Here is a 142592-nt window from a genome sequence, read left to right as displayed (position 1 = left end):
CTCCCCCTGAGCTGGGGAATCCCTTATTTAGGGTCCTCCTGCCATCTCTGTTTCAGGAGCTCACTTCAAATTACTTCTTTAGCCCCGGAGAATCCAGTTACCACCCTCAGTTTCCTGCACCTTCGGCTTTGCCCCTTTCTCCCACAGGCCCACTCTGGACCCAGAAAATACTCACGGGTTCATTGCCCCACAGACCCTGGGGGTTCGGGCTCACCTAGCACACCAGCATCTCTCTCACCCGCTCAGTTTCCTGGGCAGGAGTCACACCCCAGTTTGTCATGCACCACAACGGCAGGGGTGACGACAGCTCTCCAAGTGCGAGCTTAAGGTGAGGGGTCAGCTACCCCAACCCTCCCTTCGGGGAAGGAAGGGAAGGGAGCTCACAACACAGCTTTCTCCAAAATGAGGTTCCTCACACAGTATTCTCTTTCCCCCCATATCCTAACTGCCCCTAATCTGGGAACTTTTTCTGGGCCATTTCCTTTGTAAATTCTGCATTTGGTCTGGTCTGGTGTGCAGCGAACTACCATGCCTGGTGGGAAACTTCGATTTTAGTATCTTGTTATTTGTGCATACAAAGACCATTAAAATAAAAGGTAGGCTGTGTGCTCTGTGAGTGGAGCAGGAACGCAGAAGCGAGTTCATTTTTCGTTCACCTGCTCCTTCGGCAAACATGGCGCATGCAGCTCACGGTCTAGTACAGGCTCGTTTCCCGGGAGTCCCTGAGCTCCTTGGGGATTTCCTGGAGGGGCTTCCAGGTCTGAGAACCAGCCCCTGCCCTGTTGTTGCAGCATGCTTCAGGAAAGGCTCTGCAGAAGCTAGTCTTTGATGGTATTTTAGGCAAGAGGGGCTGGGTGCTGAGGCTGGGAGGTGGGAAGGCACTTGGGACAGCGGGGGGGTGGGGCGGTGGGGTTCATGGATGGAAGGGCTGGGCAGGCAGGAAGCTTAGGCAGCTCTGTGGGAGTTGGGCTCTCAGCTCTCACCGTGTTCGGCTCTCCTGGGGGTAGCGTGGAGTCTTGGTGAGGGACATTCTACCTCTTTGGCTGAGCTGTGGGCCTTGAAAATAGGGTGAGGTGGGGGCCAAGACCCTGCTTGGGGTCTAGAGGGAGATCTTCTATTTGGGATTTAGAGGGGAAACCCTCTTCTCCTCCAGAAATGCCATCTCCAATCCTCTACCCCTCCCCACCCCTGGTTCAGAGCTTTTAAGGCCTACACCCAGCCCTTAGCTCTGGAGAACAAAGAGAAATGCCTGCAGATCCCTGGGATGGCCACCCCCTAGGCAGATGGTGAGCTCTGAAACCCCTGGCCCGGGCCACGAAAGCTCGGCCTGAAGTCTCAGAGCAGGGAGCTGACTCCTTCTCTCTGCAGGAAACAACAATAGCCTCCCCGGTTATCCTCCGTGTGGATCCCAAGGGCTACTACTTGTACTGGACGTATCAGAATAAGGTGAGGCAGCCCCTACCTACCGTGGCCCTGAGCTCCCGCTGTTCCATGGAGTCCAAGCAGCCTCTCGATGACACAGGGGTGGAGGTGTGGATGCCAGGAGTATAGGATGACCGGGAAGGGTGGCTCTGGGGGGATCTCCTGTGGGCAGGGGCTCTTTGCTTTGGGAGGGAGGATGCAGTCACTCCAACCATGGCTGCCTTGGGCCCAGATGCTTCAGTTTTAGCATCCCTTGGAGAGAGAGAGAGAGAAAGGAATTAGAGCTACTGCTGAAGGCTGATTCCCTGCCCGTGGTTCTGGGTAAACTTGAGGGCTCAGAGAGATCAGAGAAGGTCCTCGGCACCTGGGCGGAAGGAAGGGAGGGGGAACATGGGGAGAGTCCAGGATGGTGGAGGGGAAGCTGGAGGTCACAGCTCCCAAGTAACTCCAGCGGCCAGGGGAGGAGTGGCCAGAGAGGAAGGGAGGAGGGTCACCATGAAGAAGGAGAGCCCGATCGCTGAGGAGGGAAGGCTGGGGTCTGGGAAGCCCCACAGTCTTGGCATCTAGAGAAGGCAGCTGGCCAAGATGTGAAGGGGTGTGAAGCTCCCTCCTCACTGCCCTTCATTCTTGACCTGAGGTCTTTGTCCGCATCCTGTCTTTGCTCCTACCAGGAGATGGAGTTTCTGGATATCACCAGCATCCGGGACACCCGCTTTGGGAAGTTTGCCAAGATGCCCAAGGTAAGTGGGCCCAGTAGCAGCCCAGGCTCAGCACAGCCACCAGCTCCACGGGGCTGGGGCAGGAGTCCCTGTGGGGGCAGGGAGCCTGATCTCTGGAGCCAGGGAAGGGTCCGTGGGCTGAGCAGAGGGTCTCTCCCTGAGCTGAGCAAGGGGCATGACTGCTCCCTGGCTTGCTGGGGCTTTGGTATCAGGGCACAGTGGATGGAGATGTTGCGTGGCCAGCTACTGCCCCCAGAGCACCCCAGGCTGTCTGGGAGGTGTTGCTTGCATCCTCTCCCCCTCCACCCCGACTGCTTTGCCTATATTTGCCTAATGCTGGTAGGAAAATTGGAGGAAGGGATTGGTGGAAAGCAGGATTCCCTGAGACTGGGGACTAAGAATCTGTCTTCAAATGAAAAATGGCAAACAAAATACACAGAACTCCCAGGCCCCAAAGTCTTGGTTAATCTCTTCCTGTGGGCCTCTCCCTCCCGTGGCTCCTAAGATGGGCATGGATGGGATGCCACCCCCGTGGGCCAGATTTCAAGTGGCTGAGAGGGAAAGACAGGGAGAGCCACAGTGGGCAGGGACGGGGGCACACACCTCTGATCCTAACCTTGTCACGACCTGCTACAGAGCCAGAAGCTCCGGGATGTCTTCAACATGGACTTTCCTGACAACAACTTCCTGCTGAAGACGCTCACCGTGGTGTCTGGCCCCGACATGGTGGACCTCACTTTCCATAACTTCGTCTCCTACAAAGAGAACGTGGGCAAGGTGCACCGGGGGCGCCTGGCCTGGGGCTGGGCACCTGGGACAGCCTGAGAGGCGGGCCTGGGCCACGGCGTGGGGCGGCACCTTTGTGGTTGGGGGCCTGACTGCGGTGCCCTGGGGTCCTACAGGACTGGGCTGAAGATGTCCTGGCTCTGGCCAAGCACCCGCTGATGGCCAACGCCTCCCGCAGCACCTTCCTGGACAAGAGGTAAGTGCCTGCCTGCCTGGCCTGAGCGCGTGGGGCTAAGGGTGTCAGCCCGGGCCTTGACGGGCTGCCCTCTGCCCACCAGCCTGGTGAAACTCAAGATGCAGCTCAACCCTGAAGGAAAGATTCCTGTGAAGAAGTGAGTCTCCCCTCCTCCCTCCCCACATGTCCTCTGAGCTCCCCAAGGCCTTCCCTCTCCAGGCCTGACCCCGCTCTTGGCCTGGTGCTTTTCTCTGCTTCTTCAGTTTTTTCCAGATGTTTCCTGCTGACCGCAAGCGGGTGGAAGCTGCCCTCAGCGCCTGCCACCTCCCAAAAGGCAAGGTGAGTGGTTCCCCCCTCTCCAGCCCACGCCCAGCATTCTCCTTCTCATCTGAGTTGCCTTGGACTGGAGGGCACCCTGGGCAGGCCTGGTGGGGATGGGGAGGGCAGGAATGACAGTTCAGTCCCAGCCAACAGCCCGAAAAGTCAGTTCACTCTAAAGCCACCGGTTCCTGATACAAGGCACAGTGACAGAACCGGGGCAGGGGGTTGAGGTGCCCGGGTTCAGAGCAGGTTGGTCTATACCCCTTCAGCTCCAATAGGAAAACATTTTTCCTTTCTTTTTACTCAAGTAATTTTTAATTACAAGTCGTATGCGGGGTCACCCCATGAGATGCCTTATGTGACTTACAAAAAGGAGCCCTCTGGGCAGATGCAGCCCTGAGCCAGGGTTCCTGCCTGGCGGGGGTAGATCTCAGGCCCCTGTCCTCCCTTGGCCAGTGCCTTTGTGGATTCCACGGAGTCTTTTCTCCTGGTAAGAATTTGGAATGTTATAAATAAATAAAACTAAGGCCTCATGGATCACTTGTCCACACGAATCTCAGAAGGAATACATCCCCCACACCCAACTCTACGGAGCTGGTGACCCCTCGGTGCAATGAGTCACAGGGGATGCAAGCTTGGGGCTGGGGAGAGGGTGGGAATGGGCTCCTGCTGAGGGCACAGCTTGGGCTGTCACATCCACCCTCCTTTTCTCCTGCCTCCCGAGTTCCCACCTTGGCTAAGTCCTCCTTATTTATCAGTTCTCCTGCATCCCGGTAGGAGCCGTTGAGCCATCTTTGCTTGCAGCTGATGGGTCCAAGATTCGGTCTAGCTATCCTGCTCAGAGCCTCTGCTCCAAACTAAGACTGATGGTGGCTTTCCAGAATGACCCTGGAAAACATTTGATGGGTTTTTCTGGAATGGAATGCAAAGGCACAGAAACCCCGAATGCCACCAAATCTACTTTCTGTTTCTGTTTCTATGGATTTGTCTGTTCCGGACATTTCTCGTAAATGGAATCATACAATATGATGTCAGCCTTCATTCATTTAGCACAATGTTTTCAAGCTTCATCCATGGTGTATCATGTATCAGTAGTTCATTCCTTTTTTATTGTGGAATGCTATTCCATTGTGTGGATATACCACATTTTGTTTAACTGTTCAACAGTTGATGGACATTTGGGTTGTTTCCGCTTTGGGGCTATTATGAATAATGCTGCTATGAACGATTCTGTCCGGACGTATGTGTTCAAGTCACTTGAGGACATAGCTAGGGGTGGAATTCTTCTGTCATATTGTAACCGTATACTTAACATTTTGAGGCAATTCCACACTGTTTTCCAAAATGACTATACCATTTTACAATCCCACCAGCGTTGTATGAGGGTTCCAATTTCTCCACATCTTCATCAACACCTGTTATTGTCTGTCTTCTTTTTCTTCTTTTTACTTTAGTCATCCTGTGAGTGCGATGTGGTATCTCATTGTGGTTTTATGTTATTTATTTATTTATTTTGGCCACGCCACCCGCCTTGCGGGATCTTAGTCCCCCAACAAGGGATCAGACCCGTGCCCCCTGCAGTGGAAGTTCAGAGTCCTAACCACTGGACCGCCAGGGAATTCCCCTCATTGTGGGTTTGATTTGCATTTCCCTAAGGACTAACGATGCTGAGCATCTCTTCATGTGCTGATTGGTCATTTGCATATCTCCTTTGGAGAGATATCTATTCAAGTTCATTGCCCATCTTTCAGTTGGGTTTTCTTTGAGTGTGAAGTCGCCTACTACTGGATATCTGATTTGCAAATATTTTCTCCCATTCTTTTTACTTTATTGACAGTATCCTTTGGAACACCAACATTTTTAATTTGGATGAAGTCCAATCTGTCTATTTTTTGTTATCGTTCCTTGTGCTTTTTGGTGTCTCCAACTGTTGTTGTTGAATTGTCTATTTCTCCCTTCAGTTTTGTCAGTTTTGCTTCGTGCATCTTGGGGTTCCGTTGTTAGGTGCATTGTTTGTATGCAAATTGCTCCTTTTTGAAAACTTATCCTCCATTTACAAAGAAAAAGATAGCCCACAGCTCTGGCAAACAGCGTACAGCAGCTTGCTTCTGAGCTCTTTTCTTCCCAGTTCTGGTCATTCTTAGTTTGAATCCTGTCCCAGCCAAGAGATTAGCCGGTATCAATCCAGGGGCAAAGCAAACCAGCTAAGATGCTCTCTGCTCAGCAACCAGGGCCTTGAAAAGTGGGGGCTCAGGGTGCCCTTGATGCTCTTCTGTCTGCCCTGAGCCCTCCCTCTCCCCAAGCCGCCTCGCGCAGGGCTGGGCCTAGTCTGTGGTTCTTAGTGCTGGAAGGTGGGGGCAGGAGTCATCAGGTGACTCTCTATCCCCCCAGAATGATGCCATCAATCCCGAGGACTTCCCAGAATCCGTCTACAAGAGTTTCCTCATGAGCCTTTGTCCTCGGCCAGAAATAGATGAGATCTTCACTTCCTAGTGAGCTTCTTGGGCTGGGCTGGTCTTGGGGAAGGGGTGGTGGCTAAAATTCCCACCTGCCATGCTGACAATTAGGTAGCGTTGCTGGAGAAGGGGGTTGTCCCAGCTCCCACCACACACACCCCCGCCCCCAGCCCAGGGGATATAGAGGAGACCTGTGCTCCTCTCTTTGGCCTGCAGCCACGCCAAGGCCAAACCCTACATGACTAAGGAGCACCTGGCCAAATTCATCAACCAGAAACAGCGCGACTCCAGGCTCAACTCCCTGCTGTTCCCGCTTGCGCGGCCTGACCAGGTGCAGGGCCTCATCAACAAGTACGAGCCCAGAGGCATCAACGTGCAGAGGGGTGAGGACTAAGGGAACTTCTGACCCTCCACGGTCCTCTCCGGTCCTGGCAGCTGGGCTGCTACCCTGACAACCACCCCTGTCCCCCAGGCCAGCTGTCCCCCGAGGGCATGGTATGGTTACTCTGTGGGCCAGAGAACAGCGTGCTGGCCCAGGACAAGTTGCTGCTGCACCACGACATGACGCAGCCGCTCAACCACTACTTCATCAACTCCTCCCACAACACCTACCTGACAGGTGGGCCCTGGCGACCTCACCGCCAGCCTCTCCTTTTACGGGGGCTGTTCCTGCCCCCTGAATCCCCTGCAGGGGTTGCCCACGGGCTGCCCACGACGGAGTGGGGCAGGGCAGAGCTGGACTGCCCTTGAGTGAAGCCCCCGCCCCTCGCCCCTCCTCTGGCTCAGCCGGCCAGTTCTCAGGCCTCTCCTCTGCCGAGATGTACCGCCAGGTGCTGCTGGCGGGCTGCCGCTGCGTGGAGCTGGACTGCTGGAAGGGGAAGCCCCCTGACGAGGAGCCCATTATCACCCACGGCTTCACCATGACCACAGACATCTATTTCAAGGCGAGACTCGTCATGTGGAGGCTTGTGGCAGTGGCACTAGGGGAGGGCCCTGGGCCATGAGCTTTTTGGGGTTGGGGGGAGTGAGGCCAGAGAGGAGGGATGGCTGGGAGGCCTTGGACCAGTGTGGGTACTAGAGAGGAAGAGAGAGAAGAGACACAGGGCCAAGAGTGGCCCTCCAATTCTATGTGTGTGTTGAAACTGGGGAGTGGGGAAGGATGCCGTTGAGGGAGGCGAAGCCTGGAGGCACAGCACTGACCTCCCCATGGGGTCCCCTTCTCCTCCAGGAAGCAATTGAAGCTATTGCAGAAAGTGCCTTTAAGACCTCCCCTTATCCGGTCATCCTGTCGTTTGAAAACCACGTGGACTCGTGCGTATCCAGGCCATACAGCCTCATTCTCTACCCTGTCCCCATCTCCCGCCTGCAGCTGCCCTCCCCACAACTGTCTCCAGCCTCTAGCCATGCCTTCTGGCTCTCTCCCGGGTCTCAACACAATCTCCTTGGGACCCCAGGCTCTCCTGCCTGTGTCCCTGCCTCCCCAACATCTTGAGCCCCTGATCTGGGTCATCAGGGGGCACAAAAAGATGGACAAGGGGGTGGAGTGGAGCTGCTGAACCACACCCACTTCTGCTCCCTGCAGACCCCGCCAACAGGCTAAGATGGCCGAGTACTGCCGAACGATATTTGGGGATATGCTGCTCACAGAGCCACTGGAAAAATTCCCAGTGAGTGGACTTCACTGTGGGGCATCTGGGTCTGAGGGCTGGGGAGCCAGGGCAGGGTGCCAGATTAAGGAGGCAGATGTCCCCAGAGGATGCTGGGGTTTATTTGGGGGGACGTGGGGCTGGGGTCCTACCATCTACCACGTGTCAGGCACTATGCTGGGCTTGGGGGGTATGTCAGTAGCAGAGGGGCAGTCCCAGCCTTCAGATCACTTACCCTCTAGTCAGGAGGCAGACAAGTAACCAGGCCATTACAACCAGTGGCTGCTATGAGAGCACCTGGGGCTCCAGAACTGGTCTTGAGGATCAGGGAAGGCTTCCTGGAGGAGGTGATGGCTAAGCTGAAACCTGAGGGAAAGAATGGATTTATCCTGGTGAGAGTGGGGAAGGGTGTTCTAGGCAGGCTGAGTAGTTGAGAAAAGATCACTGAGGAGCTGGGTAAGTTGGGTCAGGCAGGGGTTTAGCGCACGAGGTGGGAGTGATGAGAGGAGAGGCTGGCGAGTTAGGCCGGGGGCAGCTGGAGCGTAGCTTGCCATGCAGGAGCTTGGGCTACTCCCTGAAGGTGAGGAGATAGTGCTGAGGACCCTGTCTCCTCTCCCACAGCTGAAACCAGGCATCCCCCTGCCCAGCCCTGAGGATCTCCGAGGCAAGATCCTCATCAAGAACAAGAAGAACCAGTTTTCTGGTCCCCCAGCCCCCAGCCAGGAGCCGGGTGGGGAGGCTGAGGGGAGCGGCCCACCCAATGTCCCTGTGGGTGAGGACACAGGTGAGGCGGCCTGGGAGGAGTGGGGGTGGCCGAGGAGGAGCATCTGGAATGGGAGAGAGGGGCTGGGCCTGGAGGGGAGAGCCAGCCTGGTGCTGGGGTCTCCCCCGCCCCCAGTGCTGATGGAGCTGTATGTGGCAGCGTGGGCTGGTGAGGAAGGGGCTGAGCTGGAGGAGGAGGAGGTGGAAGAGGAAGAGGAGGAGTCGGGAAACCTGGATGAAGAAGGGATGAAGAAGATGCAGTCAGATGAGGTGTGTGGGGAGCCCCGAGGCTCTTCTGCCAGCTCCACTGCAGAGCCCTCCAGGCAGGGGTGTGGGACCGGGCCCCTGGGCTCTGAGCTGGCCTCTTCCCCATCCTCCCCCCTTCTCCCTAGGGCACAGCGGGCCTGGAGGTGACGGCTTACAAGGAGATGTCCAGCCTAGTCAATTACGTCCAACCCACCAAGTTCATCTCCTTCGAGTCCTCTGCCCGTGAGTTAGCATGCGGTGGTGGTAAGCTGGAAGTTAGGCTAGATTCGGGAGAAGGCCCTTAGGAAGCGTGTCCTGACGCCAGAGCAGCCTGATGGGTGGGGGTGAGAGCGAGGCGGGTCCTCCCTCTCCTTGGGCTGGGGGCCCTGTTTATAAATACCCAGCAGAGGAGCCAGGCAGAGGCATGTTTAAGTGGCAGTGGCTCCCAGTGTCCCGTCACTGTACTGAGAACTTGGCACCAAGCAGAATGCTCTGGAGTGTGTCGGTGACAGGCAGGTCATTTACCAAGGGCCACCTCGGCCGGGCGGCCTGGGGCTCCTCCAGCTTCCTTCTGTGGCTGCCTGGGCATGAGAACTCCTGGGAGGGGGAGGAAGGCAAAGAAACCAGCCAGCACACATCTGCCCCTTGTTCCCTTCCCTTTCTGAGCGCGTCCACGCTGTTTACCTTTATCTTCTCTGGACATGCGCGCAATGAGTTCCTCTCACCCTCTGTGCACAGCCCCAACACGAACACCTTTTTCTGCATGCACTCTGCAGCACTGGCTCGTCATCCCTGAAGCCCCAGCCTGCACCCCCTCCTGTGCACCACCCTTGCTGTGTGCCTCTCACCCCTGCACCCTGTTCTCTGTGCATCACAGCGTCTTCCTGACCCCCTGGGCTCATCGCTGCGTGTTTCCCACACCCTCCGCGTCCACCCAGGGCATATACCCCACTTTTTAGGACTCTGGCACGCACACCCCATCCCTGTGCGTATGTATCCACTGTGCGTACCCTTTACCTCCAGCACACACTGCTACCCACACAGATCTGCATATTCCCCACCCCGGGGGTGGCCCCTCAACCCTCAGCCCTCGGTGGAAACGCTAGGTTGGAGGCATCTCTGTGCTGGAGGGAGCCGCGCCACAGGGGAGGGCAAGTCTGTGGGAGGGGACAGGCTGACGCGAACTCTCCTTCCTCTTTCTCCCCTACACAGAGAAGAACCGAAGTTATGTCATTTCCTCCTTCACAGAGCTCAAGGCTTACGACCTGCTCTCCAAGTCCTCAGTGCAGTTTGTGGAGTATCCTTGAGACCTCACTAGCCGGGGTCCCTGGTGGGGTGGAGGGAAGGGGGAGGCCTGGGACGGGGCTCGCAGGGGGTCTGTGGGTCTTCCCGGTGCAGGTGGCTTTGCTGGCTCCTATACCCTGCGGCAGCTACAACAAGCGCCAGATGAGCCGCATCTACCCCAAGGGCACCCGTATGGACTCCTCCAACTACATGCCCCAGATGTTCTGGAATGCTGGTTGCCAGATGGTTGCCCTCAACTTCCAGACGATGGGTGAGGGCATGCTCAGGCCCTTAAGAACCTTCCCCTGCCCCTCCCACCTTTACCCCTTCCCTGGGCGGGGGGGTCTTTGGAACAGACCTGGGGGCAGGGGGGCTGATGTTCATTTAGGCTCTGGGCGCATGTGCATGTGTGTGAGCGTTTAGTGCATCAGCTCATGCCTATGTGACTGCACGTATACGAGTATGTCTGTGATGATGCCAGGGTGCTGGCATGGGTTCTGGCTGCTCGGCCCGAGTGGGTCTGTGGGAACACCTGCTCCACTGGCCTCAACTCCCACTGTGAGCTTGAGGTCCGGTTGTGGCTTTGCTCCTGCTGACTCCAGGTTGTGGGCCCTTCCTGAGAGATGAGACCCTAAGGAACCAGGCTGGGACATGAGAAACCCTCATCCTCACGGTCCACCCAACCTCCCCATTTGCGAGACGGGAAAGGCTGGGAAATGTGGAAAGAGAGGCTGCATGCAGACCCAGAGCCGGGCCGCCCTTCCTGAGTGCCCTTGTCCCCCCCAGACCTGCCCATGCAGCAGAACATGGCGCTCTTTGAGTTCAACGGGCAGAGTGGCTACCTCCTCAAGCATGAGTTCATGCGCCGGTTGGACAAGCAGTTCAACCCCTTCTCGGTGGACCGCATCGACGTGGTGGTAGCCACCACCCTTTCCATTACGGCAAGGCCCTGAGGTGGACAAGTGGCTGGGAGGGCTGGGGTCTTGAGGAGAAAGACACAGGAGCCCCACTCCTCCATTCCCAACCCCCTCCCCTGATATCCCGAAAACTTCAGCCCCAGCCAGTTCGTGAAGTAGCAAGTTGCCTTGGAAACTGCCTCCTCCTCAGCACTGGAGGCTGCCTCTTGGTCCCCATGGAAACCAAGGGGAAGGGCTGAGGCTGGGGTGGGGGAGGGGAAAAGAGTGGGGCAGCAGGGGCCCCAGGCCCTGGGCCGGGGGGCGGGGGGGGGGGGGAGGGCCCTGTTCCTTCCTCGCTGGGGAGGGAGGTGGGGAGGCCCACACCTCTTCCCTAAATGCTGGAAGCACCCTGGGTGCCAGAGCTTAGCTGTAACCCTTAAGCCACACAGCCTCTACTCAGTGGCCAGAATTGAATGGGGCTCTTCACAGTACCCAAGAATGGATGTTTCAGCTAGGGGGGCTGGAGGCCCCAAGTTCTGGGGAATGGCCTGGGTGGGGGAGCTGATGCTGGTCTCCCATGGGCCCCAACCTCCAGGTGATCTCTGGGCAGTTCCTGTCAGAACGCAGTGTGCGCACCTATGTGGAAGTGGAGCTGTTTGGCCTTCCTGGGGACCCCAAGAGGCGCTATCGCACCAAGCTGTCACCCAGTACCAATTCCATCAATCCTGTCTGGAAGGAGGAGCCCTTTGTCTTTGAAAAGGTGGGGTGGCTAGATCAGGGCAGGGGCTGGGATCTGTCCCTAGTTCTTGGTCTCTACTTGTAGAAGAGAAAATACATAAAGGGATTTCCTCGATCCTCCTCCTCTCCCCACCCCTCATCTGTGCCCTCCTGAGTTTCAAGAGTCCAAAAACCAAGTTTACAGAAATTTACTTTGTGGGCAAGTTTTGTATGCGTGTGTACATGTGTGTAGGTGCATGCTTGTCCATATTACGATTAGAGGCAGAAATGTGAACTCCCAGACCAGGGTGCAGGGACCCGAGGGATCACGGGGGCCTTTTGCTCCCATTGGATACTTGTTGACAAAGCTTCCAAGGGCTGTCTGCACCAGGCCCCCTGGAGCCCTGGGCTGCATATCCAGCTCTCTGCCCTGTGTGGACCAGCCGTGACCTGAGCTGTTAGGATGTCTATGTGTGTGGCTTAGAGTGGGCCCTCTGTCCTCACCAGATCCAGTAAAGCCTGCCATGTTCTCACACTGACCCTAGATTTCTGGAATCAGGGAAGGGGGGCAGCTTGGCCACTCTCTCCCCTCTCCAGCTTGTCCTGTCCTGAACTCTCCCCAGATCTTGATGCCTGAGCTGGCCTCCCTCAGGGTGGCTGTGATGGAGGACGGCAACAAGTTTCTTGGACACCGCATCATCCCCATCAATGCCCTGAATTCTGGTAAGGATAGGGGTTCTTCTTTGCTGTTCCCAGTGGGTCTGAGACCAAGACCAGCATCAGGATCCTGTCCAGAGCGTGGGGCAGCTTCAGGGAGGTGGCCTTGTCATTTTATCAGCCTGGGAAAGTGGGGCAGGAATAGTACCTCTCCAGGAAACTGACAGAGGTGGGGACTCTGCCCGCCCAACACAATGTCTCTAATTCTCTGAAACTACTGGGGCAGTTTCCCAAGTAGCTGACACTTATTGGGCACTTAAAATGCTTTACGGCCTTATAACACTTTCTCACTTAATCCTAACAGTAACCACATGAGGTAGAACCAGACTAAAGCCAGAAGTGTCGAGTACTGGGCTGCTGGTGAGCAGTGCTGGGCAGCAGTGGGCTCTGGCTCACTGGCCACCCGGTCATGTCCCACAGGATACCACCACCTGTGCCTGCACAGCGAGAGCAACATGCCGCTCACCATGCCTGCACTCTTTGTCTTCCTGGAGATGAAGGACTATGTACCTGACACCTGGGCAGGTGGGAGGCCCCTGGAATGTTGGAAGCCCCAGGGCGTCCATCCCCCCTCCTCTCTCCGCAAGCCAGCCTCCAGAGGGGGGCAGGACAGGGTATTCTGGCGTAGGTGAGGCTGGGGGAGGCTCCCAGGTACATCTCCTTAGCAGGCCCATCATGTCCCTGTGCACCCAGATCTCACGGTGGCCCTCGCCAATCCCATCAAGTTCTTCAGTGCTCATGATAAGAAGTCTGTGAAGCTCAAGGAAGCCATGGGAGGCCTGCCTGAGGTCTGTGTTGTCAGGTCCACTGCCAGGGGCCCCCATGAGCTGCACCCTCTCTGTGGGAAGATGAGGGAGGGGGCAGAGTCCAGGGCTCAGGGAGAGAGACACCTTCCTAACACGCTCTCCCTACACAGAATCCCTTCCCTCTCGGGAATCCAGTTGCCCGCCAGGTCAATGGGGCATCAGCTTTACCGAGCAACGGGTCAGCAGGTACGCACTGCGGGGTCCCCGCACCTACCGGAAGGGTCTCGATCTCTCCGCTGCACCGGTAGGCACATCCCAGACGGGCGGCAGTTCTCTATGAAAACAAAAACAAAAACAACCCCGAAAACTTTCACCTGGGGAGGGAACGGCTGCATGTGAAGCCTCGGGCTGGGCAGCGCGCAGCAGGGGGCCCACACCGCCACCCCCGGGAGGCGCGGGAGCGGCCGAGCCGAGGGCACCGGAGAGCCTCTCCTTTGGTTCTTGCAGCAGCCCAGGCCAAGGCCAGGGAGGAGGCCACGAAAGACGCTGCGGGTAAGGCCTGCTGAGACCGAATCACGTTGGGGTCGAGCCCGGGGAGGGTCCGGGACTCGGGGTGGGGGGCGGTTCCCGGGGGCCGCGCGCCTCACGCCTGCCCCAGCAGAGCCGCGGACCGCTAGCCTGGAGGAGCTGCGGGAGCTGAAGAGCGTCGTGAAGCTGCAGCGGCGGCACGAGAAGGAGCTGCGGGAGCTGGAGCGGCGCGGCGCGCGGCGCTGGGAGGAGCTGCTGCAGAGGGGCGCGGCGCAGCGGGCCGAGCTCCGGCCGCCGGGCGCTGGGGGCGGCGGCGAGGGCCGGGGCCGCAAGCTCGGCCCGGGGAAAGGCTCCCGCAAAAACAGGTAAGGGCGGCGGAGGCATCCTGCCCCCCGCGGCTCGGGCGCGGGCCGCCTGGGGCTCACGGCTTGTCCCCACATGGCCTCCGCAGGACCCCGCCGGGCGAGGACCCCGCCGGGTCGGCGCCGGCCGAAGGCCCCGAGCGCGCGGGCGCGCATCTGCGAGAGCTGAGGGACAGGCTGGAGCTGGATCTGCTGCAGCAGGGCGAGGAGCAGTGCGAGTGTGTCCTGAGGTGCAGGGCGCAGCAAGTGGCCGAGGTGCCAGCGTCGGGGAGGGGAGGGAGCGAGGGCCCGACCGACCCCACACCCTCTGCACAGCCAAGGGCATCTCCTCGGTCTTAGCTTAGCCGGTCCTTCCTCTCCCTCAGCAAATGACCAAGATGATGGAGCTGGCCAGAGAGAAACAGGCTGCAGAGCTGAAGACCCTCAAGGAGACTTTGGAGACGTAAGACTGCCTCCCTTCTACGCCTGACTCTTACCTCCCAGGAGGGCCCAAGCCGCAAGAAGCATCTTCCTGATGCCTGTTTCTCTGCAGTGACACCAAAGAGGTGAAGAAAAAGCTGGAGGCCAAGAGGCTGGATCGGATCCAGGCCATGATGAAGGTCACCACAGACAAGATGGCTCAGGAGAGGTGAGCCCTGGAGGGGAGGCGCGGGACTCAAACTCCAGGCCCAGCGCTGAGCAGGAACCACGCTGGGTGGGAAGGGGCCTTCCTACGAGGGGGTCCTGACTTGCTTCCCAGAGATGTGCCTGCCTCCTGGTGCTGGAAAGTTAATTCTACTTCCGTCACCTCTGATCAGAGAATGTCCTCCCTAGGCAAAACACAGATGCCACCCCTATTTGAGGAAAGGGGAGAACTGAAGGGAAAATCAAGTGTGTAAAGAGGGAGGTGAAACCTTGGGAGAGCTGATTCCCACCTACACTTTCCCATGCATGCCTTGAAGAACAGTGCATTTTAGTGAGGAAGCCCTTCCCTCAAAGGGCCCCCAGGGCTCCCAATATCTCCTTAGATCCTCCTTGGGTCCCCATGCTTACCTCTCTGGCTGGTTCCCAGACCAGACATAGAGGCACGCCAGCCACAGAGGGTTCTACGATGGAGTTCTCATGTTGCCTACACCCTGTGGAGAATTTGTCTCATCCAGCTCTTCCCGGGGGCCTCCTGCCCTCTCTGAAACTCTGATCACCCCAACAGGTTGAAGAGAGAGATTAACAACTCCCACATCCAGGAGGTGGTGCAGGTCCTCAAGCAGGTGTGTAAGAGCTGTGCCCTTCCCAAACACACTCTCTCTCTCTGAGGGAAGGAGTGGCCCCAAGGCCTTTACTTTGCCCTTAGGAGATGCACTGTTTAGAGTGGCCCACCAGCTAGGGATGGGGGGAGAGGCAGTAGAGGGGAGGGGCTTCCCCTAGGCCGTCCAGGGTTCTGACCTTTGTGCAGAGGTTGGGATACCAGCCTAAAGGAGTCTGTCTTTGGCCAGCTGCCCTCGATGGAAATGATATGGGCCAGCTGGCCAAGGGGAGGTGGGATTGGGGTGGGTGGGTGAGAGGGAGCAAGGGAGCTTCCAGAGTTAGGCTTCCAGGGAGTCAGAAGAGGAAGGAAAGCCCTGTGGAGAATGGCCCTAAAGCTCCCTGGGGATTACTAACAACAGTAACAGAGCTGCCAGCTCCTGAGTCCTGACCTTGTGAAGGCACTAAGCCGGGTGCTTCACGTGAACTGTCTCATATAATCCTTCACAGTCCAGCAAGACAGGTACTATTATCCTCATTTTACAAATTAAAAAACAAAACAAAACAAATCAAAAAACCCAACTTTTCAAAGGTTAAGGAATTTGTCCAAAGGCTCCCAGCTCGTTGACTGGGATTGTAGCTGGATTTCACCCCAGACTGCCTGCCTATGCTGTCCTGATTCTCTGTCTCTCACTCCTGCCCAGATGACAGAGAACCTGGAGAGGCACCAGGAGAAGCTGGAAGAGAAGCAGGCAGCCTGCCTGGAACAGATCCGGGAGATGGAAAAGCAGGTGACGGGAGTGGGGGGGACCACTACCCTGGCCCACAGCAGAGCTGGCCTGGCTCCAGGGTGTAAAGGAACCCAGCTCCGGGGAGCTGCGAGTCAAGAGGTGGGTGGTTGTGGGGGACTTGCCCCTCTCCAGGGGGTCAGGGCTCTGATTCCCAGGGGATCATGAGGCAGCTCTGCAGATCTCTTTGCTTGGTTGGTATTCCCTCTCCTGAAAGACCCCCTGATGGGCTCCACTACCCCCACCTCCCACCCTGATCTCCTGGGAGGTCTGAACAAACCAGGCATCTCCTGGTTCCACTGTTCAGGCGAGGAAGAGTGGGCAGGTGGCCCATCCTGAGCCAGGGGGTGGTCCTTGCTGTCTCCACAGTTCCAGCAGGAGGTGCTGGCACAGTACGAGGCCAAGATGAAGGGCCTGGAGGTGGAAGTGAAGGAGTCGGTGAGGACCTACCTCAGGGCCTGCTTGCCCTCTGCGGAGGAGGACAAGCCTGAGAGGCCCTGCAGGGTCTCCAGGGAGCTGTGTGAGCAGGATGCACTCACAGAGAAGACAGACGCCGAGGAGACCCTCCTCTGATGCCCCCATGCCCTTGGGACGTTCTGCAAGGACATTCACCCTTCTCTGGGACGTGAGTCCATTCCCCCTCAAGGAAAGGGCCCCAGCACCGTGAAGCTGCGGGAAGCTGGAGCTCCCTTGGACACTGGAGCCCCTTTCTCAACACCCAGGCTAAGTAGGAGGCAGGAAGCAGGCCAGCTTGGGCCCATCTGGGGTCTGAGGTCCTCTCCGTCCAACATCCTGCCCCTCCTGCTTCCGCTTCCCCTCTGAACAAGCGTCTGTCACATGTTTGTTGAGTGCAAAAGAATATGAACTTGGAGGCATGAAATGGGGCCCTGGCCCCACTCTGCATTTCCTAGTGTGCCACTCTAGACTCAGTTTCCTCACCTGGAGGGTTAGGCCTGGCCACCTGGAACCTCTACTCCATCACCTGTAGTTCAAGCAGGTCCAAACTCCAAACTCTCCTGCCATAAGGCGGGCAGCTCACCCTGGCTTCTAGGCCCCATCTCGGGCTTGCCCTGAGTTGGCCTCATTGTCAGCTCCCTGATACAGAATCCAGCACTTCCTTCCAGCTCCCTGGGGACAGCTGCTCCCAGGATTCCAGGCTAAGGTGCCTTCCCTGCCTCCTGCCTTTGGGGGATGGGAGGCTGATGTGGAAAAGCTGCCTCAGCTGTGTGGCCCTCAGGCCACTGAGACAACTGGGGCTGGGGGTGAGGGGAGAAGGACGGCCTTTTGTGCACTCTCCCACCCAGAGCCCAGCCACCCCTTTTCCTAGGCCTGGGGGGTACTTCCCAGCATGTGCCCCAGCTCAGGCTGTCCTGACAAGGTCAGCACCATTTTCTCTCCTGACTTTATGAGGTTTATTTATTTTTCTCTTTCTTACTCCTACTAAAGAACCCTGTCTCAAGATTTCCTGCCTAAGCCTGGCCTCTGTTCTACAGCTAAGAAAGGCGGGTGGGGATGGGCAGGGCTTCCCAGGTGGCGCAGTGGTTAAGAATCCGCCTGCCAATGCAGGGGACACGGGTATGAGCCTTGGTCTGGGAAGATCCCACATGCCGCGGAGCAGATAAGCCCGTGCGCCACAACTACTGAGCCTGTGCTCTAGATCCTGCGAGTGACAACTACTGAAGCCTGAGCACCTACAGCCTGTGCTCTGCAACAAGAGAAGCCACTGCAATGAGAAGCCCGCGCACCGCAACTAGAGAAAGCCCGCGCGCAGCAACGAAGACCCAACGCAGCCAAAAATAAATAAAAGAAATGGGGGGGGGGGCAGCGGAGTAGATGAAGTGGGCTGGGGAAAAAGTCCATGAGAATTGACCTGGGCATGAGGTCCCTTCTAGAGCCCAGTGGAATGGCCCTGCCTCTGGGCTTGAAGAGGATTCACTTCCCCATCTGCCGGCCCTGATGCCACTACCACTGGAAAATGATGTCACCCTTCTGTTCCACTCCTCACCAGATGTGGCCCTTCCTTGTCTCCACCCTCAGGGCTGGAGCAGAAGAGCCTCCCGCAGAGGTGCCCCCCACCCTCTTGGGGAGTCGCAAGCTGTCAGGCCACCTGGGCCCCTTTAGGCAGACTTAGAGCGGTCGCATTCTCAGGCTCCTGTGGCCGTTATGGTTGACCCAGACACAGGCTGTAGAGAGGCTTCTGAGCAGCTATTCACTGCACCTATTGACATGGTCCCAAATCGCAAATGAAAACAGACACTGGCTTCGGAGAGGCAGGGTGGGTGTTGATTCTGGGCTGTTTTCTTATCAGAGAGTTATAGCAAATGCCATTAGCCCCTCCCCCCATCCCTCTGGGGGCTTGATCTCTGTGATGCTAGCAGTCTCTGGCTGCAGGGTGAGGCTAGGGGGCCTGCGCATTCACAGGAGTAAGGCCTGTCATTGGTCAGCCTGCGTACACACTGGAGACAGCGGAGGGCGGGACACCTACACCCCAGGGCAGTGCCCTGTCTTCAGCACTCCAGCTGAGCACTCAGCTGCCCCATCTCCTCCCCAACCCAGGGGTAAACCTCACAGGGATGAGGATCCAGGCCTAGAGGAACTCACTGACCTGGGCATGGGGCATAAGCCAAATAGGGCCCACTGGGCAGTCCCCAGCTTTGACCAATGACCGCTCAGGGGAAGAAGACTGCCTTCTCTGCCCCTCAGTCAGGCCAGGCAGAGTCTCTAGGCCTCCAGTCTGGGGCTGAGAAGCCCAGGAATGGGGAAGGGGATGCAATCCTCCCTCCTGGAAAGGCCTCTGCACAGCAGGCTGGGGGCTTCCCAGGAGGGCAGGGCAAATACCCACCTCCCTGCTTTCTGTCCTCTGGAAAAAGGGCAGGGTGCCCCTGGGAAAATGCCACAGTCCTTGGGCCCTGGACGTGAATTTATCTCTGGCCTCAGGGGATGTGCAGAGGAAGAACTGATGCCATCCCTCACTGGCTTCCACTCCTGCTGCAGATCTGTGGGGCTGGGGCCAGCTTCCCTATCCACTTGGCATGCCTCAGTTTCACCTTTTGCATCAAGAGAAGGGTCCCTGCCCCCCTTCCCAATCCCACTGCTGACTCAGACGCCAGAGTCCCCTGCTGACTCACACCCCCCCCCCCCCAGCTCTCTGGATCTCCCAGCCACGTGCCACCAGGCCCAACCCTGCTGAGCTGGTGCAACGTGACAGGGTGAGGGGGCTGGTGACACTTGAGGAAGAAAGAAGGGGGCCTGGGAAGGGGGGCAGCTGCAGACAGAGTGACAGACTGCAGGCCTGAGCCGCCTCTGGGAGGAAGCCCTTTTGCCAGCCTGGGGCCTGCAAGGGGGAGGCTCAGCAGGTGGGAGGGAAGGGGAGTGTGGCGTGCCTGCCTGCCCCCTGCCTGCCTCAGCTCCATCGCCTGTCAGCCTTCAGCTCCCTAAGCGACAGCTTCTAATTCCGGCTGTTGGTGCCTCGATGCTCCTCAGCAGAGTCTCAGCTTTTTTTCATCGTTGCTATTTCTTTTCTGCTCAGAACATGCTGAGCCCACTGGGAAGTCAGAGCAAAGGCTTTAGGGCATGAGACGTGGCACTGCCCCCCCATCCCACCTCTGGCCTGGCTGGGTTGGTAGTACCAGCTGGGGCAATGGAACGGCCGCTCCTTCCAGAGAGTACGCAGCACAGCACACTCTGACGGGCCAGGGTGAGGCCCTGATTCAGCTCCTCTTCTTCCCTGGCACTCTCTCCATCCACCACAGAGAAAAAGGACAAAAATGAGGCTGAGCTGGCTCAGGGAGGAGGGGCAGGGCTCTTTGGGACCAGTGCCCCTTCTGTGTTCCTGCTGATTCTCTCCTCCACCTGGGGGTGTCACTGCCTGGATTGTTGGGCTAGCCTGCCACACAGATTCCTGGGATACCCCCTCCCCTAACCCTGGAAACAGAGAAAGAAGAGAAGAAAGCAATTCTCTTCATGCTGCAGAAAAGGGAAATTGAGTCACGAAGAGAAGAAAACCTTTCTTCTGCTACCTGAGTAAACAGGGAGAGCATTCCTGCGTCCTTACTAGGCTTGACGAGTCTATTCCTACTCCAGGTGGGGCCCGCAGGTCTGTGGGTGGGATTGGGCTTTCTGCACTCTGAATAACTGTGCAGCTCTTTCCCTGACACTCCCTAGCTTGCTGTTGTTTGCAGCAGGCAGGGTTGGTGTTCTTGGCTTCCTTTTGCAGAAGAGAGTATGCAGGCCTGGAGCCACACTGCTAGTAAACGCCTTCAAGCTGGGACTCAACTCTGCTGTCAAATGCCCTTTCTGTGACACCATGAGAGAAAAGTGGCAGATCTCAGAGTAGGGGGATTAAAAAATGCAAAAAGTCAGAAGAGGGGCGCTTCACGGTGTGCACAGGCATACATCACATGCTCCGCCCAGGAGAGAGGGAAGTGGGAGTCCCTGCTTCACGGCTGGCCCCGATGCCATGTTGGCATCTCTGAAGCCTGGGAGCTGGAGAGAGGTGAGAAGCTCAGGGTGCAGAGCTATATGCCCACTTTACCACTCCCCCATCTGGGCCCACGGGCTTTTCCCAGAGGCAAATCCTCTCCTTGCCCATACCCTTCCCCAAGCAGAGCCTGCTGCAAAGCTTCTGGTCACTGCTTTGCCCAGGCTGAGGACATCTTTATTCTTCCATTAATTTCCTGTCTTTCATATAAAGGGACCCCTTAAAGCAGCCCTCAGCACTAAAGGTGTTTTTCCTGCTTACGTGCCCTTGCTTCTTAGCAGCCAGCTCCCACACATCCTTGAAGACCATCTCAGAAGCCCTATTCTCAGAAGACCCTAGAGTCCGCCTTTCCCCACAACTCCATTTTCTCCTCCAGGGACTGTCTCCGTTTTGTATTTAACATACGTATTCAGCCCCTAGGCGATAAACTCGACTTTTTATGTCCCGATCTTGTTTTCCCGCTTGAGAGGGGAGGTTTCTTCCATCCAGAACCGAATTTCCGCCTCTGTATTTCCCACGGCTGGGAACACACAATACCTAGCTCACAAAAAGTCTCAGTAAATTCTGTAGTCGATACCTGACTCACTTCTTTTTTCACAAATATCCATTCCAACCCTACACACTTTCCCACCCTCTGCAGCTCTTAGGTGCTCTGACTCCCCTCCTCCGAGGCCTGCTCCTCCCCCCCCCCTCCCAGGGCGGAGCAGCGGGCCGGAGGGAGAGGGTATACGGTAGTTTTCTCACACTCTGTTGACTCGTGCTCTCTTTTTATCTTGGAAGGGTTCAGCTAGTGGTCAAGGTCAGAGCCCTGTGGTCTGGGGGTGGTTTTGTGCTCAAGAGGGAGATGGGGACCCTGGGGGAGGTTTGCATGTCCCTCGCTCTTTCCGGGGTGGCGATGGGTCCTGAAACAGCGGGGAGGCGGCGCCGAGGAGTTGCTAACGCGGCTGCAGTACTCCCGGATCTTAAGGCGCCCGCTCCAGTCGCCGCGTCTCCGCACCGCCAGCTTCTCAGCCGCCGGGAGCTGGCAGGCGGGCGCGTTGTCTCGGTTGGAGACGTCCGAGATACGAGAGCGCACTCCCCCACCGCCACCCCCGCGCCGAATCAGCGTGTGCGGGAGGAACAATTGTGTGTGCGTGCGTGATTCGCTACACTTCCAGTGGCGGTTCCCAGCCAGACTGAGGGCCCCCAACCCCGCGCAGCGTAGGTACTCCCCCCCCCCGATTTGGGGAGTGATTTACTCCCCGCCCGCCTTTCGCCACCACCCCCAGCGCGCTTTTGGTCCAGTTCTGCCCTCATGGGGTCCCACTTCCTTCCAGCCGCACCGTTGGGGGCAGCCCTCGTCTTCTTCGACGGGCTCAGGGTCCCGCCAGTTTCTATGGAGCCCCGGGCACCGACTCCGGTGGGGGCGGAGGGTGGGGAGAGAAGACTGTGACTTTGGGATTGGCCCGGTCGGGTGCATGTGGCCCCCTGCGAGCAGCCCCCGCCCCGCCCCCGCTGCCGCAGCCCCAGGGAAGCGCGGAGGAGAAGCTGCTCCCCGACGTCGTGGCCCACCGAGAGGTGGGTGAAGGTCAGGGGCGGTCTCCGCCGCCCCGTCAGGTTCGGCCCTGACGGCTCAGCCCGCTTCCTGAGTAGCCATTGCCATGCAGACCCCCGAGACTATAAAACCAGGTATCCATGCGGGCGGCGACTCCCGCGCCGCCAAGCCCCCCAAGTAAGGAGCAAGCGCCCTGGCGTGGCCCGGCCCCCGCGAGAGGGGAGGAGGCGGAGGAGCGGCGCCGGGAGATTGAGGAGCGGCGCGCCCCGCCAGGGCTAGAGGCAGGCGCGCACGGCGGGCGCCACCGTCTCAGCAGGGGAGCGGTGCTGCCCCGGGTGTGGGTGAGTGGCGCGGCTCCCAGCCACGACGGACTGAGGGGCGCCGGACACTGGGAAAGCAGCGGGAGAGTCAGGAGGGGCCCGAGCTTCGGCTCCCGTCGTCTTGTGGCGGGCCAGGCGCGGAGCCCGGAGTAGCGAGCAACCTACACCATCAGGCGGGAAGCCCAGGGAAGGAGCAGCGAGACGCCGGGCGTGCGGCCCAGGAGCGGCGGGGCAGCTGGAGGACAGAGTGGGAACCTCAGGACCCTCGGCCGCAGCCTCCCACGCGCGGAGGGAGCCATACCCGAGCGTCGGCGGGGGCCGGAGCCCGGTGGGGCTCAGAAACAGGGGCGCCCCCGTGCGGAGCTGCCGGGCCGCCTGGGCGCGGCGGCCGAGGCCATGCTCAAGCCCAAGGACCTGTGCCCCCGAGCGGGTACGCGTACCTTCCTGGAGGCCATGCAGGCGGGCAAAGTGCACCTGGCCCGCTTTGTGCTGGATGCGCTGGACCGCAGCATCATCGACTGCCGCGCGGAGCAGGGCCGCACGCCGCTCATGGTGGCCGTGAGCTTGCCAGACCCCGCGCTGCGCGCGCGCTTTGTGCGACTACTGCTGGAGCAGGGTGCAGCAGTGAACCTGCGGGACGAGCGCGGCCGCACGGCGCTCAGCCTGGCGTGCGAGCGCGGCCACCTGGACGCCGTGCAACTGCTGGTGCAGTTCAGCGGCGACCCCGAGGCGGCCGACTCGGCGGGCAATAGCCCGGTGATGTGGGCGGCAGCGTGCGGCCACGGGGCGGTGCTCGAGTTCCTGGTGCGCTCTTTCCGCCGCCTCGGCCTGCGCCTCGACCGCACCAACCGGGCGGGCCACACGGCGTTGCAACTGGCCGCCGCACGCGGCCACGGGACCTGTGTGCAGGCCCTCACCGGGCCCTGGGGCCGCGCAGCCGCCGCCGCCGCCGCCGCGGCTCGGGGCTCCAACTCCGACAGCCCCCCTGGCCGTCCGGCTCCCGCGCCCAGCCCGGAGCGCCGAAGACCCAGTCCCCGCCGCCTACCGCGGCCGCTTCTGGCGCGCTTTGCTCGAGCGGCCGGCGGCCATGGTCACGGCGGCGAGGCTGGCTCAGGGGGTAAGGGCTTCGGTCGGCACCGGGTGCAGGGCAGCGAGCGGCCGGAGCTGGGCCGGAGCATGAGCCTGGCGTTGGGTGCCGTGACCGAGGAGGAGGCGGCTCGACTGCGGGCGGGAGCCCTGATGGCACAACCACACTCGCCCCAGTCTTCAGGCGTTGGGCGGTGGCGTTCGCAGGAGGTGCTGGAGGGAGCGCCCCCAACCTTAGTGCAAGCCCCCGTCGGCCTTAGCCCCCACCCCGAGGGCGGCCCCGGCTCTGGCCGCTCGGGTTTGCGCCGACGCTCTACAGCTCCAGACATCCCCAGCCTGGTCGGGGAAGCACCTGGGCCCAAGAGCGGCCCAGAATTAGAGCCCAACGCTCTGCCCCATTCGGTGCCTGGGCCTCAGCCTTGGCAGGCGGGCACGGAGGCCGTGGTGCTGCACGCTCAGCAGTAAACAGCCTCGAGGCCGAGCCCTGCTCCCCCCACCTTCCCCTCTCTGCTCCACTGGGATTTCTTTTTCCCAGGTCCCTCACCTTCCTGGCAGTTTCCCACCCCCAGATCCTAGCACCTGTCCCTGCTGCCAAGGTGAGAGCTCCCTCAGCCCTCTCTCCGAAACGGACCCCTATCTTATTTCTTTTCTGTGCTTGTTGGTGTTCCTTGCCCGAGTCTCTCACCTTTTCTAAAGGCCTGCCGTTCCAGTCCTGGAAGCGAGGAGTAGAAGACTGGATCCATAGGCTACAGCTTTCCAGCTGGACCCCCTTCCCTGAGCGCTAAGGCGCACTCCTGCGTCTTTCAGGCTCCTGCCGGGTTTCCTTCCCCTTGCCGGGTTTTCCCACACCCTAGTCAGCCAGCCAGGCAGAAGAGTTGTCCTGTAGAACAAAGGCCTAGCCTCCCTACCCCCCCACTCCCCCTCCCCCACCCCTCAACCCCTGCCTCCCCTACCCGTGTTGCTGACAGTAGTGCCCCACATGACCTAAGTATCCCTTCCCCTTGTGTTGGAGTGATGGAGAAGGGGAGCCTGGAGATGGGCCTCGGAGCCTTTCTGAACGGGAGGGAAGGAGTCTGGAGGTTACATTTTTAGGGGGAGAAACTCCTGCCTCAAGACATTGAAAGCATAGTTTGGGGGTGGGAGGAATGCTAGTTGTCCCTTGAACCAGCTTCTTCTGCCTCAGCCGGAGGCAGACCCAAGATTCAACTTCATCGACAATGTGGGGTCATTCCCCCCATCCCGCTCACGCGCCCCCCTCGCCCCCCCTTGCCCAGCCCAGCTCTGGGCTCTTGAGCCTGTTTCCTCTCACTCTCAGAGGCCTGAAATGGAAAGGACTTAGCACTTCCCCCGCCCCCACCGCCTCGCAGCTCCCGGTCTTGCACGTGGGTGCTCCCGCAGGGGGGAACGGTTGCGAAGGCTTTGATTAATTGTATTTCTTCCAATCCTCAAAGAACTCGTGTTTTGAGTCTTTGTATGTGAAGCAGAAAGCAGCGGGTCTGATCCGAGGCTTAAGAACCTGACAATGTCTCTTTAAATAGAAGCTCCGCGAGGGGGATAATTGACTGAAGTGTTTGCCACGTTAAAGGCGGCGGCGCGCGGGAGTCTGAAGCCCACACGAACGGCAGGTCCGGGTTTAAATTATATCAAACTCCTTTGAGAGCTGGAAGAGGGCTGTTAAACGGTTCCTGCTTCTCTCTGGGCCGTTAATAGAGGGCAGGGTGGATAATGGATGCTAGAGCTCGAGACCAAGGACCCCTGCCTCTGCCCCAAAGCGTGGGATGCAGGCCCGGCTCAGCTTCAGTACTGGGCAGATTAGTGAGTCAGAGGCAATTGCGGAGAGGCGGTTAAAGGCCCTTTCCTAGCCTGGCCCTTCGTCCCCATCCCTCCCCGGCCCCGCCCTCATCTTTGTGCCGGCCTAGCGAGAAGGGTCTGGAGGGTCTGGCGAATCGCGTGCCCTAGGATCCTGCTGAAGCGCCAGCACACGAACCTGTGTGCCCAGCCCGTGGAGTGGCAGCACGTGGGGAGTTTTTTGTGAACCCCGAAGGTTGAGCGTGCAGCCCTTCAGCTGCCGGCCGTGGGGTCTTTTCAAGACGTCGATCTATTCATCTTTGCAGAACGGAAGGTTTCTCACCAATAACTCTAGGGGAACTGCCCAGAGCGAGAATGACCTGTGATGAGAAATTGGGCCTGGGGTGAGGGATGGGTGATCAGGGTCCGGCCTCGTGTAAGTGTCAGACACCTCCCCAGTGCTTCCACCGCTCCGGGGTCCGCGAGGCCGCGAGGGCCCAGACACTGGACGTGATCTCTGGTGCCCCCTGGTGGCAAAGTTGCGCTCTCGCTGCGCCCAGGTTCGGAGTTCAGCCTTGTGGTTTTATTTGGAGCCACCGCTGTGTACTTCTCCCTCCCTGTGCACTTACCCATGGAATCCTCTTCCTCTTGTAGTGTATTAAATCCGGATACTTGAAGTCATTTCACAGCAGTGAAGTGAGGGACAATGAACAAAAACTCGCATTTGGAGCAGCAGGAGGCCAGACCCTTTACTTAGGACACCAAGATCTTCCAGCTTAAGGCTCCATATAGAGAGCTCCTGCTGTGTTCTGAGAAACTGGAGCTTCCAACCCGTCCCTTACGATTTCTGAACCTTGAGACCTGCTGATTATGCACTGTTTTCTTCTGATGTGATTTGCTTTCGTTTCTGGGGTGTTTTGCCCTTCCCCCATTTTTCTCTCCCCACATATCTGCCTCTCCTCAGTCCCACTGTCTGGGTGGCGGCTGAACTGAAAAGTTCTGAAAAACGCCTGAAAAGCCAGAAGGAGAGAATCTGGGGTGGGATGGGTGGTAATTGGACGCCCCAAGTGCAAACTCCTTTTTTCTGATCCTTGCTTGTTCACTTATCCTTTTCCAACTGTGTTTAATTTTTATGAAGTTTAATTTTAATGGTGTAAGAATACAAGTATTTTGGCTTCTTCAAAATACCACATTGAAGACATGGGTCTGGGTTGCACATTGTGTTGAAGGTGCTGTCCTGTTTCAAGTGTTGCCGACATGGGGATTTCTGGTTGAACGTCACCTTGGGCCCTTTATTGGATAAACAAACAACTATGAGGGCTCCTCTCTGGAATTGCCAAGGGTTTGGCGGTTGAAAGTGATGTTTCTAAAAAACCACAGCAGATCTTTCCTGTCTGAACTGAATTGTGTGTTTGACTGCCTTGCTGTTCTTGCAGATTTCTTACCAGGCCCAGCTCTGTGCAGAACTTAGATGTTTCACCACATTTCGCTATCCTGAACTTCCCCTTATTGTCAGCCCCAAGGCATTGAGGCTGGGGTCCCCTCGAGCTCAATCTGGTTTAGAAGAGACTGTTCTAAACATTTTGTTTTTCCAATTCTTGTTGCTTTCGTCATTGTGAAGTCACCTTTGCCACTGGAGCTGGTACTCTCGGGTCAAGCTCAGAACCGGTCTGTGTGTGAGGCTAAATGACATACGCACATGCTTTTGGAATGACACTGTGCAGTGGAAGGACTCTTAGAGCTCAAAAGAATAGTTAATAAATCCAGTGTTATTCAGTTGCAAGAACTGGCCTCTTTTTGCCTTGCCAACCACTCGTGACCGTGGGCTTCGGTTGGGAGGTAGGTTCCGCCTTCCCTCAGCCTCCATCTCTGCCCAGCCCACTTTGGCTGCTTCCTGGAGGTAAGACTCAGGTGCTGCTTCTGGCTGAGCTGGTGGGACAGGGGCCCTTAGACCAGGGCAGCTGTCTAGGTGGGGAACTGTGGGGAGGAGGTCTGCAGGACTCCTTGCTCCTGGGTAGAAGGTTTCAGTGACCCTGGCAGAGAGGGGGTAGAATGAGACCTCAGGAAGTAAGTGCTGGAATCAGTGTCAGAGCTGGAAGTTTAAAGACCCAGGTTTCCTGATTTCCAGTTGTGCTCTTTCACAGCTCCTAACGGTCACTCTCTGCTGTGAGAACCGAAGCAGAGACTGCTTTCTCACTGGAAGCAGTTCCAGGCCACTTCCTATGGACAGTTTGAGGGGAGCAGCCTCTGACTTTCCGGGGAGGTGGCGTGGGGGAAGCAAACGGGGGAAGGGAGAGGCTGCTGCAGAAAGTGGCCGTCAGCCCTGGTGGCTGCCCCAGAGCCCCTGTGGCACCAGCAAGCACAGCCCACGGCCCTGGCTTTCCGGGTTGGGTTCCTCTCCTCTGGGAAGGAGCCCTGTCTATTTCTCAGCTCTTTCAGTCCCGAGGGCCTTTCACTTCCTGTTTCCCTTCTTCTCTGCCCTCATTTCAGGCCCACATGCCACCAGGGAGTAGGATTTTCTGTGGATCAGAATGACCGTCGGGGGTCTCACAGCAGGGAGGAGGGAGGGCCACCCTGGACACCCACTACAGCGTGTCCAGTTTGAAGACAGCCTGGCTCTACTCCCAGGGACGACAGGAAGGCCAGAGGTTTTGAACACTCCGTTTAATTTAAAACAGGCACAAGTGCAAACAATTCACAAAAGGGACAATGCTTTTGTTTTTAAAACTCTGACCCTTAAAAAAAGTCCTCGCAATTTTTTTTTTTTTTTTTTTTTTTTTTTTTTTTGCCCCAAAACAGGCCACTAGGGATAGAGGAATCTAAAAATATTATCTAGATAGGGTCCAGACACCTGGAGTTCTTCCCTGGGATTCCCTGTCTCACAACAGCCCTGAAGGTGGGGAGGGGAGGGGGACAAGGAGACAGGTGTCTGAGGAGGCAGCTAGGGGCAGGTGGTTCACACAAATGGGCTGCCCATTCCAGTGACATGATGGAATTGGGAGCTGGTTCACCTCTCCCAGACCAGGATTTTCAAAACAGGTCCCCCAAGCACACAAAAGAAGAGTGGGTCCCCGATGACCTGGTTGTTGAGATGAAGCTCACAGGTAAAACAAGTTTGTTCCCTCACCATTCTGGTCCCTGGCTCTCAGATCCCACAGTACAGGAGAAACTCAGAAACCGGCCAGGCCCCCAGGATGTGTTCGACTCAATGCAGACCTCTTCGCTGGTCAGGCAGAACCCCGGGACTTAAGAGGTGGGAAACCGGGCCAAGGAAGCAGGTCACCTTCAGAGCAGAGTTTAGTGGGAGAGAAGATGGAGAAGCCTAACCGAAGACAGTCGTGGGTGACCTTCCTCCACACCACACACACACACACACACACACACGTGTGTGCGCACACTCATCCTGTGAAGTGAGACCACTTTACCACCAGCTGCCTTCTTCCTCTTTCACCCAGAAAATTCCCCTCCCCGTCACAGCCTCCGAGCAGTTGGGCGCGGGCTGTGCAGGGAGTGTGTTGTCAGCTCAGGTGGGTCGGGAAGCAGGTGCAGGTGGGACTGTGCCTTCAGGAAGTCAGACACAAGGGAGGAAGATGGAGTCAGGCAATAAACACCTTCCAGACCCCAGGATTTGGAATTGGAGCTGAGAACAGCAAGTATCCTGATGAAGACAGGCAGTCTGCCTCTTGGGTGACCTGGGATGCTCGTGTCCTACTACTTTAAAAAAAAAAAACCTCAGCAGCCTTTTCTGCTGTGTTGGCCACAGTGGCCAGAAGCACTGGTCTCCATGTTTCATAGAAATATCCCTGTGCAGATAACAAAGGGTCATCCTGCAGAAGAGGTCTCCATCATCCCAGAGGCAACTGGGGACTCTTGGGAGGGAAAGTGACTGAGGGGCAGGTCCGGCCTGGCCCAGTGGGCTGAGGGGCAGGAGGGCGGGGTCGGGGCTTCACATTCAATCTTTGGAGAGAATACTGAGAGAATGAGGCAGGCAGCCAGGCCCTGTTGGCAAGTTGGTGGCCCAGTGTCCCCTGCCTGTGGGCACAGGTGGCAGGCGCACTCTGGGGCTGGGCTCAGCAGGTGGAGGTCTGCTTGCGGTAGAGCTGGATCAAGGGCACCAGGCACTCGGGCAGCCCCGTCTGCAGCAGGAAGGGGTGGTCCAGGAGTTCCTGGGCCGTGGCTCTCTCCTGGGGGTCTCGCACCAGCATCTGTTCCAGGAAGTCTCGCAGCACTGGGGAGACCTGTGGAGGCAGGGCAGTGAGAGGAAGCCACGGTTTGCAGCCACTTTGGGGTGACCCAATCTGCCTGGCCCCACTGTCATTTGAAAGTCTTAAATTCTCGCTTCTTACTTCCTGGTTCCTCCCAGGCTCAGTACTTTCTGGACTATCAGGTAGGTAAAGAAAGTCAGCATCAGTCCGGGAAAGGTGGCCCGTTCACCTATAGTGGGTGCTGGTGAGCAATGGAATTAGGATACCAGGAGAGCTGGGGAGCTGGGCTCCAAATACAGCCCAGGCACCACGCTGCTTCTCAGGGCGCTCAGTGTTCAGGCACTGTGGAAAGGGGCACGGGATTGGTACCCAGTGATCCAGTCCTGGGTCTATCCCTAATCTCCAGCAACTTGTACATTTCTCTAGAGCTCAGTTTTGTCATCTGTAAAATGGGCTAATGATAAAATGTGCTTTCCCTGTCTGCTACATAGCTCTTTAGTGAAGATAAAAAAAAGAGGTCAGCGAGGAAGGAGTGTTTTGAAAAATAGAAAAGAACAAAGTGGGACCTGAAAAAGGAAGATTCCTTTATTTCTCTAAGCCTTAGAGTCTAAGTCAAGGGCTTACCCTGGTTCATTTTGAGTCAATATTTTGGGATAAGGCTGTCTTAGGCTGTAATGGAAGGCTGCATCCTCTGGGGAATTAGCCAGTTAGAAATATCTGCTAGTCTAGGGGGTCAGGAGTGCGGGTTCCAAGGACCAGCTGTCTCAGAAAGTGTTTCCTGTCTCTCCTCGCATCCAGCAGGGCTACGGAACTATTTTGTATTTAGAGACTGAGCTTCAACCCTCTGGGACATTTCTCACTCTGGCCACCAGATGGCAGTGCCACTCTGCAGCCCTGTGCTGAGCTGGCTACCAGCAGGGGGTGCCCACAGGTAAGGACTGTGGGTTTGGGTGGATTTGCCAGAAAAGCGTTACACACCACACCCACACCCACACACACCCCACCCCCCCCCACACACACCCCACACTGGTTTTAAGGGAAAAGCTGGCTCAGATGTGGTTAGGATGTACACTGATGGAGGGCAAGCCAATTCTCTGTGATGGAGACTGGGAACACTGTATGCCTTGGCATGCCTCCCCTGACAGATGGGGTAGAGGCGTTACTGCTCAGTTAACTTCTCTAGATTCTTTCCCAGGGCATCAGGGACTCCCGCTGGCCTTGCTTTCCCTTCTTTCAGGCTCCTGTCAGTTGTCCGCAGGTGGAAACTTGTTGGAGTGACCACGGGAGTTTGTGCCTAGGCTCCACACCAAGGTGCGGGATTTGTGTGGAGAAAGACGAGCCTCTTCTGGGAGGCCGGGCCCTCTGGTTTCTGTGGGAGGGAGAGGCTGCGCCTCACAGCCCGGACTCTGATCCCTGAAGCCTCAGGAAGAATGGGGCCTGCAGGGTCACACCCTGTGTACCGACTGACCTTGTGAGAGTTCTTCAGCTTGGGTGGGGGGCTGTCTCGGAGCCTCTTCATGGCTTGCACTGGGGAGTCACTGAAGTAGGGTGGCTCTCCATCTACCATCTCAATCACCATGATGCCCAGAGACCAGATATCCACCTGCAGGAGGAGAATGTCCCTGACTCCACTGGCCAGAGTCTGGCCCCTTGGTAGCAACATGCTGCAGGGGGAGGGGAGCAGCTGGTCCCAGGTTTCCTTGGTGAGTCGGCCTCCTTCCTGGTCACCTTCCCTGTGGTCAGTTACCACCTGCGTGAGTGACCACTGACTGCAGGGACACAGCTGTCAGCCACTCTCTTAGAAAGGCCACCACACATGGGGAAGCCTGGCCATACCCCAACCTGACCTTGCGCTTGGGGGAGAGCATTTTGGGGACCAGTTTGTGGCAGCAAAGTCACAGGCCAGAGAAGATCCAACCAAGAGTGGGAAGGGGGCAGCGGACCTTGGGGTAGGGTATTGACTAAGTGGGAACCCGACAACCGGGGCTATTCGGGGTGGGGGGCTCTGGAGGAGACCACAAGTAGAAGAGCTATGTGTCCCCAAGCCTCTTCTGGGAGGGCTGGGTGGTGGAGGGAGCCGTTACCTCAGTCGCATACAGACACCTGCAGATCACTTCGGGAGCCATCCAGTAGGGGGTTCCCACCAGGGACTTCCTCTTAGGGACATCTTTGCTGATCTGTGCACAGAATCCGAAGTCCGAGAGTTTCACCTGGGGTTGGGGTGAGAGGGAGAAAGGGGAGTGATGGCGAACTAGGGAGGAGGAGCCGTGAAGTGGGGTCGTGGGTGTGCCAGGGTGGGAAGGGCCCTACCCTGCCATCGAGGGTCAGCAGGATGGAGTCGCTCTTGATGTCCCGGTGGATGACACCCTGGGCGTGCAGGTAAGCCAGGGCCTGCAGCACAGCCTCGCACACGGTGGCAATCTGCTCCTCATTCAGCCTGGACGGGGAAGGCAGGGCCACCAGCGGAAGAGCATGTTAGCTTTGGCGGGGCTGCAGGGAAGACGGGCTGGGCAGAGTAGGTGCCCCTGGTACGGGGCCCCACAGCTCCTGGACGATGTGTGTGGGAGCCCAGTCAGGCCAGAGCCCTGGTGGAAACGGGCCTGGGCCTAGGCTGGAGCCCTCGTGTCTTCCCCACGGCCCTGAGACCCCTGGGTCTGTTAACCCGAACAGATGGGGGTGGGCAGGGTGGCTCGGGACCACGTGCCGGGCACCCCAATCATCCGGGCCTGAGGCTGCCTAACATCCCTGCCAGGGCAGTGGCGGGAGCAGCCAGCGCTGGGTCCCAGCCCTCCCAGTTGCCCACCTGACTTGGGAGATGATGTCCGTGAGGGCCCCGCCCTGCAGGAACTCCATAAGCACCCACAGCTCCTCGCCCACCAGGTAGCTCTTGTACATCTCCACCACGTTGAGGTGCTGGTAGTCCCGCATGATCACCACCTGGGGGCAGGAGGGGACGCCTGAGTGCCGGGCACCCTCCCCACTGCCCCTGCTTGCAGACGTCCAGCCTGCCTCCACCATCACTGCCCGTCCCAAATGCCCCGCCACGCCCTCTCCTCCCACCTCATTAAAGAGCAGCTCCCTGCGCTGCTGCTTCCTGAGGTCCATCATCTTGACAGCCACCTGGCGGCCCGAGTGCTTCTCCCGGGCCAGGCAGACGATGCCCGTGGAGCCCTCGCCAATCTTCGTGTAGCTGTCCAGCAGTAGCCGGGGGTCACCCTGGTCCACCACCATCCTGAGTGCAGCCTTGAACTGCTCGTGTGTCACAACGCCCGTTTCCTCGCCAGCCAGGGCACCCTTGGCCACTGCAGGGTCCTGGGGCAGGTAAAGGTTGCTGGTGCTGATCTGGGCATGCCGGGTGCGGGGGGAGCCTGCCGGGGAAGACCGTCCTGGAGGAGGGCCGGCAGCTGGGGCTGTGCGGAGGGACTTCTGGGGGCTGCTGGTATCCGAGGTGGCCAGAGGGCTGAAGGTCCCCACGGGCTGCTCTGAGGGCAAGGACTGGGCCTTGGCCACCAGGCTTGGGGGGAGGTCTTTCTGCAGCGGTCTGAAAGAGGTGTTGGGCTGCAAGGAGAAAGGAAGAAACAGAAAGGGGTTTGGCTGTGGGAGCATTTGGAGCACCCTTCCCAGAGGCAGGGGGTGGCTGCCGTGACCTCTGGACACTGGCAGGGTTGGGCAGAGCCGGGATGGGCATCAGACTAATGTGGGAGGTGCCGCAAGCAAAGATTTTCAAATGGAGCTGAAGCCAAACCATAGTCCTGCTTGAGAAGTCAACCCCCAGTGTTCCCAGGTGAACAGACAAAACAACAGCTCTTTATATCCACACTGTCCTTCCTGCGAAGACAAAGCCGAGTCCCTGGGGTGTCCTGGGCCGGTATTTCTTCCTTGGGTGACTGACAGCCAGACCCCAGGGAGGCCACCAGGAGGCCATCTGGGTCAGAGGCGTTCACAACCGTGGCTACCCTACCCAAGGGCCCATGCGGGCAGAAGAGGCCCTGGGCGTAGGGGCAGGGGCTGCAGCGAGGCAGCTGTGACTGACTCCCAGGACACACGGCTGCCGTCTAATAGTCCCGATTGTTCCTGACAACGGGGAGTCTGCGTGTCTGTGCGGTGAGATTAAGTCCCCAACAGAGGACCACAGAGCCATGTTACCATCTTGGGGGGTCCTCAGGTGTCTCCTGGGCTGGGGATCTGGTGCTAGAGGGATCTGGAATCAGGAGGGTAGGTCCAGCCAAACCCAAGCCTTGGGGCCAGGGGTGAGGGGGTTTCCTCAGGGCTCCCCAGAGGAGCTCCTCCACTAGCCACATGGAACTCCTGGCTGATGACCCCCCAAGAAGGAAGAGAAGACAGGGGGCCTATCTTTCTGGTCTCTGGCAGGGAGGGAGGGAGGGAGAGAGGGAGGGAAGATGGAATCGAGCAGCAAGCTGGGCCCCCAGTGAGTCTTGCTCAGGCCCAGCCTCCGGGCAGCCCCAGCAGGAAAGGGTCCCATCCCTGGGTGTCCCCAAGGAGCTGGCGAAGTGCAGCAGGACCCTTCCCAGGGATTGTGTATGTTTAAAAGGGCCACCTGGAGACGGCCATATGCGACCTAACGGGGGACACCTGAGGAGCTGCAGAGGTGCCTTGCCGGAACATCTCAGAGCCCATCTCATAGGCGGTTGTCTAGGTGCCCAGAGGGTGCTGGTCTTCATCCTCAAAACTGAATCAGCTTCCAGGGAACCTACTCAAGCACTCAGCTTGGGCTGGGCTGCTTGAATCTGGGCCTTGGGCGCTACCAGGCTCAGCCAGGGCCTTCACAACCTCTTCGGCACCCCTCCCACCTAGACTTCAGGGCTCTCATCCCAGTCCCTGGCCTTGCCTCGTATCAGGCACGTGCACGGTGCCTCTTCTGGCGACAGCCACGCTGTGGGGCTCTGCCACCCCCAGCCCCGCAGGCGCGCTGAGTGTGCTCCAGCCTCTGCCAGGCCGTGCCTGACTCGTGCTCAGCCCTCGAGGTGAAGGAGCCAGGTAAACCTCCCGGGACCGCCGTGACTACTCCACCCCCGCCCGGCAAGCACGTGTGTGCAGTAAATGGATTGTCCCCGCCAGCACCAGCACCCGACCTCACCCCCCTTTCCCTACTCTGTTGTGGCGGAGCAGTGGGAACTCCAGACTGGGGGGTCAGGACCTGGGTTCCAGTCCTGCTCCGCTCTGACTTGGGATGAATCTTAGGCCATTCCCCCTCTCTGAGCCCCAGTCTCCTCTGTGAAGGCACGGTGATCTGGGGAGCTGGATAAAATGCAGATTCCCTGGCCTTGATAACGGCTTCAGCAGGTCCCTAGAGCAGGGACTCCGCAGTTTAACAAGGCCCGTGGCTTTGGATGTGAGAGGAACCTTGGCCCACAATTTGAGCAGCTCTGCAATTCCATGGCCTTGGGGCGCCTGTGGGAGGGCTGGGACTCGGGGTGGAGGGAGCACGGCCACCACAAAGGCTGTGAGGCCACAACCAGGAGCAGAAGGACCATGAGATGTCACCCGGTAGCAGCCTCCAAGGCTCTGTGAAAAGGCTGCCCGCTGGCCTGTGAGGCACGGACCTAACACAGAAAATGTGCTCTCTGAGCATCTGTGTGGGGCTGGGCAGAGACTGGGGATCCGAAAAGCTCCTAAAGCTGCTCCTGAGATTGCTCTCACGGCCCTTGACCTCTGTCCACTCTGGATTTCTAAGGAAGGCGGTAAAACATTTTCCCTCTCCTTCTGGCCTCCCGGCCTCCCGCATGAGCTCTCTGCTCTGAGGATGAGTGGACACGGGAGGGTGGGGACAAGTCAGGCAGAGGGGCTGAGGAGGTGGGTTCGCTTCCCCCCCTGCTGTCGAGGCCCCTGTGGAGACCCTGCCGCAGGTGGTGGCTGAGCTCAGGGGCCGAGGAGGCAGCAGGTGGATGGAAGCAGCAGACGGATCTGGGGGAGGCGGCCAGCTCTGACGTGGCCTGGGACATGGGACATAGGACACGGGGGTGGTCGGGCCAGGATTGGTCTTCACCTCAGCAGGGTCTGGTCCCAAGTGTCCCTTTGTGGCCCTTGCTGCCTGTCTCCACAAGGAGGGAGATTTTACTTAACGTAACCACAAGAAAGGACCAGATGAAACGTGTTAAACTGCTCCAAGAAAGGGAAAGGGGGACAAAAGGTGGAATCAATTGTTAGGGGCTCTGGATTAATTCTGGAGTTACTTGTGTGACTGAGGCCTCTTCTTGGGCAGGAAGCCACTAGAAAGAAGAGTTGTACATGGAGTTACAATGATGCCTCATGTTCCCTTCCCAGGCTAAGAAGACAGGGCCAGGCTCTCCAGCTGTGGGCTCAGGAGGCTGTTCTGTTAGTGCCGCCCAGGCAGAGGCCATTTCATAATATTTAAGAAATACTAGAGCCATTTTATTGAGGGCTTACCACTTTGACAAGGGCCTTAAATGCATTATCTCATTTAATTCTCATAGCCCTGTGGACTGTTTTATTAGCCCATGGGTAATATTATTATCTACATTGGTAGATGAGGAAACAGGCTCAGAGAGGTTAAGTAACTTGCCTAGAGTCACTAAGCCGTAAGGGACAAGGCCAGACTTCAGCCCTGGTCAGCTTAACCTCTGATCCCTATGCAGTGGTCCTATTGGGGGTCCTTGGCATGTAACCGAGTACATGGTACACAGTAGGTGCTTAACCAAGGTTTGCTGATTGTTGAGGTCTTTCTGACGAGGCTTTTCTGCCGCTAGGTGGGACCACTTCTAAATCTCCCAAGCTCCTAACTGTCTTACCTCTTTGGCCTCTCTGTCCCCACTTGAGGTCTCCTGTTGTTCTTTAGCCAAAGCGAGTGAGTGCAGGCCAAGCTGCCTGGGGCTGAGTACAAGAGCTCTAGGGTCACAGACCCTCCTGCAGCCACACCTGGCACGCTGTGGCTATTGGTGGCCTGCCCTCCCAGGGCACTAGTGCATGGACTGCTGCTTTAGGAGTTGCTGTGAGTGTCCAGGGCCAACCTCTGGGATGTGCTGAGTGCGGAGGGCTGGCTGCTGGCTTGGTCTGGGTTCCCAGGGCCCAGGCCTTGGGGGAGGAGGAGGAAACTGAATGCTTCCCAACCATATGGTAATTTGCTGAGAGCAGTGGTTCTCAACTGGGGGTGATTTTTTTTTCCCTCAAGGAACATTTGGCAATGTCTGGAGGGATCTGGGGTTGTCCCATCTGAGGGGTGCTACTAGCATCTAGTGCATAGAGGCCAGAGATGCTTCTAAATATCCTTCAACACCCAGAAGAGCCCCTGCAACAAACGTCAATAGTACAGGATTGAGAAGCCCTGGCCCAGAGCGGTTGTGGGGCAGTCTCGGCCCCGCCTTTTGGAGGCCTGGCTTGAGAACATCCATCTAGAAAGGTGTGCCCAGGGGGCCAAGAAGGAAACCACTCCCCTGGATTTGGAACTGTGGTGTTTCTGAGCCCCGGATGAGCACCACCTGCTTCCTCAGGGGCAGGGGAGACCTCGTACAGCCCGCAGCAGTGGCCCACAGTAGGTGCTTTGTGGGTGTGCGGGGATGGGGGCTGTTGGCCTGCCCCCTGCTGTGGGGTGCTGGCAGGAGCCCAGGGCCATGCATACCAGTTTTGACACCCCCTTTCTCCAAATCCCTGAAACCACCCCCCCCCACCCCAGCAGGACTCTCGAAGTGCACTTCCTGGCAGGGGGCACTGTCCTGCTCCCACCTTAGTTTTCTGGGGAATGTCTCCCCGGGGTACAGTCTTCCAGAGACCCCTCGGCTCACAGGCGCTCATGTTTTCTCACGGGGCATATCAAGCCACGTCTCATCTGTTCCTCCCTGAAGCCCCCACCCCGCAGGGGATCCCAGCCTACCGTCCTTTGTCCCAGTGGGGACTGGAGGGCACAAAGCCCAGAACCTTCCCTGGGTGCCTTGGGCTGGCAGTGACCTATATGGGGTTGAGGGTCCAGGCCACCCCTCAACTCCCCACCACCCCTCCACGATTGGGCTGGACACACTGACGCCATCCCGGGAGGGGGGACTCCATTACTCATGCCGCTGTCAGTGGCGGTTTCTTAGGTGAGACTTAACAACCCTTGTGCTGCAGCCTAAGCTCATTTCTGCCTGACCCTCAGGGAGGAGCTAAAAGATGCCTTCATGGAAAAGCCTTCCCTCCCACCTTGGGCTGACTCGTTCGCGACACCAGGGGGTTGTCCCACGCTCTCTGAGTCAGTCTTCTCATCTGCCAAATGGGAAAGGATGTCACTGTCACCACGGACAGGATGTCATAGGGCACGTAAGAAGCAAAAATTCTCGGCCTGTCCAAAGATGTCACCATTAGGGCTCCCTTCACTGTTTCCTTTTTTACAAGAAAAATATGTGCATTTGAGGCTGTCACATGCCAAAAGTCAGCTCTCCTGTTGCTCCCAGACCCAGGCAAATTCAATCCTCTAGCTTTTCATATGACACACAGTATGAGAATAAATAACTACAGGAATGTCACACAAAGCAAGAACTACTAGAAAAAGGGAAGGAAGGAAGGAAGGAAGGAAGGGAGGGAGGGAGGGAAGAATCCTCACTAGAGAAGGGGTAACATAAACCTCTGGGAGAAGCAGCACAGAGAGGCTGTGTATGACCTCAGGCGAGCACTGGGACAAGCTGGGGGTCCAGGCAGAAAAAAGATCAGAAAAGGGAGCCAGAGAGACCCTGCCCCCCCGCCCCCCGGGGCTGGAGCCTGGGTGGGGTCGCTGGGCACTGGGGGCAGGGGAGGGTCTGGGCTTGTGGTTAAAGGTGCTGCTTTTTCAGGGGTGCCTGCCTCCCCGTGTGGTCCGCCTAGATGCACCCCAGAGGGCAGGAATGTCAGCTGAGGCGTACCACAGCCCCGCAGAGGCCCCCGGAAAATGACCTGGCTTGCAACATCTGACTCACACGTGCGAAGCCTCTGGAGCGCTAGGGCTCAGCTGGTTCAGGGTAGAATCCTCAGCTGACGATCTGTTTACCTCACACTTTCCCCCATCCGACTGTGTAAGTGGGGAGGGCCGGGCAGGGCCTGTGTCCCCAGTGGATGCTGCCGGGCCAGGCCCCCTGCCCTGTCGAGAGTGGCCCCGGCGGAGGCCGCGACCTGACCTACCTTGCTCTGTGGTGGAGGGCCTGGCTTGCTGCTGCTTGGAGGGGCGGCGGCAGGAGCGGACAGGAACATGCTTCGGAACAGCCTGCGCTTCAGGCTGCTCTCTGGGGTCTTGGGGCTGGGGCTGCCCTCCCCCCCCGGCCTGCCTGCAGCCGAGCCCACCAGGCAGGACTGTGGCCGGGCCTCCTCAGAGCCATGCCCGGCAGTCTTGGGCCCCCGCCTGCCCGCAGCCGTGGAGGCCGAGGTGCCGGTTGGGGAGCTCTGCAGGCAGCGCTGCGGGGCGCCCTGGAACTCGGTGGGGCCCAGGGACTGTGCCTTGGTGGCCAGCCCACTGGGCAGGACCCGCGGGCTCTGTGGCTCGGGCCATGGCACATGCCTGCGCCCTGCTGGTGCGGCCCCGTTGCAGCTGAGGTAGAGGCCATGGGGATCCCTGTGCTCAGACTGGGGGCTCTGCAAGTACATGTCCGAGTTGGCGGCCCACTGCTCATCCCCTAGCAGCCCCAGGGACTGTGCCCGCCGCCGGCTGGTGGGGCTGCGGCCGCGCAGGGTGTTGGAGCTGATGACTGACAACTTCTGGATATCGTTGAGCAGCCCCGAGATGTAGCCGTCCATGGGCGCCGCGCTGCCCCGCACCACTGTCTGCAGGGGAGGGGGAAGAGCGTGGTGAGCCTCCTGTCATGGCAGGGAGGGGGCGCTGGGCGGGGACCAGGTCAGAGACCCTCCCTGGGGGGCCTTGGGGAGGAGCACCATGGACCTCCCTTGCTGTGTCATCCGTCTATTCTTAATTTTTCAGCCCTTACCCAGGGCCCACGGTGGGCCAGGCCTGTGCTGGCGGACGGATACAGGGAGAAGCCTCATTTTCACCGGCCCACAGTCTAGCAGGGCAGACAGGTGAGTAGCCACGGCGTTCAATCCAGCGTGCCTGATGGTGCCGGCAGCTGAGCTTCGGGAGCTGGGGAGACTGCAGGCCCTGCCTGGGGCCCGCTGCCGTTCTCCAGCTCTGTCTGTGTGTGGCCTTCCAGGGGACATGCACCAGTCCAGGGCTCTCCTCCACACATAATGGCTTTGTGGCCTCCAAACCCTGACAGGGCCCTGAACCCAACCCCTATCAGGCTCTTGCATCAACCCCTCCTGACCCACACAACTTAATCCCCTGGGTCTGTGACAGCCCCCAGCCCCACAGGGGCTGCAGGTCCAAATTTTGCATGGGACATACTTAAAGATTATTTGTTATCTGAAACTCACATTGTATTGGGCATCCTGTATTTTTATTTGCTAAATCTGGCAACCCTACCACCCTGTGGAGAGGGACTCCCCAGGATCCTCCTCCCTGGGTCACCCAGGGAGAGAACGAGAGGCTGATTAGCAGGGAATGAAGACATCCTGGCTAACTGATAGCTGATAAATCAGGTGGTTCTTCAGGTGCCTGTGTGGTCTTGCCAGCAGCCCTCTGTGAAGGGGGATGGTCTGAATCCTCCCCCTCCGCCATCCCTGATGCCCGCCTCACCTTCATGGGCTGGAGCTGCACCCGGGTGATGCGTGAAGGGTCCACCACGGGCTTGGGTCGCCGCAGTGTGTCCAGGATGTTCTGCCATTGTGGGGGGAGGCCCACGAACTTGCCTTCTTTGGGGTCGAAGGAGGTGTGGACGCGGTGCTGGAAATTCTGTGGGGCCGAGATCTCAGGGCGTTTCTTTTTTTTCTTGCGGAACATGGTGCCTGCATGGGGAGGGTCAGACTGAGTTCCAGAGGGGGCTTCACAGGAGCCTGGCCCCAGGAAGGACAGGTGGCCGCAGTGGGTACTGGGGCCCCAGACTCCCTCCCCCACTTCAACCCCCTGCTCCGGCCCACCTCTCAGGCCTACTCCCTCAGGGAAACGGCTAGCTCCCCGCAGAGCAGTCCCAGAAGCAGCAAAAGCCCCATAAATAAGCCAACACAGACTACAAAAGAGGAAAAGAGGTGTCTGTCTTCTCATCTGTGCTAAGTCCCCTGCTGAGGAGGCAGACCCGGGGGGTGTGTATTTATAAGATCCAAAGCCCATGACAAATAACATTCCACCGTCGAAGAATTAAAAGGGGGGTGGGGAAGAGGGAGGAAAGCTGGCAAACTCATTTTATGAAGTATGATCTTGATTCTTAAACCAGATAAGAATAGTACAAGGAAGCTCCCTGGTGGCACAGTGGTTAAGAGTCTGCCTGCCAATGCAGGGGACACGGGTTCCATCCCTGGCCCGGGAAGATCCCACATGCCGCGGAGCAACTAAGCCTGTGCACCACAGCTACTGAGCCTGCGCTCTAGAGTCCGTGAGCAACAACTACTGAAGCCTGCGCACCTAGAGCCCGTGCTCTGCAACAAGAGAAGCCGCTGCAATGAGAAGCCCGCGCACTGCAACAGAGTAGCCCCTGCTTGCCGCAACTAGAGAAAGTCCACGTGCAGCAACGAAGACCCGACGCAGCCAAAAATAAATAAATTAAAAAAAATAGTAAAAGGAAAGGAAAATTTAACCAATTTCAATTCTGAACATAAATGAAAATCCTAAACAAATTAGCAAATTGAATCCAATTGTTCGTTAAAGGGTTTTTTTTGTTTGTTTGTTTGTTTCTTCTATAACACAGTCAACTCGGGTTTGTCCCAGGTTGGTTCAAAACCAAAAACTGCTAATGTGACATACAACTTCATAAAAAGTCAAGCTGCTGAGTCAGAGACATGTTGCCCCATCAGGGACCAAACTAAAAGGGCCCTTATGGTCCCCAGGTGCTTGGCCCTAATTCTGGAAAGGGCCTGAGCTAAGGGCACTGCTGGGGTGGGTGAGGGCAGCTATCTTAGGGGAAAAGCTCTCCAGGAAGAGAGAGCCCACCTCCCTCTGGGTCCCCTTCTCTCTGGTCTCAGAACTCTGATTGTACAAAACATCACCTGCAGTCAAACCTCCATCCCTTGCCTTGCTGGTTTGGGTTTGCCTTAGGCCCTATTAAGCTCTAACAACAGCTCTGAGTGACACTGGCATGCGGATCTGAGAGAGGGAGACTGGAGACCCAGGAGGCAAAGTGACTCTTTCAAAGTGCTGCTCTGGCCTCACCTTCAGGGAGCCCTGGGCTGGGACCACATGGAAGACAGGGTTGGGGGTACCCACTAGAATGCTATTGTATTTGAAGTGGCTCAGAATAGCTCAGTGCATTTGTGTGGGGCGATGGGAGCTAAGGACACTCAGTGGGCTCTTGTGTCAGCTGGAAAAGTCACTTCTAGGTTTGTTTCAACAAGACATGTGTGTTTCTTGAATTGAATGCTTGGATCACTCATCTATCTACAGAACTGGATAGATCTGTGCCATGGCACTCTCTTTTTTTCCTGCTCCAGAGGGAGAATTTTCCTGGTCACATTCACAGGTTCTGGAGCAGGTCACAGATCTGGGAGGCAGCTGGTGCCACTCGGGAAGGCAGGGGGCTCAAACAGCCAAGTCTCTCCACTAGGCATCCACCAAGCATGAATCAATCTGAATCCATGTCATACCTCTTGGAATGGCAGCCACTTCTGGGGACCTTGAGGTTCAGGAAATCTACCAAACATTCCCACCAGGCAAAGCCACATGTGCAGGAGCCCCAAGGACCAAGGACTTTGGAATGAAATATAACTGTTTGAGTTACAGGTGAGTTGCAGGGAGTCTTCCACTAATTTGGGGAGACTTTGAGCGAGCTACCTTAATGATTTGAGCCTCAGTGTTCTTCATCTATAGAATGGGGTTAATAAAAAATAATGCACAGAGTTTAGGGAGTGTTAAGTGAGCGAATTCCCAGGAAAAAGGGGCTGTTTCTCTTGCTATGTTACCTCTCCGTGCATCCTGTCTCTCAGCTCAGGTCCCTGCAGACATCAGAACATGAGCAGATCCAAGCCTGGGAGTGATGCCCAACTCCTGTCCTCTCGGAGTCACCTGGCAGTGGTCATGCCTGATTTCTTGTTCTGGGGCCCTCGTCACCGCTCCACGACATAGACTCTTCATGGCTTGGTAAAGCCTGACCTCCTCCCTGTAGTCTTTGGCTACAGAAGAGTCTCAGTTCTGCAATTCTGTCCTGACAGACCCTCTATCTCTGGATTAGCTCAGCTGATGGTTTCACTCTCCTCCCCACTCTGTAAACCCTTCTGGAGGTGTAGGGACACAGCCTAGAGTTGCAAAACAGGTGGATAATACTTCCCTCTCTCCCCACCAGAACATCCCTGGCCCCAACTCCCCAGCCGCACCCAAAGGCCCAGCGTTTGCTGCAGGAATGCACGGGGAAAGCATCTTTTTTGTTTTTGTTTTTTTTTCGTTTTTTTGTTTTTGGCTGTACCGCAGCATGCGGGATCTTAGTTCCCCGACCAAGGATCAGTGGAACCCTCGCCCCCTGCAGTGGAAGCATGGAATCTTAACCATTGGACTGCCAGGGAAGTTCCTGCAAAGCATCTTTAGCAAATGGTCTACATGACTCTGGGATGCCCCTCCTGAGTCCACCCTAACAGCAATTCCAGAATAAGTTCTTCCCACAGGCAGCAGGAAGGGCCTGAGGAGAAAGGAGGACAGTGCAGAGTCCTAGGATCCAGGGGTTACAGGGGAGGTGGGGAGCTGACAGAAGCAATGAACTGAGCTCAGGCTTTGGGGGAGGGGGAGTAGAGATTTAGAAATCAGAGCCAGCCACTTAGCTAGCGGGAAATCCACACCTAAGGGAGGCTGCCAGGACTTGCCCAAAACCATGGTGAGGCCAACACTGCCTGGGACAATATGACTGTGTACATAGAAAAATCTACATACAAACTTTTGGGATTAAATGTGAATTTTAGAAGTCCCCAATTCAAGGTCAATATAAAAAAAAATTGTATTTTTGCACACCAGCAACAAACAAATAGAAAATGAAATTTAAAAAAAGATTCTGTGGTACAATGGGAAATAGACGTTTGGTCTTTGTACACCCCACACCCTGCCCCCTATTCCTGGCACAGAGCTCTTAAACCTCTTGGAATCCCCAGAGTGACAAGAGTGTTGGAACTTTCAGCCTCCCCATTCCCACCTCTGGGGAGGGAATAGGGGCTGGAGATTGAGTTAATCATCAATAACCAATGATTTAATCAATTGTGCCTACTTAATGAAACCTCCATAAAAACCCCTCAGAGAGAGGATTCAGGGCTGGTGCACGCCTCAAGGTCCTGAGAGGGCGATGCGTCTGGGGAGGGCATGGAAGCTCTGCACCCTTCCCCCATACCCTGCCCTAGGCGTTATGCATCTCTTCCATTTGGGTGTTCCTAAGTTGCATCTTCATGAACTGGTAACAGTCAAGTGCCTTCCTGACTTCCACCAGCCATCCTAGCAAATTATCAAATGTGAGGAGGGGGTCGTGGGAACCTCAATTATTAGCCAGCTGGTCAGAGGTACGGGGACCTGGGCCTTGGAACCTGAGTCCCAAGTGGGGGGCAGTTTGTGGGGCTGAGCCTGAGGAGCCTGTGCTAATCCAGGTAGTTAGTGTCAGAATCAAACTGAATTGTTGAACACCCGGTTGGTGTCAGAGAATTGGATAAATGATCTCAGGAGGAGAAAAACCCTCTCATTTGCTGTCAGAAGTGTTATTAGGGAAAAACCCCTCAGACACCCTTTCCCACTTTACATGAAAAATATCAGATACCTAGGAATAAATCTAATCAAAGATGCGCAAGGTCTCTACATTGAAAAATATCAAACGTTAAAGATGATAAAGAATGTTCATAGATTGGAAGCCTCAATATTATAAAGATATCAATTATTCCCAAATTAACCTACAGAGTTATTGCAATCAAAATCCCAGCATACTTCTTTTGGTAGAAATTGACAAACTGATTCTAAAATGTACAGAGAAACATAAAGAATCAGGAAGAGTCAAATCAATCTTGAAGAACAAAGTTGGAGGGTTACACTACTAGATATCAAGATTTATTATAAAGCAACCACAATTAATACAGTGTGAAATTGGCACAAAGACTGATGAGGAGGCCAGTGGAACAGAAGAGAGAATCTAGAAATAGACCCACTCGCGTAAGGTCACTTAATTTATGACAAAGGTGACACTGCAGTATGGTAGGGAACAGATGATCTTTGCCATAAATGTAGGTGAAGCAATTAGATATCCATATGAGAAAAAAAGGAGTCTGGAAAAATGAATTCATATCATATCCCCAAACTAACTGGATCTAAATGTGAAAGGTAAAAATAATAAAGCTGGTGGCAGTGATGGTGGGGGGCAGGAGAGAGGGTAACCCCTAGTCTGGCCATCCCCCGCCCCAGGTCTGGTGTGAGTGACTGTGGTGAGCCCAAATTTGATGGGCTTTCCTGGAGCCCCTGACCTGCTGGGGCCCAAACCTACCCACACCCATGGGTCCCGAGGACAAATTAAACTCTCAAGGTTCTCTTTGTCCAAAGCAGGCCTAGGTTAGGAGTAGGAAATTCTTTCTAAAGATTTCACCTAGACTAATTTGTAAATGCAGTATGAATATAATGAATATTTGAAGGAAATACAGCAACATATTCATTGCTGTTGTGTTTGACTGGTGGGGTTCCAGGTGACTTCCTCCTACCCCATCTTTCTACTCTTCTGAACTTTCCTTAAAGATGATGGGCTGCCTTTCTAAAGAAAACAAAATATTTTTAAATAAAGAGAAGAGTGATCCACGAGCACTGAGTTTCCTAAGAGATACTCACCACTTAAGTATCTGATGTTGCCAGGTCACTGGGTGTCCATCACCTGAGACCCAAGCATCCCCTGCATCTCTCCAGCTCCATGTCCTGGACATACACACGAATGCCCAGAGAGGGGCGCTCACTTGCCATTCCTAGGTCTCCATCTTTCACCCAGTTTCCCACCTTCTGACAAGCCCAAGGACCTCGGGGCTGAGGGAGAGGGGTTGCTGAGTCAGCCGTGAGGTTAAATCACATCAGGCCATGCCCGCCTTTAAAACTGCCATCCGAGAAGCACCACCTCTTTGCATCCACACTCCACTCACCTAGTGAAAGAGCTTTCCCTAAAGAAGGTACTCTGGAGGAGGAAGGAGGATGCTGTTCCTTCAGAGAGCCAGTCCCTGCCTTTCCTTCTGCCTAGCCTGACAGAAATGATGTGAGCCTTGGCCATTGAAGTAGAAATGGGCAGAGGCAGGGCGCCAGCTCTGGCTCAGGGGGACCTCCGCTTCCCGAGTCCCTCCAATGCAGTGGGGGGAGGTGCTGAGGAGTCTTTCTCAGGCTGGGATGCACCTTTACGACCCAGGAATGCTTTGAACATTCCTCTTCTGAGAATGGCCGAGGACATCACCTTCCAGCCAGCAGGCTGGCCCATGACTGGACCAGAGAAGGATGCCCATCACTGGGAAGGGGAGGGGAGGGGAGGGGAGAGCCCTGCCCCAACCAGCTTTAGAAGGAAGCCTCCCCCCGCCCCGCGCCCCCTGCCACCCCCACCCCCCACCCCCGGCACAGCTCCTGCTGAGGCTGCTTCCTCCAGCCAGAGCCTGGCAGATGGGGCAGGTCAGTTCCTGGCAGAGGCTTCTGGAGGAAATGCTGTCACACCCAGTAAAACTGAGGGTGGAGGTGGTGGGAGAGTTCAGGGAGCCACAGGCCTGGGGTCACTGAGGGGTGGGACTATCATGTCAGAGGAGCAGGAGACTCCAGAGAGAAAGGGAAGTAACTTTTCTTGAGCTACATGCTACCTGCTAGGCCCTTTCCAAGCACCAACTAATTTAATCCTCACAACAAGCCTGGGAGGTAGGAGCTATTATTATTATCCACAAATCCAGATGAGGCTCAGGGAGGCTGAATAACTTACCCAGGGTCACAGAACCAGGAAATGACCGAGTTGGTGTTTAAACCCAGATCTGGTTCCAAAGCCCTGCTCCGTCCACCATGCCCACTCAGAGGGACCCGGGCTATTGTTAATCTCCTTCCCAGGGGTCTCTGTGAACAGGAAGGGGGCTGGGCAGTCTGTGTAGAAGGGGATGGGCCAGGGCCAGCTCCCTCAATCAAGATTACTAGGTTCTTTCCTGGGCTGATCTGTGAGTCAGAGGCCAAGGGAGACTGGCGCTGTCTTGACTTGCAGTCTGACCCTTACTTTGTTTGGAACTGGGGCTTGTCTGTCTGTTTTTTTTTTTGCCCTGCAGTGGTGGTGGTGGGGTGTTCTAAGGAGCTTGCCTTGGCAGCTGTGATGTCAGGGCCTGGCACACATGGAAAGAGCCGCAGAAACAGCAGGAGGGTATTTTCTCCAGCACAGGTCCACGTCCCCTCAGTAGGGTCTCAGCCTCAAGTCAGGCAACCGGCAGGCCTGTGCTAGTGTCCCACCGTACCATGGGGTCTGGGTGGTGAGGGCCCCCAGACCAGGCACTGTGGCTCAGCTGGTCCAGGGTCTACAACAGGGACAGCAGATAGCTGTGCTGGGTGGGTCACCCCCTCAAACTGCTTTTCCTCTTGGGGAGGAGACATCCGTCCGCCAGGGCCTGGAGCTCCAGGGCCACCAAGCTGTTGGTTCCCCAACCAGAACCATGGAGAAATGAGTCTGCACTTAAACCTCAAACCAGAGCACAGACTTTCCAGTGAGCACTGCCATTTGAGGCAGACCCTTGGAAGTGAAACCGCCTGTTATAGATGTGCTCCAGGACTTTCAGAAGTCCTCCTGGGAATCAATTTTGGGGCCCATCTTGGGCCAGCATCAAGTGTTTTCCTAACCTGTGGCCTCTGCTCTTCACCAGAAGAGCTGGTGTCCAACGAGGTTGCCTTGCCGCCTAGACCTGGCTTCCAGTGAGTTTTGGCTGTTCCCACACATCGAATTCCTTTCAAGGAAAGGACACTCGGCCCACTGAAGGGATTCACAAGAACGCACTACAGGCTGGGAAGGTGGTTTCCAGAAAGCAAGTCTGAAGGAGCTTGCAGCCACTCTGAGGGGAGGAGGATTTGGTTGGCTGTGTGAGTTCTGGGATGTAAACTGTCTGTTAGGATGAGGCTGGTGGGATTCCCCTCCACTTCCAGACGAGTGGGAAGAGAGAAGGCAGCTGCACCTGGGGCCCTGCTCCCTCCGAGGGCCAGAAAGTGAGAGTGGGGTGCATGCCTAGGCCCCCCTTGAGGGAGGCACCGTCGGCTTGTCAGGGCTGAGTGCGGGCTCAGCGTGGACCTGGGGCGCGGCGTTCCTGAGTTCCGCTTGTGATCCTGGCCCACTCTTCCTTTCTAAGCCTCAGCGTTTCCGGGGCCAACAGGGGCATGGACTTATTCCCTTCTGCCAGCGTCTCCAGGTACAGTGAGGAAAGAAACAGCATCTGTCCTAGTTGGAGGGGCTGTTTTGGGTATTTTTAGTAATTGTCACTCAGGGAGTGCCTAGTATATGCACCAGGCTCTGGGCTGAGCATCTCACACACAGAATCCTCGCTGCAAGCCGGTGAGGTGGGCCTATTACTGTACCCATTATGCAGATGAGAAAACCCTTGTTCAGAGAGATTAAGTGATTGGCCCAAGTGGAGCAGCAAAGAAGGGGAAGACCCCTGTTAGTCTGATCCAGATGTGAACAAGGCTGCAGTTACCTGTCACCTTCCACCACCCCAGCCTGTCATTCTCAGACCCACGCAAGACGCTCTGTGACATCGAGATAGAGGTAAGCCCCTGAGTCCTAGGGCACTCACAAAGGTACCCCCACTACTGCCACCATCCAGTCACAGAGGGGCTGATGGAGGACCCTGCCACCTCCAGAGCTGGGCCCTTTCACCCCGAGGTCTGCTGCCCAACCTCTTCATAACGCCCTTTGGGAACTGACATCCCACACCTTTCCGTGAAAAGGAATGTGCCTCGAAGGCCCCTGGTTGAGAATAGCCTGGACAGAAGCCAGTCTTTCATTGGAATATTCTCATCAGCCAGGAAGATCTTTCGCAAATTTTAGTTTCTGGAGTTAGTTTAAATATGAAATTATATTATTCATTCACTTATTTGATAAATTAATGTGCTGTGCATCTGCTCTGCTCCAGGCTCTGGGGACCATGGTGAACAAAACAAAATCCTTGCTCTCGTGCAGTTTAGCTGGCTTTCCCAAATAGATGTTGCCAGACCCCATCCTGACCTGCGCCACCCACCTGTGGGACTTACTGATGGCGTATGGCCCCCCCTTCGCCCCTGCCCAATTTTCAATCCCTCGGTGGCATTCCCGACAGGAGCTGGTCCACGCCCTTCTCACCTTGCTCCAATGAATTCAGTGATGGGGGGCTCCTCCCCCTTTCGGAGGCCCCTGCCCTCTGTCTCTCTGTCCCCTCACAGCTCATCCTTCATGTGGGGCTGAGCTCTGTCCTCCCTCAGCTTCCACCAGGGGTCCAGGCCTGCCATCTGCCCTCTTCACGTGACATGAGAGGTGGCACCCCAGCACTCTTCCTGTCCCCTAGAAATATACCAGGGGAAGGGCCTGAAGAGAATTTCATTTGCTCTTCTGCCCAGTTGTCCCCTGTAGGGTGGATGGGGCCTAGACCCAGGCTGTGGCCCTTACTGCCACTGCTCACAGGCACTATTTAAGACCTTCCCAGGGCCGCTGTGTGGAAGTGTGGAGCATCCCCGGGATGTAGAGCAGTACCCTGAGGTCCTTCTGACGCACTCGAGTGGCCCAGAGAGAAGCTGAGTGTGCAGGGCAGGGGGCACTGTGCACAGAACACGCCAAAATGTCCGGGCTCCCCACCCTTGTTGTCATTCCCACACTACAGGTCCCAGTGAATCCCCAGGGGAAAGATAATGGGGCTGTTGTTGAAATGAATATGATAATAAGTCTCATTCAATCACTTGTGTCAACACTCCAGCTGAATGAGAGGCCGAAGAGCTAGGCTGGCCAGCCAGGGAAGGTCAATGTTAACTCAGGCCTGCCTTTTGGGCCCAGCTCCAGCCTGCAAGTGCTGTGCTGCCGCCGCCCGGCAGCGGCTCAAGCCAGAGCAGCCCTCTGACCTCTGTTCACTGTACTTGGAATCCTAACCGCTTCCCCAGTCCGCAGCACTGGGGTTTCCTGGGCATGGCATAATCTCCAAGGGAGGAGTGAAGACTGGGGGAGCTGCAGGCCAGCCACCTCTTCACTACCCCAGATTTTCTTTTTTTTTTCTTTTTTTTTGCGGTACGCGGGCCTCTCACTGTTGTGGCCTCTCCCATTGTGGAGCACAGGCTCTGGACGCGCAGGCTCAGCGGCCATGGCTCACGGGCCCAGCCGTTCCGCGGCATGTGGGATCTTCCCGGACCGGGGCACGAACCCGCGTACCCTGCATCGGCAGGTGGACTCCCAACCACTGCGCCACCAGGGAAGCCTACCCCAGATTTTCAACAGCTTCCACATATGGAGGCTCGAGACCTCATCACAGAGCCCTCAGTGCCTAGCCAGAAAGAATCTCCAGAGTCCCTAAGTCACAGGATTAAGTCCCCTAGTCACAAAAAGATTATGTTTTCACAGCCCTTAACCTTCTGTATCACTATATTTTTCCCCTCCTCACTCCAAGTTCACAATACTGCAGTGACATGGGCCAAACCTGTTTTACTGGGTGCGTTTTAAGAATGGCAAGTGACTGGGGAGAGGAAGGAGGAGCTGAGAAAGGGAAGCTACACATACACATGTATAAAGTGCCTCGCATGTGTCAGACACTGTACTAGGCGCTTTTCATTACTGCATTTAATGGTCACGACTCTACGAGGTAGGTTTTATGAGCTTAATTTTACAGGTGAAGAAACTGAGGCTGAGAGAGAAGTAATTGTCTGATATGGTGAGTGTGCAGCTGGGAATCAAATCCAAGCTCCAAGCTCTTGCACCATGCCTAGCGCACCCAGAGAAGTCAAATGACCTGCCCCAGATCACACAACTACTCTGGGCAGAGATAGGACTGGAAGCCTCAAGCCAGAGTCTCTCTCTCTGCCCCAGGCTGCACAGGTGGTAACAGTGTGTCCAGGGTCACCTATGGACCGATGAAGCTGTGTGATGTGTACAGAGCACACTGCTGTTTCTGCTTCCAAAGTGGGATTCCCTTCTAGAAATGGCCCCTTCTCTGGGGCCACCTTACTACCCACCCTGCACAGACCCTCTGCCATTACTTTATTCCCATTGCTTTGCTCTAATGTCCTCCACAATCTCTTGCTACACAGCCAGACCATTCTCAAAGTTCTCCCAGAGAGGAGGGTTCGGGGAGCTTAACCTTTCCCAAAACTGGAGGCTAGGCAGATAGCCTCCTGCTGGGGCTGTTCTCCTTTATCAGTTATCACTGTGACTTCTCACAACTGCCCTATGAGGAAGGCATGATCACCCCCGTGTTATAGATAAGGACATTAAAGTTGGGAGAGAAGTAAAGAAACTTGCTTAAGGAATCAAAGGCAGAATGTCAGAATTCGAACCCAGCTCTTTCTGGTTCCACATGTGTTCTCTACCCCTGTCCTATATATGGCCTGAGGAGAGCTCGTACCAGAATGGGGCAAGATACAGAAAACACAGACTACACCCTGGGAACTCCTCATGTCTTAGCCCTTGGTGCTCCTAGCAGCATCTCCCTCCCAGGGTGGATGCCACTCACTGGGTGTGGGCAAAGCTGGAGAGATTTTAGCAGGTTGGGCAGCTGGGGAATGAGCTGACGGCAGGCTGGGATCTGCCCAGCAGCACCTCTGGCTGGGGCTGCCTCCTGGTCTGCTCGGCACGGACGCTGGGCCTGCTTCTGCCTCTTTCCCAAACAAGAATTTAGTGCACTGGCCTTGGTGACACTGCCTCGCCCCTGACCGGCAGCGGACCGGAGGACAGGCGGAGGCTAGGCCAGGAGCCAGGGCGGGTCATTTGAAGCCGTGCGCGCCTCCAGTGGGCCGAGGCGGGTGAAGTAACAAGGCACATCCACTAAGGACTGAGAAATGGCACCTAGTAGGGACCACTGCCTAACAGTACCGAGAACGGGGCAGCCCAGGAGGGCCACCTGCCCGCCCACTGTCCCGGCCTGTCCTTCACGGAGGTCCCGAGAGGCCCCTGGACACCCTCCCAGGGCTACTCACCTCCGGGCCGCCTTCCCTGCCTCCTCTTTCTCCGGACTCCTCACTCTTCAGTGGGCAGAGCTCTCAGGCACCGAGGAGAGGGAACTGGGGACCTTCGCGGGCCGGTCCTCCGAGGCCTGGGTGGAAACAGGTCAGAAATTCATTGTGGCCGATGTAGTAAGTGTCCCCGCGGATTTCGCGACTGGCCGGAATCCAGAGCATTGGGAACCCGCCCCCCCGCCCCCCACCCCCGGCCGCCCGCCTCGGGCTGAGCCACCTTCTCAGGTGCGAGCGAGCAGCGGAGGCGGCGGGCTCCCCGCAGGGCGCACGGGGACGAGGGGACAGCGGGCTCAGCGCTGCCGGCCACTCTGCTCTCTTAGCTCCGACCCAGCGCGGCCACCGGCCCCGCCTCGGCCGCCCGAGTGAGGCGCCCTCTGGGACGAAGCCCCCCGCCAGCCTGGGCGCGAGGGCCGGGCGCCCACGCGGAGCGAGGTCCGCTGCCGGCGCCGCCGACTCCCCTCGGCCCGCGCCGGCGGCCCCGCACTTCGGGGAATTAACACCCGAGAACTGGGAGCCGCGCGTGAGGGGAGGCCTGTTCCCCGCCCCGGCCCCTACCCGGGCAGGGCTTGCAGCACCCCGGTGGTCGGGGCACCCACCTGCCGAGCGGGAAGCGCCCGGAGCTCTGGGAGAGGCCGCGGGAGCCCGGCCCGCCCTCCGCCGGGAGGCTCCGGGAACGACGGGGGGAGGCCGCGCTTACATGTTTGTGCAGCGCCGGCTTCACCTGCCGCGAGTTTGATTTCGGGGTGTGGCCTCAGGTAGGACGCCGCGAACGCAGAGCCCGGGAAAAGCCGCCGAGGGGCGCAGGGGCCGCGGCCAGGAGCCGCCCTGCCCGAGGGGCACCCCCTTTCTCAACCCTTTCCCCCTACCCGCTCGGCTCCGGCTCCCGCCGGCCCTTTGCCTTCCGGTGCTGGCCCCTGCCGCCCGCTGTGACGTACACGTGGCCCCTCGGACCCTGGGCTGCGGCCTAGAGGCCTGACCTGGACTGTCCGCCGAGCGCCTCTGTGTAATTAGCTCCTTAATTTAAACTGCCGACGCACACTCGGGCGGCGCGTCCCGCCCGCCCACCCTGGAGAGCCCGACTGGAATCCTGAAACCTACCACCTTGGCCTGTCCTGTCCCATCGCGCGACAAGGCCCTACGGCTGTCTTTGGTTAGCCCCCTTGTGCAGGCAGAAAAGTGGGATTTAAAGAGATTCCAATGCCCTTGTCAGACCCTGATCAGTACTGAGAGCCCTCGGGCCTCAGGACTGTAAGGGACCTCTAGGAAAAGAAAGCTTCCAGGAGCCCTGCACCCCCAAACAGAGGATAAGGCACGGTTCCAGAGTCAGCATCTCCTAGCTGTCCCCAGCAGTGTCCTGGCCTAGGATTAGGATGGCTGTCCCAAGTGGCTCACTCTGGGCTGCCCTTTGCCTTGCTTCTGGATTGGAGGGTGGTTTCTCCTGTGTTTATATGTTGTGGAGGAGGGCAGGGGCCATCTGTCTCTTCCCCAAACAAGGAAGTGGGAAGACTTCCAGGTCCCCAGGGAGGGCTGTGTCCACCCGAGTGCTGAGGGGAGTCTGGCATGGAAATTCAGTATATCTAGACCTCAGATGGCCGCCCCGAAGGAGGAAGTGGAGGAATTTCTGTCATTGTTGGTCACCTCAAACTTTAGGTACTGAGGTCACTATTGCCATGTATTGTTTTTATTCACTGATTCTTTAGACATATCAGTGCAATTTATGGATAAAGAATTTGCATTATAGGCTCAATTGCTTATGCACAGTTTACTCTAGGCTCCCACCAAACAGAGCTGAGGTGGCCAGTGGGAATTCACTACCCCAAACAGGCCTGCACCCTGTCTGGCTGCATCCAAAGCCCTGATGTCCTCAGCCTCCCGGGGAAGGCATGGTGATGCCAGGTGGAGACGCGCTGGCTATGGGAAGGAGGTTGTGCTGGGTTGGGGGGTGGGTATGGGAATTGGCTGCTGAGGATTTGAAATGAACCAAGAACAAAAGCTAGAATGAAATGCATTACTTTATTGAACCTAGAATCAACACCCTCAATTATTTTTTACCGACACACATGAATTATTTCCTTCGATACAAATACCTTGTATACCAAAACCACGGCTCCAAGCAGTACTTTTGAACTGTTACACTACAATAAAGTGTGAACATTAGAATATTATCAGAAATGAACTGGTATTTAATTTGGTTTAATTCAGGCTTGGGTATCCCAAAAAGGCTACACACCCAGTCCCCTCCTTACCCCAAAGGGAGAGAGTCTAAGGTACCTTGGGGGCCTCTCACCTTTGAGAGCTGCAATGGCATTTGGTGCCTTGAGAGAGACAGGACTCCCAAATAAGACTGACTGAGGAGGTAATGAATCCCCCATCCCTGAACGTATTCAAGAAGCAGATAACTGTCAGTCAGATATGCTAGAGAAAAGGTTCCCATAGTGGATACCAGACTAGAGTAGGGGGCCTCTTGGGTGCATCACAACCCCACATTTCTGCCCTTCCAGGTGGGTCTACGGCGGGTCGGCTGCAGAGGGTTGGATGACCGTCTGCATATTGGAATGGCTGGGATGTGCAGAATGGGTCCTGAGTGATTAATTTCTGTGTGTGACTCTCCCCCCACCCCCGTCTCCATCTTCTTCTGATCCACACCCAACTCGGCCCTGCCCAGGAGGAGGGGGCAGAACAGTTCAGGAAGTGGCAGGGACAGTCCAGAGACAGCTTCTCCTCCAGCATCCACATGCTTCCTTCTGGCCTATTCCCAGGTTGCCGTGCCAAGTGCAGGGAGAGGGGCCAGGCACACCCTCCTTTGAAGAGCCTTGGCAGCTGGCATAGGCCTTCTGGTCAAGGGCGTTGTCCACGCACTGCCTTTGCACAAATTGGGCAGGAGTGCTGGACAGGGGCACTGAGAAGTGGCATTTCACTGTGGGCAATGGTGCTCGGAGCTCTGCCAGCTCTGGGGCATTGGTCAACCAGCCTGGTCTGGGAGGCTGTCAGGGAGGGCACATGGGCAGGGAGGGCACATGGGCAGGGCAGGCACTGCCTGGCTCTCAGCCTGTGGCTCTTGGGGCCTGTTGTAACATCTGAGTACCTACAGCCAGGGCTGGGAACCCGGGTTAGGGCCAAAGAGGAAAGATACAGATCAACTTGTGGTTTAGAAACACAAACACATTATCCTTTCCTGGCACCTTTCTGCTCTGTGACTTGAAAAGCTTCCTCAGCGTCCTTTCTCTGGATGACTGCCCTTCTCTAATAATAGTAATAATAATGCCTGCCGATTACTGAATGCTTCAGGTGGGCCAGGCCCCATGCTAAGCTATTTACACGTGTCATCACTCAAGTCTTCACAACCACCCTGGGACAGAAGTACTATACTGTTATTATTCTCATTTTACAGATGAGGAAACAGATGAGGCTCAGACTGGTTAAGGAATCAGCTCAGGGTCTTATAGCTTTTGAGCGGTGGAGCCAGAATTTCAACCCAAGGGTATCTGTCCCCAGTCCGTTCTCTTAACTCTGTCCTGCTCAGAGGTTCCTGGTGCCAGGGACTGTCTGATATGACTTGACCGTGTGGGGTCAGGTCCCTGGGAGCAGCTGGTGGGGGAGGTGCTGGTAATTTGCCTCTTTGTGCCAACTCTGCCTGCCACCCAGGACGGGTATGTCATGTGACACAGAGAAGTCGGGAGGTGGGGTGGGGATATCCCTCCTCCATTTCTGATGAGGGCATGAGGACGCCCACATGGCACTGGGTATGAGGGGCAGAGGGGGGCCTCAGTTTCCACCACCCTCTCACTGAGTCATGAGCCAGCACCCTGCCTGAAGTCCCTGAATCAAGCCATCTGTCCTTCACAGACCCAGAATGGGCCAGGCGCCATCAGGCCCACATGCAGGCACTGCTGGGGAAGTGGGGTTGCACACCTGCTTGCTACCTGCTTGGAGGAGCCCCTTGGGGCCTGGGCTCCAGGGGGGTAGATGCCCACTCACCCTGAGCCCCCAGCCCTAGGAGAGAGGCACTCTTTGGAGCAGATCCCTTCCTCCCCCTCTCTTTTGGGCTGTCCCACACCTGTCCCTTCCTGCTCTTGGGGTGGCCTGGGGCAGTGCCCCTCACCCTGATGGGACCATCCATCTCTCTGCTGCTGGGGCTGGGAGGCAGGTGCGAACCTCTCAGGTTCTGGGAGCGTGAATTGAGAAAGTTGAGGTTGCTAAGCCCTTGGGGTCCTTAGGCAGGAAGGAGGTAGAATCTAGCTGCAGAGACCATGGGTTCCTGCAGGACTGGAGCCCTTCTGCCTTTCTAGACTTCCAGCGTGTCTCAGCCTTAGTTTCTTGATGTGTATAACGGGGGAGAGGGTGCCCCCTCCTTTGGGAAGGTGGTGGAATGATGAGGTCTAGAGCACTGGGGTACAGGGGCCCCAAGGACCAGCACCCCCAAACAGGGTGAGAGTTCTTGGCCCTCGGCCCTCACAGCTGCTGAAGGGACCAAGGAGGAAGCTCCCCTCCCCCACGCCATGCGTGCACACACTGGAGCAATGGAGTCCGGTTTAGTGTGCCATGGGGGCAGAGTCCCAGGGTTCTTCCAGGAGAACTTGCTATTAAATCAACGCAACAGGTCTATCCACTCCAGATCCTGGAGAGAGAACCCCAGCTCCAGCTGGCAGCACCATCTGGGCCCAGTTAGGTGTTCGGGAAAAGTCCACTGGACTCTCCTGCCTGGCCGCCGGACAGATGTGTCCCTCTGCCACCCTGAACTTCAGCAGAAGGAAATGACCACACCCAGAAGCCTCCAGCCTCTTTCTGCCTTTTTCTCAAGTGTATATATGTACTAGGCTTCCTGTGCCAATGAGAATATATAGGTCTGTCTCCCCTAAATGAAAACTGACACTGGCAGCTGAACTTGCCTGATAGTCCCAAAGGGACCTGGCTGGTGACCTTGGGTGAGCCACCCAGATGCAGAAGCCACTGTCCACCCACCTCAAGGAGCTAAAGCAGGGGCAGGGCAAGCTGCGGCCCCCTTCCCGGGTGCAAGGGGGCATGAGCTACGCTGGGGAGGGTGGCAACAGAAGGAGCTACCTCTGTGCTAAGGACACTCATTTTAGAGACATGATGAATTCCTTTAATATCTTCTCACTATGATCGCTTCGCAGCCCCTGCTCTTAATGGGCTCCAGAGTTCCATCCAACTGTCTGTTGCTGGCAATTCAGCTCTCTGGCTGGCATTTCTGCTGGCAGAGCTGACCGCTGGGAAGCTTCCTGAATGGATGCCCTTCATCGTCCTTTCCTCTCTGCTCTGAGCCTCCAGCAGCTGCCCCCAGTCTAAGGCCAGGACAGGGTTGCGACTGGCACCCACGCCCTGGAGCCCAGGGCCTGACTTTCAGGAAGGACAGGTGAGTTGGGGGAGTGGAAGGCTTGTGCCAGACCAGGTAAGAGCCCCAGCCAGAGTCCAGGGAAGGAAAGAGTCTCAGGAAGCATGATGTTGGCTGCCCAAGCCCCATCCACAACCATCTGGGGGGAACACCTTAGCTCTAAATGCACGAGGTTCACAGGCTCTGGGCCACGTGGCCTCGTGGGAACTTGCTGCAGAGCTTGTGGAACTCCACCTTCTGCGTCTGCCCTGGGTTAGAAGGCATGACCTAACTACCACTTGGCTGGGCTGGGCTCTGCTTAGAGGGTCCTAGGGTAGCGGGTGGGGCAGGCAGCTACTGCCATCCTTTCTCAGGGTCTTTCCTTCTTTAATCTCTGGACCACACCTTGACTGCCCTGGGGTGGGCCTGTGGGAACTTCATGTGAACCCTGAGGCAAAGGGTCCTGGTGTGCACTGCCCCGCCCTCCCCAGTGGCTCTTGCTGGGATGACGGACCATCTGAGGCAGCCCCTCCTCCTGTCTGACCGTCCTGTCCTCTACAGAAGCCCTGCATATGCTTGCTAACTGCCTGGCCTTGCATTCTTGCCCCTGGGTCTGGCTCCACCCTTTCCCAGCGTCCGAGACCTCTACCTTTCTCCACCTTGCCTGACCCCTGACACCCCATCTTCCAACAAACCCCACTATAGTGGAATATAAAAGACTTCTTGTCCAGCTCGTGCCTGGGGTCAGGGAGACAAATGACAGACAACAGGCCACCTGCTTCTGGGATCTGACCTCTGATGGTGGGTGTTTAAATTCCTGCCTGGGGTCATGGTATATAACTGGTGAAAAGACCACCTGAGGTAAAAGGTCTCCCATGTTCCTCCCGCTCAGGGTCTGCCCCAGAATCTCTTTCATCCCTAGATACTATTATCATTACCCCCTCCTTTGGCTTAAGACATTAACAGGCTTCTGTTTAAAATGTAAAATGCTTCCTGGGACAAGAAATTGAATCTATCCATTTACAAACTAGCTGGATCTGTTTATCAGAGAGTGGCCGGGTCCCAGGAGTGGGCCGGGCCTCTCCTTGGGGGGCGCTGGTGAATAAGCGTGGGCTGAGCTGGGGCTCCAGGTCCATCGAGATGCAGGGGCTGGGGGTGGGCAGGAGGCACAGAGGAGTAAGGGGACCTGTCCTCCTACTGTGTTAGGCCAGGCCGCCTCTCTCAAGCCATCTTGTTACCTGGCAGCTCTCACCTGTCCCTGCTTGGGGGTGTGTTTGCTAATACTGCTGATGGAAAGGCAACCTAGACTGGGAGGCGAGGACCTCCAGGCCTGAAGCTGACTCTGTCACCAGTTAGTTCTGTGATCTTAGGACCCCACTTACCTTCTCTGGGTTCTGTTTCCCTCTATGAAATTATGAAGGCTGCATTAAACATTCTTTGGGCCTCCCTTTGGCTTGAATGTACTACAGCAGTCCAAGGCGGCTAGCTCCTTTCTGGGGCAGCCCTTTTCCTCCTCTGCGCTCCTCCCCACTGACCCGAGACCGTGCTCTGGATGCACCGTTGGTCACCGGCTCCCTGCACTCTCCGTGCCTTCTTGCACAATTCCATAGGGAGCCTCATTCGAAGCCGGAAGAAAGAAAATGGAGGCTGGAGGCCCCATGCCAGGACTGAACCAGAGAACCAGTCCTCCCGGTTTTAACCCTGCTGCCACCGCTGCAGCACTCAGGAGCCTCAGGGGCTGGGTGGACAGGCAAGCAGCAGGGGCCTTGAGCAAGGTGACTGGTTCATTGCTATTTGCCCTGGGGTGAGTGGGCTGGGTTCCGGGTGCACAGGGGTCAGAGACCAGAACAACGAACGAACCAGCTGACCTGAGCTTCCTGGGCCTGCTTCTCTGAGCACGCAGAGGCCGCCCCCATGTCCTGGGCAGCCTGAGTGCCTGGCCTGAGCAGGTGCGGAGCAGCTCCAGCTCAGACAGACCCAGGCCCCACTGAGTCCACGGGACAGAGAACACAGCCCTGACTTCACCCCGTTAGCCAGAGGCCCGGGGCCCAAGTGCTTGGCAAACTCAGGCAAACTGAGCCAGGCTGAAAGGTGCCAGTGTTTGCTGACTGAGGCAGCACTTCGAGGGAGAAAGTTTAACCACAGAGAAACCACAGGTGTAAAAAAAAAGGTCATCACTGTCCCCCTGTAAAGTCTCTGCACTGCCTGGTGGGTCAGAGTGAGGTTTTATAGAAAATGCTGACCAGTGTAAGTGTCCTTTTGCTGGGGCTGATGTGGCCCCTTGCAGTTGCGAGGGAATGGTCCCTGCCTCCATGCTAATTCTCCCCAGGGTATGAAAGTCTGTCCTGTTCAGCTTGCCTTTCCACTGCTCTGTTGAAGCCTGTAAGTTCCCCCGGGGCAAGGGCTCCAGCACTCCACCCCACCCCGTCCCCCATCCTGCCACCAGTGTTTGGTACTTCGTAGTCAGGCCATAGCTCTTTCCTGCCTGCATGCGAGTGAGCCAGAGCAAGGTGCCAGTGGCCACCACCTAGTGCTGCCTAGAGCCCACACCCTGCCCAGAAAAGCCAAGTCCCCCTTTATCCCACACCTCACACCTCTCACCTTAGCCCCCAGTGGGCCCTCGGGCTGAGCTTGGAAGGGGCAGCTTCCCAGGACCAGTCGGCCTGTTCACCCCGGGCAGGAGGGTCAGCCCTGCTTCAGGAAGTTGAGAACTCTTCCGAAGCTTCCATTTTCCACGCTCTACTCCAACCTGTTGGCTACTCCACTTCTTTTAGGGACAGGCTGCAGAAGGCCTGCTAATGAGGTTTGCTAGCAGCCTTCCTACTGCCCGAGTCTCCTTCCCACTCAGGTGTGGAATGCATCCTACAGGAAGGGCTCCACTTCCAGCCACAGGTCAGCTTCCCATGAGTCCTTCCTGCCTTCTGCGCCCAGGACACAGTGCGCAGAGGTGCCTCTGGGGCCGTTCTGGTGAGGAATGAGGTCTCTCAGGGTCTCCGCCTCCGCCCAGCCCGGCCCTCCCACCAAGGCGGTAGGTATAAGAAAGCCGTCGTCCTGAGTCCTCCCTGAGCTTTTCCTCTCCTCCTGGCCTCTGCCTTCCGCTCCCTCCTGGGCCGGCCAGCTGCCACCCTGCTGGCCTGCTGTTTGTCCGGTGCTCCCCAGCCTCTGCCACTCTGTCCCCACCTGGGCACCAGTTGCTGCTCAGCTCTGCATACACGGGGCACCGCCAGGCTTGGAGTGGCCTTTCTCCAGGAGCTGGGAATACGCCCAAAGCTGGTAACCCCACGGCTAGTAAATACTCCCATTTTCCTCTTCCTGGAGCCAGGTATGGGGATTAATTGAGTGGGAGACACTTGGGTTCATCCTGACTCTGGTCCCATGGGCTCTTCCAGGACAGGGGGCATTCCTGGTCATTCTTGGGAACTATGCACAGAGTGGGTTTGCCATGGCCGGAGGCCCCAGACCCGCCTGCACATTTCTCTGTACCTGGTACATCCCAGGGGGCTCCGCTCACCAAGAATGTCTGTCCTTGGGGGACCGAACTGTCCATGCGGCCACCATACTCTCCTCTTGCGGCCACTCTCAGGTGCACAGAGCTTTCCACACAAATCAGGGGCTCCCAGAAAGCTTGCTCCTGGTGCCGACCCCTCTTGACTAGGCACCCTGGTCACCAGGGCTCCCAGGTTTGTCACTCCTGAGCTGCAGAGAGGACCCCTTGCTTGGCCCAAAGGCCTTATTCTCAGCTAGATGAGCTTCTGTGGGGCCGAGTCCCAGACGCACCGGGGCCCATGCAGCCCAGAGCTCATCCTCTACTTCAGGAACCCCGTTCCCACCAAAACCACTCAGGGAAAGACCCCGAGCAGGACCCTCCGACCTTGGTGTGTGATGCCAGGGAAAGAGCAAACTACACTGTATGAGCCTTGCTTCTTGGTGGGGCCCCAGTGATTTAGAAACCCGAGCTCACTGGGCCTGACGTCCCCGGAGCCAACCAGGTCCTTAACACTGCAGGGGAGTCTGAGGTCTGTGAGGAAACACGGTGCTCTCAGCCAGGCAGCCCCCTGAATCAGGCCTGAGGCTGAGTTTCAGAGTCAGAGTCTGTGCCAAGTCAAGCTCAGCACAGGGGCGTGACTTGGATCCCGGGACCCAGCGGATGCTCCATAAATATCTGTGGGATGCACGCATGGGGGGAGTGTCCCAGAGGCGGTGGGGCCTCCTGGAGGGGCGTCCCGGTGGCACTGAGTGTCCCAGTTAAAGGCAGGAATAGCAGAAGTAAGCATATCTCTCTCTGGCCAGGGAGCCAGAGGCCAGCTTGGACGGGGGTGCTTCAAAATCCATCTGGGAAGGGAGTGGCAGTTTGGGCGGGGTGTGGGGCTCCTTAGCCCAGGAACCCACAGCTGCCCGCCCTGTCCCAGATGGTGGGCAACCTGGACACCTTGGCACCCCACCCCGCCAGGGAGGCCTGCGCCGCCGTGGCAGCAGGGACCTTACCTTGGCCGTCCTCTGGGCCCCGAGCTCCCTGCTGCAGGCCGGTGCTTGCCTCTAGCCCAGGAAGCGGCACTCCCTTCGGGCAAAAAAGAAAAAAAAGGAACAGAAAAAGAAAACCTCAGTGCTTTTCTCGCCCAGCCGCTTCTCCCGAAGGCTCCTGGTTGGTGTCGTCTTGCCTCTGTGGGCACATAGCCTTCTCCCTCTAGCAGCTTACTCACTGGTGTGGAGGCGGGGGACCCACACCAGAGCACGTCCTGTGGGGTCAGGGGTCCGGGGCGCTGGCTTGAGCACCAGCCTGATCAGTGGCCCTGCTGTGTCCTGAGTATGGGGGAGCAGAGCCCTGGGCAGCATCCTTCCCAGGGATGCACCCGTGAGAGCTCGGCGGAGGACACACGTAGCTGCTGATGGGCACTGCACCCAGAGGGACAGAATTCCTGGTAGGAAGCTGTTTCCTTAGTGCCTTAGTGATGAGGGCTGTCAGAAGAGGAGGCAGCCCAAGCACCATCCGGTGCCCCCGGCGGGTTGGCTTCCATCCTTGGACCACCCCCTACCCTGGCACCCTGCCGTATCTCTGTCCCGTGGACTCAGTGGGGCCTGGGTCTGTCTGAGCTGGAGCCGCTCCGCACCTGCTCAGGCCAGGCACCTGGTGTCCTTTTCCACAGCACCCATCTTGGGGCCTGGGCGGGCCCAGCATCAGTCAGGATGAACTGCTGCTAAATCCCTCATCCCCAGTCTCTGCCAGCTCCCCTGCGGCCCGCTCTCACACACACACCTGCTCCTCTCACACACACATGGGGCCGCACCCGGCGCACAGCCACCTACCTGCCCAGGCCAGCCTAAGCCAATCCAGCCTCGTTCTCCAAATGCCACTCGGACCCTAGGAGCTGCTCATTTACAGAAATATCCCTTAGGAGGTGAGTTCAAAGCCAGCCCGGAGGACGCCAGTCAGCATGGACCAGACTCCCCTTCTCCCGACACCTCCAGAGGACAGGCAGCCTCATCACCATATCTGCCGTTGCACTTTGCCGGCTGACATCTCTCCCCGGCCCCTCAGGCCCCCACAGCGTCTTCCATATCCTTAGCGGGCGGCGGCAGACTCGTGGCAGGTCCCATCTTCCTTGGAGCCCCAGGTAGGGAGGGGAGAGCTAGAAGGGGCGGGACTCAGGTGCAGCTCCAAGTTTCCAGTTCCCAAAATAATCAGATGCAAAAGGGAAGGAAGAAACCTCCAGGCCAGCGGTGACTCAGTGCCCGTGGGCCGGCTTAGTCACCTGGATGGCTGCTCCTGGCTCCTGGCACATCAGGCAGGGAGCGATGTCCTTCCCCCTGCTGCCGGCAGCAGGCTGTCAAAGGGAGCATGGCCAAGGAGCCCCAGCTGGCCCAGGGCTCCTGGCAAGCGGCACTGGAGGGCTCTGGCCTCCACCCCAGCCACGCACGCCTCCTCCACGGAACACCTCGGCTCACTTTGGGATTTCTCCATTAAATCCTCAGGCATCAACCCGCTCTCGTTTGGGGCGCCGAGCTGCTTCAGCGTTGCTTGGCAATTTTGATATCGTCGGAGGTTGCCATGGGGAGGAGGGTGATGTCATTGACACAAAAAGCCCACTGAATTTACAAATCAGCTGGGGCTGGAGCTATTTATAAAAACACGTTTTTTTCCTGCCTTCCTTTACTGAGGGGGAGGTGGGGGGAAGGGCTGCCTGCCCAGCTCAGTGCAAGCCTCCCTCAGCCCCTTGGGAAGCCAGACCTCCCAGGCTCCCCACTCCCAGAGATGTAGGATTCAGAATTCGGGGTTGGGACCTGGCTGCCCAGCCACAGCTGGCTGAGCTCGCCTTTAGGGGTCTCGGCTGGTTTTGCTGTGAAGGGTAAGAAAGCGGCACGCAGGGGGTGGCGGGCAGCATGGGCACCGGCTTCCGGGGTCGGCAGGGACCCTTTGTTTCCCAGACCCTGATCAGAAACAGGGGCCTTTGCAGGTGAGAACTTGAGCTCCCCAGGGGCCAGGCAGAGCTCAGCCTTCTACAGTGCCCTCCCGGTCCCTGGACCCACCTGTCCCCTCACTGGCTCCTTTTCTTCTCCCAGTGCCCAAGCCCAGTCTCGGCCCCTGCTCCTCTCCCCTACACTTGCCCACACTCCCGCTGGAACACCATCCTCTCCATGGCTTTGACCGTCAACCTGGAAATGCTCACTCCAGAGCCCAAGTCGCAGCTGCCCCAGTGTAGGCACCACCCTGACCTGCCGGTTCCCGCCCCAGTGCCCACTGCTGCTGAAGATGGAAACCCACCGTTCCCCTTGACGCTTCTCACCCCCCAGCCCAAGGCGGCACTAAGCTGTTCGCGTTAATTTTGAAAACTCTTTCATGAATTTTCTTCCATAGGGAAACAACGTGGTGTTTGGTTAAAAGCCCAGGTTCTGAGTTTTTCCTCCTGAGTTCACATCCCAGCTTTACCGTTCATCAGCTGAGTGACTTTTAGCGTGTTATTTAATCACCTGGACCTCAATTTCCTCATCCATAAAATGGGGATGATTTCACCTGCCTACAGGGTTGTGGGAAATAAATGAACGAAGCTCCTGGCATAGGAACTGCTCATCCTGAGAGCTCAGAAAACATCAGTGTTCTGAGCTTTCAGCTTCATGGCTGTGCTCGTTTTGTCACTCATTCTTATCCACGCACCAAACAGCAGCAGGTCCATCTTCCAAACCATGACTCCAGTCACCTCCCATGTAACAGTCTCAGGCTGCACACACAGACATTTTGATTGAGCTGCACAGCATTGGACCATGTGGCATTAATCATAAAAACTCAGTTAGGTTTTCTAATGACCAGCCATCTTGAGCAGGAAAGGGGTTTTTTGACAGCCATCAGGTAACTAACTCCCAGCACTGATAAGTCTGGAGAATCAAGTCCAGGACAGAAGCCGGGCAGCCCTGAGGTCTCTAGACATCAGACCTAACTCCAGAGTCTCCACGCTTCCCCCACCTGGACGGAAGGTGCTCCCACCACGCGCACCACCTGATGCACCTCGGCACCTGGTCCAAGAGCAGGGGGAGTCTGGTTGGAGGCTCAGGTCACGTGTCCACCTCTGGCCTGGCAGAGGGAGGGTAGCCTGGTCAAATGTTCCCATTACCCACATGAGGTGGGGAAGAAGATTAGGGTGCTGGAGGCCAAAAACCAGCCAAGGGTCACCATGGGTCTTGGCTACATTTTCTCATCCTCTAAAATTCCTGAGCATGATAATCCATCATTGTCGATTCTGTTAGTCTTGTCTTCAGGGACTTCTGAAAGCTGATGCCTGCACAGACTGGAACTTGTTCCTCCACCATCATGTTGCATGGCTTCTTGATTTGCTGAGGACACCTGCCAACCTAGATCCCTTTCCTCACAGGTTGTAGAAAAGGGGGATCTGCCAGCCAATGGAAGAAATCCTGCAAAGGCTTGGCTGCCTGTTGTAGAAGGCAGTTGGCCAGTGGTATGCCCTGTGCCCTTCCTTATCCCAGCAGAGTCACCTCTGCTAATCCCAGCAGGCTGCGTTCTCGAGGGCAGGAAACCCAGCATGGTGCCCGGTACATAGTAGATGCCTTTGCAAACTTTGTTGAATGAGTGAATGCATGAAGCGGTTCTGTGCTCTGGTCACCCTTACTTGGAATACAGTGAATCATGGCTGAAAGGAATTCTAGAATCATCAGCCCTGCCCCGCCTTCTGCAGGTGAGAAAACTGCAGCCCCCAGAGATTAAGTGACTCAGCAAAGCCACAGAGGAAATTAGAGGCAGAGTCGGGACTGCAATACTGCTTTCCTCCTCACAGGCCCATTGTTCCCTTTGCGGCCCATGCAGCCCGTTCTAGGTCAAGCCCCGAGTGTGACGTATCTGTAATTTAGTCCAAGGCAGCGGCGGTGCTGTCACTGTGGGCATTTCTGCCTTTTACTCTTGGCTCCCAGGAAATGGCAGCATGTGAATCAGCCAAAATGGTGTTTTTACAATAAAGTCTTTCACTTTACTCTCCATTTTGCTTTTGAAAATAGAGATATACTTAAAGCCTCAAAAGCAACTTGCCTCCTCTGTACCATTTTGGTGAGTCAGGTTCCGTTGGATTGACTGCTTACACCGAAGTGTCCCACCGCATGGCTTTAAGCAAATCGTCTGGGGATGGGTTTGGAAAGGCCCTCTAACAGCGAAGTCCTCACATTTTCGTAGACGCATGCTTCCCCAGCTTTCCTTAAGAATGACAAGTTTCAGAAACAAAGTCTAGGGTTCCAGCGTGTGGGAAAAATGCCTTTTTACTGCCAACTTTTTCTCGATCTTTAGATTCTTCCCCACACTTCCCGCCCCCCCTTGTGCTGTGTGTATAGAGGGTGCTTCACACGGGCCTTTCTGACGGCTGTGTGGGCCTGTCTCCGCCTGCCCACACTCGTCAGCATCTCTCGCCGCAGGGCCAGGAAGGGAGGAACAGGTCTGCCTGCCTTCACCCCCTACCATCCCAAGCTGAGGCAGGCTCCAGAAGGGAAGGGCTGGTATTAAGGGGCAAGTATTGTCACTGGGGCCTGTGTCCTGTGTTCCAGGGCTGGTATTACCTCAGAGGTGCCCCTCAGCCCTGGGCCTCCAGGTAAGAGGCAGGGGCCCCACCTTCAAGAGGTTTTCCCAAATGGCTTCCCACAGGGCTGGTGGGGTTCCCAGGGAGCAGATGCCTCCAGAGAACCCGCCCACCCTCCAAGGTGGTGGTAGCAAAAGGGAGAGTGACCAATCGAGTCCTGGGGGTGGTCCTCAGTGGGAAGGAAGCATCGGGGCCTTGTCAGATGCTTGGGCCCCTTCTGTGCCTCTCCTCCTGCCCTGCTCCTTCTCCCTCCTGTGGGTGTGGAGGGGGCAGGGAGGCCAGGGTAATCGGGTATTCTGGTAGCGGGGCAAGGTGTGTGGAAGACTCCTGGCAGAGGGCTGAGAGTGTGACTGGCAGAATTCTCTCCACCACACTCCATGGAGTAGGAGAGCCTACCGGGCTGCGTATTAGGGAATTTCTCCAGGAACTCTTCTTCAACAAAAGCAAATTGGAAAAGCCCAGGAGTTACTACTGCTGCCGGCCAACGGCCTTGCTGCCCTGCCACTGTCCCTCTGGCTTTGATCAGAAGGCCCAACGCTGGCCCTCTGCCTAGAAGCAAAGAGGGAATGACGAGGCCTTCCGGTAGCCCAGGCTGGGCTGCGGAACCTGCCTGCATGCTGATGGGCAAGGGAGGTGGGGAGGAAGCCAAGGGGCCGGGGCATAGACTGAGGGAAGTCAGGGATTGTTCCCTGAGAAGCTGGTCTAGCGTCCCCCATGCTTCCACCCCACAGTGCCCCGGCTTCTGGGGCAACTGGGGGAAGCAAGAAGAAAGGGTAATAGGGTCGTGGCCAACAGGGAGATAGACCCAGAGAAGATGGCAGTGTTAGCAGATGGCCTGGGAAGCAGAAGGTGGGCACCGCTTCGTATGGTCTTCCCTTCTTGCTTGTCCCTTCTTACTTGCTGGAAGAAACCCAACTTATTTGGATGTATACTCTTCTCCTTCCTGTGTGCTCAGGGAAGGGCCCCTCCCCAGCACCAGCCCTAGGGGTGAATCTTGATTAGTTTAAACCAGTCTTGCTAATTCCCTTCCTTTTGCCAGGGATTGGTTTAGGCCCTAGGCATGTGACAACTGAGACAGGAGTGCAAGTTTGCTGGGAGAGTTTTTGGGAAAAATTTCCTTGTGCTGCTCCAAGTTGTAGAGCTTGCTGTGGTAGCCAGCTGGGTTCTAGAAGGGGACCCAGCCTGAGGACAAAAGCCAACATGCTGAGGATGGCAGAATAGGTGGAAACAACATGGGTCTTCCATGAATTGCTGGGTTCAGGCTGTTATGTGAGATAACAGATATTCTTACCTTTTACGCTAGTTTCGATTTTCTGATTTTTGCAGCTGAAAACTACCCAATACAGACCAGCTCCAATCCCTGCCATGCCCTGATGGCTCCCAGGACACCCTAACCCATGCTGACCCTCACTTCTTCAGTGTCCTAACATATCTGCTCCATCTGCCTTACCTTGAGATGTCCTTTGACTTACTTGTCTCGATATTCTCTTGGCTTTTAACCTGTAATATCCTGTTCTGCTAACTAAATTATAAACTCCCTGAAGGGAGAGAGCATGTCTTACATTTCTTTATATCCTTCATGGTGCCTGTCATTAAATGTGGAGCGCCAGTAGAGTTTAAAAACACTCATTGGCTAAACATCTTTGCCACATTCCAAGAGATTACTTGCTGTCCTGAAGGGGGTAAATGAACATTTATCAACAGAGTAAAACAGGAGTCAACAGGTTGCAGCTGAAGGCCTGAGTGAATAAGAATGTCAGGCATCTCCATTGTAGCTTAGATTCCACGACGATGGATTACACCAGCTTGGCTGCCTCCTGTGCCCAGCTCTGGGTTGGCTGTTGGGCAGACAGAGCCAAATCCACTGCTTGCCAGGAGCCATGAAATTTTCATGTTTAGCAACTATACTGTGTTCTTAATTCTCACAACAGCCCTTTGGGGTAGAAGCCTCAGCACTAATTTATAGATGGCAGATTGACCTGCCCTGATCAAGAAGCCAGTATGGGGCTTCCCTGGTGGTGCAGTGGTTGAGAGTCCGCCTGCTGATGCAGGGGACATGGGTTCGTGCCCTGGTCCGGGAAGATCCCACATACCGTGGAGTGGCTGGGCCCGTGAGCCATGGCTGCTGAGCCTGCGCGTCCAGAGCCTGTGCTCCGCCAACGGGAGAGGCCACAACAGTGTGAGGCCCGTGTACCGCAAAAAAAAAAAAAAAAAAAAGAAGCCAGCATGGAGCAGAACTGGGGTTGGAGCCCAGGTTTTCCAGTTCATGAACTGAATTTATAGGGCTTCCTATTTTCTGCCTTTCCTTTTTCCTACTAAGCAAGTGGTCACTTTTTATCCATTGGCTCAGGAGAGGGATGTAGCAGAGGGTAATATAGAAATAGTTCTGAAAGCCTAAGCTCTAGCAGCAAGAGTCTCAGGAAGAGACTAAATGTCTTGGCCTTAAATGGGGTGAGTAGACCCTGCTCCCTAAGTCAGAAAGTGCTTCCCCTGGTGGGGGAGAGGAGTGAGATACATCTGCAGGTGGCTAGAGGGAAGGGATCTGCATCTTGCTTCCCACTAATGTGGGCAGCAAGACCTGCCTGTTACGTACTGTCAGAGCAAACAGGACCAGAGGCAGCATTTAAGATTCCTGTGCTCTGAAAATGGCACAGAAGCAGCAGAGAGCTGTGAGCCAGAGACCACCTTCGGACTGAAACAGCCTTGTGGGCTGATGACGGGACTAGACAGATCTTCCTGATAGCTTGGTACCTGGCTTATCTTGAGTCTGTCTTCTTGAAGTACAAATACTTGGTTCCCTGAAGGTCACTCCCAGTAGAAACTCACTTCCCCTTTAGATTAGATAACACCATGTTTCTTTCACCTACCTTTATTATATTATAGATTTAGCTGTACTCTGTACTTAAATTAATTGAAAAGACAGTAAGACTCCAATCTAGCTGGAATTCTAATCTACTCGAGAGGTTTCTAGAGAACTTTAGACCACATTAGAACTAAATCAGTACAAACATCTACAAGCACCTGTACTAAAAGCTTTATTTAGTTCTCAAAACTTTGTAAAGTAGGCACTCGGGTTATCCTCATTTCATAAAGGACAATACTGGCTTAGAGAGGATAAGTAACTTGTTCATTGTCACACAGCCAGGATTCAAACCCAGGCATTCTGGCTGTAGAGGCAGCATCTCTAACCATGTTATTAGCATTTGGTTTGGCACCACAGGCAAGGGGCCATCTCAATACTGAGGAGGTTCTAGCAGGCCCTGGGCCTGTGAAGTTGACCCCCTATAATGTGAGCACCACATGCAAGATGTAACTAGAGTATAAAAAGACACAGTTCCTGTCCCACAGAGCTCAACTGAATTAGAGAGGTAAGGCATGTACATGTACCTGTCCAAGGCAACCGATGATACAACGCAGGCAGGTGCTATGGGGCTGCCCTAGTGGCCTACACCACTGGTCCACAAGCTAGGTAGGGTTCTGGATGTGCCTGCTTGGGTGAGTCCTGAGCAAGTGGCTTCCTTATCTGTTCAGTGACAGAGTAGTTGATCAGGAAGGTCTCTCCCAGCAATGCTAGTTAACGTCTGTCTGCTCTGCCTAGCTCCTATTTCTGTCTGCCTGAACCCCTAGATTCACTGGGACTCCTTGACTTGCTGTACCACACATGTACTCACCCTTAGCTGTCTCATTTCCTGGAAGGAGCCAGTCTCACTGAAACTTCATGTGTCATCCTTGTCAATATCTTTATCACTTTATTCTAGCATTACCAGTTTATTTTTCAATTTTGTTTTAAAATGCAAAAGCAAATGTATGTTCATCTTTTTGTTCACAGATTTTAATGGGTATTTGTTTTTATGAAATGCCACCCTCACTTTGTTACTTGCAGGACTGAAGCAATTAAATAAAACGCATCACATGACCAGGCCAGTAAGATTAGACTACTTTGAAACTGCAGCATACACTGACTCACGTAACTGTTTCGAGTGAATGTGAGGCTGAATTATACACACACGGAAAATAAAGTACACACTTTGATGGAATAAACATACCTGTGAAAATAACATTTAATTTTGAAAAGAGTAAACAGTACAATGAAGTGTATCCTGATGTAAGGTCAGCAGTCGATTACAAGAGAAGGTTAAAGAAACACACACAAAGTGACACACTAGAAATGAAAGTGAGATTATGATTCCAGGCATATCTACAGCCTTTCCCCCCTCACCAAGACTCTAATACAGCTAGTTTTTGAACTTGTGGCCACTATTTTCCAACATTTTAATTCACTACTTATTTTTTTAACTCACTACGTATTTAATTCACTACTAATTTCTAGGACTATATAAAATTAATAGACACATAGTCCTTTGCTCACAAGGGGTTTGAGAACTAGCAGTGTGACTGGGCAACCACTGCTCCCCATGGAGAAGCCAATTTGAATTTAGTGGACAACACTGCTAGGCAGCTGAATATCTGCTGCAGGAGCCTCTAAAGAGCAAGACTACTGGAAGTAGTACGCTTTGACGGGAAAAACGTATGTTTATAGACATTTAGCCTGAGTTCATCATTGTTTGTTCCTTTCTTAATCATACAATGTCAGTTTGTGGAAACTCAAGTTTTTATACGAGAGCCATAAAATGTATTTTGTTTTGAAAAAAGTCAAGTTTTATGTAATTCAATCCCTTATTCACAGACACAGGAAGTTGTAACAGTAGGAAGATAATTTTAGAAAGCGCACCTTGAATAGAAACATTATAAAACATTTGAACATGTATGAATTTTTAGCATACTAAAAATAGAAGTTTAGATATATTATCTTCAATAATTTAAAACTGTTTTCATGCTCTCATTTTAATTCCAAATTAATCTTGCTTTTATATTTGGATGATAAAATCTCCCAAATTTCCCACTATAAAAACACCTAACACATATTAGGCGTTTTGTTTTTTTAATGTAGAGAAGGGAAAAGATGACAAAACCATAGCCCATAATTTCTTAGCCTAGATTATCCCATAGACATAAAAAAAAAGTGATCAGAATGTTCAAAATGCTCAGAAACACACAAATTGAAAAGTAAAAGCCTTTATTCGTTCCCCTCTCTACCCTACTCTCCTCAAAGGCAACCACTTTTTCCCCTCAGCTTTTTTTTTAAACATAAGCTGAAATGTCTGGAATTCAACTTTCAAAGCCTAACTCAGGTTCTGCCATCTCTACAGGCTCATGCCAGATTGGAAGATTGGGCACCAATCTTCTTGGCACCAATGCCGAGGCATCCCTGCCATCTACAGAAATTGTCTGACTTCACCTCTGCATTAGTTCCAGGACTCCTCCTTCCGCAGGGTCTGTCACATGGATTATCCCTCTGGGACTTATGAGCCTTGGAAGCAGGGAGGACAACTGTTACAAACAGTGCTTTATCTTTGAGCATCTGTGCCAATGCTTCTTTAAGATAAACTCTTAGGAAAAATTTCTCAGCTGAAGGGAATGAATATTTAAATTAAATAAACATTGCCAAATCACCTCCTAATAGTGTGCCAATTTGCACTCCCACTAATAACATGAGTACTTATTTCCCCTCACCCTCACAAACACAATTTTCAACCATTTACTATCTGAATGATGAAAATTTCAGGTTTATTTTGCATTTTATTTAATTAGGAATGAGAGTGAACAACTCACATGCTGGCCATCAAAATGTTTTAAGTGGACTGTTCATGCCCTTTGTCTATTTCTACTGGTTTTCAATTTTTTAAGCGAGTTCTTTGTACCTTAGGTAAAATAGTGCTTTGACAGTGCTCTAGGCACTGGGGTTAAAACAAGAAACAAAGTAAATCCCTGCCCTTAAGGAGCTTAAATTCTAGTAGTGGGATACAGGGGAGAAGAACAAAAAATATATGCTATGGAAAAAAACAGGTGATAGGTGCTATGGAAAAAATAAAGCAGGGTAAAGAGGGATAGAGAGTAACAGCAGAACATCAGTGTGTGTATGGGATGCTATTTTGTACAGAATAGGCAGGGAAGGCCTCTGATAAGGTGGAGATCTGAGAAGACATCTGAAGGGGAGTAGGGGAGTAATCCATGTGAAGTTATGGGAAAGAACATTCCAGGCAGAAGAAACAAAGCAAAAAGTTCATAAAGAGAGAAACTAGTTGGCATGTTTAAGGAACAGAAAGGAGGTAGGCAGGCTACAGTGGAGTGAGCAAGGAAAAGAGGAGTCAGGGAAGAGGTGAGGGAATAGCAGGGTTAGACCTGGTAGGGTTTTGCAGGCTGTGAGAAGTCTTCCGATTTTGTGCTGTGTGAGATGGGAAGCCATTGGAGGGTTCTGATTTGACTGGAGGTGGGCAGGGGAAGCAGAGAGACTAGTTATGAGACCTTGAGATAATGCAAGTGAAAAATGATGCAAACATGTGGCAAGTAATTTTTCCTAGTTTGCGTTTAGGGGTTTTTTTTTTGGGGGGGAGGGGAGAGACAGGTGACTATGTTAGGTTTTATTTTTTTATCTATTATAGTAATAAATAGCAATCTTCCTGGATAAATCTTGGTGTTATGTCACAGACAAAAAATTACAAAGTCATCTACTATTTTATATTTTCAGTTTTTTACATTAACATTTTTGATCTAAATTTTTTTTTGCAGGTAAGCTGTGAAACAGGAAAGACCACTGCATATGGCTGTGCAATTTATTTACAAGGGTACCAGGTTGAGAGGGTAAGTGCGGACTGAAATCCAGTCAAGCTACGGTGCACAGGGAGGTCCTAAATCCACTAGAGGAAGGGGACTTCTAATTTGCACAAAGGTGCTGTATGAACTAGTGGTGGCGCTGGTGATAGAGTTCAAACTCTAATCCATTATTTCAACACCAGTTTTCTGAAATGCCACCTTTATCCTATTAAATATTCATAGCTTCTTGTGTCTTTGGTGGAAACAAGAACCTCATTAAGGTCGAAGTTTGCCATATTAAAAATTTTTTTAAAAACGCATCTTCCTCACTAGGGAAATCTTACTTTTATGAGCCAGACTGGAAGTGAATTTGGTATAAGAGTTGGTGCAGCTGGAGGAAGAATTCCTCTTTTCCAAATGCAACAGACAAGAAGCATTTCTTTGCTGTCTTTGCTTAAAGATTTTAGCCTGAACACGAGTCATTTCAAAGTGCTTTGTGCTAACCCTCTGAAAGGCTTTCTTATCTACCTTGAGATAATAGCCCAACTAACAGTCTAAAGTCCTAATGCTAAAGGAAATCTTTTTATTTCCAGATTCAGGTTTGGCATCAGTTAGAGCACTCTGACTTGGGTGGAAGGTTTCTTGTACAGCTGCCACAGGGGGATGAAGGTTCTAACAGTGGTAGAAGATTAGTGGATGTACACTTTGTGAATGGTGAGGCGCTATATATTCCATGGTCTCTTTTCAAACAAAAGTGAAGATCCTGTCTTTTCAGCTATGTTCTTTTTCTCAGGTCTATCGTTAGGCTATTTCTGCCTTAGTGAGACAAGAAATAAGAACCATTTGAAGCTTCAGCCAACAAATAGAGGCTTCCGCTTCCTTCTCCCAAGACAAACAACATAAAATATAAGGAAAACGGAAATGTGCCCGCTTTGTGGTTTTATGCTCAGGCAAAGAGAAAACAAAGACATCATAGGTCCTAACTCGTCAGGTATTATTTTCTCCCCTCTACGAAGAAAGGTCAGGATTGGAGGGGATGGGGAAAGGAGGAAGAGGTAGCAAAATAGTTGCAAGTTCTCTAATAAATTAGCTTCCTCAGATTTTCCTCCCTCTCCTCAGACTGGACTTTCAGAATCAAAGCTTTATCCATAAAGCACTGGTTTGTCAGTCTTGCTGTCAAGGTTGCTGAAAAATTCACTAGATGGTAGCTAAGCCTATGTTGAGAAAGAATCTAAATTTACCATCCAGCCTCAAATGACTTTATGTGTCAAAGAGGTAGATTGAGAAATGAGGAGAGCAAAGCAGAGGGGTAGATGGGTTCGATTACATAAAAGATACAGATATATAATTTCATATCCTTAGTTGTATAAGAAGCAAACATGAAAATGTTTGAAAAATCATATTTTGGTTAAGAGCAAAAAATTTCTAAGTTGATTATCCTTCAGAGCCAAGTCATGTTTCAGTGCTTCAACTATATATGCTTAAATATTTTTAGCTGAGATATACTTAGAATCTTCTGCTTTCCAGCAATCTTAGAGCAGTAACAGTGACAACTAGAGTGGAAAAAAAAAAAAAATCAGGCACCAGCATAGAGGCACATTTGATAATTTTGATATTTAGATATGAAATAGTTAATTTTCATTGCCCTTTTCTACCAATTTCCTTCCCTATACCCAAGACCTGGTGTAATTCATGCTTCTGTTTAGCAGTCTAATACTTCATTTAGACCTATTCTCTCCCAAATGATTCCATGCTTCAAAGTCATCTTTTTATTCTAAAATTCTGCCTCTTCAAATCTTCCAAACAACAAAATCTCCTTCTATTCCTTCATTAACCGTGCCCCCACCAAGTCATTTTGCATGTAACAGAATGGTAATTATTCCATTTCTGAAAGGTTGCTAAAGCCCATTCAAAACCTTTTCTTTTCTAACTCACACAGCCCTAATCAAGAGACCGAGCAGCAGCAGCACTGCTAGATTATATAAGTAGACCAAGGGGCTTGGTGGATAAAAAATGAAAACATTAAAATATAATAAAAACAAACAATTTTGCCCCTTGAAATTTAAGAAAATTTGGCCTTGTGTAAACCATTTTATCTGCTTTTCAATCTAGACCATTTAGTGCAAGGTCAGGAACACCTAAAGGAATGGTTGGCTATTCTGTCTCGTTACGACCCTATCATAACAGTTCCAAGTCTAGAATATATACATTTCCATGGTAAAGTAGCGCCTGTCTGCAAAATCAGGCCATTTATTACCTTAGTTAGCAAAAAGTAGATGAGATGTTAGAAGCACAAATTTAACAAATACTATTTTATTATTTACAAAATACATAGTGATCATAAGGGCACAGGTCACAAATTACAAACGGGAAAAGCACAGGGAAAAGTTGAGACAAATGCATTAAATGACAACAAGGTACCCATTAATATGGAATCCATTTAGAATAAAACAGTTCTTTGTTAAAGTTAGACAAGGCCAAGAGGCGGTACCTTGTTGAGTAGAAAATGCCAGTTACCTAGAAATATACTTCTACCAAAAAGCAGAAAAGTGTTAGTAGTGTACCTAAATTAAGTCATAGCATATACAGGTCCAGTGTTCCACAGTACCACCATTGGTTTTAGGCAGGAATCTGCGAGAGACTTGACTGCCTATCTTGCTGGAAGAGGAAAGCCCCAGGACTGATTAACTTCCCTACCTTCCATAAAGCTTTGTTCAGGTGACTTTGGAATGTGGCGTCAAACACCCCATTCATTTCTGCTGCAAGTTCCCTCAGAACAGACACTGTGGACTCATCACTGGCATTCAGAATCCGCACAAAGAATTTATTCCACAGTTCACCACCTTTTAGCCTAAAAATATATAAAACCATTTTCATCAAGATTAGGCATATAGGAGTTAGAATTCTTTCTGTGTTTAACTCAGTGGTACATTTATGCACCAACATGATTTAAGGTAATACCTAACTCTAGGGTTAGAGATCATTCAAGTAGTGTCCTTTGAAAACCCAAGGTCAAACTACAAAAAAAAAAAAGAAAAAAGAAAAAAGACTACCATAGTGGGAAGAGCCATAATATAATGCACATAAAGGGAAAGAAAATCTTTCATCTGAATCTATAAATTTCCTCCACGTACTAAGATGCAGCATTTCTCTTCTACAAATAGAAGAAAGACGAATTTTGTCTCCTCTCTTCTAACTTTTCTAAAGTCTAGGTCATTAGAAAGACTACAGCTTCCTCTTTCCCCCCACCCAGGGGTTTATTATCTTTACAACCTTCTCAGAATCCTAAGCTCAAGTGAAGTAACTACTGCTTAAGTCTATGATGTTTGCACCTTTTTTTTTAAAAGATCAGAGAAGCTTCTATTATTGTAAAAGGCAAGGCTGTTAGGAAACCCCACGTGACCCCACTTGCTTCTGTTTGTGTAAGACCCACCTAGGACCATAACCAACTGGAGATAACCTGAATCTATCCTATATGCCTTACATTATATTTCAAACCTATTTTGAAAGTACATGTTAGAGACAAATAAGATTGGCCAAATTCTGAATTAAATAAAGAAAAAAATACAATTCAATTGTTGGCAGGGGAAAATGGAGGTGAAGGGGTGTTAAATTTTCAACACTGATTTTTCTTTTCTTTAAGTGATAGATTGGTAAGCTTATTCTGAGAAGTTAATAGCTATGATAAGGTAAGGGAGAACATGGGATATTTAATAAGTATTATGAGCAGGCCTGAGGGAGTACTAAGGTTCTGAGACCAAGCAGCTGTTATTAAGAGAGCATTTACTTCCTCACCAAGGAGATTCAGTTCTCTGCTTTGGTTTCACCCATTCATTAAATAAATAATAGCCTAAAATTAGTATGTAATTTAGAAATTTAGCTTTCTTCAAGAGATGCTTATTAACTTTTGACAAAAGCTATTAAAAAGGGCCATAAGACTAATACCAATTGATTAGAAAATTATTCTCATAAAATGTTTCTATTAAGCCTTCTAAATTGAGAGGCTTCCATACTCTAGTCACGGTTTATCTGTCTGTGATACATCTAGGTCCAGAATGATGTCCTGAAGTCCGAATAGCTTGATTCCCATTTTTAATGAACAATTCCTTTGTCCTGCACAAGGTGCTCCACTGATACTCTAATGAAAACTGGTTAAAATTAATGAAATCATGGCATTTGGACTAAGAAACCAAGGCTGTCAAAGCAGAGAGCACCCAAGATAAAGAGAACATTATTTGGACAGGCAAAGACCCTGAAACCACCAATACTTACTCAGAAATATTTTGGCTAAGTCTCCAGAGGGACCCATCCCAGAAGACCTGCAGGTGTTCCTTGAATAATAGTAAATGTGCTAAATCTGCTATACCAAACAGGTCTACCTGAAATCACAAAAAGCACCATCAGCTAAAATCATTCTCTGCTATTGTCATGGCAATTTATTTATGTAGGAATTTGACAGGTACCATAGTGCTTAGCTAAGTTTATTTTATGACATACATTTTAGTAGACTGTTCCTTATCCTTACAGTAAAGAGAGAAACTCCCCAAAGAAGTGATCAGTAGAGCCAACTCTAGGAATTATCCTAGAACAAAAGATGACAAATAGGGCTTCCCTGGTGGCACAGTGGTTGAGAGTCTGCCTGCTGATGCAGGGGACGCGGGTTCGTGCCCCGGTCCAGGAAGATCCCACATGCCGCGGAGCGGCTGGGCCTGTGAGCCATGGCCGCTGAGCCTGTGCGTCCAGAGCCTGTGCTCCGCAACGGGAGAGGCCATAACAGTGAGAGGCCCACGTACCGCAAAAAAAAAAAAAAAAAGAAGACAAATATATCTGGACTGCCAAATTCAAATTTGTACACCTACTAAATTTGCATGGACTCTAGCTGTGATCTAAATGTGTTCTACATGACTAGTTCAGGGCTATGCTACATATTCAGTCAGCAAAATGCCATATATCCAGAGCTGAGTCAGAAGGGATTTCTGCATATAATGCCACCATATAAAACACTTCATATTTCTCCTAATGTCTTTTTATATACATTATTGCATTTAATCCTCACAAGAATTCTGATGTAAACAGAGCTGATTATTATCTTTATTTTACAGAGAAGATCACAGAAAATGATTTACAAAAGACAACACAGATAAGTGGTAGAAATGGCCCTGACACTTAGGTTACTGAGTTAGTCATGTGTCCGCACGTGTATGTGTAAATTCTTCAGTATTGTGACAGAAAAATGGTACATTTTGCTTGACTTGGTGATATCTGAAAACTAGGTCATCTGTTCCAGGAGAGACAATATCAGTAAACACTAGCTTTCACGGCTTATCTAGGTAAGAAAGAGATTAAGAAGCCCTCTCCACATTTGCTCAAGCTTGTTTTACACTTACCTGGTAGGGAGAAGAACAGTTAGCCAGGATCTTTTGTCCTTCCAGGATCTGTACAGTCCGAAAGCCGCTGAGGTTAAAAGCATCTAGCTGTGCCCTAAGGTCAACACTGTAGGAAAAGTCCACTATCTTCAAAGCTTGATCGTTCTTATTACAATCATAGGGATCGTGGATTCTAAGCCCAGATGTAAGAGAAGGAGATAATAAAAATAGGCCATGAAAGAAGCTGCATAGCTGGTCTTTAAAAAAAAAAGAAGAAAGAAAAAAAAGGAGGTACTGCAGGTGTGCCTTAGCTATGCCAATAGCTCCCTCCAGTGGTTAGTTATGAAAATGCACCTGTAAGAGCAGTGGCAGTATCCACCCAACTGGGGAACGTTAAGATGAGTTTAGTGACCCAAGCTATATCTAAGCCATTGTGCATGGCCACCACAGAACATTTATCAAGTTTCCATATTATATAAACTAAATACTGGAAGTAGACTGCAGGCCTCTGTCTTGCACTGAACATATTGACATATATAACAGCAATGATTTATACACTGACAAGAATTATGATGGAGGAAATTAAGCTTTGATAGATGTCACAGTCTTTCTTGTTTGCTATTAGATTAGGCTTTCCGAGTGTCATTCAGATCCCTCCTTCCCAGAGTTTAACTGAAAACAACATAAGGCTGTTTTCTGGTAAAGTGATACCTTTACAAAATACTGTAAACCATCCTGTTTATATTAAATTAATACCATACTGTCTTCCTCTTATATGTAATTCCAATCCTGTTTCCTTACAAAAAAAAAAAAGAGAGAAAAGAACTTTATAGCACTAATTCACTATTGATTTTCCTCAGGCTTATCTATTCCATGTAATAAAGCTATTCTCCAAAGAGATATAGGAACTATTTATGTGAGGAAAAAATGGATTATTTTTGTGTTCCTTCTGTTTCTCTGCTTTCTCAGTTGGTGTTTTCAAATCCCTGATGGATATCAGTGGCAGGTCTTATATTCCTAAATATAGGGTTTGATTAATCCTATCACATATACCTCCACAGCACAGAATGATCTATTTTACTTTAAAATTTATGATTCCTTACTACAACTTGTTTTTGGCCATCATAAAACTATAATTCCCAAATGTTTTCAAAACTTGGGAGAGGTAGGAAAAATGTTTCTGAGAATAATAAAAAGCAGCAGGAAGGTCTCCTAGCTCTCTAATCATCCATTCACTGTTACCCTGGGCAAGACATTCCACTTTTTTGGATCTCACTTTACACACACACACACAATGTAGAAACTGCATTAAATGATTTCAAAAGGCTCTTTCACACAGACATAGAGAATAGACTTGAGGATATGGGGAGGGGGAAGGGTAAGCTGGGATGAAATGAGAGAGTAACATTGACATATATACACTACCAAATGTAAAATAGATAGCTAGTGGGAAGCAGCCGCAGAGCACAGGGAGATCAGCTCGGTGCTTTGTGACCACCTAGAGGAGTGGGATAAGGAGGGTGGGAGGGAGATGCAAGAGGGAGGGGATATGGGGATATATGTATACATGTAGCTGATTCACTCTGTTATACAGCAGAAACTAACACAACATTGTAAAGCAATTATACTCCAATAGAGATGTTAAAAAAAAAAAGGCTCTTTCAATTCCTTGTGCATCTATATGAAATTTCCTATCAAATTTGAAAAGTTGTGACAAAGTAAAAGGCAATGTCCCTTCAACACTATGTGGTTTCCTGGAGTCCTCTAGTGACTGAGAGAAGGATATTTGAATACACAGCATACAAATGCCTAATCCCAAAAAGGCTTAGAAAATCTCTTTGCTTACAATTTCCATGAAAAGTCCTGAGAACTCTAGCACTATCCTCTGAAATTTCAGTGCTGTGAAATAGAATGAAGATAAAAACTATATCAGGGGTTCTCACATTTGGAAACATATGGGGAGATATTTGGTGATCACAATGGCTGGGGGATTATAACTTGTGTTTGGGTGACAGGTAGTTACGGGGAAATAGATATAAAACATCCTGACATGCTTGGACCAGACCTGCACAAAGAATTATCTCATCCAAAGTACGTATGGTGCCCTGGATGAGAAATGCTGCTGTATTATGCCTGGGGAAGCCTTTAGTACTCTGCCATCTCAGGAAAGAAGGTAGGATGCTCTAGTTTTTTTGGTTATAACTGCAGAAATACATTGAAGGTTCTTTTAATTTCCATGCCAACTATGATTTAGAGTCTAATTCAGTTTCTTCTTACAGAATAAGTAGTCAGGAGAAATGTAAAGAATGATTCCAGCTTTTAGTGTACACGAATGACCTCAGAGAGAAAGTTAACTGCTTACCCAAGTCACAGGCTTGGGGCAGACAAAGCACCTTTAAACCAGACTCCTTCACTCAAACACCATGAGATCAATGCCCATTATTAGACGGGTGTGTTGGTCCTCTAGTCCTTTCCATAAAACAAAAATTGTTGAGCATCTTTGCCTTGTTTAAGCCTCAATGTTGTCTGTATTTTCTCAGTTCTTAGTATTTGGACTTCATTTCTTATTTCCTGCTCTGTGCTCACCCCTTGAACCTGATGGTTAAACTGGATTTAATTTGAACACTAAGCCCCTTTTCTTGGCATGGTTTGCATTTGCACTCTGGTTTTACCTACTTCTCTTGGCAATTACCTCAATTTGGTGTGACTTAAGCTTTGGTCTTTGAAACTGAGCAGTGCCTCAGTGTTGCTAGCATCCTTGCTAGCTCCGCACTGGTCCCACACAAAGAAAGACTAGACAATCTACTTCACATTTCCCCAAATATTCACATTTTACATCTCTTCTTGACAGGAATCATCACGATGGAGTTGTTAATTCTTTTTTTCTGGATTTTTTCCTCAACGTGTTTTTTTTGGTTGAATTCTTTTAAACTATTCCCAGTGACTATTGACTTTTAGGTAGCTAATATTCTCTTAACGTACTGTGTTCATTAATATGGCAGTTATCAAAAGGCAAAAGAGAATGGCAACTATCCATGTTTTACAACAAAGCTGATAGAATTATAAGAGAATGAAAAGGACCAACCTGTTTCTAAGAATCAGACTCCTTGGACTCAAGTCACCATGGACTATTTCTGCTTTGTGTAGTTTCTCCATCATTGTCAAGAGGTTACAAATAATCAACACTATCATTTCATGGGTAATAAATTCACTGTATTGAAGAAGATCCTGGAAATAGAAGGACAGAAAACTATTTCTTAATTTGGGGTGACTTATACTCAATACCTTGCTTACCACTGCCCTGTACTCTTCCTTGTTGTTCTCTATTAGAATGTCGGCTCCTTTGTAGGTTGGGTTTTTGTCCCATTTTTAATAATGCTGCTCTCCAATTAGATTGTTTATAAGAATTTAATGAAATAATGGATGAAGAGCATCAAGGGTGAGCCTGGCCCATAATAGGTGCTCTATAAATGGTAGTTTTAAAATACCATCATTCCAACCATTTTGGAGAATTTGTATTACCATCAAAATTGCAGCAAAACCATCAATATGTTGTACACCTGAAACTAATATAACATTGTCTATCAACTATACTTCAATTTAAAAAGAGATGAGAAATAAAAAACTCGGAAACACTAAACTAAAAAAAGGCAGTAAAACTTTCTTAAGAACATTCCAAAGAATAAAATGATATATTGTGGGGAGTTCCCTGGTGGCCTAGTGGTTAGGATTCTGGGCTTTCACTGCCAAGGGCCTGCGTTCAATCCCTGGTTGGGGTACTGAGATCCCGCAAGCCGTGTGGTGTGGCCAAAAAAGATATATTGTGTTTGGGTTCCAAAAATGATCCAGGGGGAAAATATAGATAGAACAAGAGTGGCAAAAATAGACCTCTGGTTTCCATTCCTCACATAAGGAGCTTGGAAGTTACCACTGTCCTAACATGTAAAAAGCTGAGCCAACTGAAAAATCAACAACTCCTTTAGGATCTGTAAGCATAAGGGGGCCCCACATTGTTGTGAACTTTACCTCCAGAAGCCAGACCAGGTTCTCACAGTAAATATCACAGAAAAATTCCCCTAGTGCTTCCAGCCGCGGGAGAGGGAAAAAGAACCACTCTGTTCTTTTTAACAAGGCCTGCCTTCAGGGGAAACTAGTTAACCAGAGCCTAACCTGCTGGGGCATTTTCAGAGCCTACCTGACCTGGGGAAGGGAAATACACAATTCCAGCCCACTCCAGCCATCTTGTCCTACCTAAGCCGGGTGGTGGGGGGTATGGGGGTAGGAAACTGAGAAACTTGTGAAGTTCACAGTCCAAAGGCATAGGCTCGCTGCAAAAGACGATGAATCATAGCACTGTACAACACCTTCCCTCCCCTTACACCTTATCATCATATTACTAAAGGCCTATTTACAGTAGCTCCTTTTACCCAGTACATCATGCCTGGCTATCAAGAAAAAATTACAAGGCATACCAAAAAGCAAAAAATGCAATTTGAACAAGCATCAAAACCAGACATGGCAGGGATGTTGGAATTACCAGACCAGGAATTTAAAACAAAAGTGGACATGAGCTGGTGATGGTCACAGTTAGATGACCAGGTCATGACACAATTCTACTTTTATATGTTTGAAAATTGACATAATAAAAAGTTAAAGGAGGTTCTTGGTCAAAATAACTTGGAAAAAGAAAACAATGCTTTAAACTCATAATTTAATTGGTCTATTTCTAGAAGATTAACAGGAATTCTGTACTAAATTCCTTTGCTAAATGGAGCACAAATCTCTCTACTTGAGGACTTTAAATGATATGTTTTCATATTATTGCAAACCTGAAGGGTGAAGCAGTTTATATATTGGTGCCAAACAATACAGCCATCTTGGTATTGATAACAGATACACAAATTATCACACTCCTCATTTAAACGTTCCTTTAACTTGAAGTTGATATAAAAGTCCCATGGGACAGGTTGGGAAGATACCTGTAAGAAAATATATTTTAAAAATAAGAGTCATTAGAATCTATGGTTATAGTTGGCAGAATTAAAACATTCGCTCCAGCCCTTCCTATATCCCAACAGAAATAATAGTAACGGGATATTTTAAAAGGTAGAAATCTATAATAAAGGACGGAGCAGCAGGAAATTCTGAAAGCTGGAAAGAGAATAATAAGAGGTAATAATCCACTTAACAGACCCAAGAAAGCTGATTCTAGCAGTGGAGAAAGCTGAAAGCAACCATATTTATACTACAAGACCATCTCCCTATAATATAAAACTGGTGGCACTAATTACCTATAGAAGTAAGGGTGAAGGTGGAGCTAAAACAGGGGTGGTTGAACTCTGTAAAGAGAACATCAGTCCCCAGACTCCCCTCCTGCTCCTGTAGCCCAGCCTAGCCCTGCCTCTCTCTCATTCTTGAAGACCAGAAGTTTATTCCTAGAGAATATAAAACAGAAGGGCTCTGGACTACAGGACACTGTGCATTGTTGAGGGTGGGAATACCATATGGAGAAGAGGAAAAAGTTTATTATATGTCAAATGTTAAGATGCATCTTCCTGCCCCTCTACTCTCCAGACTAACTTCCCCATGCAGCTTTCAGGAGGCTAGCAGCCAGGATTACATGCTCTGTAATGCTTCTGGCAGGAAACCAGAAGTTTTCTCTAAGGAATCGGATAAGCTCAAAAGACCCAAAGATTGAGGATTTTCCAACAAAATGGCCAAGTGAGATCACTGTACAGTGAAGCCTACAGCTGTCAAGGTCCCACCATATAACAGAGCTTTCAACTGGCTTTCTAGCATCCCACACTTAAATATGAAGAGACAGCCAAAGACTTGAAGAAAGCCTCTAATATGAAAGACAGAGATCAAAACAGACAAAAGGAAACAGATGATGCAGGGAGAAAAAAAAAATTAAACTATCATTAATATACTCAGAGAGATAAGGAATATTTCATCTTTGAAACGAAGAACAGAATGCTACAAAGAAAGAACATTAAATACATGATAAAAGAAATGAAAAACCCAGTAAAAAGACTGAAAATAAAGTTGACAAAACATTCAGAAAGTAAAGCAAAAAGACAAAGAGAAAATAGGAGAAAAAAAGATAAGGGTTTTAAAGAATCTGTCCAGGAGACCCCAAATCCTAATAAAAGGAATTCTAGAATAAGTGAACAGAAAAGACTGGGGGGAAGAAATAATTTTTTCTTTGAAGATAATTTCTCAGAACTGAAGGAGTCTCCAGATTGAAATGGCCATCAAGTGCCCAGCACATGGGTGAAAATACACTTTTACCAAAGCATGTAATTGTGAAATTTCAGAATGCTGGGGACAAACGTAAGATCCTACAAGGATCCAGAGAGAGGGGGGAAAAAAAAATCACACAGAGAATGGCAAAAGATTTTAAAAGCAAGGTTAGAAGCCAAAAGCTAATGGAGTTTATCTTCAAAATTCTAAAGAAAAAAAGTTTTGAACCTAGAATTCTAATATCCAGCCAACCTACCAATCAAATAAAGATGTGGAATAAGAAATTTTTTGACATGCAAGGTTTCAAAAAATTTACATCCTATGCATCCTTTCTCAGGAAGCTACTAAAATATGAGGACTTAAACCAAGAAAGAAAAAGAAAACGGGATCCAACGTAACTAGGCATTCAATGTAAAAAAGAGGTCATGTGAATCCCTGGAATGATGGTGAATGGAAATTTCAAGGTAATATAGTGTGTGTGTGTACGTGTGTGTGTGTGTGTGTGTACGTGTCAAGCCTAGAATGTAACTTGTCCAGATTGGAGTGAGCCAAAAAATTTCAGATGTCCTCAAAAAGATAAAGTTGATGTAACACCTGACATGTTTGGACACATTGAGAGATTTATACAATACCCTCTCATTTTTTTTTTTTTTTGCGGTACGCGGGCCTCTCACTGCTGTGGCCTCTCCCGTCGCGGAGCACAGGCTCCGGACGCGCAGGCTCAGAGGCCATGGCTCACAGGCCCAGCTGCTCCGCGGCATGTGGGATCCTCCCGGACCGGGGCACGAACCCGCATTCCCTGCATTGGCAGGCGGACTCTCAACAAATGCGCCACCAGGGAAGCCCTACCCTCTCATTTTTGATATTTCATCTTGGCATATAATGGTGAGTGATTTCTTTATGCATCACTGACTTTCCTACAAGGAAGCTTATAGACTATGAGAAGGATCTTATGGTACCATGGGGTCACAGTTACTGCTTCAACCAACATTATTTACAAAGAAACTGAAATGACAGAGAATCAGTCCCACCTTTATTATGGTTAACTCTGCAGAGTTTCTTGGCGTCACCCAGAATAATTTGTAGTCTTCACATATCAGGTATTGTTGTTTAATGCAATAATCCTCATTATCTGTTGAGAAGGTTTGATTCCATTTCAAAATCACTGTGAATATATATAGCCCCCTAGCTTTTACTTCCTGGCTTAAGGGCTAAAGGCACTCACTTTATATTTGCCAGTTAGTAGCATCTAGAATACTTTTCAAAATCATTTGTTAAAAACTGAAAGAGGGGATAAAAAAATTGAAAGAGGGGAAGACAGAATTCCATTGTTACTGGGACATGAACTTATCAATGTGTCAACTCCTATAATGTTGTTTCTTACATTCTAGAAATATTGACTGTACTTAAACATCAAATTCAAGTACAAATAATCACTTATTTGTATACTGTCATACACAAAAGGACATGCATTCAACGATACTTACCTAATTCAATTTCCTTCTCTATTTCTAAATTAGGCATTGGTTTATCTTCTACAAAAAACTCTGTAGAGGTACTCAGCTCTGGTAGGGATTTTAGCAGCTGTCTGCGATACTGTGAACACCAGGGTGACTGAGTAGGGCTGTCTGCGGGAAAAAAAATGTTCAAAAAAAATTATTCCAAAACTTAAAATGGGTATTATAACAGAGGAGGGGGAAAAAAACCCCATGATTGCATGATCAATACTGCTAACCTAACAAGACTCATCTATCCCAGGTCTTTATGATACCGAATTCAGTTAGTACTCACTTATTCTAGAGATTTCACAATTTATGGCAACTTTTCTAGAGAAGAAATACTTATATCTCAGTTTGCTCTGATAAGTAAGTGTTCACTGGACATGGATATAGATATTTGTTTACAAATGGTATATATGAACCTACCTGTAGTCTCACTAGTGAGCTCCAGTTTCTCAGGAATTTGAAGACATTTGATGGAGGAGGTGCTTGTAACTGAGGCAGAAGATCCAGAGAACCCAGAGGAGTGTGTGGCTTCACCGCTGTCTTCAATAATTGGGCTGAAAGAACCACAGATGAGTCAATCCTCAAGGGGGTAATTTATATCAACTTATCTTTATTATACTTTTATTTGCTATTCAATAGCCTCAATTTTAAAGTCCATTATTTTCCTGAAAGAAAAAAAGATTCATAATCAGAATCTAGGTAACTTTATCTACTCTGGTTGAAAATCAATGCCAAGCATTAAATTTATGTTTTATTAACCTAATCTATAGGAAATGCCTTCTTCTACGTCTATTCTAAACTGACTGAGAAAAACTAAGACACTAACTTCCTTCCTCTTTATCCTTTCTTTGGACTTTTTAACTCTTCAATAAGCAAAGGTCAAGAAAGAAAAAGCGAAATTATTCAAGGTGAATACATGCTAGAAAATGTGAAAAAAGTTTGAAAATACAGTTTTAAAAGTACAAAATGGCAAATTAAAGAATATTCCTGGGCTTCCCTGGTGGCGCAGTGGTTAAGAATCCGCCTGCCAATGCAGGGGACACGGGTTTGAACCCTGGTCCGGGAAGATCCCACATGCCGTGGAGCAACTAAGTCTGTGCACCACAACTACTGAGCCTGCGCTCTAGAGCCCGCAAGCCACAACTACTGAGCCCACGTGCCACAATTACTGAAGCCCGTCCTGGAGCCCATGCTCCGCAACAAGAGAAGCCACTGCAATAAGAAGCCACGCACCACAATGAAGAGTACCCCCACTCGCCACAACTAGAGAAAGCCCGCACACAGCAATGAAGACCCAAGGCAGCCAAAAATAAATAAATAAAATTTATAAAAAAACAGCTTGCTCCTTAAAAAAAAAAAACAAAACTATTCCTAAAACTGGAATAAGTTTGTTTAAATCAGGTGGCTTTTAAATATAGAGAGATCACAAGGCTTAGTCCCTGGCTCTCTATGCCATTCCCCCCCTCTTCTTTATTCATTTCCACCTCTCTATCAAAAGATATTTTAAATAACATGTCTCCAGTGGAGCCAACATGGCTACCAGGAGGATGAGAAATTCGTGTCTCCTCACAACTAGGGCACCTACCAGGCACTGGTGGGGGACCACAGACATCTCAGGGGACGGGAGGAACCCCCAGCCACCGGGTAGGACGTGAGGTGTGGGGGGAGTGAAGGAGGAAGAGAAGTGGAGGGGGACCGGACTGGCACCCCTGAGGGGCAGCTGGGGGAGGGTAAGGGATCCCACCCCGAAAGGGGGAAACTGGGGAACCATTAGGAGGGCAGAGGATCAAAAGGGAGCATGGCCATGTTTCCACTGCCCACTTGGACCCCCAGGAACCTGCTGAGATCCTGGGCCTGATCCTCTCCCCACTGAGGCCCTCTCCAGACGCACGGGTCCTGAGGGAGTGGGAGGGAGGGAAGGGGGAGCAAAAGTAAAGGTTGGACTTCAGGGACCAACACCCCTGAGGGGTGTCTGGGGGAGGAGGAGTTCCTACACCCAGCAGGACCCACCCATGGTTAGGGGTCCAGTGGCCCAGTGGGGGGGCGGGTGCGGGAGACCCTGGCAGAGACCATGGGGGAGGGGCATGAAGAAACGGAAGGTAACACGGCCAGTGCCTTCCCTGTCCACTTAGGCACTGGGAAGCCTGTTGGGGTCCAGGGCCTAATCCTCTGCCCTCAGAGCCTCCCTCCTGCCCCGGAGAGCCCAAGCCCTGCCCCTACACCCTCACTCAGGGCCCTACCTCCAAACTCCCGAATGCCACACTCTAGAGGTCCTTCTTTCCACGTGCTGCCTACCCCCTTCTGTGCAGGTCCTAAGCAGAGGCCCCGCCCCATGCTTGAACGTTGTCCCGCCTTGGCCCCACCCCATGCTCAAACGTCACCTCCATGCCCTACGTCCTGCCCCACCCTAAACCCCACCCCCGCCTAAACTCCTCCCCCAGAGTCAAGGCTTTTTTTCTTTTCTTTTCTTCTCTTTTAGATTGGGTTCTGTTTTACCTTGTTGATTCACTGCTGTTGATTCTTTGGTATTTTTATTTTTCTTAATAAACCTTTTATTATTCTAATTTTATTTTATTTTTTACACTTTATTAGTGATCTCTCCTTTTGGCTTCTTTCCCACCCCACCCCCTTTTTCTCCTTTTTTTTCTGCTGCGGTTTTATTTTACCTTGTTGCAGTTGCTTCAATTAGTTTATTTTTCCTAATATATTTTATATCTTTCTAATTTTATTTTGTTTTTTATTCTTTGATATTGTACTGCTCCTTTTTTTCTTTCTTTCTTCCTTTTTTTTTTTTATCCTGCCACAAAGCTTGTGGGATCTTGGTTCCCAGGCTGGAAGTCGGGCCTGAGCTCCTGTGATGGGAGCTCCAAGTCCAAACCACTGGACTAACAGAGAACCTCAGACCCCAGGGAATATCAGTCGGAGTGAGGCCTCCTGGATGTCCTCATCTCAGCACCAACACCTGGATATATCCAACTGCCTGCAAACTCCAGTGCTGGACGCCTCAGGCCAAACGACCAGTAAGACAGGAATACAACACCACCCATCAAAAAAAAAAAAAAGAAAAAGAAAAAGGACAAAAAAACTTGTTACAGACGAAGGAGCAAGGTAAAAACCTACAAGACCAAATTAATGAAGACAAAATAGGCAACCTACCGGAAAACGAATTCAGAATAATGATAGTAAAGATGATCCAAAACCTCGGCAACAGCATGGAGAAAATAGAAGAAACATTTAACAAGGATCTAGAAGAACTAAAGAGCAAACAGTGATGAACAAGACAATTACTGAAATTAAAAATACTCTAGAAGGAATCAATAACAGAATAACTGAGACAGAAGAATAGATAAGTGAGCTGGAAGATAAAATGGTGGAAATAACTGCCAGGGAGCAGAATAAAGAAAAAAGAATGGGGCTTCCCTGGTGGCACAGTGGTTGAGAGTCCGCCTGCCGATGCAGGGGATGTGGGTTCATGCCCCGGTCCAGGAAGATCCCACATGCTGCGGAGCGGCTGGGTCCGTGAGCCATGGCCGCTGAGCCTAAGCGTCTGGAGCTTGTGCTCCGCAACGGGAGAGGCCACAACAGTGAGAGGCCCTCGTACCAAAAAAAAAAAAAAAAAAAAGAATGAAAGAATTGAGGACACTCTCAGAGACTCTGGGACAACATTAAACACACCAACATTCGAATTATAGGGGTCCCAGAAAAAGAAGAGGAAAAGATAGGGTCTGAGAAAATATTTGAAGAGATTATAGTTGAAAACTTCCCTATCATGGGAAAGGAAATAGTCAATCAAGTCCAGGAAGCACAGAGAGTACCATACAGGATAAACCCAAAGACAAACACGCTGAGACATATATTAATCAAACTATAAAAATTAAATAAAAAGAAAAAATACTGAAAGCAGCAAGGGAAAAGCAACAAATAACATATAAAGGAATCCCCATAGGTTAACAGCTGATTTTTCAGCAGAAACTCTGCAAGCCAGAAGCGAGTGGCAGGATATATTTAAAGTGATGAAAGGGAAAAACCTACAGCCAAGGTTACTCTACCCAGCAAGGACCTCATTCAGATTTGACAGAGAAGTTAAAACATTTACAAACAAGCAAAAGTTAAGAGAATTCAGCACCACCAAACCAGCTTTACAACAAATTCTAAAGGAACTTCTCTAGGCAGGAAACGCAAGAGAAGGAAAAGACCTACAATAACAAACCCAACAATTAAGAAAATGGTAATAGGAAGATACATATCGATAATTACCTTAAATGTAAATGGGTTAAATGCTCCAACCAAAAGACACAGACTGGCTGAATGGATACAAAAACAAGACCCGTACATATGCTGCCTACAAGAGACCCACTTCAGACTTAGGGACTCATACAGACTGAAAGTGAGGGGATGGAAAAAGATATTCCATGCAAATGGAAATCTAAAGAAAGCTGGAGTAGTAATTTTCATATCAGACAAAATAGACTTTAAAATAAAGACTATTACAAGAGACAAAGAAGGACACTACATAATGATCAAGGGATCAATCTAAGAAACTATAACAATTGTAAATATTTATGCACCCAACATAGGAGCACCTCAATACAGAAGGCAAATGCTAACAGCCATAAAAGGGGAAATCGACAGTAACACAATAGTAGGGGACATTAACACCCCACTTTCACCCATGAACAGATCATCCAAAATGAAAATAAATAAGGAAACAGAAGCTTTAAATGACACATTAAACAAGATGGACTTAATTGATATTTATAGGACATGTCATCCAAAAATAACAGAATACACTTTCTTCTCAAGTGCTCATGGAACATTCTCCAGGATAGACTATATCCTGGGTCACAAATCAAGCCTTGGTAAATTTAAGAAAACTGAAATCATTATCAAGTATCTTTTCCGACCACAACGCTATGAGACTAGATATCAATTACAGGAAAAAAACTGTAAAAAATACAAACACATGGAGGCTAAACAATATGCTACTAAATAACCAAGAGATCACTGAAGAAATCAAAGAGGAAATCAAAAAATACCTAGAAACACACGACAATGAAAAGAAGATGACCCAAAACCTAAGGGATGCAACAAAAGCAGTTCTAAGAGGGAAATTTAAAGCAATACAATCCTACTTCAAGAAACAAGAAAAATCTCAAATAAACAATCTAACCTTACACCTAAAGCAATTAGAGAAAGAAGAGCCAAAAAACCACAAAGTTAGCAGAAGGAAAGAAATCATAAAGACCAGATCAGAAATAAATGAAAAAGAAATGAAAGAAACAATAGGAAAGATTAATAAAACTAAAAGCTGGTTCTTTGAGAAGATAAACAAAATCGATAAACCATTAGCCAGACTCATCAAGAAAAAAAGGGAGAAGACTCAAATCAATAGAATTAAAAATGAAAAAGAAGTAACAACTGACACTGCAGAAATACAAAGGATCATGAGAGATTACTACAAGCAACTATATGCCAATAAAATGGACAACCTGGAAGAAATGGACAAATTCTTAGAAAAGCACAACCTTCCGAGACTGAGCCAGGAAGAAATAGGAAATATAAACAGACCAATCACAAGCACTGAAATTGAAACTGTGATTTAAAATCTTCCAACAAACAAAAGCCCAGGACCAGATGGCTTCACAGGCGAATTCTATCAAACATTTAGAGAAGAGCTAACACCTATCCTTCTCAAACTCTTCCGAAATATAGCAGAGGGAGGAACACTCCCAAACTCATTCTATGAGGCCACCAGCACCCTGATACCAAAATCAGACAAAGATGTCACAAAAAATGAAAATTACAGGCCAATATCTCTGATGAACATAGATGCAACATCCTCAACAAAATACTAGCAAACAGAATCCAACAGCACATTAGAAGGATCATACACCATGGTCAAGTGGGGTTTATCCCAGGAACGCAAGGATTCTTCAATATACACAAATCAATCAATGTGATACACCATATTAACAAATTGAAGGAGAAAAACCATATGATCATCTCAACAGATGCAGAAAAAGCTTTTGACAAAATTCAACACCCACTTATGATAAAAACTCTCCAGAAAGTAGGCACAGAGGGAACCTACCTCTACACAAAAGGCCATATATGACAAACCCACAGCCAACATCGTCCTCAATGGTGAAAAACTGAAACCATTTCCACCAAGATCAGGAACAAGACAAGGCTGCCCACTCTCACCACTATTATTCAACATAGTTTTGGAAGTTTTAGCCACAGCAATCAGAGAAGACCAAGAAATAACAGGAATCCAAATGGGAAAAGAAGAAGTAAAACTGTCACTGTTTGCAGATGACATGATACTATACATAGAGAATCCTAAAGATGCTACCAGAAAACGACTAGAGCTAATCAATGAATTTGGTGGAGTAGCAGGATACAAAATTAATGCACCGAAATCTCTTGCATTCCTATACACTAATGATGAAAAATCTGAAAGAGAAATTAAGGAAACACTCCTATTTACTACTGCAACAAAAAGAATAAAATACCTAGGAATAAACCTACCTAAGGAGACAAAGACCTGTATGCAGAAAACTATAAGACACTGATGAAAGAAATTAAAGATGATACAAACAGATGGAGAGATACACTATGTTCTTGGATTGGAAGAACCAACTTTGTGAAAATGACTATACTACCCAAAGCAATCTACAGATTCAATGTAATCCCTATCAAACTACCAATGGCATTTTTCACAGAACTAGAACAAAAAAATTCACAATTTGTACAGAAACACAAAAGACCCCAAATAGCCAAAACAATCTTGCAAAAGAAAAACAGAGCTGGAGGAATCAGGCTCCCTGACTTCAGACTATACTACAAAGCTACAGTAATCAAGACAGTATGGTACTGGCACAAAAACAGAAATATAGATCAATGGAACAGGACAGAAAGCCCAGAGATAAACCCATGCACACATGGTCACCTTATCTTTGCTTTGGGTAGTATAGTCATTTTCACAAAGTTGATTCTTCCAATCCAAGAACATAGGAGGCAGGAATGTAGAATGGAGAAAAGACAGCCTCTTTAATAAGTGGTGCTGGGAAAACTGGACAGCTACATGTAAAAGAATGAAATTAGAACACTCCCTAAGACCATACAGAAAAATAAACTCAAAATGGATTAAAGACCTAAATGTAAGGCCATATACTATAAAACTCACAGAGAAAAACATAGGCAGAACACTCTATGACATAAATCACAGCAAGATCCTTTTTGACCCACCTCCTAGAGAAATGGAAAAAAAACAAAAATAAACAAATGGGACCTAATGAAACTTAAAAGCTTTTGTACAGCAAAGGAAACCATAAACAAGATGAAAAGACAACCCTCAGAACGGGAGAAAATATTTGCAAACAAAGCAACTGACAAAGGATTAATCTCCAAAATATACGAGCAGCTCATGTAGCTCAATATCAAAAACACAAACAACCCAATCCAAAGATGGGCAGAAGACCTAAACAGACATTTCTCCAAAGAAGATATACAGATTGCCAAAAAACACATGAAAGAATGCGCAACATCACTAATCATTAGAGAAATGCAAATCAAAACTACAGTGAGGTTATCACCTCACACCAGTCAGAATGGCTATCATCAAAATACCTACAAACAATAAATGCTGGAGAGGGTGTGGAGAAAAAGGAACCCTCTTGCACTGTTGGTGTCAATGTAAATTGATACAGCCACTATGGAGAACAGTATGGAGCTTCCTTTAAAAGCTAAAGCTAAAACTAGAATTCCTATATGACCCAGCAATTCCACTACAGGGCATATACCCTGAGAAAACCATAATTCAAAAAGAGTCATGTACCACAATGTTCAATGAAGCACTATTTACAATAGCCAGGACATGGAAGCAACCTAAGTGTCCACTGACAGATGAATGGATAAAGAAGATGTGGCACATATATACAATGGAATATTACTCAGCCATAAAAAGAAATGAAACTGAGTTATTTGTAGTGAGGTGGATGGACCTAGAGTCTGTCATACAAAGTGATACAAGTCAGAAAGAGAAAAATAGATACTGTACGCTAACATATATATATGGAATCTAAAAAAAAAAAAAGGTTCTGATGAACCTAGGGGCAGGACACGAACAAAGTCACAGATGTGGAGAGTGGACTTGGGGACATGGAGAGGGGGAAGGGTGGGCTGGGACGAGGTGGGAGAGTAGCACTGACACGAATACACTACCAAATGTAAAATAGCTAGCTAGTGGGAAGAAGCTTCATGGCACAGGGAGATCAGCTCAGTGCTTTGCGACCACCTGGAGCGGTGGGATGGGGAGGGTGGGAGGGAGACGCAGGAGGGAGGGGATATGGGGATATACGTGTGCACGTAGCTGAGTCACTTTGTTGTACAGCAGAAACTAACACAACACTGTAAAGCAATTATACTCCAATAAAGATGTTAAAGAAAACCAAAAACATGTCTCTAATTGCCTATTTGAAATTAGCATCAACCTACTCTACCATTATTTTAACCTCAATATTAAAGGAAAAATAAATGCCTCGTCTCTACCAATCAGGTACACTTTGCTGAGTTTTCTCAAAGATACCATATCCGGCAAAATTTACTTTTAACCCTTAGAATCAAATCAGATACTAAATCCCATTAACACTTTATCTGGAGGAGCCCAGCTGTCAGGTAAAGCACTTAGCACAGTACCCAGCAGGTAGTAAAAGCTTCATAATTGACTGCTATAACTGACAAGCACACACAGAATAAGAAAGCCCTCAAACAACCTGATTTGTACAACCTATAATCACTAGTCACCTCAGCTTCTTGATGCTGAGAGTTGGATTGTAGATAGTGCCACAAGCAGTTTGCTGGTCCTCAGAAGTCTTCACATCTAGGTCCTCTTCCTGCAACAGTCTCTCAGGATCAGAAGGGAGATCCTTCAAGGATATTATCTCATGAAAAGGAGTGGATGCAAAACGAGCTGCTCTAGCGAAGTCACAAGTGTCTTCTGGGTTAGGACAAATAGTTACATTCCTGAAACCTGTGATAATAGCATCCTCACTCAAGGGCTCAATTCCTGTAAATTCATCCTGAAAAACCACAAAAAACTTAGCTCAAACATTTCAGTGAGCATATGAATGGCCTATCTTTTTTAGTGAAAGAGATACATATTAGATAAGTGATTTTTAACACAGGGTGCAAAAGCATCATATCAGAATCTCTAGAGAAAGACAAATTTAAAAAGCACATCATTACATTTGAGGAAAAAGGTTTTGTATTATGAAAACAGCAAATTATATTTCATCAAAAATACACTGTGAGGATTCTCCATACAAAGGAAAAATACTGGACAATGTTTTTTTCCCAACCAATTTCACCTAGGAACTAGAGGACTAATGCTATTTTTCTTCTGGCTTTGGCCTAGAATATGTTCCAATAATCTGCTATCCTCCTAGCTTTTAAGTCTTTTACTTTGACAAATGTTTAATTTCTATTTTATTTCTTAAAGGTAATTCATGATCATGGTAGAAAATATGGGAAAAAAAGTATAAAATAATGGAAAACATTTAAAATACGCCTTTGTTGCCATAAAAAAAATACACCTTTGTCTTTAAAAGTAATACAGGTATATAGTTTTAAAAAGTCAACTAGTTTAAAAGGATATATAGTGAAAAAGTCTCCTTTCCACACTTGATTCCCCCTGACGTCTCCACTCCAGTTACTACTCCCCAGAGGCAACTGCTATGACCATATACATCTGGTAGGATACATGCACAAGCATTTTCTATGCATTTAAAAAAGAGGTTTTAAAACAAGTGAAATTATAGCATCTATGCTAGTCTATATTATTCCTTCTCATTATATTTTTTAGTATATTTTCTGTGCTATTAAAAATTCTTTAGAAACATGATGGTAACATTGTGGGTTTATCAGAAGTTGACCTAATGTTTTAGGTTATCCCGTTTTTCACTGTCATAAAACTATTTTAAATATTCTTGTAGATTTAAATCTTTAAGAATATGTTAACTTTCTTAGGAATAATTCATAAAAGTAGAACTATCAGGTCAAAAAGGTAATTGAACACTAAGTGTCTTTATACATACCGCCCTCAGAGGGATTGTACCATTTTATACATTTACCTGAAGTACACAAAAGTGCCTATTTCATTTAACCCTTATAGATATTAGATATTAATTTTCTAAATCATTACCAATATGATATATACTCTGAATTTCTGACTCAACATTATTTAGTAGAGGTGAGACACATCTAGAAGAAACAATAAGTGAAACTAAAAAATTGTAAGATTAGAGTAAAATAGATGTCTGCAGTCTAAGAATACATTTTATGCAAATTCTACTTATGGCCCTATTAGTTTAGACACTTTAAATTTTTTTTTTTAGTAGGGGAAAGAATCCTGGTAGGTACCTATTAACAAAATTCAAGTAAGAGGTTTAAGACAAAAAAACTAGATTGAGACTTACCCCTTTAATAATTTAGTCCATCCTTGAACAGCTGAACCTAGAACCACTACCTCCAAATCTAGCCTATCCATCTATTCTCTGGTGGTATTCTCCAGAACACAGTATGTAAAACTTACTCTTCTACATCATTATCTTTTCATAGCAGTCAGTGGATTACCTATATTAGAATTACCTGGGAAACTATTTAAAACAAATAAAAATACATGCTTGGGTTTTATCCCTGGAAATTCCAATTCAGTATAGTTGGAATGGGGCCTGAGCACCTTTAGTCATAAATGGCTCCCGAGGTTCCTCTGGGTTGCTGGAAATTTTCTGTATCTTGACATGGGTGAAGACCGCACAGATATTCACATATATAAAAATTAATATTTGTGCAGTTTATGAATATAAAATATACCTCAATAAATAAGTAAACAAAAACATGTTTGAGTCATTCCCTAGGATGTGGAGAATATACTGTTTTAAATCAGTGTTTTAAATCACTGTAGCTACTGATCATGTCTCCCCTTAAAAGTCTTCAGATTAAACATACTCAGTTCCCTTCAATCTCAAGACAAGTTTCCAGATGCTGGTTTAAGACTTCAATGAAATGTCACTGATAAAGTTTATTTACTTTGTCTTGAATATCTACACAGGGTCTTTTTTTATCCTAAGTATTATCATGTCACTAGTCCACAGTGATTAAAACAAAACATTACTACAAAAAAAAAAGGTTGGTTCACATAACTCTTTCATTGCCAATGTTTCATAAACATTTTATAAGATCCTTGGCTTTCAAGGCAGTGATTTTTCCCCCACTTTAAAAAACTGAGATATAATTAACATACCAAAAACTTCACCCTTTAAAAGTGTGCATTTCAGTGGTTTTTAGTATATTCATAGGGCTTTGCAACCATCACCATCTAACTCCAGAACATCTTCATCACCTCAAAAAGAAACACCATATCCATTTGTAGTCACTTTCCAACCCACTCTCTCCCTAATCCCCTGGAAATCCCTAATCTACTTTCTGTCTTTATGGGATTTGCCTATTCTGGACATTTCACATAAATGGAATCATACGATATGTGTTCTTTTGTGTGTGGCTTCATTTTAGCAGTGTTTTCAAAGTTCATTCATGTTGTAAGATATATAAGTACTTCATTCCTTCTTATGGCTGAATAATATTCCATTGTATGGATACACAACGTTTTATTTATCCATGCATCAGTTGACGAACACTGGGCTGTTTCCAGTTTTTGGCTATTATGAAAAATGCTGCTATGAACATTCATGTAAAGCTTTTTGTGTGAAGATATGTTTTAAATTCTTTTGGATATATACCTAGGAGGGAATTGCTGGATCATATGGTAACTCTATGTTCAACATTTTGAAGAACTGCCAAACTGTTTTCCAAAGAGGATGCATCATTTCACATTCTCACCAGCAAAGTATGAGGGTTCTAGTTACTTCCCATCCTCACCAACACTTGTTATTTTGTCTTTTTGATTATAGCCATCCTAGAGCATGTGTGCAACATTTCACTGTGGTTTTGATTTTCATTCTCTGATAACAGATGGTTTTGAGTGTCTTTTCATGTGCTTATTTCAAGCCAATAATATTCATTTTAACCCTAAACTTTTGTGAGAATTGAATGAAACTATCCACTAGTCCATTTATATAAACTTAGGGATATTGTTCCTTACACAAACATCTGGAGATACATGCTCATTTGAGGTGATGCTTTCTGAAGTTTTGAGAACTGCAAGGGGTCTTCGTTGGGCTAAAACCCGTGGGGGATCTGCAGAAGGACTGGAAAAAGACATATTTCATTCAGCAATTTTTCTCTTAACATAGATAACAGTAACCCCCTATTTCATCCTCATTTATAACAATAGAAAACTTTTAATTGTCAAAACAAAACAAAACCAAAAAACCCCTCAAACCTGATAGTCTTTTTTTCTGAAAGAAGAAATTCATCAAAAATGGAGAAAGGTACACTGGAACCTATAGAAAGAGAGACTAAATTTACACTCTTAAGAGTAAATGCCCTGCTCTTCAAGACAACTAGGTCAATTAACATTTTTGCTGTTTGAAAGCATAAAGACAATTTTGTTTATCTTTTATAATAAATAATTTCAAATATATAAAAGTAGACATCATTAAATAACAATTACCTAAACATGGATGATCTTGTGTCATCTTTATTTCCCACTACTACTCCCCCAAACCTAACCCAATTCTGGATTATTTTGAAGCAAATACAAAACACCGTATCATTGCATATGTAAATATTTTAGTACATATTTCTTAAAGAGATAGCCTCTTTTTAAAAAGCATAATCTCAAAACATGATCATATCTATAGAATTAACAATTTCTGTATTCAAATATCCAGTCAGAGGTTTCACATTTTACCAAAACTTTCTAGAAAGTTTGAATTAGGAATGCAAAGTAGATTCATACACTGTGACTAGTTGAAATGCCTCTTAAATTGCTTTTATTTTATAGGGTTTTTGCTTTTGCTATTAATTTTTTATTTTAGAAACTGGGTTGTTTGCCCCATAATGCTGGATTTTTTGCCAATTATATTGTTTCACATGTTCTTCTATGCTTTGCATTTCCTATAAATTAATGGTTAGAATTAGAGGTTTAATCAGATTCTACTGAATTTTTTTAACTACTTATAGATGGATATTCATGTTTCTACCACTTTTAACATGTTTCTGAAAAGACAACAAATTTGAATATAAAACAGCTTTAGTTTTAAGCTTTCCCCCTCATTCTTCCAAAAAACCACTTTCCACTCTTGGCTGCTGGGTACTACTGATATGCTTAGCTAGAGTACACTAACTAAAGTGGAAGATTATTTTGTAGTTAGTATAAATTTAAATTACATTTAAACCAAATATTTTAAAGCAATGAGTTATTTTATAAAAATATTCTTTCAAATGTCTAACATATCTTGAATCACATGCTTATAACTGAATTCCATGATTCAAATATAACAATACCTTAGTCCCTCTCTCTGCTTTCTTTCAAATCCTTTTACCACAATCAAGAAAAGTATTTACACTTATTACATAATGCCTTTGTATCAGTAAGTTCTTCATGAGATTGTCAAATAAAACTCACTTTTAGAATGAGGCTGTTCTTGCCAAATGTTTTCTGCAAGTGAAGTTTCCCTGTGAAGAAATTTGTTTTAAAACATGTGCTTAGTACCCACAGAAAGAATTATTTAATCCTTAAAAGTCCAAGAGGTCTTTTTATTAAATATAATCTTCTTCACTCTAAGATAAAGAAAATATTCTAGTACCATTAAACCAAATTCTTTAAGATAGAACCCTCAGTCATTAAAATTGTCATAGAATTATATTTGATAACAGATGTTAAGTTACATTAACAGTATAAGCAGATTACAAAATGGTAAGCTTTCATTTTTATAAAACAAAACCAAACAACAAATAAGAATATACCAATGTTAATACTAGTCATCTCTTGGTAGTAGAAATGGGTGGTATTATCATTTAAAAAATTATTTGGTTGTTTTTATAAGAAACATGTATTTTTTTTAATGGAAAAAAGCCAGCACCCAGACCTCCCTCATCAGCATCAAAGCTTATGTTGTGACAAAGACTTGGAAAAATCATGTCTCAATACTATAAAAGTTAAGGAGACTTCAAGTCACTAGAGAGTCAAAGGTCAGTTCTAGATGCCCTCCTATAAGCACCATCCCTCCCACCAATGCGGTCCTACCTGGCACAAGAGTTTACTGGGCAAACAGAATTGCATAGAGCCATTCCTGGTATTTCCTGAGACTCTGAAACAATTCGCAGTTCAGCTATCTCCTTTGTAGACATCTTCTCTTCTTGCTATTTGCATTAAATAAACAAAATCAATGTGTCCCTCCTATATAGAAAATGCTACCTATTCTCAAGTTTTAGTGCCAAAATTAACTTTACTATACTCTTCCCCTAGACATATATTAACCATATAAAATGTCTGTACCACAAAAGTTCTTCCCAATAATTTATGTTCCCAGTATAAACTGGTACTGTTGTACTCAACTGAGTAGTGGCATGGAAATACACACTAAATTTCTTTAGCTAATCTCATTTTAATGGAACATAACTAGAATAAAAATCTAAAGTAAGAAGTAACAGAATAGTGATTTAGAGTATAACTAAGAAGTCAATAGTCAATAAATTGCATCACTTATATGCCACAAATTCCATTTGAAGTCACCTGTTAAAATTACTTTCCTGCTCAACTTTACTGATACTAATAGCAAAGAAACTATCAGAAACTGAGTGGGTCTGACAGGACTTTTTACTTTCTATATTTTTATATTGTTTAAATTTGTTTCAATAAGCATTAGTTGTATGTATTGAAAAAGAGAATGACCTGATCACTTGCTCTTTCTTGCTGAGTAGTTTGGATTTCTTTTAGCTTCTTCTCCATCTCTTCAATCTGCTTCTGCATTTCTGCTCTCTTCTCTGCACTGGTCAGTAGCTCAGCTAGAAACAGTGAAGTTGGCTGAGGCATTATTCCTCATAGCAATTTATCCTGTCACAAACTGTCTTTGGGGCTCATGTCCTCAACGTATGTTAATATTACAGATGAGAATGATACAAATGGAGCAAAGCCCTCAACTTGAGGTCTAGGTCTCTATTATTATTATTATTATTTTTTTGCGGTACACGGGCCTCTCACTGTTGTGGCCTCTCCCGTTGTGGAGCACAGGCTCTGGATGCGCAGGCTCAGCGGCCATGGCTCACGGGCCCAGCCGCTCTGTGGCATGTGGGATCTTCCCGCACCAGGGCACGAACCTGTGTCCCCTGCATCGGCAGGCGGACTCTCAACCACTGCGCCACCAGGGAAGCCCCAAGGTCTCTATTATTTATTCAGTCAATAAAAAATAGAATATCTATTATGTGCCAAGCACAACTTTATGAATTTAGGTTTTAGTGGTACATAACACAAAGTCCTTGGTCATGTGATGCTAACGTTCAATTTGGGACAAACACAGAAATTAACAAGAAAAATCAGTTTTAAAAATAAAACTAAATAGGTGATGTGAGAATGTGTCACTGGGTAGGGGGATGGAGGTCAGGGGCTACTTAAGACCAGAGATCAGGGAAGATCATCTAAGAAAGTTACATTAGAAAGCTGTAACCTGGATGACAAGGGGCCAGTCATATAAAGATCTGGGGAAAGATTTTAGGCCAAAGGACTAGCTGGCACAAAGGCCCTAATGCAGGAACAAGATTATTGTGTTCAAGGATCCAAAAGAAGGCCAACATGGTTGTAGCACAGATAGAGGGAGCAAAGTAAAAGATGAGGTTGGAGAGGTAGGCAACGGCCAAATCACGTAGGGGTAAAGACACTGTACTGCATTCTAAGACAATGAAAAAACACTGGAGAATTTTAAATAAAGGAGTGACATGATCTGACTTCTTTTTTTTTTTTTGTGGTACGCAGGCCTCTCACTGTTGTGGCCTCTCCCGTTGCGGAGCACAGGCTCTGGACGCGCAGGCTCAACGGCCATGGCTCACGGGCCCAGCCGCTCCGCGGCATGTGGGATCTTCCTGGACCGGGGCACGAACCCGTGTCCCCTGCATCGGCAGGCGGACTCTCAACCACTGTGCCACCAGGGAAGCCCATGATCTCACTTTTTAAAAAAGATAATTTGCTGTGAATAAAATGGACTGTGTTAAGGCCAGAATGAGGGCAGAAAGTCTAATCGCAGTAGTCCAGCTAAAAGACTGTGGTTTCGATAGAGGTAATAATGGGAATGGTGATAAATAAAAGATTTATGAAATTTCTTGGTGGTAAAGTTGATAGGCTTATTCATTAGATGTGGGGGAATGGTAAAGAAAGAGGGATCAGAGATGACTTCTGGACTTTTTCTGGCTTGAACCAACTGCGTGCATGGGGATGCCTTTTATTGAGATAGGGAAGCCTGTGGTACATTTGCATATTGGGGTGTGGTTTGTGACAGAAATCACTAACTTTGTTTTTCTTTAAAGTATTTATTTGGCTGCACCAGGTCTTAGTTGCAGCATGTAGGATCTTCCTTGCGGCATGCGGGATCTTTTAGTTGAGGTATGTAGGATATTTAGTTGCGGCATGCAAACTCTTAGTTGCAGCACGTGGGATCTAGTTCCCTGACCAGAGATCAGACCAGGGCCCGCTGCATTGGGAGTGCAAAGTGTTAGTCACTGGACCACCAGGGAAGTCCCAGTAACTATTTTTGGTTAGGTTGAGTTTAAAATGTCTATTAGGATAGCCAATAGATGCAGGCAACTAAATGTGAGTCTGCGGTTCAGGTGAAATGTCAGGGATGGGGATATGAATTTGAGAGTCCATGGCTTGAAAACAGTATTTAATCTATTACCTAAAGATAGCTGTTGAAAGAAAAGATAATTGGGATACTTCAGAACTCTCCCCTGGGCCTCAGGAAGAGGTCCTGAATGAGAAGAACAGGAGTAAAGGAAACTGAATGGGAATACACATCAAGGAAGAAGCCAAGAGAAGCATTTCATATAGTATTTCATCAACTGTGCCAAATGAAGCCAAGAGGTCAATAAAGATCAGGACTGAGAAAGAGCCATAAGATTTGGCAAAAAGGAGGTTTCTGGTCACCGTGATCACTGGAATAGAAGGGATGCTTGAGGAAATAATAGGCAGCAAAAGATGATTACAATTCCCCCCAAATTTTGCTGTGAAAGAGAGTATAAAAACGGGGTAGTAGCTAGAGAAGAATATGAGGATAATGGAGATTTTTTCTTTTTCTTTTTTTTTAAAGAATGGGGACATTAGAGTATATATGTATAAATTAGTGAGAATGGTTTAGTAAAAAGGGAAAATACTGGAAGGGGAAGAAAAAAGGGCCACTCCTTTGATAAGAACAGAGAAACATTAATTTTTTTAAAAGATCTATTTATTTATTTATTTACTGGCCATGTTGGGTCTTCATTGCTGCCCACGGGCTTTCTCTAGTTGTGAGTGGGGCTACTCTTCGTTGGGGTGCACAGACTTCTCATTGCGGTGGCTTCTCTTGTTGCGAAGCATGGGCTCTAGGGGCGCAGGCTCAGTAGTTGTGGCACACGGGCTCAGCTGCTCCGTGGCATGTGGGATCTTCCCAGACCGGGGCTCGAACCCGTGTCCCCTGCATTGGCAGGCAGATTCTTAACCACTGCACCACCAGGGAAGCCCCAGGGAAACGTTAGTTTTAACAGAAAGAATGAGTGTATAGGTACAGACTGCAGATATGGTAGATTTGGTGGAAGAAAATGGAGTTACCATTACATTCCTTCTATTTTCTCAATGAAACTAGAAACGAGATTATAGGTGAGGAGGGACAGGGATGCAGATTTGAAAATATGAAAGAAAATTAAATTAGTTGTTTAGCAGAAAGAAGAAATTCACCTACCAGGAAACTAGAATGATTGTTAAGCACTGGTAAATGCTCATTTGAGATTTGTGGTCAAGAATTTAAAATGACTGGACAGCTACATGTAAAAGAATGAAATTAGAACACTCTCTAACACTATACACAAAAATAAACTCAAAATGGATTAAAGACCTAAATGTAAGACTGGACCATATAAAACTCTTAAGAGGAAAACATAGGAAGAACACTCTTTGACATAAATCACAGCAAGATCCTTTTTGACTCACTTCCTAGAGAAATGGAAATAAAAACAAAAATAAACAAATGGGACCTAAGGAAACTTAAAAGCTTTTGCACAGCAAAAGAAATCATAAGCAAGACGAAAAGACAACCCTTAGAATGGGAAAAAATATTTGCAAACGAAGTAATTGACAAAGGATTAATGTCCAAAATATATAAACAGCTCATGCAGCTCAATATCAAAAAAGCAAACAACCCAATCAAAAAATGGGTGGAAGACCTTACATAGACATTTCTCCAAAGAAGACATACAGATGGCCAAGAGGCACATGAAAAGCTGCTCAACATCACTAATTATTAGAGAAATGCAGATCAAAACTACAATGAAGTATCACTTCACACCGGTTAGAATGGGCATCATCAGAAAATCTACAAACAATAAATGCTGGAGAGGGTGTGGAGAAAAGGGAACCCTCCTGCACTGTTGGTGGGAATGTAAATTGATACAGCCACTATGGGGAACAGTATGGAGGTTCCTTAAAAAACTAAAAATAGAATTACCATATGACCCAGCAATCCCACTACTGGGCATATACCCAGAAAAAACCATAATTCAAAAAGACACACGCACCCCAATGTTCATTGCAGCACTATTTACAATAGTCAGGTGATGGAAGCAACCTAAATGTCCATCAACAGATGAATGGATAAAGAAGATGTGGTACAGGCTTCCCTGGTGGCATAGTGGTTAAGAATCCGCCTGCCAATGCAGGGGACACAGGTTCAAGTCCTGGTCCAGGAAGATCGCACATGCCACGGAGCAGCTAAGCCCATGTGCCACAGCTACTGAGCCTGTGCTCTAGAGCCTGCGAGCCACAACTACTGAGCCTGCATGTCACAACTATTGAAGCCCGTGTGCCTAGAGCCTGTGCTCCGCAACAAGAGAAGCCTGCGCACCACAACGAGAAGCCCGGGCACCACAACAAAGAGTAGCCCCTGCTCGTTGCAACTAGAGAAAGCCCGCGCACAGCAACGAAGACCCAATGCAGCCAAAAATAAATAAATTTATATATTAAAAAAAAAGATGTGGCATATATATACAATGGAATATTACTCAGCCATAAAAAGGAACGAAATTGGGTCATTTGTAGAGATATGGATGGAACTAGAGACTGTCATACAGAGTGAAGTAAGTCAGAAAGAGGAAAACAAATATGGTATATATTTGCATATATGTGGAATATATGTGCATATATTTCTACATACATGTGGAATCTGGGAAAATGGTACAGATGAACTGGTTTGCAAGGCAGAAATAGAGACACAGATGCAGGGAACAAACGTATGGCTACCAAGGGCAGAAAGTGTGGGGTGGGATGAACTGGGAGATTGGGATTGACATATATACACTAATATGTATAAAATAGATAACTAATGAGAACCTGCTGTATAGCACAGGGAACTCCACTTCACTGTACAGTAGAAACCAATACAACATTGTAAAACAACTATACCCCCCCACACAAAAAAAAGAATTTAAAATGAGACCGATGCACACAGTTGCATTTTTCTCCAGCTACATTTAAACTATCAATACTTGGATGCAGGTACAGAGTGTGAGCAGAGAGCTGGATTTAAGCAGGGTTGAGGTTCTGCCAGGTGAACACAGTATAGTGGATGATGTAGGGAGTAGAAAGTAAGATATGAGCCAGGTGCTTAGTCAGTTAATGAGTGACAGGGAGTGACTAAAAAGTCTGAGGTGAGAACACTAAGGAGGTTGAAGAGGCAGAAAAAGAAAAATTGGAAGACATGAATCCGAAAGAAGCTTTTTGAAGGAGGATGGGGAATATGGTTTGGAAGTAGCAGTGGTAAGAAAGGATAACAGCCTTGTCTTTAGGCCCAACCTGTGGCTTCCTCATTTCTCATATCCCTACCTGAGAGTGAAAGTCTGCAACAATCTTTGAAGCTAATTTTCAGTATAAGAAGAAACCTCTTTCTTATAGGCATAAGGATTTATAAGAGTACAAACTAGATTCAGAGACAAGTTTAGGAAATGAGTATTAAAATATCCTCAAAGGTCAATACTTTTTTTAACTACTCAAATCCCAACTAACCCTAGCTCAGGTCCTTCTTTGGCTAGTTGAGAATAAAATGTACTATTTTACCTGTATATACTTGGCATAGCTAGAGCCTTCCCTTTAGGAAGCAGTAGTTTTAATCTAAGTACCTAGTTCCTTTCCCAGCTCATATTTGGCTACTCTGCTAGCCTACTTCTTTGTTGTGGTGGTTCCCACTTTGAAAAGCTTTACACAACCAGCTCCTTGCTTTTTAACCATTCCCTGTCTCCTACCTAGACACGTAGATTCCATTTTTCAATGTATTATTTGAGCCCAGAGCACTTCTGTCAACCTTGGAAGGCACCAGTTGATGTAACAAATAGGGCAATTCCAAACGTACAGTCTGCTTTACAGACGTTTGCTTCTAACTTGTCACCTGGAACTCTGAAATATTTTTTTCTCAAACAAATTACAAGTGATGGTTAAGTTTCCCAGCTAGCCTTATGAATGCCACGTCTCCTTAAGTGAGCTGAGCTGCAATAGTAGGTTACTCTGGATGCCTGTGTTTAAAAAAAAAAAAAAATTTCTTCTTTCTTGGTATAGATCCTAGTCAAAATGTCTAAATGAATGAAATTTATTTCTGGACTCTCCCCTACCTCCCTTTCTGTACTCTCGCGCATCTTCTAATGCCTTAAGCTCTAAATGCTATACTTCCCTACTTTCAGCCTATTCTTCACACCTCTTGCCCCCAAGTACTTCTAGGCTTCAGAATCAGAACCACTTCCCACTTCCCCCAAATTCCCAGTTTTTCAATTTATAGTGAAGCTTCCCTTAACTTAGAAAGAACATAATGTCTTTACTAAACAGTACACATCACTATCATCTAAATGAGTGAGTATGTTAACCTAAATAAGCCCTGGGAGAAATTTCGGCTGAAGTATCAAAAGTAAAGTGAAATATTTAGGAAATGTTAGGAAAAGCACTCTGTCTGCCGATTGCAGGGAAATTATGAATTGGTCATGCAGTTCCTTTACTTTTGAACACAAACTTAGTTGCTTAATATTTTTCCTCAGGGGTTTCATGGAAAGCAACAATGGAAATTCAGCCTAAATGCAGAAACATAGAAACCACAGAAGCATCACATAAAGGTATACACAATGGGGTAATTTTCCTCAGACTTAACATATCAACTCAATCTTCCTACAACTAAGTTATTTTTACAAACTTGAACTAGATCAATACACATACCTTCTCTTCGCTCTGTTAATTTCTTCCGGAAAACCTCAGCCCGGATCTCCTCAAAGGAGAACTCCCCCACTCCTGCATAAATCTTCTCCTTACAATACATCATTTTCTCTTTCTTCTCCTCAGACTCTTGCTGAAGGCTCTGAACTCTTTGCAGGAGATCTCCTTCTTCCTTTCCAGGCTTTCTTGTGCTTAGAATGTGGTTTATACTGGGTTCAATTTTACATGGTGTCCTAAAAGAAGCAAGATAATTATTATTCACCATACAGATCAAATGAGTTATTTCTTACGTTTTGACAGAACACAGGGACAATGTCAGTAGTGAGGCTATACGTGAGCAATTCCAAAAAACCAAAAACAAAAAAGACTGAGAAAACAGGCTAAAAATAATTTACATGGTCCATCAACAATTATGTTCTGAGTACTACTATGATGAAGAAGGAAATTAGGTGTAAGTTAGGGTCATCATATAGCTTTTATTACTTATAGGTAAAAATAAATCTGAATACCATATCTTTTTTTTAAAGGAGGTAATATTTTTATTAAAAAAATTGTTTTTATTGAAGTATAGTTGATTTGTGTTAGTTTCAGATATACAGCAAAGTGATTCACTTATACATATATATATATATATATATATATATATATATATATATACTTATAGATATATTCTTTTTCAGATTCTTTTCCCTTATAGGTTATTACAAAATATTGAGTACAGTTCCCTGTGCTATACAGTAGGTCCTTGTTGGTTATCTATTTTACATATAGTAATGTGTATATGTTAATCCCAACCTCCTAACTTATCTCTCCCCTCATCTTTCCCCTTTGGTAACCATAAGTTTATTTTCTATGTCTGTGGAAATATCTAAATCAAAGCCAGTGTATGAAATGAAGTTAACTTATGCAATACAGCCCATTTTCCATTGTTTAGCACCCCAAAGAATTAGAGTTAGGAATATAGCATTTAGGGAACTGATGATGTGAAATTCAATGTTCTCAGCTGAGGGGGAAGAATGAGAGTGGTAATATAGGTTTGAAAAGAATGAAGCATAAAGTACCTCAATCGGGATAGGGCAGATGTTCTCAATCTGGACAATGGATCAGAATCACTTATGTATCTTTTATTTTCTTATGTACCTTTTTACAACTAAAGATACCTGGTCTTCACCTCAGATACACTGGATCAGAACCTTGAATGGCCCAAGCATCTACATGCTTAAAAGCCTTCCTCAACTGATAAAAGACTATGAAAATCCCACACAAACATCATACCTAGCATATACGAAGGGTTATAGCTTAGTTATGAGGAAACTCTTGCCATGGGGTGCAAAATACGACCTAATATTAGAACTCCACAATGTTACATATTAGACTGAATCTCAGACTGCCTGTTTATTTAATCATCATCTATCATATTTTTTCTTATAAACAGAAATGCCAAGGGTTAGGAAGAAAAAGACATCCAGAAAGAAAAAGCAGGTTACGAGGAAAAACTGCTATAATTTCTCATTACTGTCAATAACAAAGGTAGAACACCTCATTTAAATCACAGTGATTGTCTTTGACTAAAGCAATGTAAATATAAACCTATTGAGTTTATTCCTTAATAATACCAACAAATAGTCTTTTAGCCCTAACATACTCAAAAAAATATAGATGTAAAGGAAATAAAACTTTGGTTTACCTTCATCCCCACAAAGAAGAAAATGCCTTTGGGAACTAGGATAGGTGCCCCTGCCCACTCTTCATAATTCCCACCTCAAAATATCTGGAAACCAAACTCACATAACTGGCTGTTGTGCAGTCTCTTCCACATATGGAGTAAAACTGGGAAGCACAGAGGGTACAGCTGTCATAGAAGCTGCATTGCCACGAGGCTGGCGATGAAGAAGAAAACTAAAATTACCATGGTTTTACATTCTGACACAACATATGCAGACCATGCCTAATTATTCAAGAGGAATTAAGAGAGATGCTAAAAATACTCATCTACTCTAACTCTGAAGTCTTTGTTATGTCAGCAAATAAACTGGATCTAAGAGTCCTTACCCTGTATTCCAAAGGCCTGCCTGTGTTCCAAGGGCCAGCTTGCAGCTCATTCTCTTTGGCCCTGGACACAGGAGGTGCTATCCATGGCTGCCCTGTAGGCCTAGATGACTCCGCTCTAGAAGGTTCATCAGCATTTTCATCAAAAACAGTAATTCTAGAATTACTTTGCATCTGTTGAAGAACTGGATTTTGGAGTCCTCTGTTCTGCCTTGGAGCTAAGAGAAAAATATTAAAACTCCATGTAAAATCTTTAATTATCAATTTAGATGCCCAAGAAGGTATACCTAATTCTTTCCCAAATCAAGGAGATTACTTCTACTACCACACAATCATAGATTTTTTTAAATAATAATTTTAAAAACCTTAATGGATCAAATTAGTAATTTTTAAGTCCATTCTGTATGTTACTTATACCCTACCTCTTTTCCCTCAGCTGTAATCTTTTATGCATAGATATCCAAGAAACAAATTCTACATCTTCCTTCAGTCATCATTCTAACATTGCCTAATTTTACCAGACTAACCTAATCTTAATCTTCATTTTTCAGTTTAAAACTTTCTCTCAATGGAAATCAGCTGAAATGTACTGAATCTAGAAAAAGCAAATTAGCCCACTTATTAGTGGTATTCTCTTTAGTGGGGCTGCTTATTAGAATCAAGCTTCATCATGATCTGGATGAAATATTCTTTAAGACTATATTCCTTATACCCTAATTCTCAGATCTCCAAGGAACATTCTGAGTATTAATTTTTATTTATTTTTGGCAGCATTGGGTCTTTGTTGCTGCACACGGACTTCTCATTGCAGTGGCTTCTCTTATTGGGGAGTACGGGCTCCAGGGTGCACAGGCTTCAATGGTTGTGGCGCACAGGCTCTAGAGCGCAGGCTCAGTAGTTGTGGTGCATGGGCTTAGCTGCTCTGCGGCATGTGGGATCTTCCCAGACCAGGGCTCAAACCCATGTCCCCTGCATTGGCAGGAAGATTCTTAACCACTGTGCCACCAGGGAAGTCCCCATTCTGAGTATTAAAAGTTGATATCAGGAAAGGGATAAGAGATCTTTTAAAAATCTGGTCTACATGTCTAACTGCTATAAATTTGGTTAATAATTATTTATCTTTGTACCTTCCACTCAATTTTGCTGTAAACCTAAATTTCCCTAAAAAATAGTGAATTTTTAAAAAAGCTATTACTGATCATCTTTAGGTATACAAAGACAGCCCAATTTCTGACCCCTCAAAAGCTGAAGACCAAGTTAAAACATTCTTTGAGGATTTGGTACATGTAAGCTTTACTTTGATAATACTTGCTACATTATTGCATATATTCTTTCAACTAACAACTAAAACTGAGAAACTCTAGATGCTCCCTGTATATTAGGTTAGGTTTTTTTTCCTCTCTCTCTTTTTCTTTTGCATTATAAGGGCCTCAGAATGGGTTTTTCTTAATTAAGAGACAAAATGCTGACATGTTTTAGTGTTACTGCACACTGTGATCTCAGTTCTCCTTAGACTTTTCTTTTTTGCTACCTAGTACTCAGAACAGAAGGACAATGTCCACATATATATTTATACATGTTCTCCTTACATAATTTGCCTACCACCTGAGACGAAGAGCTTCCCATAATAACACTTAACAAACTTACCCTTGAGAGCACCTCCTACACGGCTGATTGGAGCTCTTGCTGTCTTCTTCCCTTTGCTTTTTAGTTCAGCCAATGTGCTTCGTTGTGGTTCAGAAGATCCAAAAACTTCCTCCTCCTCTTCTTTCTCAAGTGCCAACAGAGTTTGCCGAGACACTCGAGCTTGGAATTGTCTAAAGTAAGAGAATGGACAATTAACATTTGGTGAGATGAACACTACTCACCAGATTCAAATTTCTTAATTTGTTAAATAAACAAGGGCGAAAAGTGGGATAAGGGAAGAAATATATACAAATAGCCAAAAGAAAGTGTTTAATCTCTCAGGAATAAAGAAAGCCACCTTGAAATCAGAAAAGGTTTTGGCTAGAATGATTTAGCTCCCCCTCTGTATGTCCAAACTTGACCAATTAAAAATACTCTGAAGAGCACGAGTAAGTTGATCTCAGGATCAGATCAGGATGTCTAAGATTAAGATCATAGAATTTATTAAGATGAGACTTTCCCACCAACTTTTTAAACTCACGAAATAGTTGAAAGAGTAAATGAGCACCCATATACCCTTTACCTAGATTCACTAATTGTTAACATCTTGCCACGTCTATTTTTATCGCTGCATGTCTTTCTCTCTCTACATAGAATCCCCACCCTACCCCCTACACCACCATTTTTCCTGAATCAGATGAAATGAAGTTGCATCCAACAGGACATTTTACTTTAGTAAAGCTGGCAGAAGTTTGAAGTCTAAACTTCCTGTGCTGCTGCCCAAGTTTCAAGCATTATCAAAAGGGTGAAAAAACTGAATAAACTGCGAACGCTGGCCAAGATGGAACAAGCTCATGATAGCTTCTCTCTCTCTCACTGATTAGAATTAAAAACTCTAGACAAAATACAAAAAAGCAACTGAGATCTCTGAAACGTAAACAAAAGCAAGTGGACTGTGGAGAGGAGTCAAACTTGAAGAAACAACCCACACAGGGCTGCTTCCTGGTTTTTTTTTTTTTCCTCTTCATCTCTTTTCCTCACTTTGAATTGTTACACTGGTGGTGTAGGAAGCTAAAACTCCTAGAGAAACCTCATCTTTCTGGCCAGAGGACTAGAAATACAGGACTCTGAGGGCCAATGAGTATGGGAGAAACATTGGAGAGGATGAGCTGAAGAAAGGGATCTCCTAATTCTATACATAAATTGGCACAAGCTCTGGACTCACCCCTGAGCTATGCATACACAGGGCAGACCCAAAGCAGCAGAGAAAAGGCTTTGAGAATTGAACTATAGTATAAACCACTGCCCAAGTCCTAGACTAACCCCAGAGCAACAGACACATGGGATAGACCCAAAGGTCTTTGGAAAATTGAACTGACACTGGAACCAATACCCACATAAGATGAAAAAGAAATTATGATATCTGAAGGTTAGTTACCTAATAAGACAAAAACATCAACATTCTCCAGAGAACATCAACCAACAGGACCTAGAGTCAAATAATTCAGGATAAATGTCCAGGATATCATCCAAAATTAAGTCACACAGGAAGAACTGGGAAAATGTGACCGATTCTCAAAGGAAAAAAAATCAACAGATACAAACATCAAATGACCCAGGTGTTAGAGTTTTCAGACAGAGATTTTAAAGCAGCTATTATAATGATGCTCCATAAGATAAAGGTAAAAACATTTGAAATGAGTGGAAAGATAGTTCTCAGCAGACACACAGAAAGTATGAAAAAGAATCAAATGGAAATTTTAGACCTGAAAAACACAGTATCCGAAATAAAAAATTTACTGGATATACTCATTATCAGAATGGAGAAGACTGAGAAAAGAGTAAATGAACCTGAAAACAAATAAATAAAAATTGGCCACCCTAAAGAACAGAAAGAATAAAGGTTAAATTTTTTTTTTTAATGAACAGAGCTTCAGGGACCTGTGGGACAATATCAGAAAGTCTAACATATGTGTAACTGAAGTCCCAGAAGAAAAGGTATAGACACGTTTTGCTTTTGTTTTTTTTTTGTGGTACGTGGGCCTCTCACTGTTGTGACCTCTCCCATTGCGGAGCACAGGCTATGGACGCGCAGGCTCAGCGGCCATGGCTCACGGGTCCAGCCGCTCCGCGGCATGTGGGATCCTCCCGGACCAGGGCACAAACCTGTGTCCCCTGCATCGGCAGGCGGACTCTCAACCACTGCGCCACCAGGGAAGCCCTAGACACATATTTTTAAAATAATGGCTAAAAACTTTTCAAATTTTGTGAAAGGCATGCATTTACAAATTCAAAAAGTGCAGTAGTCCCCAAATGGATTAAACATAAAGGTAATCACACCTAGACACATCATGATCAAACTGCTGAAAAGCAATGTTGAAAAAAAAAACCTTAAACATACCCAGAGAAAATCAACACACTACAAAAAATGGGGAAGAACCATTCAAATGACTACAGGTTTCCCATCAGAAGTCATGGAGTCCAGAAGATAGAAACATGTTAAAAGAACTGTTACCCAGAATTCTACATCCAGTGAAAATATCCTTCAGGAATGAAGATGAATAAAGACATTCTCAGATGAAAACAAAACTAAGATAATTTTTAGGCAAAAGACTCACTCTAAATGAATGGCTAAAAAAACCCCTCACTGGGCTGAAAGGAAATGATACCAGAGGAGAACTTGGAATTTCAGGAATAAAGAAAGAAAATATGTATGGCTGATGAAAGCAAAAATTATAACATTGTCTGATGGGGTTTTCTTCTTTTTTTAAAAAATTTATTTATTTTATTTATTTATTTTTGGCTGTGTTGGGTCTTTGTTGCTGCGCATGGGCTTTCTCTACTTGCAGCGAGCGGGGACTACTCTTCCTTGCGGTGTGCAGGCTTCTCATTGCGGTGGCTTCTCTTGCTGTGGAGCACAGGCTCTAGGTGCATGGGATTCAGCAGCTGTGGCACGTGGGCTCAGTAGTTGCGGCTCACGGGCTCTAGAGCGCAGGCTCTACAGAGCAGGCTCAGCAGCTGTGGCTCACGGGCTTAGCTGCTCCGGGGCATGTGGGACCTTCGTGGTCGCACAGGGATCGAACCCGTGTCCCCTGCATTGGCAGGCAGATTCTTAACCACTGCGCCACCATGGAAGTCCCGGATGGGGTTTTCAATGTATGTAAATATAATACATACAACCAGTATATCAAAAAAGTCGGGAAGATAAAGAACCTATATGGTTATAAAGCTTTTATATTTTACTTGAAGGTAAAATATTAACTCTAAGGAGACTGTGAAAGGTTAGATATATGTATAATATACCCTAGAGCAACCACTAAAAAAGTAACAGACAAAAAGCCAATAAAATAAATTTAAATGAAATAAAAAAAATTCAAATAATCCAAAAGAAGACAGGAAAGGGGCAACAGACGAACAAAAGACAGAGAACAAACTGAAAACAAATAATAACAGATCTAAATCCCCCAAAATTGATAATTCCATTAAAATGTTCTAAGTATACCACATAAAAGATACTGCAAGAACTGAGAAAAACACAACACCCAACTCTTTAGCGTGTAAGAACCACTTTAAATATAAAGACATTGACAGGTTAAAAGCAAAAGGAGCAACCTGATTAAAAAATGGGCAGAAGACCTTAAAAGGCTTTTTTCCAAAGAGGAAATGCAGATGGCCAGAAGGCACATGAAAAGATGCTTAACATCACTAATCATCAGGGAAATGAAAATCAAAACCACAATGAGGTATCACCTCACACCTGTCAGAATGACTATCATCAAAAAGAACACAAATCACAAATGTTGGCAAGGATGTGGACAAAAGGGAACCCTTGTACACTGTTGTAGGAATGTAAATTGCTGCAGCCATTATGGAAAAGAGTATGGAGGTTTCTCAAAAAACTAAAAACAGAACTACCATATGACCCAGCAATTCCACTCCTGGGTATATATCCAGAAAAAACCAAATACACTAATTTGCAAAGATAAATGCACTCCAGTGTTCAGAATAGTGTTATTTTCAATTGCCAAGATACGGAAGCAACCTAAGTGTCCACCAACAGATGAATGGATAAACAAGATGTGGTATACATATACAGTGGAATACTACTCAGTCATAAAAGAGAATGAAATCTTGTCATTTGCAACAACATGGATGAACTTGGAGGGGATTATGCAAAGTGAAATAAGTCAGAGACAGAGACAAATACTGTATGATATCACTTATATGTGGCATCTAAGAAATACAACAAACTAGTGAATAAAATAAAAAAGAAACAGACTCACAGATATAGAGAACTAGTGGTTACCAGTGGGGAGAGGGAAGGGGGAAGGGCAACATAGGGGTAGGGAATTGGAAGGTACAAACTATTAGGTATAAAATAACCTACAAGGACATATTATACAACACAGGGAATACAGCCAATATTTTATAATAACTATAAATGGAGTATAAACTTTAAAAATTGTGGATCACTATATTGTACGCCTGTAACTTTTACAATACTGTACATCAACTATACTTCAACAAAAAAAAGAACTCCCTTTGTTAAAAAGAAAAAAGTAAAAGGGAATCCACACAAAAACCTGTAATGTGAATGTTTATAGCAGCATTATTTCATAATTGCCAAAAATAAAAACCTAAATGCCCAATAACTGAAGAATGGATAAACAAAATGTGGTATGTCCATAGAATGACATATTATTCAACAATAAAAAGGAATGAAATACTGATATATGCCACAACTATGTTCATCTATGATGAACCCTGAAAACATGCTAAGTGAAAGAAGCCAGTCACAAAAGACCACATAATGTAGGATTCCATTTACGTGCAATGTCCAGAAGAGGCAAATGCAGAGAGAGAAAGCAGATTAGTGGTTGCCTGGAACTGGGGTGAGTGGGAATGGGGAGTGACTGCTAATAAGTATGGAATTCATTTTGGGGTGTTAAAAATGTTGTAAAATTAGATTGTGGCAATGGCTGCACAACTCTAAAACTGTTAAAAAAAGAAAAAAAGTAAAGAAAGGAAAAAGATGTACTGTGCAAACTAAAGAAAGTTGGACTGCCTATATCAATATCAGATTAAGCTGACTTCAGAACGAGTATGATCAGGGATAAAGATGAACATTATATAATGATAAAGGGATCAATTCTAAATGTGTATAAACCTAACAACAGAACTTCAAAATATATGTAGCAAGACTGATATGAGCTCAAAGAAGAAACATAAATTCACAATAAAAGAGGGAATTCCCTGGTAGTCCAGTGGTTAGGATTCTGCACTCTCATTGGTGAGGGCCCAGGTTCAATCCCTGGTCGGGGAACTACGATCTCACAAGCCACGCGGCAAGAAAAACGAACAAACAACCAAAACACAATAAAAGAAACTTCGAAATTCCTCTCTCAGTAACTGATAGAGCAAGTAGACCGAAAATCAGCAAGGATACAGAAGACTAGAACAGATTACCAATCAACTTAACCTAAATGACATTTACAGAACATTTTACTCCAAAACAGCAGAAAAGACATATTTTTCAGGTATACACAAAACATTCACAAGGATAGACCATATTCTGGGCCTTAAAATGAACCTTAATAAATTCAAAAGAATTGAAATCATACAAATTATGTTCTCTGATCATAATGGAATTAAACTAGAAATCAGTAACAGGGAGATATCTGAAAAATCTCCGAACATGTCCTAATTAAACAATACACTTCTATATAACCCATGGATCAAAAGGAAGACATAAAGAAAATTTAAAAATATTTTGAACTGAATGAAAATGAAAATATAATATTATATCAAAATTTGTGGGATACGGCTAAAGCAGTCCTTAGACAGACATTTTTTATATTAGAAAAGAAAATTCTAGAAATTAGTGCTCTGTCACCTTAAATTAGAAAAAGAAGGGCAAGTTAAACCCAAAGCAAGCACAGAGAAGGAAATAATAAAGAGCAGAAATTAATAAAATTAAGAGCAGAATATCAATTAAGAGAAAAATCAATGGAACCAAAAGCTGATTCCCTAAAAAGATCAAGAGAAATCAATAAACTTCTATCCAGACTGACAGGAAAAAGAGAAGACCAATATCAGGATTATCAATATGAAAAATGAAAGAAGGGGGGTTACTACATAACCTACAGACATTAAAAGGATAATAAAGGAATACTATGAACAATTCTATGTCCATAAACTCATCACTTGGATGAAATGGACCAATTCCTTGAAAGACAAAAACTACCAAAGCCCACTAAGAGAAATCAAAGATCTAAATAAATGGAGAAATATACCTTGTTCATGCACAATATTCATCAAAATCCCAGGAAGCTGATTCTAGAATTTATACACAGAGTCAAAGGAACTAGAAGACTTAGAAAGAACAGTTAGAAGACTCATATTGCCTGATTTCCAGACTTACTATAAAACTCCAGCAATCTAGATAGTGTGATATATACCAATGACAGACACAGAGATCAACAGAACAAAACAGAGTAACAGAGATAAACCTATACAAATATGATCACTTGCTTTTTGACAAAGATGCAAAGGTAATTCAATGGAGAAAGTCTTTTCAACAAGTGGCACAGGAATAAATGGAGGCTCATATGCAAAATAAAAAAAAAAACAGCCTTAAAAAAAAAAAACAGCCTTCATACCTTCTACAAAAATTAACTCAAAATGGATCACAGATTTAAATGTAAAAAGTAAACTATAAAACTTCAGGATAAAAACATAGGAGTGACCTCTGTGACCTTCAGCTAGATGGAATTCTTAGATATACCAAAAGCACGATCCATACAAGAAATAATTGTAAGTTAAACTTCTTCAAAATTAAAAACTTTGGTCTATAAAAAACACTCCCAGGGCTTCCCTGGTGGCGCAGTGGTTGGGGGTCCGCTTGCCGATGCGGGGGACACGGGTTCGGGCCCCGGTTCGGGAGGATCCCACATGCCGCGGAGCGGTTGGGCCCGTGAGCCATGGCCGCTGAGCCTGCGTGTCCGGCGCCTGTGCTCCGCGGCGGGGGGGGGCCACAACAGTGAGAGGCCCGCATACCGCAAAAAAAAAAAAAAGAAAAACACTCCCAGACTTAAGCTAGGAGAAAAGACTTACAAATCACTCATCTGACAAAAGGCTTGTATTCAGCATATATAAAGAACTCTTACAACTCAAATGCATTGTGCTAAATGAAAGCAGCCAGAATCAAGACTATATACTGTATGATTCCATTTATATGACATTATGGAAAAGGCAAAACTATAGGGCTGGAGAACACATCAGTGGTTGCTAGAGGTGGGGATTGTGAGTAGGTGTTGACAACAAAGGGATAACGTGAGGGAATTCTATGGAGTGATGAAATTATTCTATATCTTGATTATGGTAATGGTTACATGTCTCTACTCACTTGTGAAAATGTATAGAACTGTACACCAAAGAGTACATTTTACAGAATGTTAAATGGAAAATATTTAAATATGTCTTTTAAAAAACTGAATAGTAATGAAGTTAACTTGCCAATCCATAGAGAGCACTTTATTCAGATGCAAAACGACTGTTATTAGTTTTAACGAGTTAAGACAAGCTCCAGGGAAGCAGTTTACCGGTGCTGGGACTGCAGTCTTTCCAGTGGTTCAGCCTTCTGTTGAATCCCTTCCTGAAATATCACATCTGCTCTCTTAAAGTTTTCTCTAGCTTCATATTCTTCAGCCCATGAGATATAGAATTGAGCAAGTGAAATGCCAATTCCTTGGTTATGTAAATAACTGTACATATCCAAAGGTTCATTGCATAAATGCCCCTGTAACAAATGAAAAGCGTTAGCAGTTAACCAATTTCTCTTCACTTACTGAGTGTCTATTATGTGCCAAACAATCACTGGAGATACTATATGTAGTTTCTGCACTGAAAAAAATATATCTATTATAATACAATGTTATAAGGAATATATTGGGAGGACCTAAAACATAGACAAAAGAGATTAATTTGTAAGAAAAAGAGATAGGGAGGAAAGACTTTAAGAAGGTATGACATTTGAGTGTGGCACTTAAGGAAGAATAGACTTACATAAGGTAGACAATGGAAAACGAAGGGCATTCTAGGCAGAGAAAATAGCATAAGCAAAGACACTAAAGACTAGAAATTTGTAGGGGTGTAGGCAAGACAGGAGTTTGGGAAAAAAAGGTCTGAACAGTCTTGAAAGTCAAGCTAATCAATTTTAAATATACTTGATAGTCAATGTTATATGTGTCGGGGTAGGAGAGCTATAAGCAAAGAAATGACATGGTCAAATCTATATTTTAGAAGGGACCTTATAAGACCAGTTACAATGTAGATAATTCTAGTAGCAAGAAGGGGAGGAGAGAGGGATCACTAAAAATCCCACACCACTAACAGTTTTATGTATTTTCTTCAGTCTTTGTTTTTCCCTTAGGGAAAAAAAGGAACATATATCATTTTACCCAGGATAAAAGGATTTTTGTCATTTTACAGTTTTAATCATAATTAAATGTTTTTATTCCATTTGATAGTACATCATTCATTTTTCCATGCGGCTACTTACTCTTCATTATTATTTTTAAATGGGTGAAAAATGTTCCATCTAGTAGATCTTCCATCATTTAATTATTCCCCTATTTTTTTGATAAACCACTTCTAATTTTGCCTAATATAAATAATTGTATAATAAATATCCTTAAGCATACTGCCTTTCACAATTTACATTATTCCCTTAAATTCCTATAAGTAGAACTATGTTAAAAAGTAAATTGCTTTCTAAGACGGTTTTACAAATTTAAAATGTTAGCAGTTATTCCCAAATATAATTTCACAGATAATACTTATTTTTAAAAGTTTCTCCTTTCATATAGAAAGTAGCATTTCAGTGTTCTAGTTAGGAGTTCTTTCACTACTGCGGAGGATAACATTTTCTCCTGTTCATTTACCATCTGTCTTCCTCAAAAAAGTAAACTCCACGAAGGCAGAAAACATTGCTATCTACTATATTCAGGTCCCTACCCAGAGTCTGGTAGAAAAAGCCTGAAAAAATGAAATGCTCCATTTATATCTTTGACAAAAACAATTAGTATTTTATACTTTAATTTTGCAGTAATTTAGTAAATGCAGTTTTTCTGCTTATCCGAATTAGAGATGTTTTCCCATATGTGATGGTGTTTCAAGCAAAGTTATAATTCTCAATGCATTATCAGTATAAGATCCAGTCCTCGATATCTATTACTACATAAATAAAGCTTAAAATTGACTGCACTTTGTTAACAGCTTTCTGAATAGCTGTGGTACAGCATGGGATAGCCAGTACATATCAGGTTATTCCAGACTGCTGAATGAGATCACTTAAGAAATAACATAAATATCAATAAAAGGATAAGATGGTGAGATTAATAGATTCAAAAGTTAAACATACCTTTTTGGTAACCTTAAAAAGCCAAATTAAAACAATTTTACACTTTTAACTAAAAATACTGGATATTTTCTAAGAACAAATTTTTCCTTAGCTAGATTGTAGTTATCCTTTATAAAAATAACTGGGGCTTTCCTGGTGGCCAATGAAGGAGACACGGGTTTGAGCCCTGGTCTGGGAAGATCCCACATGCCGCAGAGCAACTAAGCCCGTGTGCCACAACTACTGAGCCTGCGTGCCACAACTACTGAAGCCCACGCGCCTAGAGCCCGTGCTCCACAGCAAGAGAAGCCATCACAATGAGAAGCCAGAGCGCTGCAACGAAGAGTAGCCCCCGCTGGCCGCAAGTAGAGAAAGCCGGCATGCGGCAATGAAGACCCAACACAGCCAAAAATAAAAATAAATAAAATAAAATAAATTTAAAAAAAAACAAAAAAACCCTCTGACTACAGAAATCTTTCTGCAAATCAAAAGAGTAGTGTGAGAAACCCACCTTTACTCCTCTTGACTAAGAAAGACAGCAAAATAGTTTCATATGGACCTTATTTTCCAGGTGCAAAGTTTAAATTACTGCTGATCACTCTAGGGCTGATAATTTGAATTTGACGGTTATCTAGACCAGTCCTTCTCAGATTACCTGTGGTGAAGGAGACAGGTGTGTGTGTGTGTGTGTGTGTGTGTGTTTAAAAGTTTCCATTCCATTGCTGATTTTTTTTTTCCATTGCATTCATCTATTGGTGTATCATAAATTACCACAAATTTAGTAGCATAAAACAATTCAAGTTTACTGTCTTACAGTTTTTTGAGTCAGGATCAGTTGGGTTCCCCGTTCAAGGTTTCACCACATTGAAATCAAGGTACTGACTGATATTTTTTAAAAATACAATAAAGAGAGAAGTTACCAGAAAAATGAGGATGTGCTTAGATGTTGTGCCAATGCTAAACTGTTAACAAAATTTCTAAATGCTTACTCTCAATTTTTGTACTTATCTTGAACAGTCTACAGACCATTCTTTCAGGAGTACTGGTTTAGACTATATCTTTTACTCTATGATAATCACTGCTTTTCAGTCCAAGCACCAGGTTAACACAAGTGAACAGAGAAATTATTCCAATTGTTACTTTTAATAGCTCCAACTAAATATAGTCATAGAAACCTGGGATTAAAAGTCACTTTAGAGGTTTATTTAGTTCAACCTTCTAATAAATCACACATAAGAATATTATATAGAATAGAATGAAGAACAAAATCCATTTGTATACCACCAGAAACCACAGTCTCCATACTAACAAATCTGTTTAGAATTCTTTGTGTGCCATCCTTTGTTATAAATTCCAACTACTATCCCTAAGGTAATTTCACCAACTTGTATAAGGATGCCAAGATATGTCAAATGTCCTGCAGAAATCAAGATAATGATATCTTCAGGATTCACCTAACTTCCTGTATTAGTAACTATTTGAAGTTTAAGTTAAGTCCTCCCCAAGGGATATATTTTAGCCAGAAATCTTATTAATTTCCAGTGTTAGTATTTTAACATATTACAATGGTTGTAAATATTCTGTTATTTAGAATTATCTAATTACTTATTTTTAATAAATTTTTAATTTTTAAAAATGTATTTTTAATTTTTAAATATATTTTACTTAAAATTTTTTTATCCAATATCTAATTCTATCATCTAAAATTCTATTCTAAATATTTATCACTTGCTTTTTTTCTAATCTCTTTTAGGATAAAAGCAATGAAATTAATGTCTAAGAAACCCTGGCCATAATTTTTACAAAGACATTTTCATAAAAAAATCCTTAAGAGTGTTCTTAAAAGAACTACATGTCAAGTAAGATAGTACAAAGTGGTCAGGTCAATATTTTTAATTGTAGCAACATACTAGGTGAAAGAAACCCAAAGACAGATGAAAAATAAACATCACTTTTTTTTATGGTGAAGATTCAAAAGCTGGGAGAAAGGGATACCAGAATCACCTACAAAAGCGTTTCCCCAAACAATCGTACTACTGCCATGTGTTGGCTCCTACACATCCTCCCCCAGTACAGTTGCATGGCCCAATGATGTTTAAAATCAATAAATAACCCACTCCTACAGAGAAATAAGACAGGCCTTATGATCACTTTTAAAGGGATAAAAAAACCTTATAGTAAAATCCACCTCTAAAGTAGAAACAATTTAACAAATATTGAATATTTATTAAATGTTTAGTATCTACTGAACAGCTCAGTTTTTTGGTGTACAAGATACCTCTAGAGAAAATCTCTTGGTTTAATATTTTAAACTCAGATGGCACTTGAGAAAGACTTACCAGCTTAAGCCAGAGACTAAGAAATCGAGGATCATTATAATATCGTTTTTCTCCTTGTAGTGCTTCTACAGCTCTTTCTAATAATGTTGACATATTACTCTCCTTCCCGCCCTGAGGATAGTTCTGCTCTGTCCAGTTAATATACCTGAATGAGAAGAGAGGAAAAGAATATTTTTCAAGTTTAACATTATCTTGCTCCAAGACCCATTCTGGACTTTTTAAAGCAGAAATATCTAATATACTGATATATTTACCAGTATATTTAGAGGTCCTCAATGACATGCCCTAAGCCTGTATACCTCAAACTTTTCCAAATATTGCTAACATATACCTGTGGGAAATAATGGGGATGGTGATAGACAGGTATAGCTCACAGTCACACCTCAGGAAGATACATTATGATTATTTTGCTTATCTGTGTCTGCAAAACATCCAGTTTGAGATGCATGGCCATAAGGACTCACCTGTTAAGTTTCTAGGGCCCTTGTTAAATAAAAAGACTCACCTATCCCAAACATCCAGAGGGTCATTTCCAGCATAAAATCGAATTTCAGATTCAAATGCCCTGAAATTTAAACAGAAAATGTGAGCATAAGCAATAGTGATAAAAGCCAAATGAATAAGTATCACCTTCATTTTTATTCATTATTAAGTGTTTAATATCAACCTACATAACTGCACCGGAGTTTGAGGGCTTATTAAACAGAAAGAAAAAGAATAGAAACAATCAGGATTCTGCCTGATAATATAACAGAAGAAATAAAATATACAGAAATTAGAGAAATTCCAAGACAACATATAGAAAAGAAGTATTACACAGCAGTTTAAATCTCTGGAACAAGACTCCCTAGGTTCCAATGCAGCTCCAGTAATCACTAGCCGAGTAACATTAGAAAAGCTATTTAAACTGTTTTCAGTTTCCTCATCTATAAAATGGGGATAATAATACTATCTATCTTATTAGGTTGACTAGTCTTAAGTGTAGTGTTTAGACATAGTAAGTACTCAATAAATGACAGCTATTATTTTATATGTATCTGATAGCACTGAAAAAAAACTAAACACACACACATACAGATATATATAGAAATAAGAATCTTAAAGAAAAATTCCATGGGTAACATTAGTCAGAGAAGAATTAAACCACATATAAATCGGAGGAATGCTTCAGAGAAAGTGCAAAATATGACTTTGTAAAGAGCTGGGAAAGCAGAGGGCTAAGACTAAGTTAAGACAGACCAGTTAGAATAGAGGGGAAGTATTGGGTAATAAACCACAATTTAGATAAATGCTTAATCAATAAAAACTGTATAAGGGGCTTCCCTGGTGGCACAGTGGTTGAGGGTCTGCCTGCCGATGCAGGGGACTCGGGTTCGTGCCCCGGTCTGGGAGGATCCCACATGCTGCGGAGCGGTTGGGCCCGCAAGCCATGGCTGCTGAGCCTGCGCGTCCGGGGCAAAAAAAAAAAAAAAGGAAAAAAAAAAACTGTATAACGGGTTATGTTTGACATAAAGAATAGTCCCTGACACAAAGGAATTTATGCCCTAATAAGAAAGACAATACATAAATGAAAAATTAATAATACAGAGCAGTATATTACAATTGCCAAGAATGGATAGTAAAGGCTCTATGAAGTCAAAAGGAGGTATCATAGAAGCAATCTTAGAAGGTGAGACTCTGAAGGAACCATAAGATTTGAAAGAAAAAGGGAATTTTCCAAGAGAGAGGGAAATCAGTATTGAATAAAATTGTCAAAAGGGGACAGTTAACCCAGAGGGAATTAAGCTATAACATAAAGTCAGTATTGGGAATAAATGGAGGTATCTGGAGAGGTAAGAAGGGAATGCTTTAAATGTAAATTTAAAGAGTTTGGATTCTACCTGTTCAAGCCACTAGTGGTTCTTCAATTGGAGAGTATCTTGAACATGGTAAGTAAAGATTTCAAAAAGACTAATCAGGTAACACTGAGACAGGCTGGGACCTGGGACCCTTTGCCGCAGTGCTGGCACCTGGACAAAAGTCTCCTTGTGCAACAGAATACAAAGAAACTATAAGGGACTAAAAATAACTGTGTACATTTGCAGTTGGGGCAAATTATGAACAACAAGATCCAAAAAGACCCAAAACCCACCACTTCTGAGGTTTCAGGAACAAAAGCAGAGTACTGCTAATGATCCCTGCACACAGCACCACCAAGGGGGTGGGCAGATCACCCAAGTCACCCCTCTGGCCCAACCCTTAGACCCACTCCTATCCTCACCCCATTTAAGAAACCAGCTCGCCCCAGCTCAGGGGAACCTGTTATTTGCTCCCTGCAGCACGAGTCCCAATAAAGCCTTGCCTGAATTTCTGGTCTGGCCCCTTATCAATTTCTATTGATTAAAGAGTCCAAGAACCCTGGGTGGTAACAACACTATAAGAAAAGGAAAACTTAGAAAAGGGTACACAATTATGTAGCTAAGGTGACACAATTATGTACACTACTGATAAAAATCAGCAATCTTCCAAATTTATCTATGGATTCAATGCAATCTAACCCAAATCCCAGCAGTCTCTTTTCTAGAAACTGACAAGATGATTTTAAAATTTGGAAAGGCAAAGGACCAAGAATAGCCAAAACAATTTTGAAAAAGAACAAGAGTTGGAGAACTCACGCTACCTGATTCTAGTCTTTACTATATAAAGCTAATCAAGACAATATATAATTGGTGAAAAGAAAGACAATTAGATCAACGGAACAGAATAGAGAGCTCAGAAATGATCCACACATATACAGTCAAATGATTTTTGACAAGAGCCCCAAAGCAATTCAATGGGGAAAGAAAAAAATAATCTCTTCAACAAATGGAGGCAGAACAACTAGATATTCACGTGGGGGTGGGGGTGGGGGTGGATGCAGAAGACCTTTTACTCCAACCTCACACCATACTCAAGGATAAATTTAAACATAAAAGCTAAAACAATAAAGTTAGAAGAAATCACAGGAGAATATCTTTGCACCTTTGGGGCAGGAAAAGATTTCCTAGAGAAGATACAAAACGCACTAAAAGAAAGAACTAATTAATTAAACTTCATCAAAATTAAAAACTTCTGGACTTCCCTGGTGGCACAGTGGTTAAGAATCCACCTGCCAATGCAGGGGACACGAGTTCGAGCTCTGCTCTGGGAAGATCCCACTTGCTGCGGAGCAACAAAGCCCCTGCGCCACAACTACTGAGCCTGTGCTCTAGAGCTCGCGAGCCACAACTACTAAGCCTGCGCGCCTAGAGCCCGTGCTCCGCAACAAGAGAGGCCACTGCAATGAGAAGCCCACGCATCTCAACGAAGAGTAGTCCCCGCTCTCCGCAACTAGAGAAAGTCCGCGTGCAGCAACAAAGACCAAATGCAGCCAAAAAAAAAAAAAAAAAAAAAATTAAAAACTTCTGCCTGTCATATGTTACTGACACAAAAACAGAAATATAGATCAATGGAACAGGATAGAAAGCCCAGAGATAAACCCACGCACCTATGGTCAACTAATCTATGACAAAGGAAGCACAATGGGCAAAAGAATATACAATGGGGAAAAGACAGTCTCTTCAATAAGTGGTGCTGGGAAAAGTGGACAGCTACAGGTAAAAGAATGAAATTAGAACACTCCCTAACACCATACACAAAAATAAACTCAAAATGGATTAGAGACCTAAATGTAAGACTGGACACTATAAAACTCTTAGAGGAAAACAAAGGAAGAACACTCTTTTGACATAAATCACAGCAAGATCTTTTTTGATCCACCTCCTAGAGTAATGGAAATAAAAACAAAAATAAACAAATGGGACCTAATGAAACTTAAAAGCTTTTGCAAAGCAAAGGAAACTACAAACAAGATGAAAAGACAACCCTCAGAATGGGAAAAAATATTTGCAAACGAATCAACAGACAAAGGATTAATCCCCAAAATATATAAACAGCTCATGCCACTCAATATTAAAAAAACAAACAACCCAATCCAAAAATGGGCAGAAGACCTAAATAGACATTTCTCCAAAGAAGATATACAGATGGCCAAGAAGTACATGAAAAGCTGCTCAACATCACTAATTATTAGAGAAATGCAGATCAAAACTACAATGAGGTATCACCTCACACCAGTCAGAATGGGCATCATCAGAAAATCTACAAACAGTAAATGCTAGAGAGGGTGTGGAGAAAAGGGAACCCTCCTGCACTGTTGGTAGGAATGTAAATTGATCCAGCCACTATGGAGAACAGTATGGAGGTTCCTTAAAAAACTAAAAATAGAACTACCATATGACCCAGCAATCCCACTACTGGGCATATACCCAGAGAAAACCATAATTCAAAAAGACACATGCACCCCAATGTTCATTGCAGCACTATTTACAATAGTCAGGTCATGATAGCAACCTAAATGCCCATCAACAGACGAATGGATAAAGAAGATGTGGTACATATATACAATGGAATATTACTCAGCCAGAAAAAGGAACAAAATTGGGTCATTTGTAGAGGCGTGGATGGATCTAGACACTGTCATACAGAGTGAAGTAAGTCAGAAAGAGAAAAACAAATATCGTATATTAACACATATATGTGGAACCTAGTAAAATGGTACAGATGAACCGGTTTGCAAGGCAGAAATAGAGACACAGGTGTAGAGAACAAACGTATGGACACCAAAGGGGAAAGTGGTGGTGGGATGAGATTGGGATGGACATATATACACTAATATGTATGAAATGGATAACTAATAAGAACCTGCTGTATAAATAAAATTCAAAAATAAAACAAAAACAAAAAACTTTTGCTTGTCAAAAAATACCACCAAGAAAATAAGATAGCCATGGACTGGGAGAAAATATTTGTAACACATATATTAGATAAGGGATTTGTATACAGACTATATAAAGAACTCCTGCAATCCAATTTTAAAACTAGGCCAAATATCTAAACAAATGCACCACAAAAGAAGATATATAAAAGGCCAACAAGCAAGTGAAAAAGTGCTCACCATCATTAGTCACCTGGGAGATGGGAAACAAAACCATAATGAGATACTATTATATACCCACCAGAATGGTTAAAATGAAAATAAATGACCCCATCAAATATGGGAGTGGATTTGGAGCAAATAAATTCTCATACATGGCTGATAGGAGTGTAAAATGTTACAACCTCCTTGGAAAACCAGCAGTTTCTTAAAATATTAAACATACATTTATTCTATGACCTAGCAATTCTATTCCGAGAGAAATGAAAATCTATGTCCACAGAAAGCCTTATGCAAGAATGCCCATGGCAGCTTTATTCATAAAGCACATAATTGGGAAGACTCTACTTGTCCATCAACTGAATGGATAAACAAATGGAATACTACTCAGTAATAAAAAGGAAAAAATCTACTGATACATGCAACATGAAAAAGGCTAAAAAACATACTGAAAGAACTGTAGGATTCCATTTATATAAAATTCTAGAATAAACAAAAATAACCTATGGTGATAGAAATCTAATCACTGGTTGCTTCATGAGGGAGAGGAAGATTGACTGGGAAGGGGCATGAGAAAACTTTCTGAGGTAATAAAAATGTTCTGTGTCTTGAAATGTCTTAAAACTAACTAAAAATCTGAGCATTTCACTGCATGTAAATTATACTTTAAAAATAAAAATCACATGGGCTTCCCTGGTGGCGCAGTGGTTGGGAGTCCGCCTGCCGATGCAGGGGACACGGGTTCGTGCCCTGGTCCGAGAAGATCTCACATGCCGTGGAGCAGCTGCGCGAGTGAGCCATAGCCGCTGAGCCTGTGCGTCCGGAGCCTGTGCTCCACAACGGGAGAGGCCACAACAGTGAGAGGCCCACGTACCGCAAAAAATAAATAAATAAATAAAAATTTAAAACCACAAATCCTTAGTAATTGACTAAATAAAATTAGAGTGAGAGGGCAGTGAGGTAAGATCATTCAGATGAGTTTTGGTACCATTAATCAAAATGGAGTAGAAAAAGATAGGTCATTTATGAGAGAAAAGATTCAGTATTTAATATATTAGTGAAACATTTATCTAATTATATGTTACAGGTAGATAAAAAGACATTTATCAATAGAAGGCAAGTAAGAGATGTAAATAGTAGTTAAACAATCCTGGAAAATTTGAATATGGAATGAGAACGGAGGACAAAGAACAGAGACTTAGATAAAATGCAGTAGGAAGCCAACAAGAAAAAAGGAAGAGTAGTTAGTGACGTGGAAAAACTAGCACAACGTCACAGAACCAAGAAGCTTTAAGAATAGAACACCATCTGCGAAACAAAGCCATAAAATTCAATGCTTTTACAGATCCAAAGAGATGAACAAGGATATTCATCACATTCTATCAAAGTTATGATAATTTGGGGACTTCCCTGGCCATCCTGTGGTTAAGACTCCGCGCTTACACTGCAGGGGTTGTGGGGTGGATCCCTGGTCCGGGAACTAACATACCGCATGCCACGTGGCACGTCCAAAAAATTAATAAATAAAGTATGTATAAAAAATGATAATTTGCCTATAATATCAGAATTTTGTCACGAGATTGAAGGTAGAAACTGATACTTTACTTTTCTGAAAAAAGTATATTTATCAAAACATTTGTCAGAGGAGAGCAAGTTCCATAGGTCCATTTGAATAATGTAGTGGTATTTTTCAGCTTTTCATTATCCTGAGTTTGTTAAATTCAGTTTCTCTGAGGTTTACATTTTCTTTGGAGACCACTATTTCTTTCTGGCACATTCTCGAAAATACTTTCCTAGAAAGTTAATAATTGAGTACACATAAAAGATAGCAGATTCACTCTCCCTCAGTATTCAGAATCCAAAGAAGCAATTTCATTAACTGATTACTCTCAAAGAGTTCATTCTGTTTAGGGATCCAGAATGACATAATACTTTTGTGAAATATTGTAAAATGATACTTGCTTTACTTATCAGTTCCCCCTGTTTGAGAAATATTTCTATTGATACAAGAGTTTGGCTGCTCCACAATGAAATGAAATCCCATAGCTCTTGTTCTTAAGTGCACTTGAGGAGATCTTTAGATAGCTATTGTGTGATGAGAAAGCAGGAGAGGAACAGAGTCTCATCCTACCAGCTTTTGAAGAGTAGTTTAGTACTCCTCATGCCATACTGCACGGGTCCACACCCACATTACCTGCCAAACTGGGGATAAATGATGACAGGTTGAGCCCCAACCATTCTACATACCGTTTCTGTTGCTGAAGAGTAGTGTTACAGGCAGATTCTTGCTGTGCCAGTGCTCCCTGAAGTGTGGACATGATCCGCCCCTGCCTTAAAGGTTGGACATTTTCTTTACTCAGCTCCCATTCATCTCCCTCCAAGGACATGACTTCACTGCGAAGAGGGAAACAAGAGTAAATCTCATACCAACACTGAGTTATTATAACACTAGATTATTGTAAATGTTTTCAGAAAAGTGATCATGATCTTTGGGTTGAATATAGTGGGTTGGCACATTAGTAGTGTTATTATACTCCTAAGCTTCTGAGCCTTTCTGTGACCTGGTTGCCAAGTTTACGGCTGTACTATTGCCTAATGGAGGAGAGAACATGGCTAGGGTATTGTGAACAATATTATAAGAAGGAAGTTTATGGCAGGAAGAAAAAAGGGAAAAAAGTATTATAAATTTGGCAAAGTAGACAAAAAGCAGTTCGATGCCTACAACTGAATGCATCATCTAGTTTAATTTAAAATTAGCAACGTGTTTATCAGACTAACACCCCATGTTTCAACTGATGACTTAAAACTGAAGTTTATGTATACGGGTAGCCAAGAGCAGAAACAGACAAAAATACAGTTTACTGGTCACAAATGGCTACCCCAATTCTACCAATTCTATGGGGGGAATCCCCAAAAGGTTTTTGGAGGTAATCACTACAAAGGGTATGTACTCTGAACTTCAGAGCTCTGCAATGGTCAAAGAGAAGCTTATGTCTGGCTGAGAGACACTATTTCTGGGTTTAAAACAGATAGGCACTATTCTTCAAAACAAAGTGAAAGTTATGTGAGACCTCAGTCTAGATGAGAGCTGAAAACTTCCTTCAAGAAAGTAAACTGTAAGTGATTAATAATAATTTAAGTTGTAACTACTCATATCTTTTTAACTATTTTGTGTGAATCCTGTAAATGTAAGGGCCATGTCATTTATTTTTATTTTCTCATGCTCTAATATAGGATCTAACACTAGTTAGCACTGAATAAATATTTCCTAAGTTCATCTAAATTTCTTCTCCTGCTTTTAAAATAGCAATTAAACTATCTCTACTTTTTTTTTTTTTTTTTTTTTTTTGGTGGTACGCGGGCCTCTCACTGCTGTGGTCTCTCCCGTTGCAGAGCACAGGCTCCGGATGTGCAGGCCACGGCTCACGGGCCCAGCCACTCCGCAGCATGTGGGATCTTCCCGGACCGGGGCACGAACCCGTGTCCCCTGCATCAGCAGGCAGACTCTCAACCACTGCGCCACCAGGGAAGCCCATTATCTCTATTAAATAGTATCCAAAACTGAGCTGGATTGCTTCCTCCATCCCTCCTCCTCCTCCTCTTGCCTCCTCAAAGACCTGGTCCTTCCCTCATCTCAAATAAATGGCAATTTCATTTTTCCAGTTGCTCAAGTCAAAATTCTTAATGCTAACCTTGACACTCCACTCACCCACCACCCACCCCGCCAGTCACTCAGCGAGTCCTGTAGGTTCTACCTTCAAAACATATCCAGAAATTAATCTCTTCTCACCATCTCCACTGTCTCCAGCCTGGCTCAGGCCACCATCTTCTCTTGCCTGGAATATTTCAATAACCTCTAAACCGGTCTCCCTGCTTCCACCCTTTTCTACCTTTAGGCTTTCCAACACTGCAGCCAAAGTGATCCCATTTAAACACATGTCAGATCATGTCTCTCCTCTTCTCAAAACCTTCCAATAACTTTCAACTACAGAGTAAAAGCCAAGTCCTTACAATGCCTGCATCCTCACCTTTTTTACCTCGCTTCCTTTTACTCTGGTTCATTCTGCTCCAAATACTGGCCCAGTGCACCTCCCTCCCGCAACTCTCACCCACCAGCCTTTGTACTTCCCCGCCCCCAGATCTACGCTGGACTAGCTCTTGAGTTTCCTTCAAGTCTTGACCCAAATGACACCTTCTCAGTGAGGCCCTCTGTTCAAAACTATCGAAAATTGCACCCCCCAAATGTTTTATTTATTTTTTTAGTACCGACCACCATCTAACTTTTAGCTTATTTATCTTGTCTATTGTCTGTTGCCCCTACCCTCATCCCACCCCAGAACTTAAGCTTCAGGAGGGTAGGAGTAAGAGCTTATATATGTATAAATAAGGAAGAGCAGCCAGCATGCAGACAAGGGCTTTTTAGATTTCTAACTGTGGTACTAGCTTAATGCTAGCACCTACCGTGTGCTGAGCACTTACTTGGAGGCAGTTACTTTACAGCTACTCTGAATTCTCCCAGAACCCGGCATGGTAGCGTTAGCAGCAGCGTTTTCCATGTTAAGACGTGTCCAAGGTCAAAGAGCTAGCAAACGTCTGGGCTGAGATACCAACACAGAACACACGACAAATTCCAAGCTCTTTGGACCCCTGGCGTCCCACAGCCTCCTTGGCTTTGAAGCTGGATGCAGCATGATTCTCACGCGCCCTCACCCCACTGAGGTCGGTGCTCTGCGCTTTCACGTCCACCGCTTGCGTCCGACTCCAGCAGGGAGGAGGATCCGGCCGAGCCTGCTCTTCTCCTGACCGTGCCGGTGCTCTCCTGGGCTGCTCTGAGCGAAGCCTCTGTCACCTGCCAGGCACCCTCGGAGCTCGCAGGCCCAGCTCCCGGCCGCCCTTCTCCGGTACCTACCTCGGAGCACCCCTTTCCTTCTGCATCGCCGCCATCCTGCATTCCCGGCTCAGGGCCTCGTCCTGCCGAGGGCCTTTCTTCAGGGCCGCAGACCGCCTGGGCGTCCTTCTGCAACCTGCCCTTCGACGTACTGAAGCGACCGGAGGGCGCTCCCGAAAAAACGACGCACCTGACTCCCTCGCGAAGCAGCCACCTCAAGCCCTCAGGTCCGGACGCCAAGTTTCAAATTTAACGGTCCCGCGCCGACAACGTGCTACGCCCCTCCGCTCCTCCGCGCTCGCGCCTCCCACCCAAGGAATTCTGGGAGTTGTAGTTTATCCCAGGTTTAGTCCACGCTGTCGCCGTGCATAGTGGGAGTGGTAGTTTCCGGGGGACTGTGGCTGTCCAGGTGCTGCAGAGTTAGGCGGTGTAAATTCTCTCTAGGTGCTCTCTGCGTCCAGGCTCTAGAGCTAATCTTTGAGCCTAGCGAGGGACATTTTAAGCACCAGGATTCTCTGATGTCATGAGCATAGTGAGATATCTTTGAGTGCTTGCGCTTGGCCTGACTTTTTTCTGGGGTGGCTGGCCAGGCTATGACCACCCCTCTGCCCCAAGTCTCACACATGTTCTGAGCTCTTAGGGCGGCTCTGACCCAGCTGTTTCCTGCCCCACGCTTGAACTGAGAAAAGCCGGATTCTAGTTCTGTAAGAATCGTACCAAATGTGCAACCTTAGGCAAGGCACATAATCTCTCTGACCTTTGATTTTCCTCGTCTATAATGCGGAGATATTGCGTTGCTTTCTCTGCTGCACAGTCCCAGACAGAAAATGCAGCTATTCCACAGCTCCCTAGGTTTTACCTCTTTTCCCCTTCAGCAGACCAACCTCCACTGTTCTGATTTCCTAAGGAAGAAACTATAGTAGCCTCAGATGTAGCTGGGAAGCTGAACAAGCCCAGCTACACTGGAGTCCTGAAAGGCTCTCTAGAGCCCTTAATAGCTAAAGCACACCATGAATCTCTGAGGGAGGGGGTGTACTCCATCTTCTAATGCTGCTCTAACAAACTACCATAAACTTAGCAGCTTAAAACATCACAAATTTATTACTTTGCAATTTGGTAAGTCAGAAATTAGACTCGAGTTTCACACTAAACAAGGTGTTGGCAGGACTTTGTTTCTGGAAGCCCTTCAGGAGAATTTGTTTCTTTTTTTCCAGTTTTTAGAAACATTCATGGGTATTCCTTAGCTTGTGGCCCCCATCCTCCATCTTCAAAGCCAACAGCATAGCATCTCTCTGACCCAGTGACTGTCATCACATCTCTTTCCCTGACCACAGTCAGGAAAATCTCTCTGCTTTGAAGGACTCATGTAATTATATTGGGCCCATCCATATAAACTGTCTCAGGGTCCTGAACCTTAATCACACCTGCTAAGTGTCTTTCGTCATGTAAGTTGACATATTCACAGGTTCCGTGGATTAGGAATGCACGTCTTTGGGGGCCATTATTCTGCCTGCCACAGGGAGTGCTAAAATATGTTGGCATCTCTAAACTTATTTGACCATAAACCTTTTCACACATCTTTCAGAACAGATTTGGAGCTCTTTGTGTTTTAACAGTAGGTCCCAGGAGAAGAAGATTCATAACGGAATAAATCTTTTTTTTTTTTTTTTTTTTGCTGTACGCGGGCCTCTCATTGTTGTGGCCTCTCCGTCGTGGACCACAGGCTCCGGACACACGGGCTCAGCGGCCATGGCTCACGGGCCCAGCCGCTCCGTGGCATGTGGGATCTTCCCGGACCGGGGCACGAACCCATGTCCCCTGCATCGGCAGGCGGACTCTCAACCACTGCGCCACCAGGGAAGCCCCGGAATAAATCTTAATGGTGGAATTTCAGGTACAGTGGGAACTGGTAGCTGTTGGGGACTCTCATTTTCACCCATTTATATGCAAAGCCATACCTATGTGCATCAGTGGCTGTTAGAGGGATTTAGGTGTCAAAATCTATGATCTCTTGCTTGGTCTTGTGGAGATGTGTGTGTTCTTGATTGTCAAAGGCTGATTTTCCCCAACTTTGCCTTCATGGGTTATGCAAAGTCCTACTTTAGCAGGCTAAACGCTACAAAGATGAAAACCTCTGGGTCTCCAGGGAACCCTTGGACGAACTGCTTGTTTACTGTGCAACCACAGGAAGAGAGAGGGACTATCTGGGGGTGGGAGGAAGGTCAAGAGAGACCGAATGAGGGTGTGTGTGTTCAGGGCCTGAAGGAGATCACATCTGGCAAAGCAGCATCACCAAGCTGGCCTTTACCCCAGCAACAGATCAGCCAATCAGAGCAGCAGCTGCGTCTTTTATTTACCAGTGATGAGGTAGAAGAACCAATGAGAAGGAGGCATAATAATCCAAACCATCTTGTGTTGCCAAGAGGAAGGGAGGTGAAGGGTGAAAAGATGCATTAGCCCCAAGGCTGGAGGCTACTGGCTGCTGCCTAGTTGCATCTCACAGTAGCTGTTATTACAGGGTATTAGGGAATCTCCTAGGAGCTGGGTCTCTCTCCAGTTCCATGGAAACTTCTTTCTGAACTCTGTTTTTGCTTTTCTGCAGAACCACCCTACTTTTCACGGGTCTTCTCAAATCATTGGAAATTGCCTGACCCAGAATTTCCACACTGATATATGTAAAAAATATACATACTGAACAAGAAGATATCAGTTATCAACTTTTCTGCATCTGGCAGAAAAGGACCAAAAGGTCAGAATGGACCACAAGCTGAGAACAGAAGCAGTCATATGGCAGGGCTGTTAAAATACAAGTTAAGATGTAGAGCTAAATAAGCTATGTTGCTAATAAGAAGTACAAAATTAGGCTCTTTTGCCCTGGAATTAGCCTGACCAGAGTTTTGTGCTCCAGGAAGGTCTTGGAGAATCTAGAAGGTTCCCAAATATTCATCCTTGTGCTCAATTTGCACATGAGCTGATTCAACTTCAAGGAAGTAAAGTGTCGATGAGAGTCAGCTATTAAGGAAGAACAGAGTAGGATCTGAATACTGCCAGCTTCTTACTTCCAACCCAGTACTCTGGGCGCCACAAACCTAAGCTCTAAATTAAGGGATTCAACCTTAATTTATGTTTAATTCATTCAACCCAAGTTTAATAAACGTCAGCTTCTGGGTGCCAAATTCTGGGGGAGGAAACCAGCATCATACGGAGTGGGAGCCTCCACTTACCCTAACATGTTAGATATTTCCAAAAAACAGTGGGTAGGGCCCCTGGCAGGCAATTTTGTGTGCTTTTGAGGAATAAGAACAGTGGAACCGCGGACTTGGGGAGAACAGGAATGGGGAGGGCCACTTGATATCTGTCTTGAGCAGCGACCCTTCCTTGGCCTGGCCCCAAGGACCCCTGGCCTCGTAGAGAGAGGGCTGGTAGGCAAAGGCTGTAGAAGTTGGTACTGTGTGATGCTGGGCTCCACCAGCACTGTCTTCATGCCCAGGTGCCAAGGGTACAGCCCAGCTCCAGCATCTCAAGTTCTGGCCCTTCTGAGAACACTGGGAGGCCACTCCTGGACCCGGTCATCAGCATCCTCACAGCAGGATGCAGCAGAGGGGACAGACCCTCCAGTGGCCTCAGAGGTAGAGGCCATCAGCCAGGAAGCTAGAGCAGGAAAGGAAGAGCATGGCAGATACTGGGTGGTTGCAGTGGGGAATGGACTGGTTTGTGAGCGCCAGAGCTCTGGAAAACACCCAGATGACCTGGGGGAGGCTTTGAAAGGGAGGCTGATTCAGGGCTGCATGTATAGTTGTTCAATTTATGCCACACCCAAGAGTGCCTGGCCAGAGGCATGAATGGAGACACTTTTTCCTGCTTCATTCGCTCAGAGTAGGCACCTTAAAAAATTCATCTGCCCAGAGGGGCCTCCTTTTCCTAATTCACACAAAGCACTGTGTGTGCTAGCCATGACCCTGGGCCTGGAGATCCTATGGAAGAGCCAGTGGAATTTTCATTACTCATGTTCACGTGGCTGCATAACATTGAGGCTTGAGGAATGAGTTATGTACTGGTCTGTCCTTATTCGAGGAGGTATTGATACCATGACAGGGGGACAACCCCTGGGATGGCACTTGGCAGAGCCAACCAATATGGGAAACTGAGGAGGATGGAGTGTGTAGGCGTGGGTACCCCACCTCCCATGGCTTGTACACCTGGCAAGCTTCCTCGCTCCCTCTCTCAGACGTTGCCTCCTGGGGCCTGGTGCAGACTGTGGAAAGTTTGCTTCTGACATTCTGAGGGGCCCAGCTGTGGGAGACATTCTGCGGATCTGGGCTATGCGCTGCTTTTCCAAGAAATGGTCAGAGGTCAGAGGCCCCCAGGCTGAGACAGGATGAGATGAGTGGAAACAACTTAGTTTGGGAGCCAAGCATGGAAATGTTTGGACTGTACAGTGAGAAGTGGCCATGGCTAGATGTGAGGTGATTCAGAGAATTAAGTGAGGTGACAAGCTATCTGGCCTCTGCTGCCACCTCCACCTTTTCCCCTGAAAGCTGTCCTTTTTTGGTCCTTGCTTGGAGGTGTGGGTCCTCTCAGCTGGTCAACATTCTTCCTTTCTTAAAACAATTCTGAGACTGAGGGCCAGTGGGAAACCTGAATTTGGGCCACTTCTAGAGCAACGTTAGAGGAACTCTTCACGTTTCAGAATCCCAGGTTCACTCCTGGGCTTGAACATGCCAGTGATAAGAACCCCAGGCTCTTGAGCCAGATCACAACCACACAAGCTTCCTTTCCCCACAGAGGTCTTCAGGACATGTTGCCTCTGGGAAGTTGCAATGTCTTTCTTGCAACACAGGCTCCCAAACTGAAGGAGGGAGAAGAGAATCCAGGGACAGGCAGAGTTAGAAAAACATCATCTCTTAACAGCTAAAGACAAATGTGACAGCTAAAGACAATCTGATCCTCTTTCTGATTTTCTATCCAGCCCCTTTATAAGGAGTTAGAGAAGGCAGTGGGCATGCCAAGAAAAGTGGCAGGGACATTTGCCAGCTGTGATTTCACCAGGGGACCTGTGATATTCGAAAGACTGGCTTCTGCCAACTGGAAGACGTGTGTCTGGAACAGACAGACCCTGGGCATATATTACCTATGGTGGCTGTCATGGGGAGGACCCCGCCTCACAGTCAGGTATGAGAGAGGCTCAGGCCTCCCATCTGTGGGTGGCAGTTTCTTCCTCAACTGCCAACAGATATTGGACCTGCTGGCTCATCCGAGCAGCCAAAAGTTCTGCGTTCCTCCGTGTGTCCCTCGGAGTGTAAGAGCCATGAGACAGGGTGTGGCAGTTCTGGCTCTTCATTGAATTCCCAGGACCTGGCCCAAGGCAGGTGCTCAATCAACACTGGTTAACTGACTGACTGACAGAAGCAAACAAAAGAGAACAGCTTTTTTTTGTTTGTATGTGTGTTTGTTTTAACATCTTTATTGGAGTATAATTGCTTTACAATGGTGTGTTAGTTTCTGCTGTATAGCAGAGTGAATCAGCTATACATATACATATATCCTCATATCTCCTCCCTCTTGTGTCTCCCTCCCACCCTCCCTATCCCACCCCTCTACGTGGTCACAAAGCACCGAGCTGATCTCCCTGTGCTACGGGGCTGCTTCCCACTAGCTATCTATTTTACGTTTGGTAGTGTATATATGTCCATGCCACTCTCTCACTTCCTCTCAGCTTACCCTTCCCCCTCCCCACGTCCTCAAGTCCATTCTCTACTTCTGTGGCATGACCTTGGTAGACCAAGTACTCCAGGATGTCCTTCATTCACTCAACAAACACTTTATAAATATTTCATGTCAGGTGCTGTACCTGACAGGTATGGACACATTTTCATATAAATATGAAAAATAGCACAAGTCCTATGCTTGAAAAAACAATCTATAGCATGGCAGCTTATGAGCTAAAACCCAGCATGTGCCTAGAGTTAGGGGAACTCAAAAGAGGATATAGTTCCTTCCTCTGCTGAGGGGCTGGGAGAAGGGGAGGTCAGAAAGAACTCCCCGAGAGGGGTGTTGGAAAATGAGTAGGAGATACTGGAAGGAGAGGAAGTGGCTTCTAGGCAGAAGGAACAGCACAGCTAATGTGCCTCCCTGAGAGAGAGAGTGTGCAGGTGTCTGAGGGGCCTGCAGGTAGTCATAATGGGAGGAGCTTAGGAGGGGTGTGCGGACCTGGCTGAGGATGCCCTCACTCACTGCACCTGGCAAATGGCAAGGTTGGAGGGCAAACCCAGCCCTTTCTGCTCCAGCCTAGGGCAGGCGTCCAGCTGCAGTCTGGAAGCTGGATCTCTTCCACAGAGCTCTCAGGTTTCCCAGCTACTGAGCCACCTATTCCTCCCGGCTCTGGGAAGGGCCTGAGGATCCCTCTCCCCCATCCCAGGTGAGAAGGGGACAGGGCAGGGCACAGAATGGGCACCTCGCCCACCTGGATGCCTTCCCTTCCTCACCTCAGACAGCTCAGACGGGCCTTTCGGATGCCCACCTGTTGTCATTTATTTGCTTTATCTCGACTAGGCCACTGAGGCTGCCAGGACCAGGGGGGACTGCCCCAGCTGGTCTGACTGGTTGGGCTGCAGTCGCAGCTCTGTCTCTTGCACAGGGCTTCTGTGTCTCCCCTGCTCCCCTCCTCTGCTCTGCCACCCCAGCTCTGCCATGTTCCCATTGGCTGGGGTGGCTCTTCCAGGGCCAGCGCTCCTCAGCTGGTACCCTCCACCCCTCGGGGATGTGGTGAAGAGCACTGCGGTGTTTTAACTTCTGCATCTTTCCTTGGGCCTCCTGGACCCATCTGTAGACTGAGGCAGCCCGCTGTCGGGCACACTGTCCATGCTGCAAGAAACACGCCCCTCCAAGGGTCTGTACCCTGAGGTGGTTCTGCCCCTCAGAGGGCATCTGGAGGGTGAGGGTAGCTCTGATTGCCTTGGAGACCAAGGAGCACTGTGTGGGCATTTAATGGGGATGGGGCAGGGATACCCTGTAAAGCAGGGGACAACCCAACAGAACAATGGATTGTCCCCCCCAAAAGGCAGTAACTTCCCTTGTTGGGAGACACTGCATCGGGGCCCACCTTATTCACAGGGTGCAGTTTGTGTAATCCCTGCAGCAGGGCTCGTCACACTTCATAGCACATGAATCACCTGCGGATCTTGTTACAATGCAGATCCTGACTCAGTAGGCCTGGGTCGGGGCCTGAGAATCTGTATTTCACATGAGCTCCCAGGTGTTTTTCACGCTGCTTGTTCAAGACCGCACTTTTCAAAGCAAGGCTTTACAGCACAAATGTGCATGTCTTTTCTTTTAAGGGGGGCATTTTATCTGCAGAATTTGTTGAACTGGATATTGCCAAATGTTTGCTTAGATTAGTGGTTTTCAATGGGGAGTGATTTTTGCCTCCTCCCTGAGGGGACATTTTCTTTTTTTTTTTTTGTGGTACGCGGTCCTCTCACTTTTGTGGCCTCTCCCGTTGTGGAGCACAGGCTACGGACGCGCACACTCAGCGGCCATGGCTCACGGGCCCAGCCGCTCCGTGGCATGTGGGATCTTCCCGGACCGGGGCACGAACCCGTGTCCCCTGCATCGTCAGGTGGACTCTCAACCACTGCGCCACCAGGGAAGCCCCAAGGGGACATTTTTGACTGTCACAACTAGAGGAGCAGGGGCACAGGTACTACTGGCATCTAGTGGGTGGAGGCCAGGTATACTGCTGAACATCCAACAATGGACAGGACAGTTCTGCACAACAAAGAATGATCCAGCCCAAAATGTCAGTATTGCCAAGGCTGAGAAACCCAGGCTTAGATAAAATGTTAAAACAATGGGAAATATATTTGTGGGATCTGACTTCATAGTAAGTTGGTGACTCCAGCCATGATGCTGTGAATACGTGTCATCCACTGAGTCTGGGGCCCCTCTGAGCATAAGCACATCCAGCCAGTTGGAAATCAGAAGCACTGGGTTGTGGTCCTGGTGAGTAAACTCTGGTAGTAGGTGTAATAATTCATCAACCTTGGAGAGCCAATTTTTATTTTTTTAAATAAATTTATTTATTTTATTATTTATTTTTATTTTGGGCTGCGTTGGGTCTTCATTGCTACATGCGGGCTTTCCCTGGTTGTGGTGAGCGGGGGCTACTCTTCATTGCAGTGCGTGCGCTTCTCACTGCAGTGGCTTCTCTTGTTGCGGAGCACGGGCTCTAGGCGTGTGGGCTTCAGTAGTTGTGGCTCGCGAGCTCAGTAGTTGTGGTGCGGGCTCTACAGTGCGGGCTCAGTAGTTGTGGCACACGGGCTTAGTTGCTCTGCGGCATGTGGGATCTTCCTGGACCAGGGCTCAAACCCATGTTCCCTGCACTGGCAGGCAGATTCTTAACCACTGAGCCACCAGAGAAGCCCTGGAGAGCAAATTTTTAAAAAATCTATGGAGGGGGCTTCCCTGGTGGCACAGTGGTTGAGAGTCCGCCTGCCGATGCAGGGGACACGGGTTTGTGCCCTGGTCCGGGAAGATCCCACAGGCTGCGGAGCGGCTGCGCCCGTGAGCCATGGCCGCTGAGCCTGCGCGTCCGGAGCCTGTGCTCTGCGACGGGATGGGCCACAGCAGTGAGAGGCCCGCGTAACACACACACACACACACACAAAAAATCTGTGGAGGGTAGTGGGTGGTGAGGAGAGGGATAGGATGAAGAAGGAGCACATATGTAGAGGTGGCTGTGGTCCATATTTTAGTTCTAGCACTGGGTGTTCATGGGTGTTTTTTATATTATTTTGAAATAAACAATTTATTAAACAGAAATAAACACAAAGGTGGGCCACACCTGGATCGGTGAAGAAAGAGAGCTATAGACAAAGGATTGTGATTAATCCAATGTACCTGGGGTTAAAAAAAAAAATGTGAACTTGCAGGGTCAGTGACTAATAATAAAGTGATACCATTATATTCATGGCAAAAATATCTGTGAGGGGAAGAGAATGTGACAGGTTAAGCAAAAAGACAAAAGTAGGTACCCTGGGAAGATGCCACTTGCCTTGGGTCTGACTCTTTCCCTGCACGGGCAGAGTGGAGGTGGGTCTGGAAGGCGCGGGAGACAGGCTCTTCCCTCTTCTGCTCAGTTTTAGCCATGCAAGGACTGTCCCATGGGATATCACAGTGGAAGGTCAATGCCTCCAGGCCACATCCTGACAACCTGATCCCCAGAGGTGCCTTCCATCAGGTGCCCTGATCTGCCCTCCGGGAGCAAGGTATCCGTCCCTGCCCCAACCCGACTCTGAGATCCACAGCCTGGCTGGTCATGCTCAGCTATTCTGCTAGACAGACATAGGCAGCTGATGGTGTTTTCTCTGGCAACTTTCTGTGTCCCACAATTCTCCAGTGTCTTTATGTCCCCTGTGTTCCAGTTACCCAGACTCCTAGCTTCCTTTCTATTTCTTGCAGAATCTCAGTTAGTCCCAGAATACACAATTCACCTTGCTTCAGACTTTCTCTCCTATCCACGTCAACACTGACCTCCCTTTTGCCCCCTTCCTCCAGACACCTGTTTCTGGGGCCCGCTATTTATAAACACCAGAGAATTTTCCTCAGTGATGCTGTTCGATTTTTTTTATTATGATAACCTCCCCATGTGGTTGTATGCACATTTTAACAGGAGATATCTGCATAGCTAATACCTCAATCCAAAGAAACAACTCCAGAAATGGGAGTTCTTTGGTCTGTGATGGGAGTTAAAAATCGCCGAGTGTCAGAATGAGAAGAAGTCTTGGAGATCTTCTAGTGCAACTCTCTCAATCGATGGACGAGGGAACCAAGGTTCAGAGAAGTTATTTGCTAGAAGGTCACACAGTATAATGGGGGCAAAAGTGAGAGCACAACCCAACTCGCATTCCTTTATTCAGTCGCTCGCTCAGTCACTCAGTCAGCAAATCCTTATTGAGCATTTGCTACTACATGCCAGGCACCAACTGCGCGATGGGGTCACAAATAAGATGCGATCCTTGTCCCAAGTCACGCCGAGCCTAGCAGGTGATGACAGCCTAGGGGGAAAGAAAATTGCAATACAGTGGGGTCAGTGATTCAGCAGAAGTATCATATTCTGAGAGAGTAATTCTGAGGAAGACTTGGCAGGGCAAACTTCTGACCTTGTCTAGGGTTTCTCTCCATAACTCTCACCAAAGGGGGGACCCGGACACCAGATAGAAACTTGGAGCTACTCCATGGTGACCAGAGAAATGATTGTCTAAAATAATAGTAGTGATGTGTAGCGAAAGGGGGCACTTTTAATAATTATGCTTGGGTAGCAGTTGTATATTATGTGTTGGGATTGTCCTAGGCAAACCCGGACACAAGGTCTTCCTAACTCTGGGGTGGTACCCA

At 47.9% G+C, this 142592-nt stretch overlaps 4 protein-coding genes across 9 annotated transcripts in view; 2 read left to right on the top strand and 2 right to left on the bottom strand.

Annotated features, from left to right (window-relative positions):
* Positions 1 to 17054, top strand: part of PLCB2 (phospholipase C beta 2) — a gene marked incomplete at its 5' end in the record, with an annotated part of 19048 nt that extends 1994 nt beyond the window's left edge. The window contains 31 exons of one of the 5 annotated variants that reach the window (XM_082839074.1): positions 1369 to 1446; positions 2094 to 2162; positions 2778 to 2918; positions 3044 to 3123; positions 3206 to 3259; positions 3366 to 3441; positions 5815 to 5915; positions 6096 to 6262; positions 6352 to 6498; positions 6666 to 6823; positions 7108 to 7190; positions 7462 to 7546; positions 8147 to 8297; positions 8448 to 8557; positions 8680 to 8776; positions 9746 to 9830; positions 9964 to 10088; positions 10604 to 10758; positions 11309 to 11473; positions 12054 to 12153; positions 12568 to 12672; positions 12841 to 12935; positions 13064 to 13139; positions 13401 to 13445; positions 13555 to 13786; positions 13873 to 14038; positions 14149 to 14225; positions 14316 to 14411; positions 14973 to 15030; positions 15709 to 15795; positions 16162 to 17054. In XM_082839074.1, the coding sequence (XP_082695200.1) occupies positions 1369 to 1446; positions 2094 to 2162; positions 2778 to 2918; positions 3044 to 3123; positions 3206 to 3259; positions 3366 to 3441; positions 5815 to 5915; positions 6096 to 6262; positions 6352 to 6498; positions 6666 to 6823; positions 7108 to 7190; positions 7462 to 7546; positions 8147 to 8297; positions 8448 to 8557; positions 8680 to 8776; positions 9746 to 9830; positions 9964 to 10088; positions 10604 to 10758; positions 11309 to 11473; positions 12054 to 12153; positions 12568 to 12672; positions 12841 to 12935; positions 13064 to 13139; positions 13401 to 13445; positions 13555 to 13786; positions 13873 to 14038; positions 14149 to 14225; positions 14316 to 14411; positions 14973 to 15030; positions 15709 to 15795; positions 16162 to 16365 (3468 nt within the window). In that variant the 3' untranslated portion in view covers positions 16366 to 17054. Of the gene's footprint in view, positions 1 to 1368; positions 1447 to 2093; positions 2163 to 2777; positions 2919 to 3043; positions 3124 to 3205; positions 3260 to 3365; positions 3442 to 5814; positions 5916 to 6095; positions 6263 to 6351; positions 6499 to 6665; positions 6824 to 7107; positions 7191 to 7461; positions 7547 to 8146; positions 8310 to 8423; positions 8558 to 8679; positions 8798 to 9745; positions 9831 to 9963; positions 10089 to 10603; positions 10759 to 11308; positions 11474 to 12053; positions 12154 to 12567; positions 12673 to 12840; positions 12936 to 13063; positions 13140 to 13400; positions 13446 to 13551; positions 13787 to 13872; positions 14039 to 14148; positions 14226 to 14315; positions 14412 to 14972; positions 15031 to 15708; positions 15796 to 16161 lie in introns of all 5 variants that reach the window. The other 4 variants (XM_082839072.1, XM_082839073.1, XM_082839071.1 and 1 more) reach the window with 4 other exon arrangements.
* A 5468-nt stretch (positions 17055 to 22522) lies between these two features.
* ANKRD63 (ankyrin repeat domain 63) lies at positions 22523 to 23677 on the top strand (the record flags this gene model as incomplete). The annotated part of the gene is made up of 1 exon (XM_082855963.1): positions 22523 to 23677. One exon carries the CDS (start codon positions 22523 to 22525, stop codon positions 23675 to 23677), a length of 1155 nt encoding a protein of 384 aa, XP_082712089.1.
* Positions 23678 to 29070: 5393 nt separating this feature from the next.
* On the bottom strand, positions 29071 to 40018 carry LOC309958693 (serine/threonine-protein kinase PAK 6; the record flags this gene model as incomplete). 2 transcript variants are annotated; one of them, XM_082834801.1, is made up of 8 exons in its annotated part: positions 29071 to 29238; positions 30674 to 30808; positions 31290 to 31415; positions 31516 to 31642; positions 32009 to 32142; positions 32266 to 32763; positions 38311 to 38946; positions 39815 to 40018. In XM_082834801.1, 8 exons carry the CDS (start codon positions 40016 to 40018, stop codon positions 29071 to 29073), a joined length of 2028 nt encoding a protein of 675 aa, XP_082690927.1. The 2 variants fall into 2 exon arrangements, with proteins under 2 accessions (XP_082690927.1, XP_082690928.1); XM_082834802.1 differs by lacking the exon at positions 30674 to 30808.
* Positions 40019 to 75013: 34995 nt separating this feature from the next.
* Positions 75014 to 132253, bottom strand: BUB1B (BUB1 mitotic checkpoint serine/threonine kinase B; the record flags this gene model as incomplete). Its single annotated transcript, XM_082848634.1, has 23 exons — positions 75014 to 75245; positions 76667 to 76773; positions 77782 to 77953; positions 80846 to 80988; positions 82590 to 82739; positions 85035 to 85135; positions 85491 to 85631; positions 85929 to 86062; positions 94317 to 94591; positions 97672 to 97777; positions 97912 to 97972; positions 99100 to 99149; positions 99721 to 99836; positions 100369 to 100481; positions 106906 to 107135; positions 108691 to 108782; positions 108955 to 109169; positions 110599 to 110768; positions 118179 to 118375; positions 122317 to 122461; positions 122822 to 122881; positions 129557 to 129703; positions 132219 to 132253. The coding sequence occupies 23 exons, from the start codon at positions 132251 to 132253 to the stop codon at positions 75014 to 75016; spliced, it is 3192 nt and encodes a 1063-aa protein (XP_082704760.1).
* Positions 132254 to 142592: the final 10339 nt, after the last annotated feature.

Source organism: Leucopleurus acutus (genome assembly GCF_964270905.1).
Source record: "Leucopleurus acutus genome assembly, chromosome: 1".
Classification (NCBI taxonomy): domain Eukaryota; kingdom Metazoa; phylum Chordata; class Mammalia; order Artiodactyla; family Delphinidae; genus Leucopleurus; species Leucopleurus acutus.
Note: the sequence above shows the minus strand (reverse complement) of the source record. Positions and strands in the feature narration are given on the sequence as shown.